The 132,553-nt window shown below is 32.9% G+C and overlaps 4 protein-coding genes across 6 annotated transcripts in view; 2 read left to right on the top strand and 2 right to left on the bottom strand.

The window, feature by feature from the left end:
• Window positions 1-10,921: 10,921 nt before the first annotated feature.
• On the bottom strand, window positions 10,922-53,570 carry LOC129222002 (probable deoxyhypusine synthase). Of its 3 annotated transcripts, none has more exons than XM_054856417.1 (10): window positions 53,512-53,570; window positions 50,227-50,430; window positions 46,603-46,767; window positions 42,271-42,374; window positions 41,928-42,042; window positions 31,688-31,774; window positions 25,360-25,465; window positions 24,007-24,110; window positions 21,243-21,368; window positions 10,922-11,057 (listed from the first exon to the last, which is right to left on the bottom strand). In XM_054856417.1, exons 2-10 carry the CDS (start codon window positions 50,422-50,424, stop codon window positions 10,971-10,973), a joined length of 1,092 nt encoding a protein of 363 aa, XP_054712392.1. In that variant the 5' UTR covers window positions 50,425-50,430; window positions 53,512-53,570; the 3' UTR covers window positions 10,922-10,970. The 3 variants fall into 3 exon arrangements, with proteins under 3 accessions (XP_054712392.1, XP_054712393.1, XP_054712391.1); XM_054856418.1 differs by lacking the exon at window positions 53,512-53,570 and adding an exon at window positions 53,249-53,367; XM_054856416.1 differs by lacking the exon at window positions 53,512-53,570 and adding an exon at window positions 52,787-52,876.
• A 16-nt stretch (window positions 53,571-53,586) lies between these two features.
• On the top strand, window positions 53,587-82,773 carry LOC129222809 (protein SCAI-like). Its single transcript, XM_054857358.1, has 14 exons — window positions 53,587-53,684; window positions 55,530-55,625; window positions 55,884-55,970; window positions 60,816-60,914; window positions 63,958-64,054; window positions 65,173-65,271; window positions 67,683-67,835; window positions 67,964-68,083; window positions 71,008-71,194; window positions 73,121-73,208; window positions 74,077-74,231; window positions 74,852-75,025; window positions 77,576-77,676; window positions 82,630-82,773. The coding sequence occupies exons 1-14, from the start codon at window positions 53,587-53,589 to the stop codon at window positions 82,771-82,773; spliced, it is 1,698 nt and encodes a 565-aa protein (XP_054713333.1).
• Window positions 82,774-109,660: 26,887 nt separating this feature from the next.
• Window positions 109,661-110,614, bottom strand: LOC129222905 (zinc finger MYM-type protein 1-like). The gene has a single exon (XM_054857467.1). The coding sequence runs from the start codon at window positions 110,612-110,614 to the stop codon at window positions 109,661-109,663; it is 954 nt and encodes a 317-aa protein (XP_054713442.1).
• Window positions 110,615-115,890: 5,276 nt separating this feature from the next.
• LOC129222058 (solute carrier family 25 member 35-like) overlaps window positions 115,891-132,553 on the top strand; it is a 19,645-nt gene continuing 2,982 nt past the window's right edge. The window contains exons 1-3 of the mRNA XM_054856484.1: window positions 115,891-116,351; window positions 126,934-127,152; window positions 132,473-132,553. The exon at window positions 132,473-132,553 is cut by the window's right edge and continues 2,982 nt beyond it. Coding sequence (XP_054712459.1) covers window positions 115,980-116,351; window positions 126,934-127,152; window positions 132,473-132,553 — 672 coding nt within the window. The 5' untranslated portion in view covers window positions 115,891-115,979. The remainder of the gene's footprint in view (window positions 116,352-126,933; window positions 127,153-132,472) is intronic.

The following is a 132,553-nucleotide window of genomic DNA, read 5'->3' as shown; positions in this document are numbered from 1 at the left end:
AGACTAAATGTTAATAATCAGTATTTCAGGGCTGCCACTGAGTTTCCCTCCAGTCGGAAAATACAGGTTGCAACAAAAAAAAAAAAAAAAAAAAAGAAATTCGCGAGTATTGTTCATGATTGTGCGTGTTTTTTAAATGCTGAATGTTGGAGTTTGTGTGTTTGTATTGTATCAATGTATGTGCCTGCAAATTTCATTAAAATCGGTCCAGTAGTTCTTAAGATAATTGACCGAATCTGAAAATTCTGTTAATTTTGCACACTAGTCTAGTTGCTTGCCTGTATCTCCAAAATAGAAAAATTGCCATACATAGAAAAGAGTTTACTCTTTTTTTTTTTTTTTTTTTTTGAAAAATAGCATTTATGTCATAATAATGAAATGACACTTCGATACATATAATATTGATGCGCAAAAGTATCAGAAATCAAACTAGTGACACATTGCACAACTCATTAGGGACTATAAACACATGTGCCAATTACTGGGGACTAGCAAAACTGAAGCACCACTAAATATGGCATCCCTTCAAAAACCCAAAAAGAGACAAAAATTTACTTCTACCCACTCAAAGTAACATCTTTCAACTAAACAAAACTTTTGACAATTAAAATTTAAAGTATATTTTAAGTCAGATTTTAATGGATTGATGTGCCGCTGGAGAGAGCCTCGGAAGTTTCGAAGTTAATGTTAAGTCTACAGGGAAGTTTCCTCCCGATTGCCAATTCGCATTTCAATATTTTGAGATATTTTTTCTGTATAACATTCTTCACAGCAGTACAAATGACGCGTCTTTTTTAATTTTTCATTTTCTGTTAAAATTTAATATTAAATGGCTGTTAAATTTGTGAGTTGACAAAATAAGAGGTGCTTTCTGTTTAAACGCTTCATAAATGCTCAAGATCTAACATTTGCTCAAATTGAAAAACTACGCGTCATTCTTGAAAGTTTGGGCTTTTTAGGGATACCTTTCTTTTAATCATACTTAAATTAGGATAAGAGTAATTGGGAGGGAAAAACTGGAAAATTCTGCAAAAATTGACGATTTTCCGTGTTAACCACGCCTCCCGCCGGTTACAATCGAGAAAGAGGGGACAGCTTCTTTATCCCCTGTTGGGGGTGGGGCAAGGAGATCGTCTTCAGGCAGTCATTAGTCCTGTCATCAGGGTAATAAAAAACATGTGTTTAGGGGGAGGGAATGACAGCAATTAAGGGTTGAATGAGCGAGAGCATTTATTTACTTCGGGTCTAAACTTGGAGTAGACTATTTTTTGAGCTTCGCTACGCAACTTTTTCCTTGCTTACATACAGATTTGGAAATACATATCCTAGCAGGGGGAACCCCCCAAGTAATTCAAGTAAATTTGAAACTTTTTTTTAATGAACATATTACACTATCTAACACTAGGTTTGCATTTTAACTTTGCGTAATTGCCATATTATCAACTATATTTTAATACAAAACAAAAACTTTCTTTCAGAAAAAATGTGTCAGAAGTGTAATATGCAAATAAAATAAAAGATGTCATAATTATGTGCCGATTGAAAGTGATTACAATGAACTTTGAAGAAAAGCATCAACCATCTTTTGTGCAAATAAACAGTTGCATTAACTAGGATGAAATACTGTGAAAGCACTTATTCTTACGAGCCTGAATTTTAGCGAAATTGAAAAAATCTACGAATTTGTGAGTTGCAAATTTTGCGGATTTTATATGAACAGAATTATTCTATAAAAAATTATTTCGCGAGGTATAAATTTTCGTGATTACGACGAGCTCTGGAAAATTGCGAAAATGAAAGCCTCGCGAGAATAAGTACTTTTACTCAAAGTCATCACATTAACGTTATCCTGAATCACTATTGATCTAATGAACTAATTTTCACGTGCTGAAAATCTAACTTCATGGTTCGAAAAGAGTCTTATGTAATTTAAAAAGTTCTGTTCGGGAAATAATGCACCATTAAGTGCTTATAGTCATAGTTTTTTACCCTAGTTTGGGTCTCTCACTACCGAATTATGGCTAGGGGGGACAGCAATTAGGAAACTGAGGTGCCTCGCGTGGGAACACAGAGCGATTTGGAATGATATACCATGAGACATTGAGAAGGCTCATAATCAGTTATATTATGACACTATATTATAAATATTGAATACAGGTTAATATATAGTAAATGTTAGACAAAACATTACAAGACTAAAAGCTAGTTATAACGATAAATTATCTATAAAGTAACGTTTGATGCATCACAAATTGAAAAAAAAAAAAAAAAAACATTAGATAAGAAAATGGGAATTATGGAATGTAAGAGACATTCAAATCTTCATTGTCGAGAAATTATTCCATCGTTGGCCATACCTTTTCAGTGTTGTTACCAGTAGCCAGCTTGAACAAGAAATAAGACTTTTTGATAGTGAACCAAAAAACTCTTTGTGCTTGAAAAACTTTTTTTTTTTATTTATAAATAATTTGCTTTTAAAATATTTTTAAAAACTTTTTACAAAATTTATTGGTTTTAAAAACATAATGGGGTTCTTTCCTTCAGTCAAAAGTATGAACTACTTTTAGTTACTGAAATTGATAGAATAAGCAAATAATAATAATAATAACATGGATCAAGGAAAAACTTTCATTACCCAACGTTTAATTTTTATTTAATTATTTTAAATGTCCAATTTTAAAAATAAGGCGTGGTCTTTATGGCGTCACAAATGATGTACTTTGGCGCATCTGTCTACCGCGTTTCCACGTTATGATAATCAAGAAACGAATTAAATTTTGCGCTCTACGCTTACTCTCAGCCATATCGTTGCCAGTACACGTGAGTAAAGATGCGAATTAAATATTTCGCTCTGTGAATGGCAACAGTAAATGGCATTTCATCATTTGTGATATCATCGGCAGAAGCGTAAACAATGAAAGCTTCCGATTAAAATGTCTTTTAAAAAATATTAAACTTAGTCAAATTATTTAAAAAATGGTCAGCTACCATGTTTTTAAACCAGCTCTTTTGGGAAAAAATACTTTTAAAATTTTGGAAACAACCCCATTTGAGGAAATTTATATTTTTAATTTAAATGTAGTTTTCATAATAAGAATGATTGTGTACAATTTTCCTGCCCCATCTTTTTAATACATATTGTTTATTTGTAATTTTGCTGTAAGCTATTCAATTGTTTTCGAGGTACCTATTGCGGTTACCTCGAAAGAGTTTTAAATTTAAAACTTTCGTAGATTCATTCATTCTGAATGAAATTATGATCGTAATGACGAATGAATCTTTAGTCTGATTAATAATCAGATACAGACAAAGCTTAAACCCATCATCAAGCCTGCAGTTTCAACATAGGCGAATGTAACACTTTTTTTTTTCTAAAATTAGCAGGTATTCCGGGAGGATATTTTAATGCTCCGTGATTGTTTTAAAATATATCCTTAAAACTGTACCAATACGTGGGCCATGAAGTGTTAAAAAAGTGCGTTAAAATGTATGCTGAACAAAATACATGTTCCGAAAAGCGTTATCCGAAGTGTTCTCAAAATTATTCAAAAACGTTCTAAAAAGGGGGACAAGAGTCCATGCTTAAAAAGTATTTTGAAAAGTGTTCTCAGGAGAGTTGAAATACCTATTTCAAAAGATTTATTCTTAAAAAGTAACATGAATTGAAGGTATAATCTTTAAAGTAAATGTACATTTAGTTGGTATGTAGCCTTCTACTTTTAAAAGATTGGATATGAATCTTATTTTAGGACATTATTGTTGGAAGTGCCAATCACTGGTGACCTGCCAATTACTGGGAGTGTTACCCTATTAAAGTTTCTTTGGAATTTAAAACTTTTCGTCAAATCATTAAATTAGATTTAAAGTTGCTTTAAAACTCTATTTAGCGAGTGAAGAGGTTTTTACTGTAATTTAAAATATTTCGATAAATAAACAAAAAAAGACATCAAATATCTTTCAAATGTTAAAATAATTCTGCAACTGTATTGTTTATCGCCAAACTCGCCCAGCAACCACGTTATCATAATCCATCCGGCTAACGAAAAAAAAAAAAAACGTGGAACATCAAAAATCGTCAGAAAAAAGAAGAAAATGTTATACATTTTGCTCGGATAAAAACAAATCAAAAGTCTTTTTACTTTCAAAACAAATCGCCAAAACAATAAATTACATTTACGGTTGCTTTAAAGCAATCATCCTAGACTGAACTGCTCAGTGCCTAGCACGCCAAGCGACCACGCTAAGTCCTTTTGAGATTGAAGCGGATGTTTTTTCTTTGGCAATAATTAATGCTTCGCAGGGCTCATAGCGGGTGGAAAAAAATATATAGGAGTTTAAAAGGAAAAATATAGGAGGTTGATAGCAAAATATATAGGAGTTTGAGAGCAAAATATATAGGAGTTTTAAAGGGAAAATAAAGGAGTTTGGTATAAAAACATAGGAACTTCGAAAATGTATAGCATCTAATATGTTTGGAGCACTGTACCAAAAAAAAAGAAAAAAAAAAAAACACCAGTATCAATACAATTCTATAGTGCATGAAGTCATAGCAATGTGAAGAGTCGCAGATGTGCGAGCAAATGAATTTTTGTACTCACAGTTGCTTACATGAATCATGTTTGTATAAGACAATTTTGATTCAATTAAGCAAAATTGTGTGTGCGTGTTTTTCTTTTTTTTAACGAGGAATCCATACAATTTCAGAGACTTTTATTAAATTCTTGTCAATCGATATATTTTTAGAAGTATACCGCATACTCAAACTATCCATTCTTAATGACTATTTTAAAAAATTTATCACAAAGCAGTATGAAAAAGCAATTACAAAATTCAGATTTTAACTTACGTGTTTCGAAAAATGCATCTCTCATTGATTGCTAAAACTAGATAATAATTAATTTGGAAAATCTTTTTTCAATGTCATAAATCTACCCATAGTCCTTGGTATTGGTACCTCATTACTTCAATGCTAACATTACCAATGAAAAGTTAACTCCATGTCTCTCTCGTCTCACTGGTTCTGTTGGACATATCATGAGAAAACCGTTACAAAAAGTGTGCAACACTTTGTCTCCCCTTCGTTTCACTATTTACAGAAAAAAAGAAACTAATTTTACTAAACGAAGGCAAAGAAAAAAAAAAAAAGACTGCTCTAATGCATGTCGTTTCTTGGAGAGAGAGAAAAATGGTGTCAGTCTCATGCGCTAGATTCATTTAAGGGACATCAAGGGGCATAATTAAGGGACATGTTTGATTCAAATATTCTGCAATTTTTTAATGTTAAAACTGGATTTCGTTTTGTTTTTGAGGAATTAATTCATAAGTGGCTGATGATTTAATTACCAGGCGCTCATTCCATAACTTACAGTTAATGTGTGTGTATATATATATATACACACATATCGTATAAAGGGTGAATTTGACCTAATCTGTCAAACAAAAGTGGGTGTTAGAAGAGCCCAAGTAGAGCATTTGAAACATTTTGGGTATTCAAAGTTAAATTGTTACCAAATTCTGAAAATGCATTTTCAAAAACAATCCTTTGAGCTACAACCGGTCATTTATACTACATGTAAGATTATATGTGACAAAATTAAAAGTTTTCAAAATCTTTAAAGCAGTACACTTAAAGTTAACATGTTATACTATTAAAATTAAAAAGTAAACTCATTAATTGAAAACAAGTTAAAAGTTGCAAGTAAAACCATCTATATTTTGTACATTCCATAAAAATAAACAGAAGTTTAATACGTATGCCAACATTAAAGATGTAAGAGTGAACAATGCAAGGGAGAAAAAAAAAATGGATCAAAGGTTTTTGGATTTTTGGGTAGCATTTAACATCTAATGAAAAAAATATAGTAGTGAGAAAATATAGGAAATATAGGAGAATATCTGACAAATTGTGAAAATATAGGAAATATAGGAGATATAGGAGGACTATGAGCCCTGCTCTGCCAAACAAACAAAAAAGTATAAAAGCACATTAACAGTAGCTTTCAAATCTTTATATATTAAGAGTTGCATTGCCCAGCTTTGCCCGGGCTACCTTGAGAATAAAAATTGTGTCAAAGTGACATATATTCAACAATCAGGCTTAAAAAAAAAAAAAAAAAACCCCACCATGCAAAATTACCTTTCCAAGCAATGACGATGGATATTAAAATACTTTTTAGAAATTAAAATGCGAAAGATAAATTTTAAAAGCGTGACCATGGAAACACGAAATAAATTAAGTTTAAGAAATTAAATGCAAAATAAGGAAAGAAACAATGGATTCAAAAAGCGTAACCTTGGAAACGCGAAAATAAAATGGTAGACAACTTGAATCAAAATGACATTTTTCATACTTGATTTAAAAACGCTTGTAACTGTTTTTCCTTTGAAGATAGAAGCTAAGTTTTCCGACCATAGGTCGAGAGATATCTGGAGTAAAAAATGTCGCTTTTTCCAATGGTGTCAAAAAGAAAACTGTGGGTCAATTCCTTCACTTTTTATTGATAGGTTTAATAAAGAAAGTAGTGCCCTAAATTTCAGCTAAGTGTAAAAAAAGGTCGAACTAAAAATGCAAATTACTCCTGCTGTAATTAAGTTAGAGCATTGAAACAAATTGCTTAGAATGCGGAAAAGTCTACCCTTTTCTGCGATATATAACATTAATGTGTGCAAGTAATTTTTTCCTCCCATATTCGGGAATTTGTGAAATTTAGGCCTAAATTGGAATAAAAAAAAGAACTATTTATCGATTTTTTTCGAATTATAGCCTATGACATTCAGTAAGAAAGCACCTTTCACGTAGTGAAGGGATTTTTCAAATAGGTGCAGTGGTTCCGGAGATTACCTCGAACATATAAACACACAAAAATCCGCCCTCTATGTTTATAATATTAGTATAGATGTGTGTAGTTTTCTTATGGAAAATTATTCACTTCTAAAAAATTGCAAAATTTCTTTTTGTATTAACTAATAAGGTTTTATTTTCAGCAGGTCTCTTCTATGTTTTTCTTTTTTTTTTTTTTTTTCACATTTTATCAACACATGCTTGTTTCTCATGACGATTTTATACTAAAAAAATGCCTTTCATTTAAACCAGATTTTTAAGTATACTACTAGTTCTTAAAAATTCAACAAACTAATAAAATGTTTTAACCACTTTTAAATCAATATTCAAAAATAATAATAATTTAAATCATTTGATACCAATAGGAATTCAAATAAAAGAGTGCAGATCACATCTGTGACAAACTGTTATAAATTGCAATAATGAATTTATAAATCAACAGACACTGGGATAAATTATATATATATATATATATATATATATATATATATATATATATATATATATATATATATATATATATATATATATATATATATATATATATTATTAAAAATGTTTTCACATCAAAGTAAAAATTAAACGAAAACAGAATTTTTTCGGACACAAAAAAAAATGTTCAGATAATTGTATAACTATACCTCAAGTTACATGTTACTGTTATCTCAAAGAAGCTGAATTTTTTTAATGAATAATTTCATACTTTTAATATCTTAATTTTTATGTGCAAAATAGATAAATAATAAACTTGGCAACACAGTGAAACTCGTGGCTATGACACAATTAAAAGCAAAACGAGGTATTCTTAAAATAATTTTGCTACAGTTATTGAGACATTTTGAAACTATCTAAACAATAGAAAATGTACATTAGAAATAAATAAAATAATTAGTATATTTAAATTTTGATGGCTTTGTTATCTTAAACTCAGAACAATCAGTTTTAAAAACAGGGCAAACATTTTATCACTGCTAGCAATTTATTAGGTGCTGTTACATAGTTGAGCTTTACAATATTTGAAGGAACTATACATGATGATTTTAGTGAATATCCTTATTATCCAATAAAAATTAACAAACAATCAGAGTTTCATGAAAAGTAAAAAATATTACAATTTCAACAATAATTACAAAAGTATCTGAAATTGCACAGCAGTATTGATGAAAACATTTAAAATACATTAATAATCTTTCAATGTATTTCAATATAGTAGTTTTGAACTGTTGTAACATCCAAATGCAATACAACAAAGCATCTTCACATTAAATATAGCGTTTGATGAAGAATATGAATAGCAAAGAGAAAATATCTAGTATTCCGCACAGTAAAATCACACAGGCAGAGACACAAAATGGCGGGCTGAACCCACGTGACTGCCCACATCCAATCGCAGTCGAAAGCGGCACGCAGTGCATGGCACAAAGTGTGTCGCTACTTAAGAGAGGGATCCAGGGCTTTAAGTGAGACCACTCAAAGCGGGGCTAGACTATATGAGGGGCAAACTTTTCCTACACAACCCTTAGTGGGGGGAAAAAACTGAAAAAACATTTTCCAGACTTTATTCCAACTCTTTTAAATGAGCACTTAAGAAACAAGTACTGACACACAGTCTGGTATAATTTCAGTGTCTGACTGTTAAATAATGACAATTAAAAGGATGAAGAAATTAGAGCTCATTTTCAAAAAATTGATGAAATAAGTCTGCAAAAAAATAAAAGAGCAAAATTTTACTTAAGAGATATGCGACAGTAATATCCTAATACATTAAAATCCCTCTAATGCGGGCACTAACGGGACAAATTTTTTTTGTCTGCAATAGAGGAGTGTCCACAGGACTGGGGTTTCATAATGTTATTTGGATTGGAATCGGGGAATTGAAAATTTCCGCATAAGAGGGGCATCCGAATTTGGCGGGTGTCAGGAGTTTTACTGTATTAAATTCAGTAACTTAGCAATAAAATTGTTTGTAATTAAGTTCCGAATAAAACTTTTATGAATTAAAAGTTAGACTTTTAAACTTTTTTCAAAATGAAAATAGGCAGAATAGGCTTTAATAGACTTTAGAAATAGGTCATAATAGACTTTATTCCAACTCTTTTAAATGAGCACTTAAGAAACAAGTACTGACACACAGTCTGGTATAATTTCAGTGTCTGACTGTTAAATAATGACAATTAAAAGGATGAAGAAATTAGAGCTCATTTTCAAAAAATTGATGAAATAAGTCTGCAAAAAAATAAAAGAGCAAAATTTTACTTAAGAGATATGCGACAGTAATATCCTAATACAGTAAAATCCCTCTAATGCGGGCACTAACGGGACAAATTTTTTTTGTCTGCAATAGAGGAGTGTCCACAGGACTGGGGTTTCATAATGTTATTTGGATTGGAATCGGGGAATTGAAAATTTCCGCATAAGAGGGGCATCCGAATTTGGCGGGTGTCAGTTAGGAGTTTTACTGTATTAAATTCAGTAACTTAGCAATAAAATTGTTTGTAATTAAGTTCCGAATAAAACTTTTATGAATTAAAAGTTAGACTTTTAAACTTTTTTCAAAATGAAAATAGGCAGAATAGGCTAAATGTTTCAGGTTTTGTGAGATACAAGCAAAACTGTAAGACATCCTGACACGTTTCATTTATTTAGGTATAGAAGAGCAACAGTCAAGCCTTGATATCTCGAAACATTGATGTCTCGAAAAACAAAAATATCCCCCTGCTTTTCCATAATTATCAAGAAATTTATTGTTCAAAAACCTTGATATGGCAAAATTTTCGTACAGAAGCACAACTTTTAATTACATTTTTTCCTTGGAAGTTTTTGTAGTAGAACCAGTTTTGGGGACATCCGTTGGTATTTTTAATTCTATTAAAAATAGGCAATTGGGTAGAGATAATAGGGAAGTGTGGGTATGATGGGGGAAAGGGGGGGGAATGTAGTTAGCAATGGTATGTAAAAATAAACACATATATATTTAAGGTCAAAAATGTATAAAAATGAAAGGCCAAACATATCCTTGGACAAAAGAAAAGTCAATCTGAATTTCTCTACATTTTAGAAAAGGGTCACAGATGTTTGAAAAGCATCTTTCTTGTATAAAAAATATTTTTTACCACACAGACTCATAAAAATCATAAGATTTTAATGTTTTTATGAATTCATACACTTAAAGTTATAGTAAATTTGACTTCATTTTAATTGGCAAGTTTTGATCAAATATAGAAAACCTTTATGAAAAAGAAAACTAGACGCTCAAAATTTAAACCAAACCTCTTGTCAAATATTCAGCTTTTCCACTAGGTTTGAAGTAGAAAAGCATTATAGTTATGCAATTAATAAAGGGGGGGGGGAATAACAAAATTAACCTCTGAAAAAAAGGCTGGTATGGAACAAGAACAGCCATACCTCGGTAACATTAAACTTCTTAATGTGAAATACTCATTTAATCCAGTGAGTTAACAATCACTTGATAATTTTTCAGATACGATGAAATCTGGTTAACATGAAATATGTTACATCATGAATTTGGCATTAACGAGTTTAAACTTAAAAGGAAAACTTTAATTAGTTTTTATTTTTCCACACACAATTATTAATATCCATGATTTAACTACAAAGCTATGTGAACTTTAACTAAGCAACAACCAGTTTACTGAAACTTGTACATGAAATAAATGAGAAATAATGTTACAAAATAACATTTAAATCCAAGGCAATAAAACTTACCCAGCTTGACAATCTTATGCAACATTCTAATCATCATTGATTTCCCTTACTTTGGCTCGTGAATTCTTAGCCTGACCAATGACCATTAATAGGTCACCATCCCATTCTTATGTTGAATAAATATATTATAGCAGATTGGTTAAAGCTTTATATTTTTCCAGTTTTGTCGAGTTTCTTGCCTCACTTTTCTCATGTAATTGAAGACAAACCTGTGTTATACAACTGTTTATCATTGTTTAATTATGAAATTTGAACGCTTGTAATAGGTTGGTTTCAAGACTAAAGTTAAAAATTTTCAGAAAAGAAAAGTTGTACAGCAGGGTTTTTTTTAAATATTTTTTATTCATTATATTACAGATTTGATTTATGTAACAAAGAATTAAAATAAATATTATAGAAGATTTTATGCATGATTATTTTTTTCATGGAATTTCTTTGCAAAGGTTTCTGCAACAAGCAAAGGAAACACTAATGTAGCATCAGCATACACCTAGAGAAAATTTGCTATGGTTAATGATAATAAAAGTTTTAATATGGCACATGGAATTAATGATGGCACACTTAGTAATAAATTATAAATAATTACAGTAGAATGTCAAAAATCCAAGCTGATTGGGACTGTAAGTAGTTCGGATTTTCAAAAATGACCAAAAAAATACCGTTAAGGAAAATGGTATGCCATTTAACTAAATAAAGTGGTTCATGTACATAACATACAATACTGTACATAAGTCTACAACATGCAATTTGCATTTCTTATCAAAATGTAACAAAACTTAAAAATCATTGCTTAGTCAAATATTTATAGTACTGTATGTACTCTGCAAGGAATTATCAAAGTTCAATTAATTTTTGTACGGAAAAACCGACTTATACTCATTAAAAAATATTTTTCCTTTCTTTTAATCACTGCATATAATTATTTACTTTAGGAAATGTGTCTCCTCTTTAGCAATTGTCAAACAGTTTGTTAAAACTTCATGAGAGTGAGTTCAGATCTTTTACTGTTCTACTGTATATAGCACGGGTTCCCAAACTCTTCCTATTCACAGCACCCTTTGAAGAATTATAACTCTTCCCAGCACCCTAGTTTATCTCTATTTATATACAGTAAACTCCCGATTATCCGCGGGATAGGGTGGCATGGTAGCCGCGGATAACCGAAAACCGCGGATAATCTGAATAATAGTTAAAATACGGTGCTACTGTATACAATAGCTAAAAAATATGAATAACACTTACACATAAATTTGAATTTTTACTAAAAACATTGCTACATTGCATCTACTATCATTGAATGTAAAAAATATACATATGTAAAAGCTAAAAGCGAACAAAAACACAATCATAAGTTTAAAAAACATTTAATGACCGTTAAAAAAATTAGTGAAAAGACCCGCGGATAATCCGAGCCGCGGATAAACCGACCACCGATAATCGGGAGTTTACTGTATATATATATGTGCATATGTATAGTATATATACTAATATGGAGTACACTTCGGCAGGGCAACTGGTGCCTTGAAAAGTGAGGGGGGGGGGCAAATGATGGGTGCACTCGCACCCCCCCCCTTCCCAGTTTGATGTTTTTTTTTTATTTATTTATTTATTTTTTTTGTAAATATGTTTTTCTGTTTAAACTTTCTTAAATAATTATTTGTGTTCAAAAAATATAAAATTAAATTCATTTTAAGCATAGGACAAGCTACAAAATACTTAAACTACTAAGTAAATCACGAAAGATATTAACATCATGTTTATGTCCATGATTGCCGGCATGGTGGTGCACTTTCACCCCCTGACTCTCAAAAATAAAATTAATCAGATAGGGAAAAGTTACAAAATACATGACGAAATTTAGAAATCTCACGTTTATGTCTAGTAGGGTCTGGTGGGGGATAGTGGTCAATGGGGTACAGTGGTCATAATTCAAATAAATGGCTATAGATAGGAAATGAATATTTGAATGAATGTGAAAATTTTATTTTAGGATAGTGCATTTAGAAACTACATTTTGAATATAAAATTTTACAACTGGCAAAATTTTATTTGGTAAAAAAAAATATTTTGTGTAAATATGAAATTTTTTAAAATCTAAACACCTTCTTTAGTTTCTTTGGGAAATTTTATTTGTTACAATTATGAACAGATTGACTGCACAGGAAGCTTCCTACATGTCTCAAGAACTCTTACTCCTTAGCAGTTACCTGAATCTATTTTGAATAATTTTTTAGAACAATTTAAGTAAAATAGGGTAAAGTAATCACAATGTTAGGCTTAACAAATATTGTTCTTCGAAAGTCACTTATTCTTTAAGTATAAGTCAGATTTTTTACAATAAATAGGGTTAAATATACGAGTATATGCTTATGCATATACTCATAAGCACATATATATACATATTCACATAAATGCACCAATAAACACGTATTTGGGTATCTGCAAGTAGTTTTTATCTATACAGATATACATTCGACTATACACATACATACCCGCTTATGCTCATGTATATACAAACACTTTTATACTCAGGAAGACACATATATGCATACGTACTCGAGTAGACACTTGGGCAAATTATTAAAAGGTGTTAGACGGGAGTATAAGAAGCAAGAATCATAAGAAACATATGGACACAAACTCAACACTGTCGCACTACATGCGTGCAAAGCCAGAAACTGACAGATGCAAAACAGATCACAAATTTATTACACAAAGACGACTTTACACAACATTTTAGGTTTTAAGAAAGTTTTAAAGTGATTGATGAAATTGAACATTTTGTGCTTGACTAACGTTGTGTTTTTCACTGAATTATTTAATAAAGCTATTATAATTTTCACGTAATTCTTAAACTCAAAGTCTCAAGCGATATGTACTTGATTTATGCAAATGAACAAGAAGTTCTGTCTAGAACTAGACGAGCCTACTTTCCTGTATACCCATACTACTTTCTAGTACCTGATCAAGGTTCTCAAAATAGCTAAAATCGCAAATTGTTTCAAACGTATTTTTTCCAATATTTTAAGCTACTTTCTAGGAATAAAATATTCCTCACTCATCTAAAAAAATTAGATGCGTAAAAAAAAGGAAAAAAAAAACAAAACGAACAAATAAAATAGCAGCAACTTTTAAACAAAGCAGCAAATACACTTTTTTCCATTAAAAAAAAATTCTTCAACAGCTTTCAAAACGAAAAAAAATAATAAAAATTAATAAGCTCATTAAAATAAATACATCCTATCAAAAAAAAAAAATCGTTTCTTTTTCCCCTGTTGCCAAAAATAATTTTTTTAAATGAATTATAGTCCAGTCAATAGATACATTTTACCTTGCAAAAAATGGGGTCAAAGATTTTATTTTTTTAATTTGTACATATTGGTGCCGACATGGAAAAATCAAGTTATCCAACACGAAAGACCCTGGGAGAACTTCTGGGGGCCGAAAAAAACCACAAAAATTTATGACATTTTTTGTTTTTTTCCAAAATATCTCCGAAATGGTTCAACTTAGAAAAAAGTTTTAAATGTAAAGTTTAAAGAACATAAAATTTCCTACAACTTTTGTATTTACAACTTTTTTGTAGCACAAATAACAAGCTCGCTATAGCTCTTTGAAAATAAGCAGCTTTCCTCCACTCCGAAAAAAAAAGCTTTCACACCGAAAGCAAGGCGTCATAACTATTAGAACTTGAATAGAAACTTTAGTTTCAGAGAGTTTATTGACAGTTAGAGTAGTTTGAGTTTTTTGCTCCCCCCCCCCCCCCCCCCGCTGGACACAGAGTAGCAATTCTGGCTTACAGATTAGTTCCCACTAGACTCCAAAAACAAACGATGTATTATGAAACTGAAATACATATATACACATTCATTTAAAGCACATAAGAAGATGCAATAATAATAAAAAAAAAAAACCCTTCCCCACTGCTCACGAACTAACTTTTCTGATCTGACAGAGGTAGTCTTCATCAGACTCCAATAATAAATGATATATTGCTGTTTGTAACTGGATTACACAATATATACATTCATTTGAGGGATATAATTCGTACATTCTAGTCTAATTATTGCAAACAGAGATGCGATTTTTAAATATTAATGTGAAGGAATGAATATTAGGCAGCTAATAAGCAAACAATCAACACAGTCATGCATCCTATGCTCTGATGCAATAATAATAATAAACCCTCCCCCACCGCTCACGAACTAATATTTCTAGTCTGACAGAGGTAGTCTTCAGTCAGACTCCAATAACATATGATTTATATTGCAGTTTGTAATTGAATTACATAATCTTCTCATTCATTTAAAGCACATAATTCGTACCATCTATTTCAAGCGAAAATGCAATATTCAAATATAAATGTGAATGAATAAATATTAGGGTGATAATAAGCAAACAATAGACATATAATGCGTAAATAAAGGTACAATAGTAATACATAATGAACACTTTGAAAAAATTCTGCAGAAACTGACTTTTTGAGGCATGAAAAACCCAAAAGAATTACCTTTCAAATGAAAATCAAACTGTAGAAGCTTAATACAGATTAATTACAGACAGAATAATACAGATCTAAATTACAGAGAGATTCATTCGACCTTAAAGCAAATAGAGAAAGGACAACAGAATATGCTGTGAATCTTCTTCGAAGCCGTTTTGAAGGTCCAGGTTCTCCCGGTTCAGAATATGCAGGGGTAGAAAGAAGCTGTGGTCCTTTAATTGTTCATCTCCTTGTTGCGGTAATTCCCAAAGCTCCTGGAACAAATCTTCTTCAGCAGTCTCATCCAAAGATGAAATTTCTGCAACATTTTCACAATATGTGCCACTGCAGTGTTTGCACATGCTGGAGCATTTTAAACCTGCCTTAACAGGCTCCAGTACAATTTTTCTTGCAGGTACAAGGCACAATCTTCAAAAGATTCTGAGCAACTGAATCTCTTTTCGTGTCAACATGCATTAGACCTTGCTTTCTGCGTTCCCAACCTCATTTCTCCGGTTCAATTATGTTGCCCAACCAACTTTGAATTTGGTGGTAGAACCGATATGAGTGATAACGTCCAGCATCCCCCCCCCCTCCCCGCATGTAGGAGGTAGCCCTGCAAGATTTATCTTAGCTCTGTATACTAGTTTCATAAAAAGATTAAATTGCAAAGTATCCAAAGATAGGTTCAAATACTTTACGTCACCTGTGTATAATATTTGCAAAATGTTTTCTCCAGCTGCAGCTAAGGCATCATGATGACAGATTGGGTCCATAAATACTTCAATAGCTTCCTTAATTTCAGGAGCTTTTTTTTTTTTTTTGACTATTTTGTACAACTTAATTTTGCCTTGGCCAAAGATTGCCGAAATCGTATCACACCCACTAAACGCATGGATGAAAAGAATATTGCTGGGGTCAAACTTAAAAGATATCGTGGGGAAAAAACAAATCACAAGCATTCCCTCTTCCAGGATTCAAAAAGAACAAGTTGCTGAAAGGCTGTCCTAAAGCTGTCATCAGCACCAACAGATCTATATCCTCTCGCCCACTATAACAACCTTTTCAATTTCTTTTGCCTTTGAAAGAGCAGTAAGTAAGTCGGTATCATCTTGAGTCTGCATGACTTCAATGCCACTCTTCGAAATATGTCTCAAGAAGTTGAATAAGACAATTCTTATTGTTATAATTTTCTAGTAATCTTTCTTGAGGAATTTAGTTAACGTGTTAGGTTCAACCATTACTTCAAGGGAAGAGATTGATTGCTCATTGATATAGCATTTGTGACAGGCAGTGTGAATTGTCACTTCTTTTAAGAACTTCAAAAAACGCTGATATTCTTCATTTTGCCGTTTTGCGCTGCATCTTTGAAGATTTTCTATTCCCATCTCCTTCACAATCTTTATTTCGCATTCATGCAAACTGATTTCGCAAATAATAATAATAATAATAATAACTAAAAAAAAACACCTTGGTCAGGCGTAATCATTTCTAGGAAAAAAAATTATAATACAGAACACACAAATTGATAAAACAAACTCTCGCTGAAACCCTGAAGTGACCAACATGAGTAGCTATTGAGTCGATTCATCTCATTTGGAGAAAAAAAGGGGGGGATGGAAGGGGGGTGTTTTGTTTAAGTTAAAGGGAACGGAGGCATTTACCCTCAACTGTGAAAGACAAATGATTTCCAAGGTCAGATTGCCGGCGTTTCTCCTTTTTTCCTCCGCTATCCGATGCGCTTTCACGCACTTCGCTGGGGGGGGGGGGGGTTCAGAAAAAGTGTGACTTTCAAGAAGCTGTAACTCGCTTGCTTTTCATTCTACAAAAATGTTGTAATGACAAAAGTTGAAGGAAATTTAATCTCCTTTAACATTTGCATTGGAAGTTTTTTTGTAATTTTAACCATTTTTGAGATATTTTGAAAATACCACAAAAAGTCACAAATTTTTGGGGGTTTTCGGCCCCCAAAACTTCTCCCGAGGTCTTTCGTGTTGGATAACTTGGTTTTTTCATATTGGCACTAGTATACACAAATTTAAAAAATAAAATCTTTGACCCCATTTTTTGTAAGGCAAGCGCGTTTTTTTCTACCTATTGACTGGACTATTAATGCACTTATCAAGATAAATAAAAACAATAAAATGTCAACGTAAAGAAATACTTTTCATTGTCAAAAAAAAAAAAAAATCGTCTGCGCGTATCTTTATGTAGAAACATAAATGACTTCGAGTTTATTCACCGAAAACTGAATACCTAAATAAAAACTTTAGCGTTAAAATAAAAACAAATCACATCAACAATAATTATTTCACAGTTAAAACCATAGCGTCGGAATCGGAGTCAATCTAATTTTGGGATGAAGGAGTCAGAGTCGAATATCCAAGAATCGGAGTCAGTCATTTGTCCGTGTATAAATTTTTGCCAAAGCTAGGAAGTCATAGTCGAAGTCGGGGAGTCGGAGTCCGATTAATTGTCGGGCACAGGAGTCGGATTCGGATTCAAGTGCCCCTAAATTCTCGGAGTCAGAGTCTGGAGTTCGGCGTCAAGAGCTATTTCCAACAAAATTTGTTTGAAGTAAATCCGCCTTCAAGTACGGAATCTACATTGACCTTCAGTTTCCCCGTAGGCGCTAATGTTAAGGGATTTGAACTGTTCAAAATTGAACAGAAACTTGTTCAAATCAAAAAGATATTTTATATACAAGTTTTTCATCAAAAGCTTTTTCCTACAAAGTTTGTTTGAAGCAAATTCGCCTCACAGTTCGGAATTGCCTTGAATTTCCCCGTAGGAGCTAATGTTAAGTTTTTTTGAACTGTTCAAAATTGAACAAAAAATAGTTCAAACCAAAAAGCGAAATATGGGAATGAGGTGTTCTTGCCGAGATCTTTCGAACAAAAAAAAGTTTGTTCGAATCGGACTATTCATTCGAAAGTTATTAGGGGGGGGGACAGACAGACAGACCGACAGACAGACAGACCGACACATAGACAGACCGACAGACATTTTTCTCCATCTCAATACCCTACTTTCCAATTTTTAATTTTTCGATATTTTTTTAATTATTTTATTTATTCTTTACTTTTTTTTGTTTTTCGGGATATTTTTAAGATGCATTAAGCCTTCTTTCATGCTTTTTTCTTCTTTTTCTGACTTTTACTGGGAAAGTAGGCTAAAAACTGGCATTATAAATGGTTACTCTTGTTAAATTAGAAGATTGCGACCAAAGATTACATGGGAAATAATATTTATTAAATTTCAGGAGCAATAAAAGAAACTTCTTTAATATTAAAAATGCATTTCAATGTTTTCTTTTTTTACGCATGTTTCTTTCGTTTTTTTGAGCAATCACGATTGCTTATTGTTCTCATTTGACTGTTTTTGACGTTCCTTTGATTTTTCCCACCGCCACCCTCCGCACCATCACCGTCGACGGGCTCCTCACGATGCTGCTCCCATAGCGAAAGCCTTCTCCAGGTTGCATCCGTGTCCTACACACACGTGCATACATACACAACTACACACGCACACACAAACACATATACACACACACACCTACACACACATACACAAACACACATACACACACAAAAACATACACACAACTGCCCAGACATTCATGCCTGCACACAGACATAAACACATATGCCTACACACACATACACATACCCCACACACACACATTCATACACACAACTACCCACACACTTATGCCAGCACACAGACACAAACACACATGCCTACACACACATACCCCCACACACAAACACACACGCCTACATACACACACTCGTGATTGCGAAAAACATAATTTGAATTCAAGATGTCAAAATTCAAATTATTATTATTATTATTTTTTTTTTTTTGAGCAATCACGATTGCTTATTGCTTTCATTTGACTGTTTTTGGCGTGCTATCATTTTTCCCATTGGCGCGGCGCCACCCTCTGCCAGCACCACCCGTCGCGTCGGCCGGCCTCACGATGCTGCTCCTCTAGCGAAAATCATCTCCAGGTTGTGTCCATATCCTACACACACAAGCATACATACACGCACTAACACACACACAAACACCACCATACACACACATACCCCTACACACATACACACACGCATGCATACAGACATGTACACATACACACAAATGCACACAACTGCCCACACATTCATGCCTGCACACAGACACAAACACATATGCTTACACACACATACACATACCCCGCCCCCTCACACACACAAACACTCATACACACAACTACCCACACACTCATGACTGCACACAGACACAAACACACATGCCTACACACATACACCCCCCCCCCCCCCACACACACACATACAAACACTTACTCGTGACTGCGAAAAACATAATTTGAATTCAAGATGACAAAATTCAAATTAATTTTTTTTTTGTTAGCGGAGTGAATTGGCATGCAATATGGGCCATATATGACGACCAGGTCTCAGCTTTTCAACCTCTAGTTTATACAGAAGTCGGCTACGAGAATTACCTCTTAGCATATGGTGTAACCATATTTTTTTCATTGTACTAAATGGGAAACAAATGCGTCAAGTTATCTGGATACTCAAATTATCCAAGTGATGGGTTATCGCGGTTCCACCTAATTTTTTGGCATAAATGTGACATAAAAATTAACCAAGACCCTTTACCTATGTTTATTCTAGTTGGGAAGGCTAAATGTTTTTTTTATATGTTTTAAAGAAGAATACTAGTTCACCTATTTTGATGATAATTGCCACTAGCACCCCATTTTCAAATCTGATTTTGGGGGTGTTTTTGTGACCAATTTTGTCTGATTTTGGATATGTTATTCTGTTTGATTTACTGATACAAAATCAATTGAAAAAAACTTCTGTTGCAATTTTGCCCATGTTAAGGATATTTTTTCCTTAGTTTGACTGGACTATAATTGAAACCTGGGAATTCAATGCTTTAAATTTTGTCTACCTACTCTTATTTTACTTCTTCACCTAATTTCTGTTTTTAGCTTTATTCTGAACTAACTTTGGTAATTATGCTAGGGTTTTTTTTTTTTTTTAAATTCTTTTATTTATTTTTTATTTTCTGCTCTTTTTAGCTTCTACTTTGTATTCCTTTTTGTAATCTTCATATTTTCCTTTATCTTTGAATTTATCTAGCCTCCTTTTTTGCCTTTCTGCAGCAGTCAATGCCATTTGTGCAATTTGTTTGAGGGTTATTAACGAAAAGAGAAATGTGACTGATGTTATTTTTACAGATGTTACATATTTTAAATAAGTTTTACGGAATTAAATTCAACTATATCCAAACATTTAAGGGATTAATATTAAAGATATGATCATAAATGAAGAGAATATGACTTTTTATAACCTAGGGTTTGTTTTTGTTTAAGCAATACAAACTTTTATACAATTTTGTAACTGATGTTACATTAATAAGAGGCCTAGTTTAAAACAAAAATGTTTACAAGACAAATATAACAGTTTAAATTTGTTTGTTGGTTTAATCTCTTACTATATAAACTAAATTTCAATAAAAAGTAAGATTGCAGACATACCAATTAATTTCCTAAGTGAAAAAAAAAGATTAACTTTTAGAACCACTAATAAAACGACACGTGAACACTAAGTAGTTTTGTCAAAATTTGTCTATAAAACTTACAAAAAATGTGTTTCTAACTTCTTTAGCATAATTTTATAAAAATAAAGTCTTTTTTACCTCACATTAAAAAAAAAAAACTGATACAATGAAGGGTTTCCTTTTTTTTTTATTGTGATATTCCTAGTCTCCCCCTTTGAAATTACCCTTTATGTCTTGGCATTGCTTTGAGGCGACGATATAATGCCTTTTAATCTTTAAGTAGCTTAAAATTTCAATAAATATTATATAGGAAAAAGATATGGGGAAAATAAAAAAACCATATCAGGAAAATTTTACTATTTTCCTTTGGGAAATAAATGTTCTAAAATAAATGATACTAATGTATTTCAAAAATGACCAAAAATAAGCATTTTTCATACTACTCTCGTGGAAAAAGGTTTTGTTTTTACTATCATTTTTGAAAATGTTTTGCTTTTGCAACTACGATTTCTATTGATTTTTGCTTTTATATTGAACTGACACCAAAAAATAATATTACCCCAAATACATACGTGAATTAATAATATATACACATTAATGAAAACAAATTACTTTTACAGGAGTAGCAGTTTTCTTAATCTTTCCCCAAGAAACTGCTTCATCTGGTCTTGCTCCAGAGTCACTTCCATCGAATTCATTAGCTGTGTTGATATATAGGGCATAATCAGCACCATTTCTCTATGGAACAAAAAATGATATTTACCTTTGTAACAACTGCACATTCACATAAAATTATTGAATTTCTGACTGTTACTCGTAACTTTTTGTGACCATTTTCATGGGTAATTAAAATGGAAATTTAGGTTGAAGTTTGAATCAGGGACATTTTTTATGACTACAATGCTTTCAATAGAATCTATGTAAATTGAGAGTTACCTTGAAAGTCTTTTTTGGCTTTTTGTAATGTAACATATTTTAAAATTTAAGAAGAACTAAGTTTTAGAAGATTTTTTTTCTTTTCTTTCTGCAACTTTTTACAAAATCCTTAAAGTTCTGGAATGGTACAACACTTTTTATAGGTTTGTTTCATTTAAAAGGGGGGGGGGGGGTGTTAAAAAAGATATGCACCATTTTGGAATAGGTGTATAAATTGTCTTCCGACATTCTTTTGGGGGGGAAAATGTTTTAATCATATTTTTGATTTTTCTAAAAAATGCCAATTTTAAAATTATAAATGTTGTTTTTGCTGATCAGTTGATCTGTATCATTTAATACTACTTTCCTGAAAAGTAGAGCTTCCACTTTTTGGTTAAAAGGTTCAAAAGGCATTTGGAAAAAATGAGGATTTTTCAGAAATTGTAAATTAAAATTGAAAATTAAAAATATTATTCAGCAGCAAGTGGTCAAAAGACATTTTTAATTTAGTTACAAAGTCGCATTTTCATTTTTCGTCGCCACTTTGTTAAAAGTTTTTATTTTTCTGAAAACAAGTAGGAGCTATGCAAAATGAATCTTTTAGCACTACGCTGAAAGGCTCTGTGCGAAATTTAAGATTTAAGCCCAGCAAATTGGCTGAAGGCAGCATTCTTGTTTTCATAAAAAATAAAATTCCTGAATGAAGCAGTAACTAAAAATTAAAACGGGGCTATATAATTAAATTAAAAGTGCTGGCTGCTTGTTACTAAATAAAATTTTGAATTTTCACACCTACCTTTTCATATAGAGCCCCGGAAAAAACCTCATTATTTTCAAATACCTCTAAAACCTGTCAGACAAAAAACTGAAGTTCTTCTTTCATGGAATGCTGGGCTTATCAGTATGGATCAACAGTAAAGAAATTTAAAAAATCAAAATTGGTATTTTCGACAAAAACATAAAAAAAGGACTAAAATTTTTGTTTTTCAAAGGAATGCAATGCACATTTTAAGATGGTGCATATTTCTTTAAACAGAAAAAAATAACCTTTTAAATAAAAGCAAATGGAATAAAATATTTTGTGCCGTTCCAGAGATAAAGAGCTTTGAAGATTTTGTTGAAAATCAAAAGTGAGAAATGATGCCCGAGATGCCACCTTTGGCGCCCTGTACGTCAAGGAACTCCATTTTATTCATCTTTGGATTGAAAGGGGACAATTTCTCATATCAACACAACTCCAATAAAAGTTATCAGCAAATGTAAACCGGCTTGCTTCACCCTGATTTTAACGAATAAAATCTTTTAAGCTTCATACTATTGGAAGTCAACTTAGCAAAGCCACACTATAGTATTCCTTAGTTCTAAATATGTATATATTGTCTTACATATCTTACTTTTTCGAGAATTTTAACATATGTTACATTCAAAAACATTCAATACTATCAAGGCCACCCCCAGCCCGAATTGACATGGATTCTACCTTACTTTCCTTTGTACGAGGAAGTAAATTGACATAAAATACCTATTAAAATAAATTTACTTCGGAATTATTTTTTTATGTTTGTAATGAAAAGCAATAACCATTGAATATTTAGAAGAATAGATAGATTAAATTTTTATAAAGTAGTAAAGTATGCAAGTTTTAAGACTCCAAATTTCCCTCATAATTCCGCAACTTAATTTATCTGTCCCTAATTTTGTTAATTGCTAAATGAATATTCAGGGTTCGTCGTATATATCATGATATACATCAGATATTTATTTTGAAAATATCATGATATTTTGATATTTTCGATATTTATTTTTTCCACTACGGTATTTTAGTATAAAAATTATATTAATCATAGTAATATTGTTCATTTATTATTAAAAATAACCAAAAAGTTATGTACTATATTTTTATGATGTATTATTACAACATTAATATAACAAAGTAATATAATATTCCCTTTTTACTTGTATTTTATATTCATAAAATTATCAGTAGTGTAACAATTTTAATTCATAAAGTGCTTAATTAAATATTAAAAGCTGGTCAGAAAAAAAGAAAATGTCTTGTGACAGTGCACCAACAAATGCATATTTTTTATTTCTGAATCATTAGTTAACAGAAGAAAAATGAGTAAAAAAGCAAATGCTAAATTAACTTCATTAATGTTGATAAAAATGCAAAATGAAATATTAGATATAAATAATGAAAGAAACCTTAATTTTAAGTCGACATATTGTAATAATAATATAAGAAAATAAAGAGTGTTTTTGAGGATGCAGTTACTATTTTTAAGACTTTAGTTTGTGCTGTTTGAAAATATCCGATATATATCAAAATATCCAATATACATCGAAATATTGAATATTTTCGAAAATATCATGATATTTTCAAACCCTTCATATATTACAAACAATTCTCTACAAAATATGATAGCAAAGAAGTTAAATGCAAGACATATCAAAAACTTACCATTAAATTGCTGTTGCAAATATGATGCTTTATAACACCACCTCCTATAATAATCATGCCAGAATTCAAAGCTTTCACTGCAATAGAATTTATTCTGCGTATGTCTGAAAAGAATTTAAAAAAAAACATATCGTGAGAAATCTGTTGCTTTGTTATTATTTTAATAATTGCAGTAAATGCAATGAAGTTGCATTTATTGTGAAGTTATTAAAAGTTGATATATATTTCACACAGGTTAATGATTTTAGTGAAGTGAATAAAGCCAGAGTATCTCTCAGGATTTATCTTCCTAAAAAACCAAATAAATTTATCTGCTGCTCTGTAAAAAAACTATAAATTTTCAAAAATTGTATAGTAGCAACAATGCATAGATTTTCTATGTCTGGTTGAAGTAAATTTTGTTTCTGGTTAAATACTTAAGTTTATAATGTAATTAAATTTTACTATATTGATTCGACTCTGCAAACAATGAATCATTTTTCCCGATTCCAATTTTGGACCAATCAAATTTTCCTTTCATCCTTCAAATTCAAACTATTACAAGGCACAGTTTTAAGATTCCAAAAGTTTAACAGAAACAATGAATATTTTTCATGGAGCAAAGAAGTTTTCATCACATTTTTGTAACAAAGTGTGACAATTCATTGAATGCATTAATATAAAAATGTGCGTGTTTGTTGTTTATTTTTTTTCTTTCAGTATTAAAAAATATATATATATTTAGAACTAGAGAATACTATAGTGTGGCTTTGCTAAGTTGACTTCCAATAGGTTGAAGCTTAAAAGATTTTATTCGTTAAAATCAGGGTGAAGCAAGCCGGTTTACATTTGCTGATAACTTTTATTGGAGTTGTGTTGATATAAGAAATTGTCCCCTTTCAATCCAAAGATGAATAAGATTGTCCTCAGCCAAACATGTTTTTTGCCAGAGTTACACTATACAAGAACATAATCAAAATAGGAACATAGGTACAGATTTATCATTGAATTTTAAGAAATGTTTTCAAACTTTAATGTATGGCAATTGTAATTATATACATCTAAAAGCAAAAACTTTTTTTTTTTTTTTGATATAAATTTATACATTTTATGAAGAGTAATACAATTAACATAAAAATAGTCCAGACATCTGGCCGTATACATTTTAAAACATCAATACTTAAACATGAACATAAGAGTTAATTATAAGATTCACAAATTTGTTCCCCCTCATTCTATACTAAAACATGCTTTTTCAATCTTTAGTATAAATTTCAATTTTTATACATTAGGTACTTTTTATGAAATCTCTAGTTTACAAAGAGAAATTTTTCATAGCATGTAAAAAGATTTTTTTTATTTTTTATTTTTTACCTTGAGCGATGTCAATAATAAGTCCAGGATTTCTGTAAGAATGGAAATAAACCATGTCTCCAAATGAGCCATCAGTTAATGCAGGGCTAAAGATAGGGATTTCATTCTTAAAAATGTTCAAAAAAGGATAGATTGTTAATTACTATTACTCCACATTAAAGTGGTTTTTAAGCTTTATCAGCAATGATCTTTAGTGCTTCCAAAAAACAAAAAAAAAAAACAACTCATTTATACTATTAATTGTTAATATTGAATAATTTACCATAGAGTCTTGAGCAACTGAGACAACACTCATTAGAAATGATGGTAATTAGAGACGTACCGAGTAGCACTTTGGCCGAGTAGCCGAGTACCGAGTACTCGGCCTTTCACTACTCGGCCGAGTACCGAGTTACCGAGTACTCGGCCTTTCACTACTCGGCCGAGTTACCAAGTACCAAATATATTTTAAGAAGAACCACCAACACACATTTGATGAAAATTTTGAACTTATTGGAATAGTAGTACAGACCTCCTTGTCCATATAATATAAACAATTAAATTAATATAAACAGATTATATAAACAATTTTGTTTTTGTCAAAAATTTTACAAAAAAATTAGTTTTCAAATTAAAAATAAATAAATAAATAAAAGGTATAATTAATCAAGTTGGAATTAAAACAAATTACAGTAAAATCCCTCTAATGCAGACACTAACAGGACAATTTTTTTTGTCCGCAATAGAGAGGTGTCCGCAGGACAGGGGTTTAATAATGTTATTTGCATTGGAACTGGGGAATTAAAAATTGTCCGCATAAGAGGGGTGTCCTTCAGGAGGGATTTCACTGTATACCAATCAATTATAGTTCTAGTCTGCCAAACATAAATTATTTTTAAAGCAGATAAAACAAATGTGCAGGAACACTGCAGACACATGTTTCTGCCCCCTCCCCCCCTACAAGGAACATCTTTTTCAGTACATAACATGTGAGCTAAATAATGTAAAGACATTCGACAGAAAAATCCGACTTTTGTCGGATGCCTTTAAATCCACGAGCTCCCATCCCACGAGCTTTTGTGCATTGAAAAAGGAATTATCTGTAATGCCAAAACACGTGTCTGCAGGTTCCTGCACTGTGCTTTTAAAGTTGTTTTATTTCCTTTTATTTTTTAAGCAAAGGTATTTTTATACTTTTTATAACTAATTTTTGTTTGTAGCAAAAATCCATTTTTAATATAAAAATTCTATATTTTCTATACTCACCTATTTTGCATAATTTTTAATAAATAAGTTTTATTAACTTTGGGGACATTAAAATAAAGATTTATTCCATTAAAGCATTACAAATTTCATTATTCTTAAAATTTAAATTTGACATATAAATTTTAATTGCAAATGATTGCAGAATATAATGCTTGCTCTTTTTTATATAAATTTTAGTATCTGTCTTGGACAATATTCAACTTTTTGCAACTACTCGGTATTGGCCGAGTATCAGATCAGAATTTGGCCGAGTACCGAGTACTCGGCAAATTGGCCGAGTAGGCCGAGTACCGAGTAGTTACCGAGTACTCGGTATGTCTCTAATGGTAATTTTAAAATTGGTAACACCATAAAGAAAAAAAAAATGAAGATAGGCTCCACTGTATAAGATTCAGACAAAAGTGTCTTTTTTACCCAAAAGTTACTAAATACCCTTATTGCCAAGACAAAAAAAAGCATGCATCAACAGTGCATTCTTGACATTGACGGAAGTTGGATTCTTTCAAGTGTACAAGGAAGTACTACCCCCCCCCCCCCCCCCCCCCCCGCCACAAAAAAAAGGAAATATTTTTAAAGCTATATATTTTTAATTGTTCACAAAACCCTTCAGCCGCTTCAGTGCTGGCTGGCATCATAACACTGACACCTAGCGTTAAAAGTAAAAATGAAGTAAATAAATAAAATAAAACAAAATTTTAAATTTTTTGAAAAAATTCCTTTTGAAAAAGCAAAATGTAATTAATTCTTTTCTAACACTTGCACAAACATGATCAAAGTTGTGGTGGTTTAGATTCGCGAATAGTTCCAAGGAATAATAGAAAATCCAAGAATTTCCAAGTACTTTGGAAACATTTTATTTTTGAGTAGTTTCTCAGAATCCCAGGAGTCTGCATGCACCCAGATTATGAATTGATAGCCTCTGGCTCTAAAAGTATGTTACAAAAATAAATAGCAGAACATTTACTTACAATAGTTTTAAAAAAAAATAGCACGACAGCCCATGAGGGACAAGCCTACTGTGTCCATCTCAGTCTTCCTGACCAAGGGCTCTGGGGTGCTAGTCGGATGTTCCGGTTAGGTGGTCAGCTGAACGCGGAACCTCCAGTGTTTAGTTCCCAAGCACGCTCAGTACTCATTTTATCGACCTACTGAAGGGATGAACATCTGAATCGACCATGACAAACCCGAGAACAGACCTGTGGCATGGAAGCGCGAAGCGCTACCACTGAGCCACTGGGCTTCTTTACAATAGTTCAGTGCTATGAATTTAACAACCAAACTGATGACAAAAAGCAAAAATTTTAGTAGTATATCATGTAGAATGCACATTGCAATCACCTTTTCAGGTATTCAGGAACAGTTAGCTCAAGCATTGGAAAAACAAGATTTTTTATGTTTCACCTTTTTTTTAACTTCATTCTCTACATACAATCACAGTAGAATAAATTCGAAAAACTGACACAGATATAAATGGTTTATTTTTTAAAATAAGGACTCTACCAATACCCTCTATAAATCTAATTTATAGATGTATGTAAATCGTCTTTAAAAAATCTTTTTTTCTTTTTTTTTTCAGATTGTAAAATTTGAAAAGGATCTTCTTCTAAAACATAGGGAAAACCTTCTGAAGAGAAAAATCATTTTCTAAACCTTTATCGCCTTGAGCGCTCTTTCATGCTTCATAGACAACAATAATTATAAATAAAATAGACTAATTCCAACAATTTGATTTAAAAAAGAAAAGCAAAAACCATTTTTCTTTTGATCAAAGCTTCAAAGTCAAAAAACCACTCTATGATAACAAAAAGACATTACAAAAAATTTAAAATTATGAATTCATTGGTTACTTTTCCGACATGACACACACACACACACATAAATGATACTGGAATTCAAAAAATTCAGTTAAGAAAATTTTGAAACAGAACTGAGATCTTGCATACCTAGAACACAAGTCTTACATTTAAAAAAAAAAAAAAGTTCTTAGAGGAAACAAACAGATTGACATATTTCTTCATCTCAAACCTACCTTCTTTATTTACTTTTGTCTTTACTAATACTTTTGATCAATTTATTTATTATTGATTATTTTTAATGATATTTTTATCAGAAATTAAGCTTATTTTTGTTTTCATAGGGTTAAGCTCAATAGCAAGGCCGTATCCAGAAATTTTTTTCGGGAGGGGCCCGGATTAGCACATTGCCCTAACAGACACGCACATATATAGTATATATAGACACACCAAACGCATAAAAATGTTAACATAGAAGACTTTTTGTCTCGATTTTTAATGATTCCACTGTTTGGACTGTTGTTATTTTAATTTCTTATTATTTTTCTTATTCACTTTGTAGTGGTAAGAATAACAGGAGAGTGTCCCTTTAAGTCGGATGTAGAACATCCATAATTTCAAGGGGTCGGGAGTTTTCCCCTGAGAAATTTTCGAAAAAAAAAGCTGTATTTTGAAGCCTTATATTAGGTAATTGTGACTACAAAAATATGAAGAAAAAAAGGGAACTTAATGGATAGAGAGGAAAAACGAGAAAGGAGAAAAGAGAAGCACTTCGTCATCTGCTCATATCAGCATTTAGTGAAGTTTGTTTTTGATCATTCCCCCTACCCCATTTTTTTTTTTTTTTTCATTAAATGCCTTACAGTATGAAAATTGTACAAAATAGTTTAAAAGAAATGGTGTAGACATTCAGAAAAAAAGAACGGAAGAGTAATATTCTGGCCATTTGAACAATTCATACTTTATTTTCTTGATAAGATACAAAATTGAAGAACTTTTCAAGGAATTTCAAAAACTTAAATAATTTTCAAAGACTCTCGAACAGTTGAAATTATTTGAAGCTCTTTATTTACACTTTTCAGAAGTTGATTGCAGTCTTACAAAATGATTATAACTTTGTGAGACACACCCGTTTTAAGTTAAAAATAAATGCAACGAAATATTTCTCGAAACAAACTTTTTTTTTTCAATCATAAGTAGTGCAGAAAATGAAAGAGAGTAGATAGTAAGTGTTATTTTTTTTCCTCATACTAAAGATTTTAACAGTATGCAGTAGAAGTAAGAAAAAAAAACAAGCAATAACAAAAGAACTTCCATGATACTGAATTCGGCATTAAATAAATGCAAGACAAGAAACATATCAGTCACAAAAATGATCTTGAAAGTTATGCTACAAAAACGCGAGAATCGTGATTTTTGCATTTTTTACTCAGGATGTATCAAGGAGCTGAATTTGTCACATCTTGGTAACAAGATACTCGCCTAATCCGAAACTAGGGGCCCAGCCTTTGGGATCCCCCGGCTCGAAATCAGTGCAGTGTAAGTTTTATAAGAGTTTTAGGGGGGGGGCAGGGTCGTGCATAGAGGGGAAGGGACACATGTTGGCCCGGGCTCGAGCTTAAATGGGGCCCAATATTTTTAAACCTAGGGTTGAAAATATGGGTAAGCAATATGGAGGGGGCCCAAAAAAAGCATTTGTGACAGCCCCAAAAATTCTGTGCACGCCCCTGTAGGAGGAAGTGCACAGAAGTCAGTTTGGTAGACTTGAAAAATCTACCGAACTGACAAAGGGCCTGCCTTAACCCTGGACTGCTTTGAATTGAATTGGGAAAGAGAGCAGGAAGTCCTAATTAAAGGTCTAAATTTCAAGTGTGCCTTGCAGCTAATGAGAACTAGAACTGCTTTTTCTGTATTTCTTCAAAATATTATAAATTTTGAATAGTAGCAAAATTAAGAATTAAAAAAAAAAAACATTGTTATTTTCCTTTTCTGACATTAGGAATTAAAAAAAAAAAAAACCTTCTGTTTTACGGTGCAAAACATTTCGGGTTTCGGGGGGGGGGCGTTAGGCCCCCTCTCTGGATACGGCCCTGCTCGATAGGATTAAGTAGTTTTAAGTTGATCTGTTAAAGTACAGCCGAGCTCACTCATAACGAACACGAAGGGGCCACAATATAACCCAGTGCTTGTAAAAAACAGGTTCATGAAAAAAATCCTAAAAATTTATACACGCTTGCTTTGTTATTTTTATACTTCTGTACAAAACCAAAGAAGTTGGTTATTTGTTTTGGACCGTCTTATTGTTGTGGTCTATTTGTGGCTTCAAAATAGTTTGAAGCTTTTTTGCCCTTAAGAAGCCAATAATGTTGAAAGCTATTTAACTTGAAATTCTTTACATTTGTCGTTATCATGGTCATTTTTGTTTCTCATGTGCATTGGCTTGACCTACAATACTCTTAGAAGTATGAAATGACAACATGAGCTTCAACAAATATTTATGATTTTTAAATGCTCCTCTACTCCATGAATTTCAAAAAAAAAAAGGGGCCAAGTCACTTGTTCTCATGATTTATTTCTTATCTCTTAACTTTTAGTTGAATTCAAAATGTTGACGGAATTTTTCCAAAACCAAAATAATCTTTTCTGAGGAGGAAATCAACAGAAATTTTATCAATTACAAAAATATTGCTCGCTTTAAGCTGGGTTTGCTTGTTAAAAGGGAGTTTTGTTTCCACAGGACCTAATAGTGTACAATTCAATTCCTTATGATTTCCTCACTAAATCCCAGTTCTAGTTAAAACAGGGCTCGTTATAAGTGACTTCGGGTGTAACTAACTCCAGCTTGACAAACTAACTCAACATTTCCATGGATCTTGCACATAAATGGCCAATAATAAAAAATATTGCATACAGAATCATTTTATATATTTAGATTTTAAAAGAAAAGGCTAGAAAACTTTATTTATTTATTTATTTTTGTAATAGGCTGAGGGTTTTTTTTTTTTTTTTAATTCCTTTCTTCTTTCTTTCTTATTTTAATTTGCTTCTATTTTGGTAATTTATTTATATTTTTAATATGACTAACCACATTCTTTTTTTTTTTTTTTTGTTTTCATTTAAATTACATATACTGTAAGTCCTAGTGTTCAAATTATAAATAGTGAATGTTCGTTTTCTTTGATTAATTTGAGCAAAATGTGTTAATTACATTCAAAAATAATTTTATTTAAAAAAAATACACATTAGAGATGAAACTTACATATGTTAAAACAAAAATATTTTAAACTTACTTTTGCAGCCCAGTAACAGATTGAATCTGGATTTGCTATTTTTTCCCCTAATCTTGTTATAATTTTTGAGGGAGACCATACAGTATGCTAAAAAAAATAATAATAATAATAAATAAAGATCTGAAATTAGATTGATAGTTTGCACCACTAGAGCGACAGAAGTGTTTTTCCCCCCTTCCTCAGCAGAGAGCAACAAAAAAGTTTACCTGAGGAATCAGTGGCGCCGACTCCATGGGGCTTGAGGGGGTCCGAGCCCCCTCAAAAACATTTTTGAGGGGGCAGGGCCCCCCCAATAAATCAAGAAAATTATTAGTTACATTATGCTTTCTAAACTCATAAATTTACATTTTATTTTTCTTGTTTGAAGATAGTTTACCTTGTAAAATACATTCAGTAATGAGTTAAAACAAATAATTATTACGGTTGTGTAAGTAGGTTAACTGAAAACGAGTGGTGTGAATAATGATAGTGTTACAGTGCTGCGAATACTGTAAAAATTTGTCCCAGTGCGCGAACTTACGGGTCAAGTCTGTTGCCGGTGGGCAGCGCTGCGTTGCGCTCCCCTAAGTGTTGCTGATCTGGAAAAAAATATATGAGAGTTTGATTTGTATATAAAATGGGAGGCGTGACAGTTTTGAATACTTTTGGGAATTGTGTTTAAAAGAAAACCTTCACAAAATGATGATCCTTCCCTTCCTCGGTATCGACGTATACCGAAAATGTATGAAAACAATGAAGGCAGCTCACTGCACACTTTCACAATCCCAAAGGAATACATTTGACTTGCGCTACTTACAGGAAATAGCTATAACGCGATTTTTGCTCCAGTATTCAGAAATAACGCGAATTCCTCACCTGCAACACGAAAATTCTCAGAAGGGAATCGTGGTGTGTTTGTATCGGCTTTGTTATTGGCTACCAAAAAACTTTTTTTTTTCATGAATGGATCTTTATCCTTTTAGCATCGCTGAGAGTAGAAGTTCCCTTTTCATTTTAAATGCGAAAGTTAATGAAATATGACACCTAAGAGCGCTGTTTCATCTAAAGTTTGTGAAGATAAAAAGAGTAAGTTTCATGACAATTAAAAAAAAGCTAGAGCTTCTTGAAAAGCTGAAGCTGAACTAAAAAATGCGTTGAAGGTAGCACGAGAATTAGGTATGAGTGAATCTTCCATACATACAATTAAAGTCAAGAAAAGGAAATCCGTAAAAAATCACTGAGTAGTGTCTTAGTAAAATGCAAAAATTTATGAAAATGGAAACTGCTCATGTATTGTGTACGTATATCATTAATGGATCGACTGTACAGTACAACTAAAGATACATTTGCTTTTCTTACTATATACTGTGTCTACCGTATACCGGTTTATTTTTTCTTTCTTTCCCATTAATCATTGATTTTGTACATCGTAGCAGTATTTTATGTTGAATAAAACGTTTTTTTTTTTTAAATACAAGTAAACATTCAGTTCTTTATGTAAGAAACAGTAATGTACAGTTAGTTAAGAGATGGCCTTTAACAGTTTGAGGGGGTGTTTACAAGTGTCTATAATAATTGGGTATGTTTAAAAATTATTATTGGGCGATTTACATCAACTGGACGCACACAGGTCATTGCAGTTGAACAAGAGTGCTTGCTTTTATTAAACAGAAGTGAAAGAGAGGAGAACCTTTTGAAAAATCAACTGAGTTTTTCAAAAATGACCTAGACATTGAGAGACTGCGTTTACACTTGAATATGTTAGCCGATATCACTAATGTAAAAACAACTGGTCTTAAAAAGCATGCGTAAATTAAATTACCTTTTTACAAAAATACTGTGTGTGTTTGTATTTATTTCTTCCTTTTATCAAAGCCAAAAAATATGTGTCGGGCTTGTCGAGTTTTTGTGGTTCTAATGTTGATTATATGACTTTAAAAAATTTTAAAACTCAATATTTTTCATCTCAAACTTAGAAAATTTCCTGCAGCATGCCCTCCTTCCCCCGATATTTTTTAAGTCGGCGTCTCTGGGAGTGCCCTTCAATGCAAGTCAAGTGCCCTACCTTTTCCATGCCCAGCTACGGCACTGCATGACTCCCCATAAAATAGAACAAAAAATGTCTCTTACTAAGACAAGTGACATGATCTAATTGAACCAGAAAAATTTGTATACCAATTTTTGGATTGTTTTACTTTGAAATGGCCATGCCACATACTGTTTGTTTGTTTAAATTATACACACCAGAAAATATGTAAATTGGCATTTTCAAGGCACAAAAATCGACCTTTATTTGAGAGGGGGATGATCTCCATGGGATTACATAACCCCCTAAACTCCCGGTGATGACTGGGCCAGCCCCCCCCCCCCCTCCCCAATGATTTTTGCAAGTCGGCGCCCCTGTGTGGAATGGTTTCGATCATAAGTCTTCATGTGTATGTACTAGTGATGGGCATAATCGAGTTCTCATAATCGAATCACTCGATTATCAAAGATCACTCGAGTTCTCGATTATCACATCTCGAGTTCTTGATTATCATAGATCTCGAGTTCTCGATTATCGCATCTCGAGTTCTCGGTATCCCTTCGCGAGTTCTCTAGCGGTGACTGCTCGAGTGCTCGATTATCACTTTCCGAGATCTCGAGCGATGGACTGCTCGAGTGCTCGATTATCACTTTCCGAGTTCTCGAGTGATGGACTGCTCGAGATCTCGCTTTGTGAACTTCTCGAGATGTTGATTTCTCGAGTTCTCGAGAAGTCAATCACTCGAGCAGTGTACTTTTCAATCGATTTGATAATTTGAACTTTGACTTCTGAAAGGATTCAGTTACCTGGACAGATCTGTCATTTAGTGGATCAGAGGCAGGGGTGCCCACAGGTGGGGGAAGGGGGTCATGGCACAGATTACGCCATTGAAATTTTTAGGGGCGTTGTTTTGAGGGGTATTTCTTACTTTTTTTGGAGAGCTCTTGTTTTTTTTTGGGGGGGGGGATCTTTGCAAAATTTAGGAGAGGGGTGCGCACTTGCTCTTAGGGGGGTAGGCACCCCTGTCAGAGGGCTGGCTTTGAAAAATTAATGTTTTGACATATAAATGTGCGTGTTTTTTTTTTTTTCAGAAAAAAAAATGCACAAGAAAAGGGGATCATGGCGCTCTTAAGGAGGGGAGGGGGGGAGAGAGGTTCGTTTTTAAGAGGTGCGCCAACACACTTGAAGAATGGATACTCCTGCGGTCTAAATGATTTTATGATCAAAGATTTGCCTCTCAAATATTTGTTGTAGAAGTTTGTGTGTTGTGCTTGCATTCGAATAGTGTTGTAATTAGTTCCATGTATGCTGCCGAATGCCTGATTATCAAATGATTCTTTGGGATGATTTGGTAGCCCAATGATATATTTTTGGGAGAAATATGTTAGCGAATCAACACATGGACGGGTCTATGGGTGACATGGGTGGTGTGTCCCGGTGGTGGAAGCAAAGGGTGGGGAGCGCTAGAAAGGTTCTGACTTGAGGGGCATTAAAAGTAAAATTATATATCATGTCAAAAGGGGGAATACTTTAGTTAAAACCTCAGGGAACCTCTCCCCCCTTACGTCCACCTTCGACTAAACCATTGGGTAATCAAACCCGAAACACGTGTCTGCAGTAATCTATATATTTGTGCTACAAAAGTTAGTTATTTCCTGTTACTTCTTGGCACAAAGGCATTTATTTATTTCTTAATAAAGCAAGTAGCCTAGTTCTCGTGTAATTCATTCGCAGGGGGTGACAACCAGGAGAAGGGGACGGGAGTTTAAGACGCAAACTGCGGGATTGTAATTTTCAGGAGATTTTCTCTTTTCGGGATAGCGCTCTTGGGGGGAAAACTCCATTCGTGCAGGGGCGTCCACAGGGCGAGGGGGAGAAAAGGGACACCTGTTGGCCCGGGCCCGAGATTTTTAAAATGAGAGGTGAAATGTATTAGGGACGTAGGGGTAAACAATATAGAGGGGGCCCGTCAAAGTCATTTGTGACGAGCCCCGAAATTTCTGTGCACGCTCCTGCATATGTGGTGCGTCATCGCTCTTGGAATTGATGGATTTGGAATGGTTTTAAAATCGAATGACTGCTTCTTGCGTGCTTTATTTCTGATGGGGTTATATTTGAATGTTTGGTGTCAAATTTTCAATTATCGAGAGATCTCTTTATAATCGAACGATATATTTTCGCACGAAAATAATTAAGGAATTATATCATATGATCGCGTTAAGGGGGGGGGCACGGGTTGTGCATTCCGTTGATGAAATCTTGAAATAACAGGCAGAGAAATGCTTTCCATATTGCTTTGCACTTGACAGTTATTTAGATCAAAAAATTTTTAAAAATTGAGGGATAATGATAATATGGACATGTGATTGGGCAACACAAACAGGTTTGAACTTGAGAGTTGTTTACATAAATAATGTATTGAAATAAAAAGTGGGAACAGTTTAGCTAAAAATCGGGGGGGGGGGGGGACACCTTCCTCCTACGTCCCCAACCCCTTAAATGTGACCCTGAGAAATTGAACAAACCTTTTGAGTGGTTAACTTTTCTAGTGATTCATTCGCAGAGGTTATCGCTAGGAGGGAGACGTTATGGCTTAAACCGGGTAATTCAAATTTTTGAGGGGTCTTTGCTCTTTTTGGGACTATCGTACTTGGAGGGGGGAAGGTGATTGTCACGAGGGGTCCCGTTGCCCACAAGAACGAACGGACATCCTAATTTAGTTTCGAATAAGAGCTTCTCGGGCGCTTTTTTCGAATGGGGTTAACCAGATAGTACATTTCTTTGAGTAAACGTTTTAAAACGGTTGTTACGCTGTAACAACCATTTTAAAACGTGTGTGAAACATTTAAACGATGTGTGTTTATAATACAAGGCTGCCTATCTTCCTAAGGGTGAGGAAACCCACTCCTCAAATGCGACGGAGAACCCCCCAGAACAAGAGCCTCCTAAAGTAAGACCAAAAGCCTTCTGGAGTTGCCCCCTCCTCATTTAAACTTCATTTTGGCGCGGTCTGCACCATGGACCTACCCCTACCCTCTAGTGGGCACCTCTCAATAATTGCTTGTTGTTGAATGTTCGTTATCGAGCAACGCTTTCAGATGATTTGAAAATCGAATAATCTGAATTTTTAGAGAAACTCGGTAATCAGTTAACCCTTTTTGAGGACCAACGCAAGGAAAATGAAGCGGAGTCACGGGACCCAAAGTTTCGAAATGGACCGCTGCCAGCCCAAACAGTTTCAGCAGTTTAAAAAAAATCATAAAATAAGCATCTCAATACAATGACTCCAAATTTTTAAGTTGAGTAAATAATGTACTACTAATTAACATTTTAAAAGTATAATGAATATAACATTATTAGAGTATGCACACGCGAAAATAAATGATACGCAAACAAGAATAGTTACAAATATCATACGTATGGAATGAAAAAAAAGACAATAATGATCTGCATATAATGTAATTTCAATTAAAAAATTGGACCAAAGAATGTGAGCTAAAATTAATTTCACACGACAAGCATCAAAACTCCTTTATGTACTCAGAAACATCTCAAATTCACTCCCTGCACCCATTGTTATTAGCTTTTCCCCTAATCAATAAAAGTGAAAAATAAAAATAAAAAAGAGCGAATCATGAAAGAAGCAAAAGAATGGATTCCACTTAAAGTTGCACTATTATTAATGCGCCGGGAATCCTAATGCCCTGTAAAACATAGCGAGAAATATTTTACCCTTCCTCCCTTCTCTTATATAAGTCAGATACTAACCCTACTACCAACAGCAGCAGCAAAAAAAAAAAAAAGCAAAGCTATAAACAAGAACAAATGAGCCCTTATGTGCAGAGCTGCGATTCCTCGACTTGTTTACATTATTAACTTCTTGCTTAATAAGCGTCCGAAATCTCGAAATAATCACGTGGTAAAAGAGAAACATCCCCTGTAGGCCTCCGAAATCAAGCTCTCGTTGAATCTGCATTCCCCAAGAATTGAGACCCACAATGAAAATTATTAAATGTATCTATTGAATGCATCTCCCAAAACAGACTCAATTAATTACTATGCAACTTTTATCGGTAAACAACGAAAACTAGTTCCACTTGAATGTAAAATATAAAATTTTTCAAGAAGGGGGGCGAAGGCAATCGAACTCCGTAAATTTAAGTTTCAGTGGCTATGTATGCATCATAACTCTCAAGCCCTTATTTCAAATTTTACACTTTAGGGGGGGAAGGGGTTAAAGGGCATATAATCAATGCATAGTATTCCTACTAACAGCAAAAACTTCATTTAAATGTAAATAATAATTTCTAAAAGCCAGGATGGGTCGCCCCTTCTAGATGTTACCCCTGTGAAAAAAACTCGATGTTTTAAAAGTCGAGGGCATCCCCTTCCCCCAGGGCGATGACACACCCTCTTAAATGTTACGGAGCATCTGTCTAGGAAAAGAGCCCACGAACCCCCCTCCCCCGCGAAAATTGAGATAAAGAAAGTCTCAAAAATGACCCCTAAAAATTTCAATGACGCAGAGACTAAAACCTACCAAATTGACCCCCATAAACTGGTCCATCCAGGGTGAAGCTTAAGGGGAGTGGAGCAAAGGGTATGTAACTAGTGCAAAATTAAACGAAAAACTACAAAAAGCACGTTCCCGTACATTAAGAAGCATTAATTTTCAAAGCCGGGAGGCGATTGACCCCTCTGGTCCAGAGGGGTCAATCGTCTCCTCATCGGGCCTACCCTCAAAGTTGCAGTGACAGAAGTACGCGTCATGACACTCAGGTCCTTTATTTCAAATTTTCCAGGACAGGGGCGGGGGGGGGGGGGGATAAAAGAATATATATACTCAGTGTATATTGTACAAATTAATAAAAAGCATAAAAAATAGGAGAATGAACTGGGCGGCCCATGTCTCTCGAATGAACGAAGAAAACCCAGTAAAAAAAGTTTTTGCTGCAAAACCTGTGACATTTCGAGGAAGGGGACGACCAAAAATGAGATGTTTGGATTCTGTTGAATCTGACTTCGATATTCTCAAAGTTAAAAATTGGAAAACCCAGGCAAAAAGTAGGACGTCTTGGAAGATTCTCCAAAGGAAGGCCTTGGCCCACCCTGGGCTGTCGAGCCAACTATGATGATGATGATGATGATATTGTACAAATTAATAACAAAACCTACGCCTACATATATGTCAGTACCATTATTTCGAAAACCCGGGGGGGGGGGGGGAGAATTGCCCCATCCTGACCCCCTAAATTACGAGCTTGATGGTACACCTTCCCCTCGTGCGCAACCCTACAGAAACAATTCGTGAAGTCGACTGTTCTAGAAGTCGGAAATGCCCACTCCCACGACCCCTCAAGAGCGATGGCGCACCCTCTCAAATATTACGGAGCAACTCCTAGGACAAGAGCCTCCTACCCCCCCAATGCGATTTAAAAGACACTCTCAGCCCCCTCTCCTCTTAGAATTTTATTGGCGTTGTGAGCGCCATGGACACCCTTAGCGGGCACCCCTGTAAAAGTAAACTTGATTCTGGAACTCAGGAAGTCTAGATACTGGTCGAGAACTCGATTCAAACATTTCGAGAACTCGATTCAAACATCTCGAGATCTCGATTTAAAGCATCTCGAGATCTCGATTTAAAACATCTCGAGATCTCGATTTAAAACATCTCGAGATCTCGATTCAAAAGATCTCGAGAAGTAAATTGCTCGAGTACTCGATTTAAAAGATCTCGAGAAGTAAATTGCTCGAGTACTCGATTCAAAAGATCTCGAGAAGTCAATCGCTCGAGTGCTCGATTCGGAAGATCTCGAGAAGTAAATCGCTTGAGTACTCGATTCGGAAGATCTCGAGAAGTCAATCGCTCGAGTACTCGATTCGGAAGATCTCGAGAAGTCAATCGCTCGAGTTCTCGAATTAAAAAGATCTCGATTATCAATCGCTCGATTATCAGAAGTACTCGATTCCCGATATCTCGATTATCAAAAGATCTCGATTATGCCCAGCACTAGTATGTACTGTACATTAACATACTAGGATTGACAAGATTCAAATTGTACTAAATGATTAACTCCCCACCCCTGTACTGCACTTCTAGTTAAATTAATAATACATTAATTCTAAGGAAATTATTAGTCATTAACAATAATATCAGATTTTGAAAGACAAATTGATTTACTTATTAGAACCTTTAACTAAATAGGCCAGGGTTTTTCAAACTGTGTGCAGCGGCACCCTGGGGTGTCGCAAGAGATAGCAAGGAGTGCAGCGAAGTGTCCAGGTTTTGTGGCAATTCTTTTTAGGGCTCGGAAGGCTTTTTAAAGTCATTTGCAGAAAATAACTTTTGAATGCAAATATTTTTCATTTTTGAAACATTTTGTTTTCCCCCTTTTTTTTCATTTTTACATGAAAGTGTTACTTACTACAAGTAACCACAAACAATGGCTCAGCAAAGCTCCAATAATTTAATCATAAATTTAAAAAAAGCCTTGTTCACAGAAATTAAAAAAAAAAACTTTTAATGCTTAAAAATCAGGGCCAATTTAATATCAAAGTAGTTATTTTGTAAATTGTCAAGGCCTTATAACTTAAATATTCCTTTATCTAGAAGTTTTCATTGGGTCCTAAAATTATTTAGAGTTTTCAACACATAATTTTCCCTATATCTCAAATGTACTTCGTTTAAGTCGAAGTTTTTTATTTTCATTTTAGGCATAAAAGCAGTCAAAATAAGAAAAAAAAAGATCCCCCCCCCCTCCTTTAACACATTGCTTTGCTTATCAACTTAAATGAGGGGAATAATTTATTTACAACAGTACTTCAAAATTAATGTTTGAAAAGTAGCTGATTGGACTACTTTCTGCTGTTGCTAACGACCAAAAATTTCATTGCTAGGTAATTTTTGAAAGACTTAATATTTTGACAAAAATTGAAAAAAAGAGCCTTTTTCTGGAAGACTCAAATAATCCTTTAAAGACAAAAAAGACGCTTAAAAGCAATGCAAAAAAAAAAGGAAAGAAAAGAAAGAAAAGAAAAAAATCAAGAGAAAGAAATTTTGCTATGACAGAAACAGTAGTTAAAACTATTTAAAGAGCTGTGGTATCATAAACAGCATAATGATGGCAAACTAAAGTGACAGACTCATGGGATACTTAGAAATCTTTATTGATGTACACTGGGTGGAAATGAAAGATTGCTTGAATACTGAGGAAAATTTCAGTGTGTGTGAAGCTTTAAGAAGTTGTTCATGGACAGCCTGCTTGTGCAAATTCTGATGACGAATATTTACCACCTCCAACTAATCAGCAAGTAAAAGATTTTGCAAAAATTTTACTACAGTAAAATTTATTTTCTGTACAGATTTTTATGTAGTACTAATAATAAAATTTGATTTAAACTATAAGTGTTGTTATCTTTCTAAATGTAGTTTTCCTACTAAATAAAATAAAAATTACTCTTGAGAAGGCTATAAAAGGAGCTTCTGATAGCTCAAAGTACCCATAACTCGAAGGTTTTAGCTGGTCCCTTACGACTTCCAGTTATCGAGAGTTGACTGTACTTCTATTTAAAGTTTTAATGCTCAATTTATTCTATAATACATATTTCTAGAATACTAATGTGTTTGGAGGAGGCATAATCAGTCTCAACATTTAATTTTTTTTCTCTTTATGGGGGAAAGGGGGGATCAAGTCAATATAGTTGATGCATACAAAAAAAAATAATAAAAACCCTGCCACGTGAAAGTACATTGATTTCTCAAAGCCATCTGCCTTGTTGGGTTGCAATTTGGGACATCAAGGGGGGAAGGATTACTTGACACCCCCCCTGGATTTTAGAAACATAATGAAATTCGGCATCATTTTCAGCCTGTAATTTTTTTCCCCTATAATATGTATTAAACACAAATATTTTGCCCCACACCCTTAGAAAATTTTGAAATGACTGGTCTGATGACCTCGGCACAGTTTTCCCCTCAGAATAAGAAATTGGAGAATTCTACATGAAGGTTTGAAAATAACTATAACAATTGATTGTTGCATAATAGGTATGTTTTGGATTTGGATAAATTTTACATAGCCGATAAAAGCGTATGAAATAACATGGAACGAACAAAATTCGATCATCTGCCATGACAGTAATTGACAGGCATTGGAAAGTTGGTGCTAGATGTTGCTTCTTCATTCTACAATAGGAATTATTCTTTTCAAAAAGTAGAAACGTAAGTATATGTACCTGAGACATCTGTTCTTCTTTTAATTCATCTAAAATAGGCATAACCCAATCTTCAAACAGACAGTAGTTATCATTTGGAACTAATAGATTACCAATCCTATTTAAGCCACGGTCTCTAACAGAGGGAGAAACAATGTTACTAATAACTAAATTTAAAAAATAGCCTAGTTTTGTCTGACAATTAATTCATTATAAAAACCTTAAAAATTTTTTATCCTAAAAATCGAAGAGCTATTCAACAATGAAAATATTTGAGTTGAGACTTCAATGCACAATTCACAAATTCAACGTACATTGTAATATAGGTCCATACAGTATTAAAATGTCTTTCAAAATTTCTCACCTAAGTTGTGCTCCATCAAGTGAAAAGCTTCCAAGCATAGTTGGAGCTAAGCATTTAATAAGGTCTTCCTCAACACCTCCTGCAGATGTCACAATGCAGTCAACCTGGAAAATATATAAAGTAGAATCCATGTCAATTCAACAAGGGCTGTAACATGATGGTCTCAGATTTTCTTGAATTTAACATATGTTAAAATTCATAAAAAATTAAGAAATACATTTTTTTTTTTTTTTTGTTTTGCCCAAAAAAATTTCTGGGCTGAGAAAAAGGGCGCCAAAGATGGCGGTCCTGTCATGATTTCTCACTTGGGTATTTTCGTCAATCTTTAAAGTACATTATCTCAGGAACGGTAGAATATATTTTGTTGCGGTTTGTTTTATTTAAAAGGATATTTTTTCTAGTTTAAAAACATATGCTACATTTTGAAATATGTGCTTTAGTTTTTTTTCCCACAGTCATTTGAAGAAAAAAAAGTTTAAAATAATGTTTTTGATTTTTTTCAAATATGTCAATTTCAAACATTTTCATTTTTTTACAAATTATTACTACCACTGAGCACTACGTTCCCTGAAAAAGAGAGCTTCCACTTTTTCGTTTAACAGATTTTAGAGGCATTTGAAAAAATGCGGGTTTTTAAGGAACTTTTTACATAACTGCAGACCTGAAAATTCAAAAAAAGCTTCCGCAACAAGTTACCAGAAAACACTTTTAATTAGTTTATATAGCGAAATTTTCACTTCGAGTCTCTACGTAAAAAAAATGTTATTTTTTTCCTTCCTAAAATGTCAGTTTTCATCTCTAATTGGGATAAAATAAAAATACAAATATTGTAGTTACATTTTTTAAATTTAAAATTCAATAATCGTTAGAATATTCAGATAGAATTATAACCAAATACTTCGTATTTGGTAAGATGTGGTTTTTGATGCATCCTTATTAAAAAGGGATATTTTTTAAGAAAAACTAATGAAACAACTAAGATTAAGCATTTTTAATGAAACTAGTAAAAAGTCTCTTAGCAACATTAAAAAAATAATAATTTGTAATATATTTTGAAATTAGTTTAATATAGTGTAATATTGAAAAATATTTCTCATGATATTGCTTTACAAGTTTTAAAACATTTTTAAGTCATGCAACAATTATAGTGAACCATGTGCATTCAAGCTACTTGTTATTTGCTTGCAACCATGCAGATTACAGGTGGTTGGAAATGTGTCATTCAAATTTACAGCATTGCAATTGAATTGTTTTTATCCACAACCTGTGCCATTCTGAAGGAAACCCTTTGAAGTCCTTGAGATAGTATTGAAATTATTTTAAATGCAAGAAGAAACAGAAACATTCTGTTGCTGCTGAAATAAAGGGCCCGATTCACAAGTGGAAAAACATAAGAGTTAATTGCCTAATTTTATCAATGCTTGTGATCATTCTTTTTAAAACTTATTTTACAGTGTATTACTTACATATTTAGTTTACAACAGGACAGTTTTTTGTTTTGGTATATTCTGTTTCATTTTGTTATTTCACAAGCTCACTTTGGAAGTTGTTCATCTTTTGTACTTGGTCTCTTATGATAGCTTGCTTTTTTTTTTTTTTTGAAATTTTTTAATTCACTTTTGCTGTTTATATTATGCAGCGCTATTTTATAAAAAGTTGAACAATTAAAGACTTTTTCATCAATTTTTAATTCATCTTTTTCTGTTTCCAGATTTGTTCTTACAGGGATAAAAGTCCTAACTTAAAAGAACAAGAAAACATATTGTTTCTTTTTAGTATGCTTTATTTTAAGTATCATATTTATTGGTTTTATAATGTATTGGTTGGTGGTTATTGCATATAGGTTTTTGGTTTGCATCACTTAATAAGAATTTTGAACAGCTGAATTTTTTTATAATGATAACAAAACAGCCCAGGGACGATCCGTGCAGCGTGTGCACCGCACAAGGGCTCCCAAAGCAAGGGGCGGCTGCAGGCCGCATCATATAGTTCCTTTAATCAAGCAAAATTCCTCAAGAATTTCTCACAAGATAACTTATAATATGTCGGATAAATATGCTGAATTTTAAATGCTCAATTATCAAAGTAAGTGCAGATTTACCGACAGCATAGCATACTTTAAGAAAAATAGATTGTTAGGGAACATTGAATTGGTTCCTAGTCCTTGAATATGCACTCTTTAAACACATGCTTCATTTGGTTGCAAAATTTGTGACAGAACCGATAATCAGGCATGGATACAGGGGAGGGGAGATGAGGGAAATGGCCCCATCCTGAAGCATAAAAGGGTTCCTTCTAAAAGGAGCACTCAGGGCCCAGGGCGGCCACTAATGTTTACCCCCCAAGCATTTATAGACCAAAACAATGAAGACATATTTTATACATTATATTTAAAAAAAGCTATACTGATTACATACTTTTGCAAGTATTTCAAACAACAAATTATGTTTTCAACAATCGCGGCTGCGTGGAGAGACAGTGGAAAATTATGACTCCCCTGAGAGTCAAACATATATGAATGACAAACTAAAATTTTGTAATTTTCCCCCTTTACAGCATTTTTTTTTCGAATTAAAATCACGAATGAACTGCCTGGTTTCAGATCAGGGCTCTTGCCCTGGGTAGTAAATTTAAACGTGGCTCCAAAAGAATGCCATGACCTACTTGACGAGACTGAAGAATTCTTAAAATTGCGTTTTTAGAACTTTAATTTTGGAAAATTTTGCTGTTTGAACCACCGATCATAAGGATCCAATTAAATCTCTGATTCGCCCCTTCCACCATAACTTAATCAAACATAGCCTGAAAATGTTGGCTTTAAAATCTAAAATGTGTTTTCAAAGGACAGCACTTCTTAATGTCATCAAAATTTGATTAATGACATTTTTCGTATTTCTTTTTCGAAATGTTTGCGATGGAGGACCCAGAAATCCATTCCCAAACATTACAACCAAAGATAGTCTCAACTAGCATCTTTAGAGAGGCTCCTAATCCCACCCTCTCAGTATGAAATTGACTTCAGTTTCAAAAAACAGTTCGTGAGGGCACACTGAACCCCCGCCCTCTCTTTGTCCCATCGTTATCAAACAATGCGTAAAATACGATTTTCTAAAAAACTCTGGAGGAGAGCCACCTGGCTTATGTAACTTTTTACGGCGCTAGGGCATATACCTATCAACCGTCGAAGTGAGATGGACAAAAGTCTATAGTTGTGTTGTTTCAGATATTAATATCGAAAAATATCCGAAAGATCCGCCGAAGCTTCCCAGTTTTGTTAATGTCACCAAAGATAGCATAAAATTGCGCTTTTAGAAATATCCACTTGGGAGCCCCAAAACCCTTCCTTCCCAAAAATAGCCTAAAATGGATTTTAGTTGCAAAATATATTTCGGTTCGGAGTATTTTCACGTTTTCTATATCGTTTTCAAATAAAGCCAAAGATGAGTTTTTTGAAACAATAGTACCGAGAAATTACCGGAGGAAAGCGGCCAGATTCCCTACCGTCACCAAAGACAGCCTAAATTTGCATTTTAAACTTCAATTTCGAAAACTTTTGATAGGAGATGATTGAATCTCCCTACCTCTAACAACGTCAACAAAGATAACCCAAAACTGCTTGTTTGAAATTTCAGTTTCAGAAAATTTTCGGGAAGAGTGCTGATCTTTCCTAAGTTACGGTCACAAAAAATAGCTTCGAATTGATTTCAATTTTGAAAGAATTTTAGGAGACTCCAACATTACTTTTCACCTGAAGTCTCGAAAAAGCTCCTAAAATTGCAATATTTAACGTCAATTTCGAAAATTTCTTCCATGCACCTTGAATATACCCCACTCTCTTCTCCTTGGAAACAACCACCAAAGATTACTAAAACTATTTTTTGTACGCCAACTTCGATAATTCTCTGGGAGCAATGCCCCCTTCCCCTGATTCCCCCTCCTCCGTCCTTTCTCTGATGTCACTGTAGAGACTTTAAAATGCATTTTTACGACTAGTAAATTTTGGTATCTAGTACTTTCTTCAAAGATATAAATTGTACCTAAGGAGTTCCTTATTATAAAACTTTTCTCCCTCTTTATAAGTTCATCATTCCTGTTTTTTTTTCTTTTTTAAATTAGAACTTGATATAGAAATTTGAAGAAATATTTATATGGACGCCAAAGATTAGTCAAAATATGTAAGTTACTCTTGAGGGGCGGCACATTAGATCTTTGCACACGAGCGGCTGACACCCTAGGATCGGCCCTGAAACAGCCAGTAATTTGCCAGTACTTATGAAATAGCAATTGCAAAAATTTTAATTTCTTCAACTGCATAAACTTGCATAAACTTACCATGTTATGTTGAACTAGAAACCTTATAGTATCCCTGATTCCAGAAGATGCCATGTTGGAAGTATATCCCAAAAAAATGGTGCAATTTGTCTTTCTTTTAATAAAAGGATCAGTTTCCGTTGTGTCTAAATCTTCTGTATTTAGAGGCACATCCCTACTTGATAACTATGACACAAAAGCAGAAGATAACTTCAATTACAATTAATATAAAATAAATGTATTCAGCTATAATGTATTATTAAATTAAAATAGCAAACAAAATGCAGAGTATAGTAGACCTTTGTTTCGCATGTAGTTTACTTCCAACAAAAATGCCACGTAAATTAAGACAATAGTAGCTTTAAAATAGGGTTAACTTCCGTAGATAAAAAAAATACTTCACTCTAGTGATAGATAAATATATAATAAAATTAATGTGTAACTAATCTCTGCAAGGCATTAACGCATCCATGCTCATCTGTGTCACTTAAATGACCAGATTTTCCTTCACTAAAAAATCAGAAAGATCGTTTGCCAGTGTCAAAGAATGGCTCAAAACTTTCAATGTGAAATTGTTTGATTCTGTGTAATCAATGTCAGTTTCCTCGTTGGTTAAGTCCTCCTTTGTTAATTCTGAAAGTTCTTCCAATGAGCTTAAAATTATGCAAGTTTAATAACTTTACTTTTGAGAAACAGTTCTAGAACCAATTGCAAAAAATGTCTCCAGTGGCTCAAGCTTTGAAAGAGGGGAAAATTTTATTTGTTTGCAATGCAGCATCCACATAAAATAAAAACTTATTCGCGTAATACAAAATAAGGACGTCAAATCTTAAATCAGGTATAATTAAATCTGCTTGAAATAAACCCACATAAAATGAGGTTCTACGGTATATGATTGAAAGTTTTAAAACAAATTGCTTATGCCCTGGATTTGGGCTCCCTTCAAAAAGATTACAATTCTATTCTGCTGTGCTAAGTTCAAAAGTCATATCTGCAGCCGAATTCAAAATGAGAAATTGACATTTAAAGTTGTGCAGTTCCATGTATTTGATTCAGATGGCATTTTTTTCAGAATTTTTTTTAAAAACATTTCCCATGCATATGACCACAAAACATAGTATTTAGCTGAAATATGTGACAAAGAACCACCTGGTGACTAACTCAATTTTCATAAAAAGTGCAGATACGACTTTTGTGTTAAGCACGACAGTATTGCCTAATGTATGTATCAATGGAAAGTTGGATAAAAAGCTCAGAAAAAGAATTAGCGATGTGAGGAAGAAAGAAGCACAAAGCAAGATCTAAAGAAGCACTTAAGGCATGCCATATTGTAAGATATTTTGGTCGAAATTTCAATTAGTGTGGGCATCAAAAAAATTGAAGTTCAGAATTCAAGTGTCTAAATCTTGTCATCATTGAAGCCAATTTTCAAACAAACTTCACTGACCTATTTCAAAATCCCACTTGATTGAAACTTGCATTTAAAAAAAAGTGAAAAGTACTTGCAATGGCCGATGAAACTCATTTAATCAAATGTGAGGTAAGGAGAGTATCAGAGAGAATGAAATCCAATTTATCTACCAAATAAAGACAGCAGTGGTTTCATTTGTTAGAATTTAAAGATAATTTTCTTATTTTAGTATTTTTCATTCTAATCTTCCTTAAAAGCTGAGTGTGGACAAAGCATTGACACTAGTATTTTTATTAAAACAATCTTACTACTATTATATATGCAAAAGTTTTCGATATGGATGTATGGATGTTTGTTACTCTTTCACGCAAAAACTACTGAACGGATTTTGATGAAACTTTACAACAATATAGCTTATGCATCAGAATAACACATAGGGTAGTTTTCGTCCCATTATGGGGGGCAAAACCCCCTTAGGAGGGCAATAAAACATAATTTTTGTATAAGTTCTCTAATATTGGGATGAAAAAAATACTTGCACATATTTACATTATATGTCCATCGAAAGCTCTGATTTTTCTGAGGAAGATGGCACCTGTTCGAAATTTCTAAGTAGAATAAAAAACGAGTTATGAGCATTTTAGTTCCATGTTCGAAGGCTTCCCTCAACTCAATACAGTATTTAGTGTATCATCTCAACTCCCTGTCAATAGCGACAATTGTTGTATTGTTGACTATTTTTGCTTTGCGTGACTGTTCAAGGCTTTTCTCAAGTCAAATCTTGAAGTAAGATTTTTGCACAAGATTAGCAAATAATACATGATTTGGCTGATCATTTTCCACTTAAACGGAACTTTAATGTAATTAATGGTTTTTATTGTTATTTATGCTGATTGAACACTTACTCATTATCCAATCAACCAGCAGATCGCCAAAATGTTTGCAGAAAGATTTCCGTAGTTGATGCATTTGGCAGTTTTTTCAACGTCGCTGTTTTTGAAGCCGAAGACCACGTCATAATGTTTCTCAGCTTTCATCATGTAAACAAAATATCGCCTATCAAAGAATTTTCAAAAGACTTTTTTTACTGTGTTAAATAATCCAGCAACTAAATTAGGCAAATCCGTAAACAGCACAAAAACTTCCATTAATGTTCCTTTTTGCACAATTTCAAACAATCACCAAATTTTACTAATTATTTTGGAAACATTTCGGATGAAACTGTTTAGCGCCATTTCATGGTGACCAAAAGTATCTCAGCATCTGGCGACGATAAATCTGTAACAAAAATTAATATCATATCGTTTTACAAAGTAAGGAAAGAAGGGAGGAGCATCATCGAAGGTACCCCAAACCGACTTTCACAAATTCGGTAAAATTGCACCAAGAGCCCACAATGATTGAAATTTCCCAAAATAACTAAAGCAAGTATAAGGGGATTACGAGCGCAGCTACTTTTTTTTAATCACTTCGTACTTCATTAGCCATACAGAGAAGGTTTTAGACTCCATGTTTAAAAAAAAAGTATCAACAGATTAATCTTTTTAAACATAAGAAGATTAATTTCATGTTTTGGAAATTTGTATATGCTTAAATATAGTGCTTTCGTTTCTAAATCAATACTATTTTGTTCTTTATACTTATTGCTATTTTAGTTTTATGGGTAAGGAAGAAACTCTATTTTTAATCACGTCAAAAAGATGTGTTTTAAATTCTTTCACTTAAAAAAGAAAACAAAAGCAAGTAACGATTTTTTCTCATAATTATTACTGACCCAGGCAACGCCGGGTATTTTTGCTAGTTATATCCATAAATCCATAAGTCATTTGCTTAAAAAATATTGAATTTTTTTCCTGCTTTTTTCTCATAAATCCAGTTTGATTAAATTAATACCCAATTTTCATTTAAATTTTTACCATTTACCCCCATTTACCCCATTATTTTATTATTTTGATTTACATTTAAAAAAAAAAGCATTTAAACTTACCTCTTATTTATTTTACACTACATAATTTCAAAATAATAAACTCATTTGGTTAAAATTAAAAAAAACTCACGTTTTAATTTAAAAATTCTATTCAGTAAGAAACAAATGACATACTAATAAAATTCTATTTATAAAGAGTCTATAATAAGTAGAACAATATACAATATATAGTTTACAAAGTCAGGGCAGAGAATAAGTCATGTAAGCTGATTTCTGAGACCATGTTAAAATATAGAAAGTTAATTACCATTTTATTTATTTCCTCAATTGCTAAACCAAAATTTGTTGCTTGGAAACCAGATAATTTGTATGATGAAAGAAGAGCTGAATAATCAATACCATCATTAAAATCATAGCCTCTGACACATTCTTTTACTTTTGGCAATGTAGATGATTTTTTCAAAACAGCATCTAAAGCAACAGATGGAATTTCTTCACTTGACATTTTCACCTAGAAAAAAAATAATAAGTATTCATAATAACTTTCATTTGTTTTAATATATTTAAAAACAATTTTTGATGCAAATAAGAAAAAGAACTTGTCTATCACACATTGATAAGTAAAATGAATCAATAATATAGTGTAATTCCAGATGGCTAACAAATGAATAATTTAAATTCATCAATAGAAATAAAAGCACTGATCCAGTACATCAAGATATCACCACTAATGCAGTACTTAACTTGGATTTAGCCCAAATGAATTGATTAGGACTTGCGCCCTTTATGAAATTAATCGATTCAAATATGTACAGTGTTTCCATAATTTCTTTATTTATAAATGACAAAGAAGAAACATATGATATCTGTTAAAATCCACCATGAAGTGAAAAGGGCGCTTGAAAACAGCGCGAGCACCGAGATCACAGGTCTATTGTACTATTAAAAAAAAAAAAAAATCCACCATACTCACAATCAAATAAGATAAAGTCTTTTTACTTTCTTAGCAACTTAGAGCAACAAAATTCAAGATCGCCAAATATTTGAACCAGGTCTCAGAGCCCAGAAGCATATTTAATAAGGGAGCAAAAGGGCTCAGAACCCTCTTGAAATTAATTTAAAACCACTTATTTTGATTACAGATTTTAATATTTTCAAACTCTAATTTAGGAATTTCCCATAATATTCGACTTGGGCCTGTCGTCCAGAAATAAATTTCTATTTATACGCTCCCTGCTCAGAAAAAATAGTAGAACATCATGTGGTATTTGTAAATAACTAAACAATTAATTTAAGATTATTGTGATGGTTCAGAATTGTTCCCCTGCAAATTCTCACCATAGTGAACAGGGACGGCTCCAAGTTTGGACAATTCAGACAACCGCCCAGGGCCCTGCCACTAGAGAGGTTTTGCACCGACTCATTCTTAGTGACATGCTGCATTGAGAAACAGTTCTTCTAAAAATAATTTTGTGATTTGCTCTAAAAATAGCAAGCTTGAACAAGGTCAAAAATCCAGTGAGTGCAAGACCTTTTTTAAATGAGAAGCATGATTTTTTTCTAGGGAAATATATTGATTGGGAATCGCTTTTAAGTATGCCTGTTTTTTAAGTGGTTTTTATTAGATCTTGAAATTTCGAAAGGGGGAAGGTTAACCAAAATCCTACCTCTAAATACGCACATGATGGTCTAAGTTGACTCATTCACAGGAGCTAAGTAGCCTGTGTATATGCCATGAGCTCTCCAGAAAGCATTTATGCAACTAGTTTGCATATTTTTGTGAGAAAGTTACACAAGTCCAGTCAAAAGAATACAGTATTTGTTTATATTTAACCCGTAACAGGGGAGGTGAAAAAGAAGGATATAACAGGGGACATGAGGTCTCAGAGACCGCTCTAAATTCAGATTTTTTAAAAATCGTGTAATTAAGATACATTTCTGCAACTTCCCTTTTAAGTGCTCTTTGTACTTTTATTAGCACATGAAAAAAATATTTTTGAATTCTGAATTAAAATATACCATTTCCAAGGAAATTTTACTAGAGCTTTATAAGATTTTTCCATAAAACTCATATTCTTCAGTAAATAATTTACTACACGTAATAAAATTAATCTATTATTTATTAATGATTTTGTTTTAAGTGTTTAATGTATACAGAACATTTTAATACCAGAAAATTGATTCTGCTCTTACTGTCCCTAAAACATCATTGCGTATTTTTTGTGAACATAGGTATAAAACAACTCTCAACTTCAACTAGAATAGTTTGCATTACTTCTGCATAACACGGGTAAGATAAAGGAACCCCTATTTAAACGGTTGGTTCGCCATGTCTACTACTGCCAAAAATTGTAACACTGAAGGTGAGGTGCAGTCTCACAAACCGCTTATAAAGAATGCAATGAAATTGAAACCAGATGCACTCGCCAAAAGATGCCGATAAGCAAAAGGGGTGTTCAAGGTCACAAAATAAATAGCTATTGGGAAAACCATTCAATCGGACTGAAAATAAAATAGGGGCGATTGGATGAACTTTTGAGCGGTCTGTGAGACCGCACCTCCTCTGTTACAGGTTAAAGTCAAACACAAATTATATGCTATACCTATCTCTCATTTATTAACACATTCTGTCTATTGATTACAAAATGCTAACCCCCCTCCCTCCCCCAAAGCAGTAATGCCTCCGAACTCTGACTCTTCTCCTAACGTCATCAATGATAGCCAAAAATGTGTTTTTACAAACTGCAGCAGAGAGGAGAGTCCCTGAACACTGCCCTTACTTTGATTTAAAAGTTATGCTTTTGATAGCTATTGTATTAATGATTTAAAAATTCTTCCATTTCTAAATTTTCAAACAAAATTCATACTTCATGGTGAAGAATTTTATACGTCAATCCCTTATAAATGTAAAACATTTTAACTTTAACATAGCAAACAAGTAACACAAAAAGATCCATTTTAACTACCCCCCCCCCCCCTTTACGTGCGCTACAAAGTACTTTAAATTAAAGTTAAAAAAAAAAGAAACGTTAGAAAACGGGAGAAATATCCGTCTTTTAATTATCTCTTAGGACCCTTTTTAATTTCTCTAGAAGACATCAAAATATCTCCCATTAGTCCAAATATTTAGTGCTTTAATTTTCAAACACTAAAATTCTTAGTCTTCAAATAAAGGTAAAAAATCGATTCGAAATTCCTATTGAATCCAGAGGTCTAAAAATAGACTATTTATTCACAGTACAACCGATAGTACTACGGGTAAATTTATGTAAAGAAAAAAATTGGCGAAACAGTATCAGATAGAAATGCAAAAGTAGGAATAAATTCACCACTGAGAAGGAGGTTATTGTCTTTAGCTTATAAAATGTATAAAACAGAAAACTTTTCAAAATAACAGCCTAAAAATGTACTGATCATTTACTCTCGCCACGACCATGCTGCCCTACCAGGGACACCTATGCGGTCGATAATTGGATGTTACCACAATTATAGAACATTTCTGAAAAACAGAATATGTGTATACAGGAAATAAACTTATAATTCTGTCGCTAACTTTTGGTACATGCATAAGAGCGTAAGTAGTTTATCTTACCGGTTTTCTTCAGCTGATTTGACGAAACGTTCGACATCTCATTTGGAAGACATATCCCAACATGCATCACGAAGGATGGCGATCATGAACGAAGCAGAAGAGCAGGAACGAAAGATTGTAAATGAATTTTGTCATTTGTTAGAAAAATCTAAGCAACTTTTCAATGGTTTGAGGTAATTATTGGATTATAATGTTTATTTTTCATTCCAGCTGTTGAAAATGTGTTTTGGTTTTCATGTATGTGCTTATTACAATGTCTGTAGGTATCAACATGAATTTATAATATGCAATATTTTAAAGAAAGTAAAGCGTTTTCGGTAAAGCTGTTTGTGTTGCGTAAACTTTGTTATTTTAACTTATTAAAATTGAAGAAAAGTTTTATTGAGTAATTTTACTTACATTAAACGTTCTGATTTCTCTAAGTGTCAAGTGCTTTTAAGTGTAACTATTGAACTCATGCTTTTATACTGTTATCTCTATGTTTCAAATTAATATCAATCTCAAATTAAAATCATCTCTATATTTCAAAAAATAAATTAATTAAATCATTATTCAAATGTTATTCGGGGTACCTATGAGGGGCGGGGGTTAAGAGGCATTTTTTTTCCCCTTTGGGGGCTCTGCTCTACTTTGGGGAGTAGTGTTTGGGGGGAATGAGCACCCCTGAGTTATTTGAGATAGTTTCAACAGATCAGTTAGTTTAAAGTGCAAAATATATTGTACTGAGGCCCAATCCGTATTCTTTAATGACTAAATAAAAGTTGAGTGCATGCTTGTGTGCTGTAATGATGTATCTCAGCCATAGTTTAATTTAGAAGGTGAAGGACCTGATTGAGTTCAGAGCCTATTTCTGATTATTTCTTTTGCATTAGGGTTCCAAAAAAAAAAAAACGAAAGTCGACTTTTCAAGTTGCACACCTTGTGATACTTTTCCTTTTAGGTCAAAACAACTGTATAAAAAGTTTCATATAATTTGAACAATGACAACCAGTGCCGACTTGTGCCCAAAAGTGCAAACCAATCCTGTGTACTAGGCCGAATTAAAAAAAAAAATTTTAAGTTCGAAATTTCATTTTCATAAAATGTAGCCCCTGTAGCCACACATGTACCACAGAAATATTTATCAAAATTACAAAATATTTAGGTATCCAGCAGAAGACTTAAAGTTTATGATTTTCTTCAAAAAATTGATTTTTTTTTAAAATTATCTTTAAAAAAATTACATATACATTTCAGTAAAATATAAAGTTTAAAAGTCATTTGCGAACACATTTTTAAATCAACATTGTCAAATGAATAATAAAAAATTATCTATTTAAAATGAAAAATTTAACTTGAACTTGAAAAAAATCCATATTTTAAGTACTATGTGGGAGACTTGAATATGGCAAGAGAACAAATATTTCTCTTTAGTGCTTGTTATAGACTTTACTGTTTATATTTTTCTTCTGAAAATATACCTCACATTTTTTAAAAATATATATTTTAAAAAAAATGATTTTTTGAAGATAATCAAATTTTAGGCCTTATGCTGGACACCTCAATATTTTTTAATTTGGATAAATATTTTGGTGGTACTTGTTAAGCTATAGGGCAACTTTTTATCAACATGAACTTTCAAACTTCCGAAAAAAGAAAAAAAGAATTTCGATTCGGCCTAGTACACGCCCTTTCAGGCGCAAGTTGACACAGGTTGCCGTTGTTTAAATTTTATGAAACTTTTTTTACAATTGTTTTGACCTAAAAGGAAAAATATAAGAGGGTTTGCGACCTGAATAATTGACTTTCGTTTTTTTTTTGGGACACCCTAGTGTTTATACTCGTAATATCTAGGCCATTGAAGATTGTTGCAGGTTGTGTTTGTTTTTCTTATACAAAAGTATCTCTGTTTGAAGAATTAAATTTAATTTAAAATATTTTCTCATGAAAATAGTGATTCATAAGTTCCATTTTATTCACAGAAGTCTCCTCAAATTTTTTTCAAAACGGCTAAATGTCTTGTTTTTTTTTTCTCACAGAGATCTTCCACAATATGGCCATAAACAATGGCAGGCATACTTTGGACGCACATTTGATGTCTATACTAAACTTTGGAAATTTCAGCAACAACACAGGTATTGTTTTGAAAGTCAACGCCTCTGTTTGGTCTTGCATGCTATTCATGACTGTTTATCTTTAAAAAGACAGCATTACACTGTTTTTCTTTGCAATGTGGCCTAAATTTTATCCATTTAAGTAAAAACGTGATGAAATATGTTCTTATTTTGTTAGCATTAAAAAGTTCTCTAAGTATTAAAAACTTTTACTTTCCCTTTTTTTTTACTTTATCGCCATTTTTATTGTTTAAATCAAAGTTTATTTAATATTTTTAGACAAGTATTGGACACTAAATATGCTCTCAAACGTTGGCAAATTGGGGAAATCGCCTCAAAGATTGGACAGTTATACTATCATTACTAGTAAGTAGAATTTTAACCCTGACTATAAATTTTATTTATTTATATATTTATTTGTGACTTGAAATTTCAATTCTCTTGGCATGAGGGGGAATGTATGTAAGCTGGTCTGTAGTCTGGTAATGATCCTATCACCTGGAAGTTTATCACAAGTGTCTGGAAAATTTTTACCTCAGTAATAAAGACCAGACTCATTTTTTGAAAAGCAACCAGTATTTTCTGAACTCAATAAACAGGTGGCCTCTTATGTGTCAAAATATATGCATAGAATTCAAATATAGTTGAATCAGTTATTTTGAAAAGGGGTCAACTCCATAATTTTTCAAAACTCACTTTATGGCGGTTTCCCACCCCTTTAACTTCAACATATCGGTTCAATGTAAAAACGGCAACAATCTTTTTTTCTGAGGTAGTTCAGTATTAAGACCCCCCACCAATGTTCATTTTGAAAAGGAGTTGTCTTTGAGAGTTGACCTTTTTTCTTGATGGATTCCTTTATGTTTTCGCTATGAGGACCCACTGTACCAAGATTTTATCGTATCCCTTCAAATTCTAAAAAGTTCAACGTAAAGCCTGTGAGACATCAGGATGTAGCAGATTTAAAAAATTGGTTGCCAGATCATGTTTAAAAAAAAGTCCAGTCGATTAGAAGTTATGGAAAAGGGGTTTCCATGGAGCAAAAAGATTTTTTTTTTTTTTTTTTTACTGTTAACTTTTATGAGTTTGTTCACAAATCTTGAATCTGGTGTTGCAAGGGATAAACCATTCATTGATTGCTTAGTAGAAGTAAGGTTTTGCCTATTAAAATATAGAAACGCCAAAACTTTTTATCCTAGACTTCGACAAACAATCAGGACAAAATTCCAATAAATGAAAGAAAAAATGGATTTAAAAGCATTATTTCAATATATAACAGACTAACTGCGTTCCCGGCGTTGCACGGGCTACTTAAAAAATGAAAGAGATGTCCAATTGATGTTTTTGTATTATTCTGACATCAGTTTCTAAAGCGCTAAGGAGTAAATAAATACGCGTAATGCAAGGTTTGCAAAACACCAGTAGAGCATATTTTTGGCAAAAATCTCTTTAAAATTAATCATAGTTATCAATAATGCAAGTTATGAGTATTTTCAATTAGCACAAAAGATGAAAATATATGCATTATCAATTATAATCTGTGCTCACTTTAAACTGAATTAAATCTGATAGACTATACCTGAAACATTTGTATGTACAATTATGATCAGCTTTTTACATAAAATGACACATAGTTTTTGGTTGCTTACGTGAAACTAAAGCACTAAGACTTAATAAATACCAATCAGCATTAATTTAATACCAAGTCATCAGATTCGAATTAAGCTTTAGTTAAAATCCTTAAAAACAATATTTTTGTTCAACTCTGTTTCACTTAAAGAAATCCAAACAATCTTAATTTAACATGTTCTTTTAACGATACAAACTGTATTTCAAAAATAGAAACAGGAAGGAAAAAGAGAGTTATTACAATTCGAAAACTCACCCATGTGACGGGAAAAAGTCCAACAAAATAAACATAATTAGTCGCACATCCTAAATGTACCAAAATATGAGACCGGTGAATGAAAAACTTACACTACAATCAATAAACATAGCTAAAGAAACAACCTTCATATGCTGAAAAGAGTTAAGAACGTTGAATGTAAAAAATAAAAAAAGGACAGACGATAAAATAAAGGCTATATCCGAATAGAGCAACCAATTTTAAACTAATTTAAAATGAAATTCTAGATGGAAACGTTGTTTTAAGATTTGGACAGCAGCCAAAAAAATCTCTTTTAAAACAATTATTAGAATTTTACTTGCTCACGCAAATTCAAAATGGCAACAGGAAAGAAATAAAATTCCCGAATAATGTTATGTTAATTAATGTTTTAATTAATATCTCCGCTAATTAAAGTCGCACAATTATGAGATTGGTCCTATTGTTTTCTTTGGGAAATTTTGAATTGATCGGTATCTCGTTTGACTCCCGATTTGCAGCGGTTCTCGAGAAGATAGATCTTCAGACAGACAGACAGACAGACGCGAACAGATTTTAATATTATAGTGGATGCTTATAAATAGAGATGTACCGAGTACTCGGTAACTACTCGGTACTCGGCCAATATGCCAAGTACTCGGTACTCGGTCAAATTTTGATCAGATACTCCTCCAATACCGAGTAGTTGCAAAAAATTAAATATATTAAAATTTACAAAAAAGCTCAAGCATATATAATTTTCTGCAACCATTTACAATTCAAATTTAAATTTTGAGATTAATGAAGTTTGAAATACTTCAATGGAATAAATCTTGGTTCGAATGTCTCGAAAGTTAATAAAACTTTTTTGTTGTTAAAAATTGTGCAAATATGGAATTTTTGCTACAAACTAAAATTAGTTATAAGATATATAAAAGTACCTTAGCTTTAAAAATAAAAGGAAATAAAACAACGTTAGAAGCACAGTGCAGGATCACTGCAGACACGTGTTTTGGCATTATGAGGAATTTCTTTTTCAATGCACAAAATGAGCTGATTGATTTAAAGGCATCCGGCAAAAGTCGAATTTTTTTGTCGTATGCCTTTACATTCTTTAGCTCACATGTTATGCACTGAAAAGACGATCCTTGTAGCACAGAAAAACGTGTCTGCAGTGTTCCTGCACATTTGTTTTTTTTTTTTTTGCTTTTAAAAATTATTTATTCATTATAGGTTTAGTGAACTAAACCTATAATGAATAAATTTGTATAATTTGTTTTAATTCCAACTTGATAAGTCATACCTTTTATTTATTCATTTTTAATTTGAAAAATATTATTTTTGCAAAATTTTGTAGTTAAATTTCAGCAGGAATTTAGTTTAAAAACTATTATATGGACAAGGAGGTCTATGCTACTATTTCAATAAGTTCAAAATTCATCGGTGTGTGTCAGTGGTCCTTCTTTCAACATAATTGGTACTGGGAAACTCGGCCGAGTAGTGAAAGGCCGAGTTACTCGGTAATTCGGTACTCGGCCGAGTAGTAAAAGGCCGAGTACTCGGTACTCGGCTACTCGGCCAAAGTGCTACTCAGTACGTCTCTACTTATAAAAATCTCCATTAGGAAATTTACGATTGACCCACTACAGCTACCGAAAAAACAGCTGAAGAATTATTTTTTTTTTTTTTTGTAATTTAACTTCTTTTCAGTTTTCATGTTAAAATTCAATATTTTGTAAGAATAAACAATGTTTAATATTTTGCAATAAAATTCATTTTGAAAAACCTATGTTAATTTTGAAAATGTTAAATCACGTTAAGTTAGTAAATGTTAAATAACGTCACATTAATAAATGTTAAGTCATCTCCAATTAAAAAAATACATGTTTTTAGACAATTATTACAGCAAAATTTTGAGATTGGGTTGATTTCAAATAAGTTTCATCATACCTTAATAGAAAAAAAAGAAAAATTAAATGAAATTCAAAAAATAGGATGAATATACATTTTTTTCTTTTCCCTGAAAATTTTGAAAAAGTAGAGTTGGCCTCTTTTTAAAATGACCGATTCAGTTACCTTACATTTGATCAGAAAATTAAGTTGAGAAATTTAGTTTAGTGTGTTAGTTTTCAAAAGGATGAATTTGATTTAAACAGCTTTAAATTTCCAATTTCTGTAACTTTGTCTGCATGATTTAAATCATTGTTTTATTAGTACATTTTTTTTTATGTTTATTAACATCAAATATTGGAAGAAAATATCACAACTTTACAAAGTATCCTAATGTACCTTGGACAGTAGATTATAGTGTTTTCTAGTTTCAAAATTTAAAACATCTGATTTTTTATGGTTATTTTAATAAGTTTTAAGTAATAATTATTGTTGTGGAATAATTTTGAAATACTTTAATTTGTTGTTCATTGAGTGTTAGTTTTGTATATTAAGTTACAAAAGATGCCCTGGAGCATTTCAAGCTGTTATTATTATTATTTTTTTTTTTTTTTTCAGTCTTTGCTTGTTGTGGTTTGTATTGTCAAATGTTTTTGAAAATTAAGTAATGTGGCAATCCAAAAAGAGATCTTAAAGATTGCTGCTCTACTGCTGGAATGCTTGAAAATAAGTCATTCTGCCTAACTTTGGACCATGTCGTCTAACTTTGCGCTACTTCAAATTGTTTATTATGTTTAACTTATAAAAAAGAAAAAGGACTAAGGACAGCTTCTCTGGCAAGGCTACATAGTTTTTTTTTCTACACTTTATTTTACAAAAAAAAATAAATAAATAAATAAAATAAGAGTTATCAACACTATGCATAGTTAAATGCATCTACTATTACATTCAATAACTCCTAACTTTCTGTTTGGAAGCTGCATCTTTGAAATTGTTTGTCCTACGTTACAACATTCTATGCAATATGAAAATTGATAGAAATCTTCTGACGTTGTGAAATTCAAAGGGGGATTTTTTAAACTTTTAGAAACTTTATTTTGCTGCATATAAGTTAATTTTATTAAAATCAATTATTCTGCTTTGTATTTCTAATGTGACTCAAAGTACCTTAAATGACAGGATAACTTTGAACTAGGGTAACAGTTGGTTTTAAATTTATTTAATGATTATTTCTTAATTTTGGATAGTTACGGTCAGGCACTTTTCTCCAGTTTTACACCAACAAATACAACAAAAAAATATGAGTGAGGCAGTTTGAAATGGAGAAATTGTGGCTCAGAGTTGCCCTAAATGATAACATAAACGAAAAATTGTTAAAGATTACATAATTGTTATTAAATGTTGTTGATTAAATAGTTGTTTGTAATTCTGAATCTCCTTTAATGCTATCTTTTCAGTCTTAGAACAAGTGAAACTAATTACTTGAATGAGACTTTTTCGTTTTATGCTGCTATTAGAGCTCGTGGTTACTACAGTAAAGCAAGTAAGGAAGAGAGGTAAGAGAACATTTGAAAATGATAGTTTCTTTCTCTCTTTTTGCCTTTTAAATTATTCCACGGAAGTATTGGAATGCTTTCATATATGTTATGTAATATTTGTACTTAATTTTTGAGCATTAATTACAATAATTTTGAGGCTGTTAATTTACACAATTAACCTTATGATTGTATTCAACAAGTCAGTTTGTTTGCATCTTGAGGGAGTTGGGAATACATCCAAAACTTAGATGGCCAATTAGACTAACATTGACAAATTCTAGTGTAATGGTCAGAATCCTAAATAACAATACCCAGTTGTTTGAAATTGAAATGTGTTGAGAGAGGGATATCCACTGTCATGGTTTCTGTTCAAGGAAGCCCATATGGGGAGGTAAGAGGGGCTCCAGCCCCCCCCCCCCCCCCTCCCTTTGAAATTAAAACTTCCTTGCTTTTAGTACTTTTTCCTTTGCAAAAATGTAAAAACTTTTCTTCTCCAGCAATTAATAAGTTATTAAGAATGTCAAATTTTAATAACTAATCTGTACTAAAATCGGTTTTTATCGGGAAAATATCTGAGGCCCTCCCCCCCCCCCCTTAAAATTTTGCATATGGGCGCCCTTGTTTCTGTTTAACATTTGTTTGGAATCTGCAATGAGAAAAATCAAGGTGAACCACTATCTTTACTAATAATAGAACTGAAAGTCTGGATCTCTGTGAGGTGCATAAGGCCTAGACCGTTCGGCCAATTTTAATGAAGTTTGGCACAAAATTAGTTTGTAGCATGGGGATGGGGATGTGCAACTCAAAGCGATTTTGCGAAAATTCGATTTTGTTCTTTTTCTATTCCAATTTTAAGAACATTTTACCGAGCAAATTATCATAACATGGACGAGCAAATTACCATAACGTGGAAGAGCAAATTACCATACTGTGGACAAACAAATTACCATTACATGGGTGAGCAGATTAACATAGCTTATTGGGGAGAAATTCATCACCCATTATTTGTAAATATAAATATACAGGCAAACCAAAAGACCTTTCTATTTTCTACTACGGGCAAAGCTGTGGAGGTACCACTAGTATTTAATAGAACCAGCAATTTTTAGCTTTTGTAAATGACTTGGTCCTGACTGGCCAGGAACCAGGCTACACTCAGAGAGTGCTTTTCAGCTCTGCTGCTTTCCTCAGAGGAACTGGGTTTATCTGTTAATATTACAAAGACAAAGTATATGATAAAAGAAAGGGGAAAAAAAAGGAGATGTACAAAAAATTAAATAATTTTGAATGCAGCGGAGAGACTTATGAAAGAGTTAATGAGTTATATCTCATATTAGTGATCAGAATAAAATGTATGTTGAAATCAGAACATGAATGGCAGCAGGAAATTGCTATTATGCCTTACAAAAGCTGTTAAGGTCATATTTAAATAGAAAGCTAATGATTCTGTTATACCGAGTGATCAACAGGCCAGTTGTTTTGTATGGCACTGAGAGTAGTATGTGAGAACAACAAATGGAGAATTAGAACAATTAAAGAAACCTATGATTGTTTAAGAATTAGCATTGTCTTAAAGAGAAAGAGAAATAAGATCCAATGTCTGCATCATGTCGTAATAATGAAGTCGATAACTAGAAGACTCGTTAAGGAAACCCCTGTCGGATTGAGATCGAGAGGCTTACCGAAAATCAAATGGAGAGATAAGTTGAAGAGCAAAGATGCTCTTAGTCGCGATTTTTTCTGACAACTTTGGTACATTTGGAGACTGCACTGCAATTTTTTTTTTAATAATGATGTCTAATATCTCTCCTCATTAGATATATGTTTGTGTTCATGGTAGTATTTTATCATTTGATACAATTCAGAGTATCACTTGGCAAATTAAAAAATCGTCCCCTCCCAAACATTTAGGTGTGGGGCATCTCTGTGTGGAAGTATCATAATCAAACAAAAAACCTTCACTTTTCCCAAAACTTGCAGGAAATGCATTTTTTTTTAAAAGCTCTTAACATAAAATATATTGATGAGCAGAGTTTATCTTATGTATAATCACCAACCAAAACAAAAAAAAAAAAAAAAAGAGAAAAAATGCAATACTTGAATTGCAAAATAGAAACAGATTGCATGCTCAAATTTCGGTTCTTTGAGTTATCCCTTTTTAAATGCAAGAAAATGAGATTGCTTCCATAAGCTCACATCTTATTGCATTGGAAAAACAGGTTCATTGTAATCGCAAAACACATGTCTGTAATATTTATTGCTATCTTGCACTTTCTACGTTAGCTTTTTTTTTCAATAATTTCTAGCTGGTGCTAGAATCTGTTTGTAGTATTTATATTTTTCATCTTGAATATATTTTGTAAAGTTTAAAGGTACAGTTATAAATAAAGCTCTTTTAAAAAATATATAGTATATTCTATTGTAATTCATCGTAACATCTCAATGTAAGATTGGCGATGCATAACAGTGTAGAAACTCCTACATCGCCCACCCCTTTTTACCACCAATGATGACGATGATGATGAATCGACCTAGTGGGTCTCTTTAAAAGTATTTAATTATGTTTTTGTATGTATTATGAACCCTTACGTAGGTTTTGCCTGAAAGGTATGGTTTTAACAAAATTTAGCTATTTTTTGAAAGTTAGATTATTTAAATTAAGAACATTGTTAGATCAGAATTTTAAATGTTTGAGCAAAAATATTCGTTGATTTGTAAACCTATCTGGAATTCATCTTTTTTAGCAACAAAAGCTTTTGGTCTTCTTATGACTTATGATTTCTTGAGATGTAGAGAGAATTACAACAGAAACTGGCCTATCAGATTCATTTGAGAAAACTGTTTTCTTTTTTTCTGACACCTTTTATGTGTCAATGAGAATTCTATATCAAAACTGATTAACTCAAAATGCTTTTGCCCTACACCAGAAAAACTGCTCAATAGTAACAAATAAATCACATTATTCCCTGTATCATAATATATATTTATTTATGTATATATTTTAGTTGCAAAATATGTTTTTTTTAAACAAATGTTGCAGTATTGCTTTTAACTTTTACAGATCTGACTTAATGGTTAAAAAGCTGAGATATTATGCAAGATTTATTGTTGTTTGTCTTTTGTTGAAAAAAATGAAGCTGGTGCGAGATTTAGTTAGAGTAAGTCCTCCTTTTTTTTCGTTTGCTTTAGAATAGAGTTGCATAAAGTATGACCACTGAACAGAGCCATTTAGAAGATGGGAGAGCAGGAACAAAATTCCCGGGACCCAGCAAAAGGGGAGGGAACCACATTATTTTCAGAGTATTTTAGAGTTGATCCATAAAAACACTAATAAAAAGAATTGTGTTATATGTACAGAGAACAAGAATTAGTAATATTCGAAGATATAAGGGGGATCCCAAGGGTTTTCTCAAGGGGAAGTTTTTTGAAATTGTGATTTTAGAAGCTCAAAATTTTAGACAGTTTATGGTGATGTTAAAAGAAGGTCGGACCCAACATATGGTGTTTGATGATGTTAAGCAAAATGATTAGATTTCAAGACTCCAGGTTTTTTTTTTTTTTTTTTTTTTTTTTTTTTTTTTTTTTTGCGGCAGATTTTAAGGAAAATTTTATTTTGTGGAAGCCAACAAAAGGCTTTTGGCTTTTTTCAGATGTCTTTTGATCTATTAGCTCATTTCTTTTGCACGGAAAAAGACATTCCTTGTAATGCCAAAACACGTGTCTACAGTAATCTGCAATTTGTACTATCTGGTGTTGTTATTTCTTATTTTACTTTTCACGCACAAAGAAATTTATTCAACATCTTTAATGATGTCTGCAAATTCTTTTTTAACTGTTCTGCTAAAAACGAAGTTGACAGCACTAAATTCTCTTTTTTTTCTCTTTTTTTTTGTGTATATTTTGTCTACATTCTCATTAGTTTTGTGTTTTATTCTTATATTTCTTTTGTTTATTAACTATCAAAATGTTTAATCTGATAGTATTCAGAATACTCTCATTTTGAGTGAGAAAATATACTGTATATGATACAAAACTAAATAACAAATTTGGTCTAGTGGTCAACAAAAATGTTTTTCAATAGTTTTTCTTCTTTTTTATGTGTTTATTTATTTATTTATTGTTTTGTTTTTCTTTCAATTCCAATTGGCATTATATTTTGGGAATGAGTGACTTGGCATTCCTCAGTTAGCTATGAAAAAAGCTTTTAACTTTTTAATGTATGCTTTATTAATGTGTTTGAATTCCAGATGTAAACAATAAGTATTTTTTTAAACAGGAATTGGCTAAACAGATTGATGATTATACTGCAACATATGAGCCTGAGGATCAGCTGGAGTGGTCTCTAGTCCTTGGAGAAATTAAATCATTCATTGAAGTTTGTATTTTAATATTTTGCTTGAGGTTTAGATATAAGTTATAGTGAAAGACCGAAATTCAAAAATTTCCATCGTCTTTGCTATGTGAATGTTGAAATGTATTGGCTAACGTTTTCATTCAGACTTTCACAGTAACATGTACACTGAAATAACAAAATTTCGGATAGCATTGTTCGGATAAGCTGGTAGCATTGCATAATGAAAGCAAAAGAAGGTGATGCATTATCAGTACAGGTACAAATGCATGGAAAATTATTATTGTTATTGTTATCCCCTTGTTTCATGTTTGATCACTGTTGATGACTTGCTCGATCACATATAATTAATGTGAAAAGAATCAAGCTTTGTCAACCAGTAGTAAATATATTGAGAGAAAAAAAACTGCAACATTAAAAATAATAATAATATTAAGTGCAACTTTAAATATTTTTTTGCAAAAAAAAAAACATTTTGTTAAGTTCATAGTAGTTTTTTTATATATACGAGAGGGGAGCCAAAAATAACCGGATTTTTGTTCTAAAATATTAATAGATCAGTTTATTCAAAATTTCTTTAGTCTCATTCAAAGTATTCACCATTAGATGCAATACACCTGTTAATTCTTTTTTCCACTATTAGAAGCTCCCCTGGAACTCTTTAACTTTGACCATGTCCAGCACCCGTTGAGAAGTAGTTTTTACAGCCTCAACATCATCAAAAAGCTTCTTTTTTATATATTTTTTTTTCATCCTTGGGAACAGAAAAAAATCACAGGGGGCTAGGTTTGGCGAATACGAGGGGTGAAGAATGACTAGCCACCCCTGAGAGACCAAGTAGCACTTAATAATGAAGACTCAGTGTGCGAGAGCATTATCATGGTGAAGGAACCATTCTTCCCATCGCCTGCATGAGCTCCTATTCCCTCCTGTTTCTTCTGAAATTTCGTCAGTTGTAAAACGATGACTCTCATTGATTTTTTGGCGGATTTTTTCAACGTTTTCATCATTTCAAGATGGTGAAGGGTGCTTAGAACGAGCATGACTTTCAGCACTCATGATACCACGTTTAAAGCGCCCAAAACCACTCGAAAACTTGTGTACCGCTCATAGCATCGTTCTTGAAAGCTTGTTGAAGCATTTGGTAAGTTATTCCGTTGGTGATTTTTCAAGCAGGAAGCAAAATTTCAAGCTTACACTTTGATCTTTTAAATGTGCCATAATGATTTCGCAGACGGAAAGCAATAACACCTGAGAAAGCCAACACTACGATCAGTTGTTATCAACTACTCTGATGCCACTTGCACAGCTGGTCTGTGAAGGTCTCTACTTGAGCCATCTAGCTGGAGAACACTCTACTACATCTAGGATTGGCAGCGCACCATTAGTCCGGTTTCTTTTGGGTCCCCCATCGTATATATTTTCAGCTGTAAGAGTTTTTTTTTTTTTTTACTTTAAAGTTGGGGATTTAAAACTAATGGTAATACAATACTGCCATTGGAAGGTAAAGTGCAGTTTCTGCTAATTTTTATTTTATTTATTTATTTGCATTTTTGTTATTATTGAACTTAAGCTTTATTGTACAAGCTGGCTTATTTGGTTTCAGCTTAAAATAAAGCACGAAAAAACATTAAATTCTATTCATTCAATTTTCTATTTTTAGCATGGAATCTGAAAAGCCATCCTTCAAATAACTCAAAAACTCATTTCTGCAGATATTGCCCTTTACTTTCCCACTGCTGAATAGTTTGACATTCTCATTCAGAAGATTTTTTGTAACACATATTAACTGATAATGAAAACAATCTCAAGACCAAACAAAACAAACTGCATATGATGTGTAAAAATGTTAACTGTCGACATTGGATCAGTGTAACAAGGTTGTCATCTTAAGCACCTAGAAACAAAGGGGTGTAAGTTCCAAAATTAAAAATTTGTGGGTAACTAGTGTAAATGGTTGAAGAAATTCTCACCTAGTTTGGGGCGAGAGATAGTTAGCCTTGATTAGATTTAGAAAAGGAAAGCCTATTTAGGGTTTGAACTTTGCACACATTTTGGTCAAAACTTTTAAAAACTTTTCCTCTTAGTCTTTCTTCTCATTGCTACATATGTTTTAGATGCTAACCATAAAGAAGATAGGAATGGAAATCTGAAAGTTGATAGCACCACATCAATAGAAAAATCTATACATGTTTCAATTAACAGTTACTTTCCAATAATTTTAACTAAACACTTACTAAAAAAAATTATTCTTTATAGAATTTTGGCATTTTACCTTAACGTATCATATCATGAAATAACAAACTACCACAAAGCTTACTGCTTTTCTAGATGCCAGTAGTGCAAAACATTAATTCTAAGTAACATTTATTTTGTAAACTTATGAGATGAAGTGCAAAATTCTATTTAATATCTCTCTCCCTTGCATGTTTTAGGCTGACAATCTGGTAAACATTGTTGATGTTGATTCTACGTCCATTGTACTTTCCCATCGGCTTAACCCCCTGAACAGTCCACCTGTGGAAAAACTTCCCTCCAATCACTTAACTCTGCAGGAAATATTAATTATGGGAAATTGCTGTGATCAAGTAAGCAAGTTTCATATCTAATTTTAATATAAAAAATAATCTATGTAAATTGTACAAAGTTATTGAAAAAGGTGTATTGCATGAACAGTCACATGAATTATGTACTCTAATGATATTTTTCTTTGCAGGTAAAATTTAGTGAACTCACGTTAGACATGTTCCGAATGCTTCAAACATTAGAAAGAGAGCCTCAAGAAGAAGCAACACAGCTTTTTGATGCATCTCCAGCACCAGGACGAATACCTTTTGTAAGATTTTTTCCCATTTGAATCAGCCGGTGCACAATAAAAGTGGCGAGTCAAAAGATGTGTGAAGGGTTGAGGGCAGGGCCACTAAACCTTTTTATTTCTGTAAAATTGGGCCACAATTTTAAATTTTAACATTAATGATTTAATGACTTCTAAAAAATGTAGAATAGGGCCTCAAAATTTAGAACAGGTTGCTCATGTAGGCTAGGGTCCCTAGAGGCTGTACCATAGACTATCCTTTTTGAATTCAAAGTACCATTCTTAAGAAATAACTCGAAAGAAGCCCTTTTACAGTCAAACCTCGTTATCACGTCATCTTCGGGACTGTTGTAGAAGTGTCATCATAGCTGGAGCGACATCATAACCAGAATAGTTTAAAAATTCATAAATAAACATGATTTCATAATAAAATCACAGATTTAATAAAGAAATTAACAGTTTTGATGTTTTTAACTAGATTTAACAAGTAAATTTGAATTACTGGTGGATAAAGCTAAAATTATACGAAAAAATACTTCCCTTTTCTTTTTTTTTTCAACTCAAAAATATTTTCCAAAAAGAGTTTGCTTAACTTTTGAATAACATTTTTAACATTCCTTTTTTTCACAAAGCTTTTATTAAGTGAATAAAAAAGGGATTCCCTGTAATCATCAGTAAGAAAAAAAACAATTGAAAAACTCTTCACTTTTGTATACAATTTGTTTTGATTTGGACGGCTAAGCCCACTTTTCAAAAGTGAAAAAAGCTTTCTAATTCTTTTATCCGCTTTAAAGTTGTGTGTTCCTTTTCAATCTAATGAGGGGCTTTTATCTCTTGCTCTCACTGGAGAAACTTGTAGTGATTACCTATAGTTTAAGGTTCCTATGGTCTTTCTCTCCTCTTGTTGCTTTCCTCATTCAGGATTAAAATCCACCTGCTTTGAATTTCTCTCTATTGTCCCTCTTGTCAAAGTTTGAAACCTGTAGCTTTCAGAACTTATCTACTTGCCCCCGCCATGAGATATCATGCGTGGTCAAGTCTCTTGTGAAAGTCGGAAATTCTTACAAACATTTCTAGATGTTTACTTATTTTACTGAAAATATTTCCATTGCAAAGAAAAACTTGATCCATTCTGTGCAGCTTGAAGTGTCATTGTAACCAGAGGTAAACCAAAAAAAAAAAAAGAAACTGCAGTAAAATCCAGAACCACTTAACATTACCATTATATGGCATAAGTTCAGGACTTTGGGAAAAGCGACTTGACATCCAGAGTGTCGTGAAATCCGGGTGTTGTGATAATGAGGTTTGACTGTTTTTAGAATTGTGAGCTTTTATTTTCGTGAAATAAATCAGTACATCTAGTAAAAAATCAGTTTTCATTCAATCGTTAATTTTTAACTCTGAAAAGTGAGGGGGCAGTTGCCCCCTGTACGAGCCACCTATGCATTTGATTGTAGTCTCACTCATACATGATCTCTTCTATGAGTATCTCTTAGTTGTGAGTCCACAGTCAAAAATCCAAAACAAAAGTATTGGAAAACTATTCCAATTTAACTTTCATTTCTACATCCCCAAATCAAGAGGTACCTCTTAGTTAGTAAAATTCTTACCCTACCTTTTTTCTCTTAATCCATTCAAATCTTCTATTTTTGAAAAATGAACTAAACATTATTCTGATGTGTACCTATTTTAATCCGGATGAACGTGCACTTCCTAAGCTAAGGTTAGGATGCGCGGAGGTCTTTGAATGACCCCAGACCAGAATCACAATCATTTGCTTTCGCAAATGAAATTGCAAATGTGGTTTTGACTAAACATTATTTATCTACTTGTTTACAGTCAAAACCACAACGTTATATAATTACCGACAGTAAAATCCATTTTTAGACGTAAGTGCAATTTATAAAAGGAGCTTTTATTGCACTTATAATGAAAGCATCCAAACATTTGTTCTGTTAATACGGTTGGTAGACAAACAGGTGATAATAACGCTTTATGTTAGTTTTACGAACTTTATAACAAATTAAATGTTGTTACTGATAATTTTGATGCCGAAACTTGTTGAATTAACGCTAAAATTCTTCCATTTCTCATTAAAATTTTTAAAAAAAAAATTGTTACATTAAACACAATCCCGACTCATTTTTCTTCCCTTTATATCATCTTTTACTGTTAAAAAAATTCACATTTATTCACTTTACTTTCTGAATTTAAATCCTCTTCACATTCTGTATCATATTCGCTGAAATTTTCATGATGTAAAACATTCTCTTCCAAAAACTCTTTAGCTTTATTTTCTTCATTGATGAAGCAATCATCTGATTCAACATCAGCAAAAACTACCTGAACGACCTAATATATTTTCTAGTGGATTTGGGAACACTATATATAAGAAAAAACTTCCATGCAGAAGGGATAAAAATAAAGTAACCTTTTTGGTCACACAAAATAGATAATCTGTGGAGCTAACGGAACAGCATACTGGGTCATTCTATGATCTCAGTAGCTGATTAAACATGTATTAGTAGAGCACAAATGCCTGAAATATCTTTAAACTGCTAACAAAATGTTGATGGGAAGATCAAACTTGACTAGTGATAAAAAAAGAATAAACTGGTGCCTAGCTTTTCGGCAATTACATTTTGCAGTGTGCTTAGGTTCATAAAATGACCTCCGGGCGTCTTCCCAGGTTAACAGATAAATATTTCAATGAAATTGAAAAAGTTATTTCAAAAAAATGAAAAAAAAAAGCAATCCTTTTTTTAAAAAACTTGATTCCTATTAACATTGGTTTTATTGGCAAATATTCGCTCCATTTTCCAAACTTTGACCAACCTAAAAAAATTTTCACATGTTTCGATGAATTAAGGGCTAAAGTCAACAATAATATACTATATATCTATATGTGTGTATATGCATATTAATTGAAAGGTATTTTACAGCAGCCAGACAATGGGGATCAAAGACCAGCAAAACGTGAAAATCCTCATAAGTACCTTTTGTACAAGCCTAACATTAGTCAACTGATTGTATTTTTGAGCTCTGGGTTCAAAGAGTTGCCTCCTAATGGTGTTTTGCTTTTGTATATGTCTGCAGATGGATGTTTCACTAATGTCAAACATCCAGACGATGGTGAGTACATTCTTGATTGGCATTTTCATTTAGTTTCTTTTAGTTCTTTTCTACTTCCACCCAAAAAATATCTAAAATGCTTAAGCTAAATTGTAATCAATAATTTTTAAAAATCTGTAGCTGCAGGAATGAGCCAGCTAGGGCAGATCACTCAAGCTGTGCCAATTCACTACAAAATACCACTTGATGTTCTCTCTCTCTCTCTCTCTCTCTCTCTCTCTTTTTTTTTTTTTTTTTTGCGCCCAGTTGGATGAATTTGTTCCAAAATATGCGGTTTTTCCTTAAACATTGCAGTCTGTTCAGCATATCTGTCAATTTTTATGGATTTGCTGTTAAATTTATACATATGGGTTTTTATACCCCCCCCCCCTTTTTTTTATGCAGTTCAAAAGCAAGTTTTGTAGAAGCATCTGCTTCTGCAAAATTCCCTCACTTTAAGGTACCATGTGAGTATACTATTACCCCTAAGGCATCAATAATATTGCATTTACCATAATTTTTAACCATTTTTATATTTCATTTTTTGGTAGTAGCAGACTCGCAAGCTCTTCATTTTGCTATGCCCACTCAAAAATTTCAATCCTTGTTTATTCAAGCTAATTCCACTTATACAAGCAGTTTCAAGATTTTAAAAGATAATATTGATCTATAATTTTGATTGTCTGTTAACATTAAAACATGAAAAATAGAGTGACTTATGCACAAAAGTAGGAAGACTTCATATAAATTAATTTAGAGACAAAAGGCTTTTAAGTTCAAAGGGATTTTTAAAATATGTGTTGGGATTTCTTGAGTTTAGCCTGCATGGGACTCAAAATTCCCAGCAAGACCCAAAATTCCAAAATTGAGAATAATATTTTTACTTTTTGAAGTTAAAAAAAAAAAGTTTGAAAAGAAAAATATTTTAAAAAAGAAATTAGTTTCTTTTCTCTTAGAAGTAATGATAAACATTCCTTGAAGCAGGTAAAAATTTTGGAAGTTCAAAAAGCAATCAAAAACATCTTATTTCTTTTTTCTTTTTTGGGGGGGAGGGGGAGAGAGTTAAAGTTTTAAAAGGAAGGAAAATGAAATAAACATGCTTCCAAAATTATTAGACTTATACAATTCTCATACTTATGTATGAAAAGGTTTGGTGATAGCAATTGTTTTACCATAAGCATTTTTCCTGAAATTTTAACCACTGAAAAATTCATTTTTGGGGGAATTTCGTTGTTTTGCTGAAAATTCGAGAGATATTCTCTTTATGAGAGGGATATGAAAAATGCATCAAAATTCAGGAGCTTCCTAAACCAATCGAGGGTGTTGACAGCTATGCTGTCCTAATTTTATTTTCGACTAACTATTTCATACAATAACTGGTAATTTATGTAACATGTATTTCATGAATAACTGGTATGTTGAGATTTAACTGATTCTTTTCTTTTTTGAACATTTAATCGGCAGTTTTTAGACTTGTGGTTCTTGTTATTACAAAATATGCAAAAATCTTAGAAACTAAACAATACTTTTAACTAGTGAGTATGGAATTTAGTGAGTTACTTCTAACATGCTTTTTAACTTGCCTGATAAATCATTTCATAAAATGACTAAACCAAACACTCTAATGGTAGCGCATATCACTAATTTGGAAAAAAAAAGTGCCACAATACAAAATTTTAAATTTCTTTTTTTTTTCACTTAAAGGCCTTCACATGATGTTATCTTCTTTGGAAAATAATGACAGATTTTTTGTTCTAATATTAACCGCTGGAGAGCACAGCAAACTTACTTTTCTTAATGCAAATTGCCTTAAGAGTTCAACTTAAACGCTTCTGTAAAATTTCATTTTTTCGTATTGTGGCACTCTTCCTCCAAATGAGCGATATGTATGTAAGAAATGTAATTCTGTTTCAATTTTCATATGTCTTTTCTTTGTTTTCATTAAAGGTTATGACTATGGTGGTATAGCAACCAATAGCAAACGAGAACCAGATCACATAAATAAAAGAAATGTTCAGCTAAAAGACATACATTGGTAAATATGTGTAATTTTCTTTTTTATGCATAAAGTATTTTATCTTAGCCTCATTTATTAATGTACTTTTATTTGTATCATTTGTTAATGCACTTTTATTTGCTCAATTTGTAGTCTTCATTGAAATATTCATACCTATGTTGCATGAAGTTAGACACAGCATAATAAGTTCGTTTGGAAAAAGAAAAAAAAACATAATGAAAATGAACATGGAAAAAGTTCATGCGTATTATGCAAATCTAAAAATCTAGTCAAAAATTAGTTATAAGACCTTGTAGTGAAAGAAAAAGCTTCCAAAAATTGAAAGTATATTTTTTATTTTAATGTAAAAAGTGAAACTTTTGTTAATTGTGTTAATTTAAAAATGTTAAGTTTAAAATTGTGTGAAGTTAAAGTGTTAATTTTACATTTGTGGAAAAGCTAAAAGGAAGTGCTTCAAAAGTAATAAATCCTGTTTCAAAGTAATTTCCCCCCCTTTTTTGGGGAGGGGGGGGGGCAGATCATTTTGGAATTTGCTTAAAGGATATTTTAACAATTGCTCACTTAAAAATCTGCAGAGATAGAAAGAGGGAAATGCCTTTTCAACATTATTTTACCCTTTTGAAAGGTTTTCTTTCTTTTTAAGTAAACCTTTATAGAAATTCAATCTAACTGATGAGAAGCAAAAATGTATGTCTCATTTTTTAATGAGAAAATAAACAAAATGTATTCCATATGTTTAGAATGGGAAAAGTTGGCATTCAATATACTTTTGTTTTTATTATTATTTTATCCTTTGAAACTTGTTTCTACTCGTCTCTTTTACAGTTGCACATAAATAAACGCCATAAAATAATTTCATTAACTTTTTTCCCTCTCCCTCCATCAGTTTGTATCCTGGAGATTTATATCCTTTGACAAGGAAGCCTCTTTTTGTTATTGTGGACAGTGATAATAGTCATGCATTTCAGTACATACCTCGCTATTTTGGACAACCAGTTTTGGTTTTGATGTCCCCAGAAGATATTCCTCCATGCTTTCATGGTATGTGTGCATTGCTTTTATTTTATGTTTGTTCATTAATAATAGGCTGTTAATTCTAAAAACAATATTTTTTCCATTTGAGACTTTTTTTTCTTTAAATGTAAGTTGAATTACTTGATTGTCTTTGTGATTATTGATAAAATATTAAAAATAAATGAAGTACCAAAATATTCCCACCATTTAGCTTTGGTGCCTACCTAACTTCTAATGAGTTGAACAAATGCAAAATTAGTTACGCAACAAATTTGCATAACAGTGCTACTTCAGTATGCATTTGATCTGTTTCAGACTTGATTGCAAATTATGTTCATTATGAAATTCAGCCTGACTCTTCAATCTCACAATATTTCATGGATTTCATTGACTGCTTTGCGCCACCATGGCTAGATTTTTCTAAAATAATAAGATCTTGATTGTTACAATAATATGCACAATTTTGTTTTGACCATAGTGCATGTTTTATAAACAAATAAAATTGGATAAAAACTCAGCTGAAAAACTGATTTTTTTATACAATTTTATGTTTCTTCTTATTTGCTATCTGCATGTTGTTTCTTACCAAAAGAGAATGTAATGCAATGCTAAAAAAATATGGTGTTGTTTTATACCTTATATTGCAGATCAACAGCATAAAGGCAATCTCTTCACTTTGTTCCTGCACAGTCCATTAACTGCAGTGTGTTTCATATGCAATATAACTGATATCCCCTTCAGTTTGTGGGAAAAAAGTCAGAGCCATATTGATCGTTTTATGTCAGAAGCTAGTCGATTATTAATTAAGTGTCGCAATATTGGTAAGCATTATGAGATTAATATTAATGTTCTTTGTTGTTTTTCTTCCAGTATATTTGAGTATGAGTGCATCAGTACAACCAAAATTTGCCTTTTGAGATAGGAATCACATGTATATAAAATACATTATAATTGGCAGTATGACTTTAAACCTGAAGGTTCTCTGTCCCCTTCAGAATTCTTCGAAATAGTGTGGTTTGTGGCAAATTTCTTGCTCTGCTCAATATTTTTAGCACATATTTTTATTTATTCTAAAGATAGGAAATACTTTTATATTTCATGAAGCACATAATGAAAGCTTAAAGTTAATGTTTGTAATTGATTTATTGTTCACAAGTATCAGGGGCGGCATTTCAGCATTTCATTTGGGGGGGTCGAGTTTCTTAAATATGAATTATCACAGTATGGAACCAAAACACTTATTGGCTAACAGCAAGTAATCATGATATGGGTTTAGAATGAATAAAAATAGTAAGTGTTCAAAAACAATTAAAATTTTTATGACAAAATTTGTAGTTCATTTTAGATCATGTTATCATACCAAGTGTTTTGGTTCTACAGTTTTCACCTTTTATTAAAGTTTTGATGCTTGATTTTTAAAATACGGATGAACAGGAAATCTTGTTACTAATCCAGCAATGCCCAGTGTCATGCTCTTTTTTCAGCTAAGTTTTTTTTTCCTATTGTGCTTCGAAAATAATTCTCTAACCTCCTGGAACACGAAAATAATTTTTCTCTATGAGCTGAACAGATTGGAATAGTTGAAAAATAATTGAAGTAACAAAGTTAGTATGAAAACACACTTTTCACATCTTGCTCTTCAAAATCACCCATGTAACTTTAAAAATTGTGATAATCATCATTTTTCATCATTGAATAGTCTATTCTAGGCTAGTCTCTAAACAATTCTTCTTCCCTCGTGCTATACATTTTAATCATAATTGAAACAATTTATTTTTCGTTTTCAACATAAAATCCAGATAATATAGAGCCAACAATCCAGGAAAATATTTATCATCAAATCTTGTGTTAATTTCATTAGAATCTATTATTTTATATAATATGTTAAATCAAGGTTTGACTTTACTTTATCATGATCATTTTGGTCACCTCTTCTAAATTCATTTGAATATTCTTTGCACCTTTTTAAAACTCTCTGGAGTAAGATCCACACTTGGTTGAAATATATATCCACGTGAAATTTATTAATAGTTTCAATTGTAGCTTAAACTGAAGACATGTTAAAGGACATTAGCTTCTTCATTATTGAAAGAATTGTTTTCCAAAATCGCTGCTTTGAAATTATCAAGAAGAAATTTATGGTTTAAAAGACCATCTTGTGTTGTCTCTTGAAAACCCTTTTGTGTCACCCTGAGATTGCATTGTTAAAGAGCCCACAGAAAAGATATGTTGATGTGAGATATTTTTTTCAAAAGTAGTCTATATTTTAAAGATGTATCTATGAAAGTACTATGCATTGAGCAGTTGAAATGAGTTTTTAGCAGAAGAAAGTGATGAACACTCATTAAATAGACACATTTGAAATATGAGCGTAACAATGAATGTAAATGAAAATCATGCAGCCACACCACTGCATGTGCCTCTTATAACCGTCGTTACACAAAGCACACGAGAATGAAATTTTTGACCTATATGATGTTTACTTCTTTATTTAACATTAACCATGATTATTCATCAGTTTTTTCTGTTCTGAAAAGGCAGGTAAAGGCTTAATGAATTTCTAATTATTTAAAAAAACAGAAAACACTTGCTCATGTCTGAAAATATGTTGAGTTTCTTCAACCATTACGGAGAACCACCAAGATTCTTTTTTCATGAACCATTGGTTTGCAATTTATGTAAATTGAATTTGCTTGTTGTTTATCATTCCTCTCAAAAAAATAGGGGGTGTGACCATCTCTGTCGACTCTCTTATTTGCCGCCCCTGGCAAGTACATATTTTTAGAAAAATACTGAAAATACTTAGGTTTTATGTAAAAATTAGAGCAGTAAAATTTTGTATATTTCTGAGGTGTATAAATGAGGCCTTTTTTTTTTTTTTTTTGAGAAATTGATAAAAAGGGGGATAGTATTTGTGTACCAAAGAATGTAACTAAAATGTTTGACTTATAACTTGCTTTGTATGTTTTTTTTTTTTTAATTAGTTTATTTATTAATTTTAAGAGTTTTTAAAGTATCTTAAAAGTACTGATTGATTTAAAAAGATTTTGGCTTTAAAATTTGAGTAAATCATGAATATGTCTTTACCCTTACAATTTACAAAGGATATATTTGATAAAAATGATTAAGAAATAAATCGCTTAAAATATAATCAGTTGTAAAACAGTCTATTGTTAAACCTAAACATTGACATAAATAGTCTTTTGTGAAATCCCTTTATTATGAATTTTGTTTTTCAAAAGATTTGTTGGTTTTTAGTTCCCTTAAACTTGAGACTGTTTTGAAATGAATCAATTGATCTTTGTAATGTAAGAACTGTAACAAAATGTTTTGCTTTGCTTCTGCCATTTCTTCAATATTCATTTATTTAGATCCTGCCTTTCTTCAGTTTTATGGTGATGATTTCCTGAGGTTGCTGATTCTGAGATTTATATTTTGTCGAGTTGTTTTAAAACTTCATAGAATGTTTATGGTATGTTTCTATCTTTTAAATGCTATGTATAAGTATGAAAAACAAGTATCAATAAATTGCAAAACATTTTCTGTGATCAAGAATTAAATTTCAAAACGGCAAAGGAAAGGTTAAATATTAAGTTTTCTTTACATTGCTTTGTATTGTTCCCATCTATGAGTTGATTGAAATTATAAATTTACTCAGAACATTTGGCATTCTAATTAAAATGATTAAAAAATGTACATTAATTTGTAGATTTTCAGGTTTGCATTTTAGAAGTTAACTGCTGCAAAATATCAATAAAAAGGCAACCTGATTAAACAATTCACAGAGAAACTTTTCAAAAATTGATATTTAATGAATAAGAAATAGTGAATTTACTGGAATTCATTACAATTTCCAAACGAGCATTCTTACAAATGCTTTCTTCTGTTATGTATACATCTGGATTGTCTGGGCTCAACACTGGCCTACAAAAATGTTTTCTATTCAAAATTTCAAATGCGTGCACTAACTGAATCAATGAGTCAGAAAAAAAGAGAGGACAAAATAAATAACTGGTTTTTGGGCTCATCGATTGATTCAATTGTAATTTATATTGTACCAACAGTACTCGCACGGTGATGCCTGTGCTAATAATTTAAAGGACGTTCGTTGAATAAAACCCTCCCCCCTCCCTATTTCTGATGTGAAATGATCGTTTTTCTTCAACTAAAATGTGTACACACCTTTTCAAAAAACCTATTAAAGTCTCTTTGAAGTTTAAAACTACTTGCAAAACACATAAAAAAGTTACCAACAAGTCACAAATCTTGAATAAATAAGGCATATTTTTTAGAAATTAATAGGTTTCACAAACAGTCGGACAGAAAACAGAATAGGATGTACAGTATTTTCATTATCTTACAAAAAAGTGTAATATTTCTTACTCTGTACACAGAAATAGAAAAACAGGCAACATAAAATTCAAAGAAATGTCTTGATTAAGCTGGATTCAGTAAAAAGGGATTTAAACTACTTGAGATTCTACAGTAGTTTTGCATAACAAAATAAAATACAATAAAGTAAAATGCAAAAAAAAAAAAAAAAAATGTAATAATTACAAACAAACAATAGCTTTTATCACCCGAGAAGTAACTTTGCCTTAACTGTTGATAATCATGGAAACTAAAAGCTCTGAAACTTCACCATTCTTGAGTTTCGTCGTCTTTTTTACTTTTTTTCAGAAAACGCTGAATTTTCCAGCTTTTTGGACCCCAAGACAATTTTTGTGCTTTGTCCATATACTTATGCGACACTATGCTACAAGTACCCCACATTTTCCCTAAAAAAACCCACATTTCTTTTTAAAAACCCAGCTTTAGTTGGGTTTTTTTTTGGGGTTTTATTTCAAAAAACCCTGGGTCCATGGGCTTTTTAAAAAAAACCTGGGGTTTTGCCAACCCTGCTGCCAAACAAATTCTAGTAATGGATTCAATTTCTAGAAATTAATTTTTGTAAATTACAAAATCTAGCATCAAAATTGGCCAAGACAAAGTAGAAGGAATGAATGATAAATCCCTGGAACTGGCTAATTGTTTTTTTTTTTTTTTTTGCATGATTTTTCAAAATTTTTTAAATGTGTGATATTGTTTGCCTTGCTTATGTTAGTTTTTTTTAGAAAAAAAACTGCACATGGAGGGGGAACCAAAATTCTAAAATCGTTCTGACAAGCAGAGCTGAAAATATTTAGTGTGTGTGTGTTTTTTTGATGGAGTAGCAAATGAAGATAGAAGTTCTACAAAAATTACGAGGATATACTGGATTACAGAATGATCTTACTTTCTGTTAAAAGGGGGAGGGGGGTATAATAGATGGAGTAGTTGCTTTCAGTATTTCACGATAAATTTAATTAATTTAAAAAATATATTTATTTTTTAATTATTTTATCATTAAGTATGATAAATTTTTTGTTTATTTTTAAGCAAAAATTTGAAATATTAGTTAGCACAAAAGCCCTATTAACTAAATTATTAATGATGTGGACAATATCTATATTGATCGAATTTTTTTTTAGAGTTATAAATAAAGAAGAAAGTCGTAATTTTTGAACGTGGTTTTGTAGCATCGTAGTTCGAGGTTGTAGTTCGTAGAAACTACAATTTTTTCGTAGCAGTTGGCAGCTCTGTATGAATGCATCGACTCATACTCATCAGAAGAAGGGACACCACTATTTAAGGGATGAAATGTGTAGTCACTTCAATGCTCATAATTGGGGCGTTCCACTATACTTGGTATCTGTAATTTATGCATTGTTGAAATATGTATTGTACAAAATCACTTACAATAATTTGGTTCCTACTATTTCCGTAAGCTATGTCGATGTACCACTGTATTATTAGGATTTTTATAACAATGAATTTAATTTTGCCATGAGTACTCAAACCAAACATGTACTCGAGATCTTTCACCACCGCACATTTATAAGACATGACACTGTGGATTTTCTGCATCTTGAAAATCCACAGACTGGAGCAGGTTTGTACCTAGACCTATGGGTGTGAGAGAGCAACACCTACACTACTCTATCAGTGAATGGAATAGTTTAGAATTTGTGTGCCAGGGGTTTGCTAATCTGGGCCCAGCCCGGACCTCGCTTTCCATGAAAGCCAACCCAGTTTTTTTCAGGTGGACCCACTTGAAAAAGCCCCATTATGTCTCTAAAATGAGTTTTGTTTTTCAGAATTTACTACACATTAAAGCCATTTCATTCAGAAGCCTACTAAATATAACTACAGTGTAACCCCGATTTAGCAATTTTCAAAGGACTGGAAAAAGTAATCGTTAATTCAAGAATATTGTTAAGTCGAGGAGCATATAATTCAATGCGGTTAAATCCGGGACCAGTGAAATCTATCACTAAATTCAAGTAATTGTTAAATCAGGTATTGTTAAATCAAAGTTATACTGCAATTGATTAATACCAAGTTCAGAAATTATCATCTCCCTTTTTGGCAGGGTTAATTGGCCAAAGTTAGTTAAACCAAGAGTTTTTTTTTTTACCATGTGGTTTTTTTCAAAAATGTTTTTTTTTTTTTTTTTTGAAAAATTATTGTTTTCCCCCAAATGTTTTCATGAATTTTACATATTATTGCAAAGTATAAAATCTAAGTGATGCAAAGTAACTAGCAAAGCTTTATAGATAAATTACAGATTTAATAAATTTAGAGACTTATAATTGTTAAGGTAAATGCAAATTTGCTAACTAGTTTTTTTTTTTCTTTTTTTAAATCTAAGCAGCTTTTCTATTAGGTACATAAATATACAAGGCAGACCAACTAAGTTTTTCTAAAATTACATGGGAAAAAAATCCAAGTAGCTCTTTTATAATTTTTAATTATCAGTCTTTTGCATTTCAAAATAGTCCAAAAAGCATATTTCAATCAAAACTTCATGTACTACCTAGTTTTCTTGATTACCTAAGATTTATTGAGATAGAATATGTACCATTGAAGCGATGCATAGTGTAAAAATATCTTAACACTAGAAAATTTAAATGACGAGAGAGAAAAAAAAATAACTAAAAAATTCCAAGAACACTTAGAGCAGGCATAAAATTGCACTTATACCTGCATTAATTTGTATCCATGATAGATGATGCAGTCAGAGGAGGAAATGAAATTTAATAAAATTATGAAAAAGAAATCATTTGTGTAACTCTGTGCTCTTAAAAAAAATAATAATGCCAAATATTCATCTGTCAAAGAACTTTTTTTTATCCCATTATAAAAGAAGTCTCATATATGAATGGTGGAAGAATAAATAAATATTAATCTTTATGACATTATTAAAAAATGTCGCATTATTAAAATGTAATAAAAGAGTATTTTTATTTAAGTTTTTACTGCGGCTTTTAATTAAAATGATTTGTTTTTTCTTTGATAAAAAAGTATGTATTCCTAAATGCATTTAATCAGTAAATGTCTACAATGGAAAACATAATGATTTTCTTAAAACCTACCTACCCTGTTTCTATAATTGTTGTCACTGATACATTTGGTAAACAAATTACATGATTTGTAACTTTTGAAAAAATTTTTAGACAAAATATGCATTGATCTTTTGATTTTTAAAGTTGCATAATGTACATCAGACTTATGATTCATTTGTAGATAGTGCCAAATACTTTGCCATGTTTAAGAATGCGTGATTTTAATTTTACTTTTACCTTTTTTTTCATAGATAGCTATGATTATGAGGAAATTAATTTGCAAGAATTTATTTTGGTTATTTGTGATTAATAATGTCTGAACTATCACAGTAAATTATTTCTTTGATTATTTATACCAAGACCCATTTACATATTGTGTTTTTTATAATAGTTAAAGATTTTCAAACAATATTCTTCTATGAAAATCTCTTAAGTATGAGGAAATGAAATTATAAAATTTTACTCTTAATTTTTTAATTAATTACAAAGAAATTAGGTACAAATATAAATATTAAACATTCCTTAACAATTAATTCATAAAATCTTCATGATTTCCCAGAAATAAAATTGTTTTTCTTTACAAATAGTAATAAAAACCAAATACACCTGGTTTAAACAAAAAATGTCCCCCCCCCCCAAAAAAAAAAAGAAACCGGTTTTTATACCAACCCTGCTTTTTGGACAATTAAGAAAAAGCCAGAGTTAAGGCAGCCTACATTAACTCCTATCTGTTAATTACATTGTAAATACATATGTATTATGTATTTGAGAATATTCCATGCTTACATAATTATCATATGATGTTTTAAGCTTTATTTTCTCTATTTTTGTCTTATTTATTATTATTGTACTTAAAATCTAAAATTTTAATTTAAAACTGAAATTTGAAATTTTTCTAAACTTTGTATTATTAAATCTTGATTGATTCTAGACTTTTTGTTGCATCATCTTCTTTTTTGAAAGTAAAAATCTCTAATTTCATGCCTTTTTTTCTTTTATAGAATAATAACTTTTCACCTCGATCACATCCTCCATTATCAGAAACTGAAATTTTAGAGCAACCAAGTTTAAAGAAAGCAATTCTTGAACTAGTGAGCGTTCTAGATGTGCGGAATATGTTCAGTGAAGTTGAGGAAACTGACTGACAAGTAATAAAGTTCATCCTTGCTTGAGGCTCAAACTTGTCTTTACCTGTTCTAAATGTGTTTTTGAGAAAATACCAAAGTGTTCATAAATTGTTTTAATTAGATAGTGTGCAATATTGAATGATTTTTTTTCCTCATAAATGTTGAAACATAGTAAATTGTATAATAGATCCATTTATATATTTTTAAGTGAAATTAAATTTATTTCTGAATATAGTGAATTATTGTTCATTTGTTTTAAAAAATAGCATTTTATATCGGAATAAAAATCCTCCTCTAATCATGCATTTAACCCATTTGCTACTATCGGGTTATACATGTCCCTCGAACAGTTTCAAATTGTGCTATGGCATAATGATCTGCCTTAATGTAATTACATGTCCTAATGGCATTCTTTAGAAACCAACAATTAGGTGTAATTTCCATCCAATCGTTGGCAGCAGAGTCTGTAGTAAAAGTATAATAATAACAAAGTGCTGAAAAACTGGCCAATTATGAATAGTCAGCAAAGTGGCTGGTTATTGATTGCTGTCGATTAATCAGTGCATCCCTAATTTTAATATTTAAATGTTAAGATAAATGTCCTTTTTTTTCAGAATTTAAGTCCCTTTTCTCCCAGGGAAAAAATTAACTCTGTTGAGATCCCTGATAAATTAAAGTACTTATACAATTATTTTTTCCTCAGAAAGAAATTGTTAGTAGCAAAAGGGTTGAAGTTTTATTCTCTGTAGAAGCTTTTTATGTGCATTTTAAAATTTTAGTTCTAATATAATCGATGTTTACATGTTTCTTCAATGCATATCAATGAAAATTTATATCTTTCAAAAATGCATAATCAAAGCTCGTTTCTATACATATTTTTGTTGTTACAACTCATATTCAAACACCAAATTTAAATCATTCAAATATATATATATATATATATATATATATATATATATATATATATATATATATATATATATATATATATATATATATATATTAATTTGTTACTTTTATTTATTTGTACTAATACAATTTTATAGTATGTCATTTAATCTTAATTTTCATTCACTGTACAAGTTCTCAGCTGTCGTGGACAGAAACTTACTTTTTTTCTTTGAAATGTGTAAAGATTTATTTTAAAACCACATTGCAGTCACTACATGCTCAACTATTGATCGTTGCTAACCTATTGACAATTGCAATGAGTTTGATCTATACAAATGCAAAAAATAAGAAAGAAAGAAACCTAAAAACATGTTTTGTATTTATCTCAAACTTTTGCGCATTTCTTGTGACACAAGATCTTACTTGAAAATTGTTATGCTACTTGCTTCTTTTTTTTTTTTTTTTTTTTTTTTTTTTTTTTTTTTTGAGATTCTACGAAAGCTTGGCAGTTCTTCTAAGCTGTAAAATAATGAAATGAAATTAGATTACGAAAACAACTTGGTTAAAAGGTCAGGTTTTAAAAGAATTAAACAAGGCTAATTTAGGTAAGTTATTTTCTGAAAATTTAAGTTATGTGATCTGAAAATTATTTTGCATATTTGTCTGTGACAACATTTTCAATGCTTTGTACAGTAGAACCTCTTTTATCGAGACAATGGAGATCCAATTTTGAACCTTTTACAAAATTTTGTTTCACATAGATAATTTTAAGTTATGATTTGCTTTTTATTTTGTTCTGTTAATGATAAAGCATTTGTGTAACCATCGTTTATTAAAATGCCATACAGATTTGTAACATAAGTCTGTGGACCTGTTCTTTATTAGGAAGCAATGTGAAAAATTATTTACATATTTTTTAATGTCCTTTAAACAGTTCTGTGTATTTATCTTACAAAACACTTTTTTTTTTTGTAATGAACAGTAAGTCTGCTTATTGATGGATTTGCTTTGCTTATTACTCATGCTACCTAGATTATCCAAGATTATGTTCGCTCCTAGTTAGCTTGAATAAGCGAAGTATTACTAAAATAGCACCTTTTATTTAATCACTAATGATTTATTTTCTGTTACTGCTACATTCATGCTTCACCCCCACCTCCTCGCCCCCCATTTTGATGATATTGTTTTTTTTATATATAATACAGTAGTTTTATGTTGTCTTTGTGACAGTATTGTTTTTGTATAGTGTAAAACCACAAAGGTTTGGTGCCATATAAAAATTTAAATTATTTTATATATGTTAGAAATTTATTGTGATCTAGTCTTTATTTTTCATTTCCTGTGTTAGTATTTGTTGATGTGCAAAATACGGAGAAGTTTCATTATTTTATGTTGTCTAAAGTACTAAATTATTCACAAGTATTGCATATTGTGCCATGCAAGAACTTTTGTGAAGTATTTGTGTAAGGTTTTTTAAAATATACTTAACAATATTTCTGCCATTTTTGGGCTGTTTTCTTGTTCTGTTTAAGTTTTATTTTCTTATTCGGAATAGCAACTTTAGGCTTGTTAGATACATTTTCAAAAAAAAGCAAAAAAATAAATAAATAAATAATCAAGAAGCTTTTTATCAATCCAACTGCATGCTTTAATTGTTTTCTTTTTTAGTTCTGAAGTGAATTATGACTTCAAGATAATTTATATTTTGTATTTAAGTTAAATTAGCTTTTAATATTTAAATGATACTTGAAATCAGTATGGTAACAAATTTCAGTTTGGATAACAGAGAACAAAATAAAACATTTTCATAAGGACGTGATACATGTTCAGATTAACCTTTAGAGCATATCGTTGAATCTTTTAATGCATATTTTCAAACTAAATGAATAAATCATATATACTGATCTCTGTTAATATGTTATAATAATTTCTTTTCTTCTTCTGTATTATAACTTTAAAAGTATGACTTCAATTTCACAATTAAAATTGTTTTTGAAGGGGGAAAAAACAGATTCCTTGGATCTCTTCCTTTAATTACACAAGTAAGAAGCCTTAAGTAAGGAAGAACTTTAAATATATATTATCTGTGTATATGTCATATCACTATTTAAATACTATTCTTCCTATTTAAATTATAAAAAAATATTTGCTGCATCAAATTATCTATTTAAAAAATCTTGTCCACACTCGTGTATTGCACATAAGTGTTTGATTTTGCACTTATAAAATTTTAAATGTGTGAATGTATGTATCTTCAGAAATATGAGAAAAAAGTTTTGCTTTCAAAGTGTTTTAATTTTTATAACACTTTTTTACATAAAATTTTAATGTCTAAATGATTGTTATGTTTCTACAACACTTTATGTTTTCCCTAATACTTTTGTAGAAATTGTGAGTATCTCTCAATACAGCAAAAATCAATGGCCAATAAAGAAGAAAAAGTTGTGTATTCATATTTGTCTGTTTTAAAACTTGGTGTAAGCTTTAAATGAGCATTTTTTGTCTGTACAAATTCCACTTTAGATACCTTTTACTGCCTGGGATTTTTTTTAAAAAATTCAGTCCAGAAAGTAGTTTGTAGGTATATATACAGCTATAATAAATAATTCATGCAAAAGTTTTTGAAATTTTTGACGTTGCACATGTGTTTGACAATAAATGATTTTCTCTAATTTGAAGTGATTGTTCTAATGCTCTTTTACTTCTGATATGAATATATGTCATATAAAATATTTCATTTTATTTTTTGATATTTAATATCAATTTAATTTTTGCATTTTTGTACTGTGATATTATATCCCATTTGTATATTATTTTTAGTATTGTTTATACTTTGCTTTATATAGTCTGGAGGTTTGGAAATTTGCTTTAGGCATGAACTCGTACACATGCTTTCTTGAAGGTCAACTAGTCTTGCATGCTAAATTGAACCAAAGTTGGTGAAAACGTTTTAGAGTCGTGTCAGGAAGCAGTTTTCTGGTAAATTTGCTAGTCTGGTGCAATCAATAAGCACTGTAGCTGAGTTCTGCATTTTTTTTTTTTTTTTTTGCATGTGCTCGCATCTAATGAATTTTAAAATTATTCGGCAATATAGGTATATACACACAAGATTCCATACTATCTTTTACCATCCACAATGTTCCATAATCTAAAAAACTTAGAAGTTATTTGTTGGGGAAAATTAGTAAAGGGGCATGAGAGTTTATCTATATTGCAAATATAAACAACAGGATACAAAACTGCGACTACTGTTTAACTACTGTCTGTCCCAGATTACTATCAAATAGTATATTTCAAGTAACCACATATTTCAAAACCATCTAAATTTTTGGTTGCAAATCATGACTTAACTACTGCTAATATTGGACCTGGTTTATCTAATGTGTGCATTTAACTCTTAATGAAAATCCACAGCACTAGTGTAGTGAAAATTCACCTTCTTGTGAGGGGGGAAGGGGTCAGGAAAGTCCTTACCTGTATATAAAATACCATATTAGGATTGGCAATACTTGTTAAAACCAATTACTGTGAAGGGTTGATCTCCCTCGCTGCACTTGGTATCTCCAGAATAATGTAAATGTTTTAAAATTTTGTTTTGAATATTTTTATTAGTTTGGATATTTAAACAATTTACATTTTCATTTTTTATGAAATTATGAATAGTTAAAAGCAAGTTGTTTTTGAAAATTATTTATTACTATCTGTTTTGATGGTAATATTAAAATAATGATTATCTAAGTGTTGTGGTATTGAAATATTTGATTCTCTAACTTTTATTTTAATTTTTACTATAAAATTATTATGCTTCAAAGAAATGTATGAGAGTTTCTAAATATTTAGGTTATGTATGAATATTTTTCAATTTTTTATCTAGCTTTTGCCTTTCTTAATTCATTATATTTGAAGTGGATTGGTCTGAATCATACAGCATAACCTCCTTGTAGTCAGTTTTTGTATGTTTTGTGTCAAATGCATACAAACTTTTAATTCAAGGAAAAACTAAAATTATTTTTTCTAAAAATTAAAAAATAATAATGCAAGTTTGCTTAGTCCAAAATTAATGAATTTATGTTTCTGTTCGAACATGAGGAGAAAGTTTGTGTTAACTGATTAATTGGTAAAGCTGTCTTTTTGCTGATAATCGTCATTTGTCTTACATATATTTTTATTGTCCTACTCACTACATCCTATTCATTTCATTGTTATTAAAATGGAAAGATCATTTCTCCTATGAAAGTTTTGTAAATATTTGAATGGAAAGTATGAAATGTTTTTGCTTCTTGCTCCAACTACATTAGGATTGAAAGTAATATTTTGTATAATTAAAATATTTGCTCGTGCATAAGTATCAAAACTTATTTTTATGTTAATCAAAATATTTACTAAAATAATGCTTATTGTACTATATTTTTTATTTTTCTATAAATTGCTAGTTCTTTTAGATAGTTATATTTGCTTCAAATGCAATTGATTGCAATATTTTAATTTTGTTATTTCAAAATTTCAGCATGTGATATTTAAAGTTTAAATTTTGATTTGTTTTACATTTTCCTAGTTTATTGTTAGTTAACTATGGCAATTTGAATTAAAAGCAAGCCAAGAATGTCAAAAAGTCAAGAGAACTTTTGTAATGAAAGTTTGTAAAATTATTGTTTGTGTCGGTATATAAAGAACATGATTTTTTTTTTTTTTTTTTTGGGGTGCATGTTTTATAAATTATCTCTCAGTTTTGTTGTGGTTTTGTATTATTACTTATAAATAAAAATAAAACTAAGAGACAACAAAATTAAATTATTTTGAGTCGAATCCAGGCACATGCTGTGAATGAATGTCCATGTAGGCAGTGAGATAATATGTGGAATGATGTATATATCTAAAAAAAAAATGTAATGTAAACTGAATAAAATAATATAATTATGAAAGATGTTGACTTACTATGCAGAGTGCGTACATATATTCAGAAGTGTAGAGAAAGTCCAATCTTCTTTCTTTCATTGTCTTTCTTTTTCCATATATATTAAAGCAAGAGATGAAAGTCTTTCACTTGTCATTCTATTCCCTGTGTTGATGTTTTTTAAATCCTTTCTTTTCTTGCAGCTCCTTCATTTTTTGGGTTGGTCTTTCATTTTTTATAATTAGTACCTTTTCTTCGTAAATATTTTTTGGAAAACTCCAAAGATAATCTCCATCCATATTGGTTAAGGTTTAAACTTGAACATACAAAAAAAAAAAAAAAAAAAAAAACATGGAACAAGAAATCACGAAACATTTGAATGTTCAGAAATTATTTGATAGGAAAGAAAACCAACAGAAATAGCAAAAGAAAGCATTCAATTTGACTTCTTTTTTTTTCTCACTTTTCACTCCAGGGTCCCCTTATATCTACCTCTATTAGTGGTTTAACCTGATGGATGGGACCCTGAAGACAGCTCTGATTTTTTGATCCAGACCAGAAACCGAGCAATACCTAATCCAGTGCCTCTGAGACATCGTTTCAGGATTTTGTGACGACGAGCATATTTAATGTTCACCAGTCACCACTGATGAGGACATTGGATCTTTTGACTGGCTAGGATCGAACCTGGGACCCTCCTGTCACACGTCCGATGCCTTACCAATCAGCCACCATTGCCCTCATTCTATTGGACTCAATGAAAGATGATGTCTTGACGTTTAGACTATAGAAACTCCAAAAGCGTTTAAAATATTGCTAATGCACATCAGGCTGTGTGCAAGATAATGCCATTTTTTGGCAAGGAACAAAGGAAAAGAAACTGCAGGGGCAGATTTTATTTTGCCATCAGCTGTTGTTATATGGACAGGAAAATGGGAAGTTGTGAGACACATGAACATTCTCATTACTGTACATAGTATAGATGCAGTGGTTCAGAAGTAACGAAAGTCAATGCTTTTCAAATGAACAAAAATGAAAAGTGTGCATTTTTTTGGGATGTTCACTATTTAATGCCTAAATATTCTTCCAATTAGTGCGTTGTAAATCTTTAGTACAGTTAATAGCTTGGTCTGTTTTCTTTATGAGTAGGCACTGCCTATCTTGCCGCTCAGACAGCATGTCTCTGGTCGAATCATATCTTTTTTTTAATTGCAGCAAGTACCTACACTTACCATAACATTTGATTGCAAATAATCTAAAAGGAAATGCCTTTCCAAAGCCATTTCTTCTGATTAAAATATGAATACTGCTTTTTAACAAGCTGATGAAAAGAATTTTCAATGAAAACTTCAGATTGTTGAATTATTGTCCTTTGTAATTGAAATAGGAGTCTGAAAATTATTAATCATTGTAATAATATGCCACTTGTTTCAGTTTAAGCTGGATTTTGTAGGTCTTTCTATTATAACTTAAGTTTCATTTTTAGAAATGCACACATTCTATGAGATAAAAATTGCATAAAGGACTGGTAATGCCTCACCCAAAGTTTCTCAAAACACTAATGTATGCCTTCTCAAAATATCAAAACATGCAATTTAATATGTGTGCATTTTGTACAAGTTATTACTTTTTTATGTTCTATACCCTTTTTTTTCCTATATGTAGAGTGAATATATTCTGGTCCAAGAAAGTGTTTGGCATTCATTAATAATATATTGTTATTGTTGATGCTCTCAGAATTTATTACATTAACCATAGGAAATATATTTTTTCCCTATTTATTAATAGTTTTATAACTTTCTAAGTGCATTATTTCAGTGCCTGCTGTGTTTAAAGTTTTCAATAAATATTTTGTAGAATATTTAATTTTAACATATTTTTTGTATGAATGTTGAATTTATTTCTCACATTCTTTTTAGTGTCTTGTACTGTATTTGTCAAACAATACAAAGTATATAATGTAAATTTGTTTTTATGTATCATTAAAAGATTGTATCATTTTTCAAAATTATGGTTGCTTTTTCAAATTCACTAAAAAAGCATTATTTAGAAGTAAAAAATATATACATACATTCAATACTGTAAATATTGTACATATTTTATTTTTGGATGTTTCGTATAAATATCTGAACATTTTCTTCTAATATTTAAATTTTTATTTGCATCAATTCAATTTTATCTTACATGTTTTCTTGCACAAAAAAAATACGGCTAACATGTGCCACTTAATAATTTCTGTCCAAAATACTCTCAGAAGAATAGATCTTTTTGCACTCATTTTGCATTTTATGCATGCTCATCAAACTAAAAGCTTTGCAGCTTGTCTAATGTATATGCTTCAGTTGTCAACAGCAATAGGAGATATCTAAAAAGTCTTAATAAAGATTATAATTTACTTTTGTAGTCTGTGTAAATGTTGATTTATGTTTCTTGTTTGATCTACATCACAATTTTTGTTCTTTATCTATTTTTCGATCTTGCATGCATGGGTGTAGTCCTCCCTAGAAGAGATCCTCTGGTCTCACGCTCTTTCTAAATGTCACCAAGATTAAATTTGCAACTGTTGGACTTGAACTTCGTAAAAATTTCAGAGGAGAGCCACATAACCGCGTTTTCTGCCCGTATCTGATAAAAATAGCATTAAATGTTTCTTTAGGAGCAGAGATAGACTAATTTCAAGAAACTTTCGAGGTTCACACTAGGGGGGGGGGGACTAAAAATGTGCAGCATGTTGCGATTATGCTTTGACCCCCTGATGAGCCCTCTTTTTTCAGTCACTTTTATCAGTCTTGATGTCATGGAAGTTGAATGTTCTTGAAAATTTTTATCCTGACTTTTTCAATGAAGAAAATGAGTTTTTGCTTGTTTCGTTCTAGCATACCATTTTTTCAAACTTTGGATGGCAGAATGCCCCACAAAGTTTCCATTAAACTTAGATTGCGTCTTTTGTCTGGCAAGTACAGTAATTTTACAAAATAAGCACAAAGAAATCCTTTTGAAGTTTGAAAAACATGTACCGTAAAACAGTACAACTTTGTGCCAAGGGGACAACAATGGGCCACTGTTGCCACGGCAATGATTTTGCTCTCTAGTGGCCTTGTTTTTGAACTTACGAGCTCCGAAAAAAATCACCAGGTAGTGTTACCATTTAGGTAGCTAAAGACACTTTCTCAGAGATTGCCACTGTTTTTATATACCTCAGATAACTTGGTCCTTCTTAGTGGGTGATTCGACTCACTGGTGGAAGAGCCAAAAGTCTCCTTTGGGCAGACCACTTATACTGCTTTCCAACATCTGGTAAGTTTAGATTTGCTTTAATATTTTGTCAGTTATGAATTAAGTCGCTTGTTGACTTAAAATTTTTTATAGTTTTCACAAGCTCTGAACATTTATTGAAGATGAGAATGTTGTGGTACAACAATAGGCCATCTATTTTTCATGGTTTTTAGTGGCTTGGAGCCAGAGTTGGACTGGCTATGCGGGCATTTGGGCAAATGCCCGGTGCGCCGCTCCAAAAGGTGCCGGTTGACTGTCGTTTTTTTCTTACGGAAAATTTTATTGTATTAATTTTTATCAGTTGAGAAATGAAGGATTTTTCTGCTTGCAATAGAAAATATCAGAAAGGAAAAAAAAAAAAATTTAGACTTCCCATAATTCATTTCCTTTTAACACCCCATGGGAGATCGCTTCTACTTCTTATCCTAATGACTGCTGTAGGAAAAGACGGGACGGAGTAGAGATGGCCCTGGGGCATCATCAGCAGGGGAAAATTGCCCCGCTTTAGCTGATAACGATGTAGTACAATGTACAGTACTTAGAGATGAAAACAGTTGGAAAAAAAAACGGAAAATTTCCGAAAAAAAACGTTTTTTTCTGAAGGAGTAAATTTCCACTTAGGAAAAATTGAAAAAAAAATGAATTTTTTTAACTTTTCAGAGTTTTAATTGAAATTTTCAGCAAAAAGTGATTAAAAATTTTTCCCACTTAAATTCTGATGCAATTTCCTCCCCCCCCCCCCCCCCCCCCCCCCCCGTTTTGTGTTAAAATACTGTCTAACCTTAATGCAAGTTTTTGTATGATAATATAATTTGCATATAGATCAAAACACGTTTAATAATATTTTTTGCAAAAAAGCTTAAACCAATAACCTTAGTGAAGCATGTGTTTTCCTTCTTCATGAAACAAACAAGCATAACATGAACCACACAACTATGTTTCTGCTAACTGTGCGAATCAAATGTACAGGGTGCGGCAAAAAATAGCCGGGCAAGCAATTTTCCATGAAACTTATTAAAAATGAATAAATTAACAAATCACAAAAAATAATAATATGAGTAGACCTTTAGCAATCAATAATTTAATTGGTTTCAAACTAGCAGCCTTTTGCAGTAATACAGAAATGCAACTGCTTATTGAATTTTTCATTCAAGGGCCACAAGTCCTTTAATCAATCCTATTCCCTATAAAGCAATTGGTTTAGAGAGTATGTGTAGTTTAGGGTAGACCTTCGACACCTAAATACATAGGCGTCGGAACCGGGGGAGCTGGGGGAGCTTGAGCTCCCCCTGGAATATTTCAAACTGGCTCAGCTCCCCCGGAAAATTCTAGCACTGCAGCTTATTGTCGTACATTGATTTCCTCAAACCTGATTTCAAAAATGTGATCTGCCTTTTCTAGGAATTTCGGAATTTCCACCCAATAAGCAACAGAAGCAGGGGGCAGACGGAGTGGTCAGTGCACTTGAATTCACCTTCACCCTTTTTTTACTGTTAAAACATCTCTTGATTCCAGAAATGCGGAAAAGTGGGCTCTACCCCGCGGCCTGCGAAAATCAGTACCAGTACCAATATGGATTTGCTCCCCACCTTGAGCTCGTGTTTCCGCTTTCGAGAGCAGCATTGCAGTTCACTTCATATTCTTATTAGTTTTGCATGCGGTTTTTTTGTCCAATGCGTTGGCGAATCCTGAATTTTGTTCTGGGGGCGGCCGAGGTAGTTAAAATTCTTGCTGAGATCTCCTTGTCATTACCAAAGTTTATCGATGTAAACGAAAGTGTTCTGTATCATTATCTGCTATCTAGAGGTGTTAATGACTAATGAATCATTCTGAGTGACATTTGAAATTATCTAAAATTTGGTATTCAGTGTTAAAATTCTAAATTTTAAATGTATATTCAAAGTTTTTTCATTCGTTTAGACATATTTGTTGTGCAATTTGAAGGCAAAATTTTCAACTCTTGTTAAGGATGCAAAACAATTACGCTGACAAGGTGATGTAAATGAAATAGAAGAAAGAAAAGCTGAAAGATGTTAAACAAATAGTGCAAAACAGCGAGAAAGAAGACAAAATTTTAAGAATTAATATTAAACACGAAAATTAAAAAGAGAGAAAGAAAGAAAAACAAGTAGCTATTATATCTACACTTTTTTCTCCTTTCCTTCTTTCAGTGAGTAAATGTATAAATATTTGGAACAGGTAGGGAAAAAGTTCAGAAATTAGAAGGAAAATTTCAGAGAACTAACACTCCTGTCACTATCGCAAATTTGTATATCAACCTTAAGAAGAGCGAAAACAAATTAATTGATAAAGATAGAATGGATGTAAAAATTATATATATATTTTTTAGCATTAAGATGCATAGACAGAGGGTGAAGGAATTTATTTCTGGTATGGGGGTGGCTGCAGCCTCATAGCCCCCCCCCCCCCCCACCTTGGATTCGCCATTAGTCCAATGATCACAAAAAGAGATAATAATGAGCCAGTCTGGCATTTAAATATGAATAACATGGAAGGTGCTCCAGACATGACTGAAAAAAGGTTACTAAGGTTGTTTGTACTTGTTCAAATCATTTTAACTTTCCAAAAACTTACAGTGGCTCCCAAAAGTATTCGTACACTTACGATTTTCAATGAAATACGCCATTATCGATTCGTTAAAATTAATATTTTGGAACGGGTATTTAATTATAAGATCTATGATTTATTTTTTAACAAAACTACATGAAAATTGTTAATAACATAATAAAACTTGATTTTTAAGAAATCAATAATCAAAAAGTGCCAGAAACCAGATCTCACAAAAGTCTTCGTACACTTTGAAAAAATGTCAAAAAACTAGTAAATAATCTAACTTTTTACTAAGTTATTATTTAGTAGAATATCATGCAGTATCAGCAACAGCTTTTAAACGTCTGGGAATAGATTTCATTGTTTTTTTTTTTTTTTCCTTTCTTCTTTTTTTTTTGGACAATTTCTGAGTAAGTGTTCAGCCGCACTTCGAGTCTTACTGTTTCTAATTCGTTTTCCGTTTCAATAGTGTATTTTCGTAATATATCCACCAGATATCTCCAAATATGTTCTATTAAGTTTAAATCTGGCGATTGAGGAGATATTTCTAAGCTTAATGACAATATTTGAGGCACCAAACGCAAACGTGTGCTTCTTATCGTTACCTTGATTAAAAAAAACGAAGTTGTTTCCGATTGCCAAATTTTGGGCTAATAATTTAAAATTGTGTTTAAAAATATTTCACTAAACAGCATGTTTCATCGAAAAATTTCAAACTTCCAAGTCCTGTACCCTCACACAAAAACACCTTCACCGTCCTGATTAACAGATCCCAACTAAGTTCTTTAGATTTAATTTCTCATTTTTTTTCTATTTACAATTATGCAACAATTTAACCCAAAATGTTGAATTTATTTTTATTTTTAAGTAAGACGTTGTTCCAAAATGTTTTGAGCTTATTTATCATTGATTTTACGGCGGAAAACGTAAGCTTTATGTTTTTCGCACGAACAAGAAAATTTCTGCAGGAAGAGATCCCATTTAATCCAGGTAATCAGAGAACTTGGCGAATAATTTTAGGGGAAAATTAAACGAAAATGTTTCATTCAATTCTGCAGAAAATTTTTCATCACTCAAAGGTGTATTTTTCATAATTTTTTTAACTGTAAATCTCCGATCACGCTTTATTAACTTTGCATTTGACATTTTCTTACTTTGTTTTTGATCCGATTCTTGTTTTTAAAGCATTTTATCAAGCACTTCACTATAGAATGGTATAAATTAACTAATTTAGAGACATTTCAAACCAATTTACGGCTACTGAGAGAGAAAAAACATCAAATTTCGAATTGTGTTTTTGGTTTATGCGCATAGCTGCCATTTTAAAATAATAAGCAGAATATTAGGGCATAAATAAACAAAAAATTAAAGCCAAATGACTTTACAGTGTGTCATCACAATGCAAAAATAATAAAAAAACAACTTATGATAATTTTAATCATGAATTTATTCGAAAATATTTCAGTGTGAGATGACTTTTGTGGCGTATTTTTTTCTCTGACCCTCCGTCTTTTGACAAATTTCAAAAATAAAATCTGGCAATATTTTGAAAAAAACTACTAGGTTTTATTCAGAACTAGCCGCCTGCGGCGACCAGCTGGTCCGCCTTTTTACGCCATTCGCCTTTTTACGCCAGGGGTGCCGCCTTCGGCGGCTGCTTAAACAATTTAGCGACGACATTAATCAATGTTTTTCTCTATAAATCAGTATTATCATTCGTTTTTTTACGCCAATGTTGCCGCCTTCGGCGGCTGCTTAAATAAATTTCGTGGCGGTATCAATCAATCTATATCTATCTATATCATTAATAATGTGAATAAAATATTTTCTAGATCTGTCTCCAGTTTCATCGTTTGGAATATTTTTAAAGGAGGGGGAGGGGAGACACAAACGACGTACTCTTCATGCAAATTTTGTCGAAAAATAACAAAAAGCACTTCCACATGTGGGGGAGGGAGGGGGCATTGACACCCAATGTGCAAGCAGTCACCTACGGCGGCTGTTTGGCTAACTTGTCATTTACCTTTTTACTTCAAGTTTGCCGCCTTCGGCGGTTGTTTAAATAAATTTGGCAGCAGTATTAATCAATCCATCTCTATCTTTTTTTTTTGTGCCATTCACATTTTTGCGCCAAGATTGCCGCCTTCGGCGGCTATCTACCCTTACAATCTATCTCTACATTTTCTTATACATCTCTATTTATTTTGACCTCCTCGCCCATTTCCTAATAAAAACAAAGAACACTCAAAAAACCGCTTTTTTTTTATTTAAGTAGAGCAAAACAAAAAAAAAAAAAAGCTCAAATTCCCCGTAGTGTGCAAAAAATAGCGTTTGACAAAGATAAAAAAAATCTCGCTGTTTTTATTGAAATAATGCGCACAACTATGAAATGTAACGTCATATAGATACAGCGAAAGGTCCAGCTTGTTGGGGGGGATGGAAAAAGAAATAAATGCAATCCCTAAATAAAACAAAAAAAATTAAAGAAAAAAAGCAAGCGCTGCCGAAAAAACACGTGGTCATCACGTCAGAAAATGTAGAAGTAAGCTATATAGTAAAAAAAAAGATTAACATTGCTTGCGATTAAGATTCCATCGTAAATATCGAATCGAAACCCAAGTAGTGACGTCACAGGCATAAAAGATTGAAGAACGCTTTTTCGACTGATGCGTGAAAGGACATGATGTGTTCAGCATTAAAAAAATTGTAAAAAAAAAACTATTGCGTATTTTTAAGAACTTTTTTCTTCTGAAGAGGGCGAAATGTTTTTACTATCACCAACTTAAATTTCAGAAATGAGGCTTTGATACTTCTCGCAGGATGATATTAGAAAAAAATAAAACCCTGGAAAACATGCAAATTAAAGGTTTTTTCAAAAATTCATAAAAAATACAAAAATTGCTCTATCTTCAAAATTTTTTTGTTCATCATATTTAAAATTAAATTTCCGACACTATAGTACCAAAAATATTTGTCTGGGCGCGATTGGTTCGGGGTCTGTGAGGTTAAAAGTACTAAAAAGTGCTAAAAATCACATAAAACATTAAATAACTTTTTTCCTAATTAAAATATAAAAAATCGAAGCCCGAGGTGCACAACTTCAGCAAAAACTACACCTGTATACCAAATTTCATCTTTCTAGGCCTTACCGTTTTCCCGGGATGCGCGCCACAAACACACACACACACACACACACAAACATCTTGTTTTATTATATGTATAGATGGCATAGAAATGGTGTGAAAAAAAAAGAACTTCATATTCAAATTCAGTTTTGCGTTATTTTGATTTTACTACAAAATTTCAAGGTGTACGAATACTTTTGGGAGCCACTATATCTCATTTTAAGTTATCTGACCCCTCAGATTATACTTTACGAAGTTACAGTTATTCTTGTTTTTTGAGCAATCACGATTGCTTATTGCTTTCATTTGACTGTTTTGATGTGCTATCATTTTGTTTTCCTGCCAGCACCCTCTGCAGCACCACCTTCGACCGGCCTCACAATGCTGCTCCTCTAGCGAAAACCATCTCCACAGGTAGCGTCAATATCCTTCACTTACACGCATACATACACGCACGTACAAACAAACACATACACACACATACATACACCTACACACATACACAAACACATACACACACACGCATACATACGGACATATACACACACAACTACCCACGCACTCATGCCTGCACACAGACAGAAACACATATGCCTACACACACATCGTGATTGCGAAAAACATAATTTGAATTCCAGATGTCAAAATTCAAATTATTTTTTTTTTATTTTTTTTGCTTTCTCAAAATTACGATTTTTTCATCACTTACAGATTTATTTTTATGCCAAAATTGTTACCTTTCATCCATTATTGCAAAAAAAAAAAAAGCCAACAATATTTTATAGTTTCTATCAAAGACTTTAAACTAAAAATTTATCTGAACAATATAATATATAGTGAACAATTCATTTTAACACATATCCAACGTTCTGTTTTTCCGCCCTCCTGTTTCATCTATTTCCTTTTTTCTAGTTCTCAGAAAATAAGAAAGTCTTCTAAATGCTACGCTGTCGAAGCCTCCCCTTTCCTCCAAAATTATTACAGAGCACCTCAAATTTTGTTTTCAAGGCTCAATTCCCTGAAAATTTCCGGAAGAAAGTCCTTTGAATGCCTTGCCCTCCAACAACATGGGAGATTATGTAATATTCCGTTTTTGGGACTTCAATTTCAAAAAAAATTGCTGGACCCCTAACGCCAACAAATATGATCCACAGTCGCGTTTTTCAGCAACTACAATTTTGAGAAAATTAAGAAGAAACCTCTGAATCTTTTCTGATTACATCATTGAAAAACGCTCTCTATTAGGACCTCAATTTTGAAAAATTTCCAGAGTAGAGCCCTAGTACAGCCTTTTCCCCTGCCATCATTGAAGGTTGTCTACAATTACATTTTTAGGACTTCCAATTCGAAATATTGGGACGGAGATGTAAATCGTTCGAAAAATCGATCGAGGACTTCGATCCTTCGAGTCATATTTTCACTAAAGGCAACAAATATGATATATAATCGCATTTTAAGACATTAATTTCGAAAATTTTTCAGGGAGGATATTCGAACCTTTTCTCCCTTTAACATTATCAAAGATCACCTATAAGTTCGATTTTAGAACAAGAATTTTGAAAATTTTCCGGGAGAGACCCCAAAACACCTCTATTTCTACGTGCTCATCTTCGAGTATTAACCGACTCCTTTTCAAAACCAGAAGTTTAATCACCTCATTCTCTCCATAAACAATTACAACAATAATTGCTTGGAAGTACTTTGAAATGTAAGTAAAAAAAAATTATATACGCATAAATATATTAATTGATTTATTGTAATTATTTATTATGATCATTTATTTGGTACTATCTTGTTAACAGAATGCTTTGTTAAGATTCGTTAGCGATTGATTTTTCCTTGTTGGTGTTTTAAAAACGATCCGTTCACTAACGCTTCTCAAAAAAATATTTATTACAGTTTATAATTATTACACAGAAGGGTGCAGTGGCGTACTCAGGGGTGGATTGACAGAGCTGCAGCCCCTAAAATTAATTTCTGGGTACGCCACTGGAACATGCAACATGCTATTTATTTAATCTTTTCTTCTGGTATTCATTTCCAATTTGAAAGCATTGAACATTATTTACTCATTTCATAACTCTAGGTTAAAAAAGGGGAGCAAAACTGCATCAAATAAGGAGTCTTGTGATTAAACTAAATAATAAAATATGCTAACTAGTTACTACTATCTTTTTTTTTTTTTAATTTTTACATTTTAATATGGCTCCGCTTACAGGAAAGAAAAATTTAAAATGTGAAAATCTGCTACATATTGATGTTCCTGAGTTGAATAATGTTCGTGTGCAGGGAGACTTTAAAGAGAAAAAAAAAGTTGAAGTATGAGTTATTCAGCAAAGTTACTTATGTGTTAAATTAGTTGTCCCATGTGATCGAGCTCGATTCCCATTATGGGAAGAATTAGACCATATCTTCTGACAAGTAATTATGCCCAAAAGATTGAGGATTGAGAAGCAGGGAGCTAGGGCCGCGGCCGTCGCGAAGTCAAAAAAAAAAAAAAGTTTGGCTGCTCCTTAGTTTTTTTTTAATATAGATATATGTATGCATACAATGTACAGAAAGAGAGAGAAGAGGAGGAGGATTCAACTTGTGGTTTAAGAGGGAGTCATTACTAAAACTAAGTACCGTATTTTCGGGATTAAGCGCCGCGGCGCATACAAGAAAAAAAGTTTCAAAAATGTGGATGCGGCGCATATAATGGGAGCGGCGGGTATAGTGTTTTTTTTTTTTTTCCCCGATCAAGTTTTAAAAAAAATCCGAGTTTGCAAAAAAGTTGAACATTTTACCAATAGATGGCGCCACACTTTTCCCTTTCGTTTTGCGAAATGAGCGACAAGCAAAGCAAAGAGGGGTAGCCATGAGGGGAGGTGAGTCAGCGATTGCTGGTGTTGCACCATAGAGAGAAACGCTAAACCACGTGAGCGCTGAATGACGTGAGCGGCGAGGAAGCCTCATCGAAGCGAAGGGGGACGGAGGGTCAAGGAAAGGAGCTTGTTAGCAAGACTAGCAGGGGAGGGGGGTGGAACTTCCAGTTTTCTAAAGGGGAATCACCCCTTTCAACAAAGTGGGTTGCTCGGGGTGGTCAAGTGACCTACTAATTGAAAACTTGTTTCTCCGTCTCCCATCCCCAATTTTATTCACTCACATCGTCGCTTTTGCTGTCGTTCGTGCGTTCTTTTCTTTCTTAAAGTTTTTACATCGAGTTTCATCTGAAATGGCTCCTACTAAACGACTTAAGAGTTACACTGCAGCTTTCAAGTTGGAAGTTATCGCTAAGGCTGAAGCGATCGGAAATCGTCCTGCTGCCCGGGAATTCGGAATTGATGAAAGATGTGTTCGGCGTTGGAGGTCCGAAAAATCAACGATCGAAGCGATGCCGAAGACAAAACGTGCCCGACGAGGAAGATCAGCTCACTGGCCGGATTTAGAACGGGACCTGAAGAAGTGGGTAGTGGAGCAGAGAGCTAAAGGAATTTCCGTTTCGACTGTCCGGATTCGAATAGAAGCCAGGTGCATCGCTGCTAATTTGAATATTTCCAACTTCAAAGGCAACGCGAATTGGTGCTTCAGATTCATGAAGCGGAATCATTTGTCCGTCAGGCAGCGAACAACTGTGGGGCAGAGTCTTCCAGCTGATTGGATGGAGCAGAAAAAAAAGTTTTTAGACTACGTCGAGAAGCTGAAGAAAGAAAACAACTTTCAGCCTCATCAGCTTATCAACATGGACGAAGTCCCTTTGACTTTCGACTGCCCTCCCAACAGGACTGTCACATCTACCGGTGAGAAGAGCGTCGCCATTACAACCACGGGGCATGAAAAAACATCATTCACGTGTGTTTTGGCTTGCACGGCTAGCGGAGAGAAGCTGAAGCCTATGCTGATTTTTAAGCGGAAAACGGTCCCGAAGGAGTCTTTCCCGTCCACCGTTGTCATCCGCTGCAACGAGAAGGGGTGGATGAATGAGGCCCTGATGTCAGACTGGTTTAACGAAGTTTGGAGAAAAAGGAAAGGCGCTTTTTTCCAACCAAGTGGAATGTTGATTATGGACTCCATGGCGGCGCACAAGACCGACCCTGTGAAGGAAGCGGCGCGGCAATGTTTGGCGTCCCTGGCCATCATACCAGGTGGGCTTACAAAAAAGTTGCAGCCCTTGGATTTGGCCCCCAATCACAGTTTTAAGAGCCACATGCGTCAACAATGGGAGTCCTGGATGGTGAACGGACTGCACGAATACACGAAAGGCGGCAACCTGAAGAAAGCGTCGTTCGCGGAAGTGGCGAAGTGGGTAGCTGCAGCTTGGAATGCGGTAAAGCCGAGCACCATAATTTCCGGCTTCACCGAGGCGGAGATCATTCCCCGAGTCCCGGATGTTGCTGCGGAGGACGATGGCTCCGATGACGAGGAAAACAGCCCGGAGCTCGATGCAGACTTTCTAGGACTATTTGCGTCCGACAGCGAGGACAGCGATTTCGAAGGATTTTGAATCGCCGATCCATAGTGGATGCGACCCACTGAAAAAAGCGTGCTTATAGTGGCGCCGACCACTTAAAAAAACGTGGAGCGCCATGAGGAGAAGGGTCCGCGTCCCGCGCTCTGGATAACCAACCAATGTCTCCTCCCAAAGTACGAAAATTTTAATTATAGTAATAATAATATAGTTATGTTAATTATATTCTTTTAAATTTTATTTTCATTTTATTGCAAGTTTCTGAACGTCTAAATTGCGCTTTTAAGTTGCGTTAAGTTGGATGCGGCGCTTATAGCGGGCGCGGCGCTTATAATGGGTGCGGCGCGTACATTAATTTTTTTTTTCCGGCGACGATAATTTTCGATGCGGCGCTTATACTGGGTGCGGCGCTTAATCCCGAAAATACGGTATTCACTCAGAAATAGGAAGTTCGGGGGTTTCTCACTCCGGAAATTTTCTAGTTTGCAGCCTTAAATATGCATTTTAGATGAACTTTGGGTAGAAGAAGAAAAGGTTGGGATGTACTCCCCCGTTCATTTTTCAAAATTGAAACTTTACAAAAGTAGTTGTTGTCTGATTATATTAGAGAGTTATAGGAGGTTCTTCCCCGGAAATGTTCAAAATTGTAGCTCTAAAAACGCAGTTTTAGAAGAACTTTGGTGATGTTAGAAGAGGAAAATTTCGTGGCCCACTTATACTGAAATGTTTTGAATTTGTAGTCTTAAAGCAGCCTATAGGCGGTTTTTGACAAAATTAGAGCAGGAAACGAATTTCGATGGAAAACTCGAATTTTTATGAAATTTTGAATAACTCAGCAAGAAAAAATACACTGTTGAAATCTCTCCTTATTGTTTAATGTGCTGACCCTTTTGTCCCCCTTTACTTTCTAAAAATCATTAATATTGTAAGTAAATGTAGCAGTTTTTCACATATTAAGCTACTTTTTAACTTAATTTTTATACTAACGAATTTATCACTGACCGTTTTGCTATATTATCTTCATTACCTATGTTTTTACTTTGAAATAGCAATAAAGCCGCTATGAAAATTAGTAAGTAACACGGAGCTTTTCTCATTATTTGCTCTATGCTAGGGCTTCCCAAACTTTATTATTCACTAACATGAGACTAATGGAAAATCTGAAATTTAATTTCGGATCTTTAATTTCACAAAAAAATTTGCAGGTGAAGCCCCCAAATACTCAGCGACATCGAAAATTGCTTAAAATTGCGTTTTTGGAGCCTTAATCTTCGAAAAATACTGGCTCTACTACTACTATTACAATTTATGGGTCTTAATTTTTTTTAAGACTTGAATTTCAGAAAATATTGGGGCAAGGGTACCTATATCGTCTTTCTCTAATATGTAAACAATTAGATTTTTTGAACAATAATAAAAAAAAATAATACTAATAAATTTAAAAAAAGAAGAAGGAATGGGAATAGCTCCTGAATATAAATCATTGCTTAAGTTCTCAGGATCAAAATTTTCCTGGGCGGAGCACCAGAGAACCTTCTTCCCGTAAAATCTTCAAAGATTGTCTACAATTGAAATTTTTAAACCTCAATTTCGAAAATTTGCAGGGGGAGCAGGATTTTGATCTATTAAAAATAAATCGATCGGGATAGTCCCTGAGTTCCATCACTTACCGTAACGTCATGAAATCTGGCCTATAATCGCGTTTTTAAGGCTTCAATCTCTAGAAATTTCCGCTGACATCGCTGTACCTCCCCCCCCCCTCTTTTATCAGCAAAGAAAGCCTTAAACTGCGTTTTTAAGGCTACAAATTTTAAAATTTTTTAGGACCCCCTTTCCTCTCAAATAAAAAGATTTCTTTCAATGTGCTTGTGTTTTGCAAATGTTTTTGATAATTAATTGATTAGTTATGCAGTATAAAATAAATTATGAAATTTTTTTATAATTTATGTTTCTGAATATTAATTAAATATTTAATCAATAATAAATGGGAGATTTTTTTTTTTTTTTTTTTTTTTTTTTTTAATTGCAGAGGCGCCGGTCTTCCCTGGATGCCCGAACCGAATTTTATTCCCAGTCAGACCCTGCTTGGAGCTACATTTTATTCTCTGTAGGGATCCTTTCTTCATATTTTGTGTTATTTATTGCAAATAATGGCAAATAAAGGACATTAAGGGTTGCCCTATCGCCCGTACTCCTGGGAGTTTTTGAAGAAGGTGCTGAGAGAGACTGAAATTCGGATCAAATACAAACTGAGATAATTTTTGAAAATTATTTATTTTGATGAGATTTGGAATAAGAAATGTGATTTCGCACTTCAGTTTTCAATTTTTTACTTTTTTTTCTTTTTTACTTTCTTCTATATCTAATATATAGAAGAAAGTATTGGATTCGTGTCTGTCTGTGTGTATGTGTGTCACGTCTGTGTGTGACCAGTTTTTTGTGACCGCTCTACAGCAAAAACTACCGCATGAAATTGAACGAAATTTGGTACACATATGTGCCCCTATGTGAACTTGTGCCCATTGGTTTTTGGCGCGAATTCCTCCAAGGGGGGTGGAGCAATGGGACATTTTTTGAGTTACGCGTGCTTGCTATTCCTCCGGAAGTAACTGGCGGAATCAAACAAAATTTGGTCCACGTGTTGCCACTAACAGGAGCAGGTGCTGATTAAATTTTGGTGTCAATAGCTCAAACGGGGGTTGAGTTATAGAACGTTTTTTGTCGCTGTTTGCTTTGCTTTTACAATAATTCAGACATTGGGATATGGTCGTCAAGTTTTTGCATGTGTAATTTTGTTTTTGTTAGGAATATTGCTTCTTCGTCAAGCATGGGGAGGGATCAGAAAAAGAAAAAATATAGAAGAAAGTTTCGTGATGGCCACAACATACTAGTTTGATATTGTTTAAAATTTCTCAGACCTACGTATTTTCTGACACCTAAGTATAGGTACCTAGCCTTTAGTTGGAGAGATTTTTCTAGTTTTCAAATGTTTCTATGTCAAAACTTAGGCAGATAAAAGAACGTTATCTACGCATTTACCATGTTGAACTTTATTTTAATCACTTGAGACTACAAATGATGATTAAGTCTTAAAAAATGAAAAAAAAGGTAAATGATGGATTGTTTTCTAGGTTAAAATGAAGTGGCCCATTGTTATACCCCGTAGGGGTACAACTATGGGCCACGGGGGAAAAAATCTCCTTCCTCTTCTTTTCAACTTAGATTTTTTTTTAAGGGGAGCACGTGCCCTCTCAACTTGCTGGACACTTAAGCTTTTGTCCCGGAATTATAAGAAATTAGAAAATAAAAAAGAGTATCTGTTTTTTTCTCATTTTGTATGGTTTTAAAAATGCATTCTAGACGATTTTTGCTAATGCTAGGGTGGAAAAGCGGCCTGGGGACGTTTTCCCCGGCCATTTTTTGAAATTGAAACTGAAGAAACACTTTTTTGTAGTTTTTCTCTAAGTACGTTACGGAATGGGGGGTTCTACCTCGTTTTTTTTTTTTTTTTTTTTTTTTTTTTTTTTTAAACTGTTGTTCTGAAAACGCAGTTTTAGAAGATATTCAGAGATGTTAAGTAGAGGAGAAATCCGGGGACCCCCTCCCGGAAATTTTTCGAAAATGAACAATCTAAAAAATGCAATGCTATGTTTCCCAGACAACCCACAGCCTTCCCCTGGATGACCGAAATTAATCCCAAAGCTCCAATGATAGGACCATCCCATGGACCATCCTACAACTGACTCCTTTAGGAGTCCAACGGGTAACAGTAGCAGGAATACTCCCATAACACTCTTTCTCCGGAGTGCCGAGTTTTCGCGCATGCGTGTATTAGTTATTGCAACGCCATTTCCGATCTCCGCATTTTTGACTGCACGTGGTGACCGCGATACGTTGAAATCCAAGATGTCTGAAAGTTAGTTGTTAAAAGTTACTTATTTGCTTTGGTTTTTTTGTTTAATGGAGAATAAACTACTATTTTTCAGTTTGGAACCTTTTTTAGATTTGTTATGAATTTGTATTTTCTTGCGGACGGATATTTCTTAAGTTTACATTTGTTTGGGCGAGTGTTTTTTTTTACTGATGAATTGTTAAGTAAAGAAAATAGGATAAACACTATGTTTCTTCATCGTTTTGAAGAAACCATGAAGAAGAGAAAGCAAAGAACAATACTAGTTGAGCTACGACTTTGATGAGAAATTGTAATTAAATTCTCTTCAATGTTGAAACTTTGCTGGTATCTACTACTTCAGTTGGGCATGAAAAAAAGTAAGTAAATTTTTTTGACATTCACTGTACTTACTAATATCTTAATTATGTGCTGTTTAAAAATATTTGCTAACATTGTAATTACTTGTTAAATATGTTGATTGACATCAAGTTATCAGTGGGACAGTTTCTGGATCAACAGTCATCCAGAAACTGTATAATAAGATACCAATAGGATCGTTTCTGGACTAGGATGAAAATGATTATCCAGAAACTAGATTATAAGATTCGTATAGGAAACTTTCTGGATTATCCAGAAGCTGTATTACAAGGTATCAGTAGGAGAGTTTTTGGATCAATAGTCATCCAGAAACTGTATTATAAGATACCGCTGGGATTATTTCTGGATTAAAATTGTCCAAAAGACATCCTTAAGGATATTTTTCGGAAAAAGAGGTGTTCCTTGCATCATAAAATTGTCCTATTACTATCCAACAAGTGTCAGATGCAGGATGTCTTGTGGATGACAACAGGAGTGTACTTTTTGACAAAGTTACGACAGGTGTAGGAGCATTATCGGACTGCCAGCGGATGTCAGATCATCCTGAAAATGATATCCGCAGGAGTCCCTAAGGATATCCTTGTGTTGTTAGGGTTGATATCATTGTGAGGACCGGAAGTTTTTTGAAATTCGAGCTCCCAAAAACATTTTTTTTCCCACTCTAAATGATGTTAGGAGTGACGTTTGAGGGGCTTAAACAGCTGTGTTTCCGAACGCTCGTGGTTACACCACGGTTGTTCTAGTTCAGCAGCAAACGACGGACCAATCAAAGCGTAACATTCGTGATATGAAAGTCACGTGCGTTACGGTCAAAACATATGTACCGGATTGGTCTACTAGAGCCGCTATATAGATATAGGCCGACGAATCAGCTTAAGTTTAGCCATTTTGGATCGGATTTTTCATTGTTGCGCTGCTAAGGTTACCACAGCAAAGTTTCGCCAAATTTGCCGAAAATAATATTTTATTTCACAAACAATTCAGGTGTCGCTAATAACCGCTCGCAGTGAACAATTACCAAACGCAATAACTTGCCAGAAAAGACAACCACTCCGTTCAAAATGGCTGATCTTAAGCTGATGCGCCGGGGACCTTAGATTGGTCAACACAGACTTTTGGACGTTTGTGATCGTCCGTTAGTTAGTTAACCGCCTCCAGACAGCGGTGCGAAAGGTTGCTACCAAGTCGATCGCCAGAAAACGACCGCAGCGTTTCCGAACGCGGTTAAGATACGGCGTTTCCGAACGCTTGCGGTGGCACCGAGATGACGGATCCTTGTTTCCGAATGCACCCTTAAAAAAAAACTTCTTTGATCAATGTTAATATGTTTGGTGAACTACTGTTCTCAAAATGATAGCTTTAGTCAGGGCCGGATTTACAGATCTTACTCCCATGGGCCCGAACATTTTTGCCGCCCCCCTCACTTGTTACTTCATTAAAAAAAACGGTAATTTTATTCAAGGGTAAAATGTTTCGATTGTTATAATTTTCTCTTCTGTTCGTTGCATAGTGAATATAACAGAATATAAACAACCACGGAGACCCCTATTTTATAATACTAAATGTTCACTTTATCAAAGGTCAAAGTTGCAGTCGTTAATATGTAGTTATTGAACTCCGCTAGTAGCTGACAGAACATTTGACTTCTTGTCACATTTTTTTTTTGAATAGTTAAACTTTTGTAAATTGTTAGAAAAGGAATTACTTTCTTTGACCCAGGAAACAGATGTTGTGAGTATGGAAACCCATTTTCTTAGAGAAATGAGCATAACACTATAGTAAAAACAAGTAATATATAAAAAAGCTTTTTTAAGGCAATTCCTACTTAGGTCAACGTAGAAAAATAATGCACGTGCTCTATTAAGCACCATTTAAGCGTTAAATAGTTTAACTTTTTGATGGATCATATTTCATTTTAATGGAGCTTTAGGTATTGTTTTAAGCCCCGCCTCGTTTAAAAATCAACCATTTAAGTTTATACTTCAACAACTTCGTTCCGGCAGTATTTAACATGTAGTTTGCTTTGATTTGTTTTATTTCATGAAACATTTTGAACTTGCACAGTGAAATGATGCATTTTCAACAATAAAAATGAATATTAATGAATTTACTATTGAAGGCTCACCTAAATATAGCATGAAATTAGTTTCATTAAAAAGTTCACAATGATTAGTTAATTAATTACTTTGATTATAGAATATTGCATTGTCATCGCATCTGAGGTCGCGTTCCAACCCAGAAAGAAATCTAATGACAGGAAGTGGGTGAAAATTGAGCTGCATGATTTAAACAAGATATATATAAACAATTGAATAACATACTGAGAGGCAACGCCAAGTAAACTATTTCTCATGAAAAGAAGATTTTATTGCTGAAAATATTACGTACTTTGTTACAGAAAGGTATGATAAGATTGGGATAAAATAAGGAATTGAAATAAATGACAAGTTGCGGGTATGCTTAAGAGTTTTTTTTTCTCTTACATTTTGCCGTGGATACAAATGGGTCTAGTTCATGAAAAAAAAACTAATTCTTATGGTGGTAGAACTCAAAAATTACTTTTATATAGCTATGATATCTTCATTAATTTTCCAATATGATTTATATTTTTATATATTTCGAAATAAATTGTTACGCTATTACACTACTTTGAACAGATTCAGTCCCACTCGATTCATTATGGTCGTTTTAAAAACTAACAATGCTCATGCTAGTTGAATTCAATTAATATTTAGAGGAATTAAACAAAAAAAATCAACAATATTGAAACACTAATTTTTCTCAAATTTAAAATACCTTGAACTTCCAATTCGAACAACATTAAAACTAAAAGGATGATAGAGAAACTCAGAAACTGTGCTTTTGAATTTGCAACTAAATTACAACAAAAATAATTAAAATAAATAAAACTATTTTATTGCTGAATTTTTTTTATTTATCATTTATCAAATTTAGCTATTTAATCATCAACACTCAACAAGAATTTTGAGTAAGAACGGCCTGAAGCACCGACGCAGACAATGAGTTTTTTGATGCGATGATTTTTTTCATCTTTAACTCGTCACATGAGCACAACTCAAGTACTTATATCATATTATCAAGTTTTGGGCACATTAGTTTGAACGTATATTAAATGGCTTGATTAATGATAAAACAACATTCAGGATAGAAAAAAAACCTAAGAAATGAGTACGTTCCAAGAAAACTATGATTTGATTTATATATACAAAAAAAATCAGCAAGTTCCTTAAGACAAAAGCACTTCAAATACTTAAATTCAAAGGAAATTCACTACTGGTGGGTGAATAGCAGTAAGAAATTAACATAATAAATAACATTATAGATATATAAACTTACAGTTGAAATTTTAAAAAAAGTGTTTGCACTTGATTATTAACATATTTAGAATACTAATAATAAGAGCTGTTTCATTAAAACCTCTTACGTCTTGCTTTACTATTGGCAAATGTATCAATAACCTCATTAAAGTCTGATTTAACAGTTAAGTCATTTTCAATAGCCAAAATCGATAAATGAACTAATTTTTGTTGGCCTACTGAAGATCTCAAATAATTTTTGATCCGGGAAAGTGTGGAGAAAGATCTTTCAGCTGCACAGTTAGTTGCTGGTGTGCATAAAAACACTTTAAGGCAAATGCTTATGTTAGGATATAAGTCTTGGAGATCTTTTGATTTTATAAATCGATACAGTTCTGACAGGGACATTTCTTCCGTACTATCCGGTTTTTCTTGGGGCAGGAGTCCCTTTAGATGAATACACTCGATCACCAATGAAGAATATTCAATGTCAGCTGTATAAAACTTTTGCAGTGAGGCTGCTGCTGCTGTTATTTCTTCCACATCTAAGTTACGTAGATTTGACAAAAATGCAGATCTATTTGAAAACTCTTTATATACACCAATTCTCTTATTCAACTCGGTCGAAAGCTTATCAGTTATTGTTGCATAATTTTCTTGCAGGCAACGGATCTGGTTTTCTTCTGTTTCCTCACCTTCTTCAAGTTCAGATGAATCTGATTCATCATAGAATTTCCTCCTCTTTCTCTGTCTCTTATTGCTTTCAAGACAATCACTGTCTATGCCAAGAATATTTCTAATCTCCTGTAATTTCTTCTGCGCATCAGTAATAAAAAAATATGAAGCATTTCTCAGCTCGTTCAGAAATTTTTCAAGGGAATTGTATAAGTTAACAACAGTGTACAGATTAATTCGATGGGACTGTATTTTTTCGCTTACAGAGTTGAATTCGTTTAGTACATTTCCCCAAAATGATGCCATGAATATTGTTTCAAGAGAAATGAGTTCTTTTAAAAGGCCTTTAGCTTTGCTCTTCGTAATTCCGTTCTCTTCTTGGCTATCGGTCATACTCTTTAGGCATTTTGCAATAAGCTGAAAACTCCTATTTAAGCTTTTGCAAGCATCTTCTCTTGTTGACCATCTGGTTGTGCTTAGAGTTTTAATTGTTAGGTTCTTCTCACCGGGTTTATAAAACGACTCAAGGAGGCTCCATCGATGGGTAGATGAAGAGAAAAAATTGTAGAGTGATTGCAGTAAGTCAAAAAAGTTTTTCGCAAGAGTACAACATTCTGCAGCATGGGATCCTACTAAATTGAGAGAATGGCCAGAGCAAGGAACGTAAGATATCAATGGATTTATTTCTCTTAGCTTGGCTTGTAAGCCATTATATATTCCAGACATGTTGTATGCGTTATCAAACGATTGTCCACGACAGTTTTGAATGTCTAAATTATGTGTCTTCAAAAATTCGAAAACTGCTTCTGCAAGTTCTACACTTTTATGACCTTGGTTTTTCAAAAAACCAACAAATCTCTCTTCAGGGTATCCCATTTCATTGACATATCTTAAAACAAAAGACAACTGGTCATTATGTGTCACATCGGGTGTTGAATCAACTATAATTGAGAAATATTTCGATTCTTTCACTTCTTTTAAGATAGTTTCTAGAACTTTCTTACCCATTAAATCAATTAATTCATCACATACTGTTGATGAAAGGTAAGATGTATTTCCTTGACCAGGGTTACCGTACTTTTGAATGTGTGATTTTAAGAATGGGTCAAACTCTGCAATCAATTCAAGGCACATCATAAAGTTGCCATTACTGGTGGAACCAAACACTTCATCGTCTCCTCTGAAAGCTAGTCCTCGCGATGCCAGTTTTTTAATAACGACGACAACTCTATGAAGTACTTCCCTCCAATACTTCACTTCCTCTTCAATTTGCGTTTTTAACTGCCTGTCAATGGAACCTATTTCAGCAGTTCTTTGCTTAAAGGTTAGGACACTGTCAAGATGTGTATGAGAGTTCTCATGCTCTTTAAGCCTTTGAAAACCATGCTTCCAGTCATTAAAACCACCGTCAGTAAATTGAGTTGAAGTGGTGCAAAATAGTTTACACGGGCCACAAAATATAGATCCTTGGCTGGGCGAATAGATCAAGTAATCTCTATTTACTATTTCTCCGTTCGCAAGTTCTCGATTAAAGAGTGATTTTTTCAAAAACCTATTTTTTTCAGGGTACGATCTTTTTGATTGTTCAAAATTTCCATCCTTATTTTGATCAAACCCATTTTTCACGAAGAAGTCTCTGGTATCATCATTGATGGTCCAGAATATTGGATCATTACTGGGCTTGTCCTTTCCACTGGAGGTACTAGACTTCGTGGGATCAGGTTGAAAACGATCATTATCCTTCCCCTCAACATCATATGCAGCTTTTTTCTCTTCAGTAATTACTTTATGTCTTTCTTCTTCTACCTCTACGTTTTCTCCGTGTTCTATGGTTGAATTCGAGTTCAATTCGGAAGAAGGTTCCTCTGAACGTGGATTAGTTTTAAAAAAATTATCTATTTTTATGGTTTTATTTACAACTTCATTTAGCTTTTTCCTCTTTTCGTCTGCTTTTTTCTTATATCTTGCGCCACTGAGCCTTTTGCGTCCGTCCATCTTTTCAGATTTAAGCACAAATAGCCGATATAGTATCTGAATTCGCCCACTAAATGCACCAAGGTATTTTTATTGAAATATTTGCACTGATTTAAGTATCCAAGTGTCACAGCTTTTGGTATCACACGAAAACAAAAGTAATAATTTTCAGCATAAACATTCACTGCAATTTAAAACAATACTGTTGTGAGGGAGAGCAAAATAATACGAGCTTACGGAATAAACGAAACTTGTGCACTGTAGTAGTACCATAGCACTACCTGAAGCCCATACGTCACATTCCATCGTTTAGCCTCAGGTATAAATTTGCCTTCGGAAACGGACCGACATCTGGACACCAGACCTCTCAGTTTCCAGTGCGAAATGTACCCTACTAGCAAAATTTCTTGCATCAACCCTGACAGATCTTGATATTATACTGACGGCGTCAATATTGACGTGTTTCATACTGCATAAAGCTTGCATAAAGATTAAAAAGCAATATTACTATAACAACACGTATGCAACATTGCATTCATCTTAAAATATCAATATTGATATTACCTTAAAATAACAACATTGCATACATGTTGATGCCGTCAAGATGATATTGATTTTATGCTGTCGCCGTCAAGGTAATTAGTACACAATAGAGCAGGTGGACCTTCGTTGATACTTGCGCATGCGCACAGTTCTTTCTACCCAGCGTCCCTCGCATTGCTGGCACATTGATTCAGTCGGTTCAGAGGAGTTGCACGTGGCTTTGCATTTTTTAGGCTTCGTTAAGTTGGTTGCTTAGTTATTTATGTGGAATAGTATTGTTTTAGGAATAACTTATGAATAACTGATATTTGCATTTGTTTATTAATATAGTACTAAACAAGTCATATCGCAGACGATGTGCGATCAATGTTAGAAATGGCCGAAAATAACAAAGGACATGAAGTCCAGAATTTCGTATTATCACTTCAATCTCACAAGTAAGATTAATTTTATTCAATGGTTATTTATGTTATTCTTTGAGATAAATTCATATGTTTTGTCCATGGGATATTTTCAATGCTGACATCCATTTGAAAATGTACTTTATTGTATTTATTTATTATTTTGCTACCTTTACTCTTAAATGTGCTATAAAAACTTCCGCAATTATTTCTAAATAGGCATTTTATGTCTTTATAATACAATTAGAAGCAAGAATTTAAAAAATAAGTCAAGTATTACGCAAAACGAAGAAACTTTCATTTTTTTAAATTAAATTGCGAGTACTATTAATATCTTTATATGAATTTCCGATCAGATGTCAGCTTTAAGAAAATATTCTCAGACTAGAAAACTATCTTGAAGAATAACAGAAATAATTAAAGAACGAAATTTAATTCTCGAGTTTGAAGTGAAAATAATACAAATAAATAAATGGATAAAACACCTTGCAAACGTGCTGATTTCATACTGTCATGTCAATGTATCCTGATATTTTCCTGTCATACCAATACGTATGCAATATTACAAAAGCAAGATCATCTTGCCTAGACCTTGATTTCATGCTGTCATGACAACATCTTGATATTATCCTGTCATATCAATACGTATGCAAGATTACAAAAGCAAGATCATCTTGCCTAGACCTTGATTTCATGCTGTCATGACAACATCTTGATATTATCCTGTCATATCAATACGTATGCAATGTTACAAAAGCAGCCTACCTTGATATTTTCCTGATATTATGCTGCATACACCTTGTCAGTCAATATTGTGGCAGCCTCCTGACAGCATAAAGGGAGTAACATAACAACATTCAGGCAGTATTAATGCAAGATGATTTTTCTTGCATGTCAACCTTTATGCAATACTGAGGCAAGATATTTTGCTTACTGGGTATGCACATACAAATTCCTCACCCCCCAAAAAAACGGCGAATATTTAGGCCCGCATTTTGAGGAACCTTCTTGAAGCGAACCTTCTCGGTCCGGCGTGACCGTTACGACCAGTAAAAAAAAATCAGCAAAAGCGCAGCCGCCGTTCGTCCGTTTCCTCTCCTTATCAAACGCCCTCAAGTTCCCGCTAAAAAATACCTCCCAGACAGACACCTTTAAGCTAATTAGAACCATGTGAATGATGTTACAATGGTGTATTCATTTTCCCAGGACCTGAGCATGGAGTGAGGGAGACAGTCAACCCCTTTAGCCGCGGGGGGATGTTTTTCTTGTCGCCTGGTCGGTCCTGATAAGGAAAAAAGAGGAAAATAGCTGAAAATAGTGCTTTTGCATTGTTTGGTTGGTTATTTTCTATTTCTAGTCTCCTAACAAGCGCCGCCCTTTATTTCCATGAAAAATATCGTATATACTTTTCAAAGATGGGAATTGCAAACGGTTCTCTCTTTTTTTTGATAAAATTTTTAATTTAAACACATTGCCACTCTCTAGAATTTGCCGCCCTGGGCCCGGGCCCATGTGGCCCATGCTTAAATCCGGCCCTGGCTTTAGTATGTTAAGAGACATAAATTAAAGCGATTTTCCTCGGGAAATTTCCTCTGAGTCAGCCTTTTTTTGGTCACGTGACGAAACCAGTGATTGGGCTTTCTATTTAAGAAATGGTGGGCTAGGTAGCTCTATTCGAACATACTCAGAGACAAAGCACTCCACTGGTTTATCGGTGAAACCATAGACTAATAATAAGAGTAGACCGAGCTTTCTCATTCTTGCTGATGAAGAAAATTGGTTCATAGATGTATCATGTGACTAGTGGAAGGGCTTGGCGAAGACTTTGGCAGCATGGTTGCTAGATGGCAGCATTATCTACAGTTTGGCACTCGACATGTATTTTACGACAAATGTGTTTTCATTAAAAAAAAACTTCCAGGTGCAGAGATTGAACTGTTTTTCTTTTAGTTATGCATTATTTTGACATTAGTAATAGTTTTTGATCAGTTTTCGGTAACTTTTATTTCATTTGGAGCTGTCAGCGTTGGCGTGAACGAAATGGCATAAACCTTTTGCGTTAACGCAAAAATGTACTAATCGGTATCTTAAATTGAAACTGTAGGTAAAAATCTTACCGTTTGCTGATTCTTCTTTGTCGCTTGCATCTTTTATTGCTTAGAGAGTTATTGAAATTGACTAAAGAAAATGCACAATACTATCTAAACGAGAAACTCACTGTATTAACAAAATATTTACAACTTAGAATAACAAATTTACAAATCGGACTCCATAAAAGATCATTCTTCCGTGTTCCATAAATTCTATTTATTTTATTTCGCGCTGGCGTTGATCGTCTGCTACGATTAACGCACGCTGTTGCTAGGATATCCACCAGTCACATGGTTTGGTTTATGAGCAGCAAAAGGGTTGCCATAGCTCGGTCTACTCTTATTATTAGTCTATGGGTGAAACCCTTCGAACGCTTCTTTGCCAGTTGCATGGAGTTGTTGTATTCTTGGTTTTCTGTTATACGCATAAAGCATGATCCGAAACCGTAATGTGTTAACATGATGTGTGTTTATATTTACGTTTGAAAAACGATGGATTTCATGACTTCTTTATGTTAATCATCCTTTACAGACTTTGTACTTTATAATGTCAGCAGTAAACTCAAAAGGAAACTCAGAACTGGTTTTCTCTAATCGTCTTAGGTATTCTTTCGAAAATCTTTACACCATTCTTACATCATCGAGTGTTTATTCCATCTTCCTTCGACTGCTAGAGACCGCTGAAAGTCAAAGGGTCACGAGAAAACTTTTGTGTTGTGATAACAGTCTGTGTGATAATCATATTTTTAGATGGAATTTGTTATTGGCGGCGCTGCAGCATGTTGTGCTGGTATTTTTACTAATCCTTTAGAAGTGGTGAAGACTCGTTTACAACTTCAAGGCGAACTGCAAAGTAGAGGAGTTTATACAGTACATTATAAGAATGCATTTCATGCGTTTTATGTTATTGCTAAAGCAGATGGAATCTTAGCATTGCAAAACGGCCTTGTTCCTGCACTGTGGTACCAATTGTTTATGAATGGGGTTCGCTTAGGAACATTTGATTACATTCAAAAAAGTGGCTTTATTCATTCTGGCGGAGAAGTTAGCTTTCCTAGGAGTATTATTGCTGGAGCTGCTGCAGGATGTATTGGCGCATTAATTGGAAGTCCTTTTTACATGGTTGGTTTGTTAAATGTTTTGGTACCTTTCTGTTATAGGGACGTCGCTTGGCTTGACGACTTACGTTAGGGAAGATGAAAAATTACGCTTACATCATTGCCATGCTCGCTCCTTTTATAGTTTTTCATTTTATAGAGCTTTTGTTGGTTATTTATGACTCGATATATTTATTTAGCTGATTATTTTACATAGCACTTAAATTTGATTTGGTGCAAAGCAAAATGAAACCCAAATCAAAACCGTGTTTGTTTTGAAGTTTGAAAGAACTAAAATAATTTTCTCTCACTGCTGTCCAAATATTTGATCATTATATTTATTTTCTCTGCATAAGTTTTGATACACAAATGCCTTAAAACACACTCATTATTTCTTGAAAAATGAAAGCAGATTGAATTTTGCCAATGGCCATGTTATTTGTGTTGTGACTTTCATGTTGCAATGTGAAATTGATAAAATTTCCCAATAAGGGGAAAGCATTTCACAGCCACTTCCTGCAAAAGTGCTTAAGTGCCGAAATTTTTTTGTCTCACTTTTGAAGAAAATTGGTTGCATCAACATTCTATGGGGGGGGGGGGCAGTGCTCAGTAGAAGGCAGATTAGCCTTAATTTCATAGGGAGGAATTCTGTTCTATGAAAATTTGGTTGTTTTTTTAAAACTTTTTGCTGGTCAGGTGGTTTTTTTTTGTGACATAAGCAGTGGGCAGTGATTGGGGGGGGGGGGGGGAGACTGTCCCCCGCATTTTTTCCTCTTCAAACATTGCTTCTGCATTAAGATTTCAATTTCAAAACATTCTGAGTGAGATTACCCGAATATTAACGTCACCAAATAGTATTTAAAATTTCAGTTTTAAAGCTTCAGTTTAAAAAAAATTCCGGAAGAAAATCCCCGAGCACACTCTCTTCGCCCTTTTAATTCAAAGATGACCTAAATCTGCGTTATAAAGATTCCAGTTTGAGTGGGGAAAATCAGGAAGAGAATCCCTTAGATAGCGTAAAACTGTTTTTAAAGACTCCAATTTAGAAAAAAAAATCCGGAGATCTTTTCCTCCAAGTCCCCAAAAGAAATTCAAGACTAAATTCTTAGGATTTCATCAGTTCCAAAAAAAAAAAAAAAATACTGGGAGAACCTCTGAACCTTTTCGTATCTTCTTAAGTCAATAAAAGAGAATTCTGAATTAAGGTTTAAAAGACACTTAAAAAATGTTTAAACTTAGCAAAATTTCTGGCAGAGAACCCCAAACTTGCTTTAAGTTACTTGCTTTAAGTTTGCTAAAGATGGCTTTAATTTGCGTCTTTAAGACATCAGTTTAAGCTTTTTTTTCCGTAAAGAGCCTTCCATACCCTTACATTAGCAAAGACAGTCCAATTTCTTCATTTTTTTATGATTAATTAGACTTTACTTTTTAAATAAAACAAACATATTTGGGAGAAAACCCTGGAAACTCCTTTCCAGTTCCCAAATGTTGATAAAACTCCTCTAAAATGACGGATCAGAAGCCCCACTCTTCCATCTAGTCACTCAAGATAGCCTAAAATAGTCTAATAAATTTTGCCCCCGCACTTATAAGCCCCACTCTCCGCCTCTGGACGTAAGTGATCAAATGGAGTGTATGTAACCCCAACATTGTAGTATTCCTTGTGCACTGCAGTACTACACAATAGGGTAAAGTGGAAAAAACAAAATTGAGAAATATATAAATTCTACATGCGGAAAAGTTGCCTCTTACCAAGCCTATTTGTCATACAAAATTTCAGCTAAATCAAATAATGTCTTTAGCTGCCCATTTGACTTTGAATTTTAAATAATTAGCCTGATTTTTCATCAAACTGGCAAAAATGTAATGATAAAATATAATTACCTCGCATTTGAAACTTTGATGTTTGAAATAAACTCTTGGTAAATAAATACTTTTAATATATAGTTCATTGAATGATCTAGGCAATTGCGAAATTGCTTTCAAATGTGCATTAAGCGCTCTAATCGCACATGCTGTACCAGAACACTTTCTTTGCGTTCGCTGATACCAACTGCATTCTTTGTTCTCGTTGCTTGTCAACTCTTTTAAAGTAGTTCATTTAGCTTGAATTATTTCAAACCGTTAAACTATTGCTTCAAATGTAAATGAAGATGCTGTTTTTACATATAAACAACTTAAAAGGAGAGAAACACAATTATAAGTCAAGGTTTTTTTTTTCAGCATTTAATATGAGAAACTTCGAAATGTAGCATAAGATGATGACTCTGGTAGATAAGCGTCAATTTTCAACTAGAAAGTAATCAACTAGAAAGTCCCCCATCAAGGTATAGCGGGTGAAAATTGCCTCTACTCTTCTACATTTGAACGAAGCCATTGCCTGTTTGGGATATTTTGATAGTTGAAATTGTAACCCTAACTCCAGTCAGGGGCGGATCCTGACAGAATTCTCGGAGGGGGCCATTTGAAAAAATATGATGCATTGAAAATTTTTTAATATTACAACCATCAATATAGCCCACCTTAACCAGAGCATTTTTTAAGGAATTTCCACAAGGCACACAAGTTTAACATAAAGGTGAAACCGTCCCAATAATTTTCCTCTTTTCTTAACAAACGTGTGCATATATCGTCGCCTCAAAGTGGTATTCCTGTAATCAGCACTGTTTGTTTATGAGGCGACTGTGTAGGACTTCTGATTTAAGAGGAAGCCGATATGAACGAACCGTAAGTATAATATTAACTCTGAAGTAAGGGGGGTCCGGGGGTTTCTCCCCGGGAAAATTTTGGAATTTGTATTCTTAAAAACGCATAATAGACGATCTTTGGTAATGTTAGGAGAGAAGAGATTTGGTGGCACTCCCCTGTCTATTTTTCAAAATTATTGCTCTAAGAATGCAGTTTTGGACAGTCTTTAATGATGTTAGAGGGAGGAGAGATTTGGGGGCTTATCTAAGGAAATTTTTCTGATTTATGATCTCAGAAATTCATTTTGATTGTATTTCGTAAGATTAAGGACTCAGGTGTGACTTCATTCCCCCGCCCATTTTTCGAAATTGAAACTTTAAAAACGCAAACATTATCTTCAATAATGTTAAGAAGAGGGAGGTTCGGGGATTCTTCGGCAGTTTTTTTTTTGCAATTGTAGAGCTAAAAACGCAGTTTAATACGATCTTCTCGTGATGCTACGTGGAGGAGAGATTCAAGGGCCCTCACCATACACCAAGAAATTTTTCAAATTTACAATTAATCTTCAAGATGCATTCTAATTATCTTAAGAGGGTTGGAGCACTCCCCCGAAAATTGTTAGGAATTGTAACTTTAAAAATGCTGTTTTAGAGGGTTTTTGGTGATGTTAATGGAAGGAGAGATTAAAAGGCCCATCCCTGGAAAATTTTCTACTTTATAGACTTTAAAACGCATTTTAGACTATCTTTGGTAAGGTTAGGGTTTGAAGAGTTTCGGAGGTCCACTTAGAACGAAAAAAATTGATTCAATTTTTTCCAATTTAAGCTAGGAAGGAGGGTTTTAAAAAACTACTTGAAACTTCTTCCGTGTGGGTTTGTGACTCCTCGGCATTGTTTTTACATACATGATAGACTTCGAGGAATAATAATATTTATTTTAATATAAGGCTCTAAAAAAGGTTTTAAACTATTTTTGAAACTTTGTCAGGGTGACCATGGCCCCCCTCGCATTGTTTTCCTTATTGTTATATTTTGTATACATTATAAAGGAAATTTTTTGCATTTTTGCTCGAAAAAAAGGGTAACTATACTTGAAATTTTCACGGAGGGGGTCATGGCCCCCATGGCCCCCTCCCTGGATCCGCCTATGACCGAGGCCTTCGAGATAGGAAGGCCATCCAACTAGCAAATGACGTCATCGTTTGTCGATCCACAATGATATTGGGAAGTGAGCCCTTCGATTAATATTTTGGTTAAATAAAACTATTTGGTTTATTTATTATTGTCTTCTATTATTTTAGTAGCATTACAAGTTCTAATTTTTCATTTGAAAACATAAAAAGGAACCGATAATCATACATTAAAAAATACACTGAGCTTAATTCATAGTATTTTACATAAAAACATTTATAAGTCTTACAAAGTATTCAAATAATTAAACACGATTTTATTTTACAATCATGTTAAAACAAAGTCATAAATAAACAGTTTTATTTTTCATTCGAAATTGTTTTTTAACTAATCGCATTTTAACTACTCGTATATTGTATTGAAACATTAAGTCTTAAGAAGTATTCAAATAAATAAATGAACTTTCATTTTGCAATTACATCAAAACAAAAAATAATATTACTATTGTATTTGAATAAGAATTAAATGAAATTTTAAAAAATAAACATTTTTACTTAAGTAAACAGGAAACATGACTGCAATACGTTTCAAAGACATAACATCAAATTAAAGTACATAATACCAGATTATTAATGTTAACTTAGCTGAGCAAATTTATGCTTTTAAAAAAACATGAATGCTTGGGTGCCATCCCCCAAAGTAGACGGTGCCCTACCCCCTTCAATTATGAAAACTCCCCCCCCCCAAAAAAAAAAACATCTCCATCTCCCTTAAAATTTCAAGGGCACAGTTATTTATAACTATAGCCGTTGAAAAGCTATCATTACTATGAGACTATGATTCCGACCTCTTCCCCCCCCCCTTCGGAGGGCACTCTCAAAAAATTACACAGGAATTCAACTTGAAAAACGTTAATTAAAGAATGAATAATACAACATCATGAATACTGTATGTTGTACATCAAAAAAATGTATTCAATATCTAAGCAGCCTTTTTTTTTTTTTGGAATTCGGCTACTTTTCCATTTTCAACTTTTTCTGCTGCTAATGATTCTTGTGTGTGTGTGTGGGGGGGGGGGGGCTTTAATAGTTCATCATTTTAGGCTTTTGAAAAATTATTTTAAAAAGCATTAATTGATGAAAAAGTAACCTTTTTCAAAAAACCTTTCACAGAATGACCATTTTAGCAACTTTCTTTAATACTTAAAACTTCATATATGTTAAATTTAGATCAACATTTTGCTGAGTATGCTCTTTTTGGAAATCAATGCGACAGTTTTGTGACAGGGGGAAGGGAGGGGATAACAAGTGTGACATCACGCGTTGTTTATAACAATATGCTCATGTTGAACAGCGTTACATGTAACAAGGAGGAGGGGGGGGGGAATTTGTTTAAAAGTTTGCAACATACTTTATAGACAGCCCCTTAATTAAATTTATGTTACAGTTTCAGAGTTCCTGAAAGCTTATTAACAGAAAATCCAAGGAGTTCAAAAAATATGTAGTTCAAGACATTTTGCCCTTTTTAAGCATAAACAAACAAGCATAGAGCATTTGGCAAAAACACGTTGTGTATCCACTGCTCAAAATTAATCTTTCGCAAGCCCAGAAATTATGAATACCGTTAACTTAACCACAGTGTGTGCATAAATATCATAAAACTTAAAGACAACAGTGAAAAAAAAACCATATACATATATTTTAATTTACGCACAGAACCAGCTTGTTTGAATAACATTGCAGGGGTGTAGTTGGGGGGAAATGTTTGAGTATCGAACCCACGACCTCAGGCGTTCAAATCTAATCTTCTATCTCAGAACTACGGAAGCCCATCAAGGAATGTTTTTTTATCAAAATAACACATGCTAGCGTATGAAACAATTTAATCGAAACGGAAAATATAAGATTAGTTCATTTAAAAGCCTGTTTCAATAAACTTGTTTACATATTAACTGAATATCAACACCAAGTTACGTTGCTTCTGATAGCAACAAGTATATTTGCAGAAAATTTTGACATATGTATATTGTCAGCTTGGAAAATCCATTTCGAATAAATGTGTGTACAAAGTTGAAAAAATAAAGAAATAAAAAGTTGCAAGTTAACCGTTTCAAATATTAAAGCAGTATACTGAAATTACAAATTACAGACAAAGATATCAGAAAGGAAACTGACAATTGTTTGTGTAATGGAGGAAAACTTAAGTAATCTTAACTGCATGAAATGTAAATTTGTTTATCTGAGAAAAGTACTTACCTCCGAACTTTAAAATTTATTCCATGAGGCGCCCAGCTTTTTTCTTCACATGCAGGTTGTTCGAAAGCGGAAATCGCTGACTCATTTTCACTCAGCAGACACTTAAGACTTATACTATATATATATATGTATTTTAATTGCCTCTACATTCCGGTACGTGGAAAGGAAGAGATAAATCTAACAGAATTGTATTCAAAAATGTGCATCCGAAGTTACATATTTCCTATTTCATCTATATCAACCAGAGCAAGCAACACACTGGTAAACTGCACTGCTTTCAAAGTTTCGCGCCAAGTTCATAGATCGACGACTGGTGGCGTAACGAAGGGGGGGGGGGGAGTTGTCTGGCCTGTTATCACGTGGGTCTCGCTATGACTCCAGTGGATGAATCCTGAACTCCAATAGGTAGCGTTCATTGTTGACCATTTTTTCGTTTCTTCATTCCCCTGAAAGGACAGTCTTACCAGTAAAACAGTTAAGATACCGGATCGAGTTCAGCCTTGTCACAATAAAGCCTTTCCCATGCTAAACATTACCAAAACCTATTATCAAATTATCATGCCATGGCGTGAGTTTCATTGTTGAAACTCGCTGGTTACTCAATCATCGGCTATTATATATATGAGGATGCAGCTTTAAACGATATAATGGGTTTGGTGAGACCTTATCTTTAGTTTGCTGTTCAATTTTAGTCTCCTTATCCGAAGAAAGATATTTTTTCATTGTAAAGGGCTCAAAGAAGGGCTTCTAGGCAAGTAAGAGGGCTTTCATATTTAGATTATGGTGCTTATAAATCTTAATATGTATAACCTGGAGCAAAAAAGAGTCATATAGACATGATTCCAGTTGTTTACATTTATCAATATGAAACACCTTAATTATTTAAATTTTTGCATGGAAAACGTGACAAGGGGGTCATTGTTTTAGGCTATTTAAATCTCAGGCTAATCTGGAAATTAGGGAAAACTATTACTTTAGTAGGGTTGTGGTCACTTGGAACAGCTTACAGGAATCAGCTGTAATGAGTAAGGGAGTAGATAGCTTTAAGAAAGCCATTGATTTTCATTGGGAACTAACTGACCTAGAACCAGCCTAGCTGGGCCCAGAGCCTGTAGCTGATTGTCACATTTGTATTTGAATTATTGCCAAAGAAGATACCTCCAAAGAAGTCAATCGTCGCAAAATCAGAAGGAAAAGAACAAAATATACCCATTGACATGAAAAGAAAATGAGGAATAACACTTTTCTTAAGTATATGCTGTACTTTGACGGTTGAAGGAGCAATATTTTGATTCAAATTAAGGAAAGAAAGAAATCTAGAAAGACAATGGAAGACCAAGTTGTTTTGCTCTCATAACTTTAAACAAAGTATGATATCCTTGTCACTCCTGCGTCTGGTAGCTGTCATAACATTAAAATAAGCATATTAACTTTTTGAAAGAAAATTATTGATATTTCTAAGTTACATGCTGTAGGTTACATGCAAACAATGATCAATACAGGCTTTAAAAGTGGAGTTATAAGGAAAATTGAGATTGCTGTTTAGATGTTCTTTACAATGGTTTATTTATGAATTTTATGCAAATGAATTACAACTACGCCATTTACTAAAAACCTCTGAATGGAAATAACCGCTGGGTCAAAAGAATATTATTTTGAAATTGGGGAAAGAACTCGAGTCCTGTGAAAATATGACTGTAGTAATCTTTCAAAAAGTAGATGTATCTTTGGCAGACGTTGCCCCTGATGAAATTAGTACAGATCAATGGTATATCTACAAAATGTGGAATGGAATTTCAAATGAAAATAGTTCATTTTTTTTGTTAAGAGAGAATTAAGTCACTGAAGAAGGTTAACTACAACAAATAGAACATTATGGTTTAAAAAAAATTCCCATCAGAGAACGTGAAAGTTTCTTGTTAGAGTATTACAATTTAAAATTTAACAGTATAATAAAATAATGTAGTCATGCCAAGAAAACATTCTATCATCAATGCTGACCAACAATATAAAACTTGCGAGAGAGCTGGGCCTTCAACAGCTTTAAAAGGGAAAAAATGGCTTAACTCGATAAATGCTTAAGAATTCAAGATTCCTACAATAAATTTCAATGCAGATAACTATCTGACTTTAATATATTGGAATTCAGTTGCACTCATAAAAATTGATGATGATCTCATTTATGAAGCTAAAGGGTCATTTTATGGTATTTTTGACATTTATGTAGAGTCCGTAACGTGACCTTTTTTTGCAAGAACTTTTTAATTTACTGTTTGATTAGCATATTATTTTATTTTGAGCTTTTCCTACCAACACACCAACTCAGATTAAAATAATTTGCAAATCAAGCAGTAAATAAAAAAGTTATGGCAAAAAAAAGGTACCATTACGGATTCTACATAAATCAGGGGTGATTGTGTTCCTGTATTTTACCGAATTTCCGGTATTTTCGGACGTATTTCCGGTATTTTTATGTTCGAAAATACCGGAATTATGTTTTTTTTTTGTTATGCTTTTATCTCCCTACCTCCGCAATTTTTTAAAATTATATAATACTCATCAAATATACCTGCAAGAGCCTTAAGATGGACACCTATCTCTTAAGATGGACAAAGAAATGTCAAGATAATTTGTATAACACCAGCTCAAAAGTAACTTTGTAACCCATTAAAAATTTAATCACATGTACACACAATATTTTGACTCAGAGCAATTTAACACTATGGCAAAGGTGCACTTAAGTAATAAGGGTCAAAGATTCCCCCCCCCCCCCCCCCCCGTCTCACTTTGAAACTTTCAGGTATTTTTTGATGAACTCACAATCACCCCTGATAAATGTCAAAAATACTGTGAAATGACCCTAAAGAAAAACCTTGACCTATTCTTGTGTTTTTCTCCTTTCAAGTTCATATGTAAAAACTGTCTTCATTTTCATTTAAAGTAATAATTTAATGATGATAGATTCCAATTTGTTTTATATAAATATGTCTATTCTGCTATGTTCAGTTTCTGCCCTTTACCTGCATAAAGGGCAGAAACTGAACATTTTTCACTTACATTTTTGTCATCTATGGTACGTTTACCTTTATTGCACATACAGTTGTCCCTCGCTACTTCGCGCTTCAACTTTCGCGGCTTCACTACATTTTTTTTTCTTTCTCAAATAAAGTCACTAGCTTTTTTTTATGCGCTCGTGTAAACTGTTTCCTACATAAGAATAAAACAAAGTATGTCTTTTAAGTAAGATAAGCTCTTCTAAGGGCTGTAGTTGTAGTAGTTGAGAGAGTGGAGGTGTAAAATCGTCGAAGAAAGAGTTGGGAATCGCTATCTCACTTTAATCGTTAAACACTAACTGAAAAGTATAAATTACTGTATCATTACATCTGTAATTGTAAATGATCTTGAACAATGTACTGGATTTTTAAGTTTTATACGTAATACCTGAAATAAGGATAAATGTAGAGGAAGAACAGGGGCACGTACGGTCACTAACTGGCAATTAATTCATCATCGAACAAGTTGAGCTATTTTCATAGATTAGTAGTAGTGTGTACGAACTGCATGTGTGTGTAGTTTATTTCCCAATAAATAACAATGTGATACCTATTACGTCTAACATATCTCATTTTCTCATATTTTGTGCAATTTTTTAAGTAATGCTTATGTAATGGTGGCTCCATTTCATGTCTAGGGCGTTCTACCTATGTTAAAAACCTATTTAAATTGTCGCAAGTAAGTTTTATGCGCTCCAATCAGGATATACGGTTTATAAATACAGAATTCTACTTTGCGGAAATTCAGTTATCGCGGTTGAGTCTGGAACAAATTAACCGCGATAAACGAGGGTTGACTGTACTCGCTTATCTGGGGCGGAAAAAAAAACGTCCTATTCCAACATTTTCCTATTGTTAGTACTAAATCCACACACATTTCTTCAAATACCACAAAAACTAATTTCTGCATGTACTGCGGTTTACGTGCACATGGCAGTATTATTTACATAAGTAAAACTACATTACTTCCATACTTTAACTATCACTTGTTTGTTATTTTTGCAGCAACTGCTTGAAAATTCAGTTCAAGTATTTCAATTTAGATTTTTTAGTTTTATTATGATTTCTTAGAATTTTTATGTTAACTGGTTCCTGAATGCAAAGTATTTGTTTTAGATTTCCAACAATATTTCTCTGTCGATAATTTAACATACAATTTTTACCAAAAAAAAAGGGAGCATCTTTTCAAAATATATTTTTAAAGCTTATATATTTTTAACAGCTTAAACCGTTTTAAGCACTGCATTTCATTTAATATGCAATGCTTTTCAGGTAGGGCAAAGAAAGGAAACCATTATCATCGGTAACGTAAATCAGGGAAATTTGGTGAACTTAATCAGGGAAAAGTCAGGGAACTTTTTTTTTCCAGTTTCTGTCGCCACCCTGTATTATGATTCTAGCTACAAATTGATCTTGGTATTAATTTCTGCATTTCTTTGATAACTACTTATTTCATATAAAAATTGCAATTTAATTTATAGGTTAAAACACAAATTCAAGCCCAGTCTTCGTCCAATATTGCTGTGGGGTTTCAACATAAGCATCAAGGCATGAGCAAAGCATTTAGATCTGTTCTTAAGCATCATGGCCCTCTTGCTTTATGGCGTGGAGCTAGTGCAGCAATGGCAAGAGTTACATGTGGTTCTTCAGCACAGTTGGCTACTTTTTCAAAAACAAAGGATTTTATAGATAACTTTCATGTAAGTACTTATTTTTTGTACTTATTGAGCAATCACAATTGTTTATTGTTCTCACTTGACCGTAGTTGATGTCCTTTGACTTATGATATACTTATAATTCTCTGTTCCTCAGGTCTCTGTGAGCATTTCCTTTTCTGTGGGTGGTTCATGTGCCTTAGAATTGAATTATTTATAAATGACCTTCTAGACTTTACACAAACCTTTTTATGCACGCGCTTATCTAGCATCCAGCCCCTGGCATTCATTTAAAATTTGACATCTTGAATTTAAATTATGGTTTTTTTCAAATTTTTATTGCAATAAAAGCTGTTTGTAGAAACAAAAAACCTAACGAGTAGAATAGGGTTCATTGATTTAAATCAGTTTGATTTAAGTCATGATTAAAATCAATCATTTAAAAAAAAATTTGATTTGAATCAAGTGATTTTTTTAAATCAAAATCCTTAATTAAAATCAGTTCATTTTTATTAAATAATTTTGCAATTTTAGAATGTGTTGCTCTAAATTTAACTACTCTGCATTATACAATCTTAACTTTAACAGGCAAAACTACATAGATTCCTTGATGTGTGTTAAACAGATTTTCCTTCTTGCAATATTGCTTTTACTCCAAAATTAACGTTCAATTCAGTGTAGAACCAAATAAAAATTTTCAGTTTTTCTCATACACCATCACTGATATAATTAAGAAAAATAATTGCTCAACATAGTTTCTTACACTAAAACATACATGATGATGGAAACCATATTTTTAAGCAAAGCATAAAACAAAATTACTTCCTATCGAAATATTATAACGTATTTATAAATCTTAAAAATGTATTGAATAGTTAGAGAACTTATCTTAGTTTGAAAAGTAAGCTTAATAGATTCATCTACTGTATGAAATATATTATGTTTATAAAAGTAAAGTAATAAATAATTATAAATTTAATTAAAAAAAATCTGATTTAAATAAGAAAAATCCGATTTAAATAAGAAAAATCCGACTTTTTTGATTTAAAAAAAAAAAAAAAGCCATGAACCCTGGTAGGAAGTAGGGTTGTATCGCATTTCATGATTGCAGAAACCATAATTTGAATTCAAGATCTCAAAATTCAAACTAATGTTTTGGTTTTTTAATTGTTTTTCCCAATAATATTTAATTTTTAACTATGTCTTTAGTTCTTGCTACCAGTGGTTTTGTATATAAAAAATTAGAACATATGTAAATATTTTTTTTTTTGATGTTCGCATATGTAATTGAAAACTAGATCATAAAAGGTTAGTCAAGGTTCAAAGTAGCTGCTGTATCTTGACATTTAAAGAAGCAATTTCTAGAAACATTGTTAGATTTTGAACTATTTTCTACATGAGACTTTTTTATGCAGTCCCAATCAACTGCAAATATACAATTTTTTATAGCCACTTGTGAAGTTTTGGGTGTTTATTTTTATTTTTTTATGCAGTCCTTATCGACTGCACAAAAACAGGTTTGAGTGTATTTGGTGCTTAAAATATCCTACACAATTGCAAACTTAAAATCTATTTTCCTTTCTATAATTAATTTGATCTCTATTTTCTTCTTGAACCTAACTGATAATGCTTATATCTTAAGAACATTTCTACTGGTGTTCAGTTCTCTCACCTTATTTCATAGGAATGTTGCAGTTTGATTGCTGCCTGGTGCATAAATAAACTAGCTAATAATGTAGTTCAGCATATTTTTTTTCAATTTCAATCATTTAAAATTAAAAAAAAAAAAAAAAACAACATTTAAAATAATTTATTTTTAACTGAACTACCTGAAATTAAATGGACAATCTTTCAAATTTAAATATTATAAATGGAACTGAACTCAATATGAAGCAATATACAGTGCAATATATGATATGCAAAAACACACTAGAAAGTCTCAAATAATTTGAAAAACCATTCTATGTTCAACCCCGATTTAACGATTGTCAAAGGACAGAAAAAAGTTATCATTGAATCGAGGAGCATAGACGTTGAATGCATCTGGACCCGTGAAATGTATCACTAAATTGAGGAAATCGTTAAACCGGATATTGTTAAATTGAAGTTATTCTGTACATTTGAAGTTTTTCTGCACTGATATTTTGTAATACACTGTCCTCAAAAAGTTAAGGTATAACAGGTTTTTTGCCTCTAATTTGCAAATGAATGAATGTAGAAACAAAAAATTTAGAGGATATGTGCATTAAATAGTTTTTTATTGAATGCATCATAGAAATTGGTATAAGTCTGTTGCAAAAACGATTTATAGAAAATAGAGCAATCTTTGCGGATAAGTCCATTCTTGAAGAAAACAGAACATCACAGTGTTATGTAGTAAAATCTCATAGATACAATGAAAAAATGGGTTCTAATAAGGAATGTGTCCCTCCCTAACTTGAATGCATCGGCGGCATCGATTTTCCATGCTGTTTATTAAGTTTTTTGGACACCTGAATAGGAAGCAAAGATCAAACACAGATCAAAACAACATGAGTCTTGTTCCAACTCATGTAATGACCTTACAGGAGGACCTGTCTGCCAAGATAGTCAGAAAGATGTTCAATCGGATTCAGGTCTGGAGATCGAGCTAGCCATTTCATTCGTTCCAAACCTTGATCCTCAAGATACTCCTCAACAATCCGAGCTCAGTGAGGTTGTGTATTATCAATACTGAGAATAAAGTCATTACCAATAGCACCAGCATATGGGCGGACATATGGATCAAGGATCTCCTCCCGATATCTCAGACCAGTCAGAGTTCCTCTATTGAACACATGCAGGTCAGTATGACCACCAAGAAAAATCCCGGCCCAAACCAAAAATACACTATCTCTATAATTGTGCCTTTCAATAGTGTTGGATTGATGGTATCTAGTGCGCTGTTCCCTCCAGATCAGTAGATGCGCTGAATCACTTTCCTATGTAAATCTGAACTCGTCTGTGAACAGCACAGAAGCACATTGCTGCTGGGTCCAGGAAACATGTTCACTTGCCCAGCATAAGCGGATCCTTCATTTTGGTCCGTTTAGGGGAATGCACACATCATGTCTTCTTGCATAGAGACCTGCATTATGAAGACGATTTCACACTGTAGTAGCAAAGATTCTTCTTCCTGATGCTGCAAAGTGGTCTGCAACAAGCTGCCGCACAGTAGTGGTTCGTCCTCTTCAGGTCAAAAGAACTAGAAAACAGTCTTCTGCAGATATAGCTCGTGGTCAGCCTTTAACAGGTCTTCTGGACACAGAATCTTCGGATTGGTATTGATCCCAAAGTCACTGAACAACACTACGAGGCACATTAAGACGTTTAGCAGCATCAGCCTGCGACAATCCCATTCCCACCCATCCAACTGCCCGCCAATTGCGTAGCTACGCTTTCTGTCACCCAGGGCAGTTCCTCAATTTGCCTCCCTTTTGATGGGAAATAGTTTATACATTAAAGAGTCAAAAGTGTTTTAATTAAATTTTAATAAAGAAGAAAGCAAAATTATTTTTTTTCCTTCTTATTTTTCTTTCAGAAGGAAAAAAAGGAATTCAGAGCCCCACCGAAAAATTCCAAAAAATAACTTCAAATTTGGAATTTTAAGCAATTTTTGGTAACGCTTATAGAAAAGAGGCGTTGTGCTCCCTCCAGACTTTTTATTTTTCAAAATTAAAATCAGTTTTATGCTTTCTTTGGTGACGTTAGGGGGTAGATACTTCTCAAGAAAATTTGCCAAAATTGAAGTCTTAAAAAGCAGTCTTAGGCTATCTTTAGATGCATGAAGATATTGGGGAAGGTTCAGCAGCGCTGTCTGGAAAGCTTTTCAACTAAACTGAAAAACACGTAAATGTAGGCTGTATCTAGTGATGTAAGGGCCTCCCCTTACTCCAACAAAGACTGAATTTTCCTCCCGAAATATTTTCAAACTTGAAATCAATTTTAGTCTATCTTTGATGATGTTAAAAAGAATAGGAAACGTTCTGGAGCTCTCTAGAAATTTTTCGATGCAAAAGTTTCAAAAACGCCATTGTAGGCTACCTTTGACAGCATAAGTTTCCAACTATTTCCAAAAACGTTGGGAAATCAGATGGTTTTCCCGTCTTTCTATGAAACTTTTTGAAAATGACGTCCTAAAAATGCAACTTTAGCCATTGTTTGACGGACAAGGTCAAGAGAGAAAGTCCGGAGGGTGGTTTCCCACCCGAAATCTTTTTCAAAACTGCTGCTCATTTTAAGCTCTTCATCACTGAGAAAAGAAGGCTTTGTGCTCTTCCCTCAGAAATTTCTAAAAACGAAATTTGAAGCCAACTGTTCTGACGTTAAGTGATTTCATGCACGTTTGGGGTCCCTACCTTAGATTTTTTTTGAAATTTAAGTTTCAAAAACTCAACTTTAAGCTATTTTTTGAGCCATTGGATGCAATAGTGATTTTAAAGTTTGAATTTAATGTCCTTAAGATACATCTTAAACCAATTTTTAATCACGTTACCGGAAAGGTTAGGGGTTGATGGCCTTTAGGAATTTGTTGGTATTGAAATCTGAAAAATTCAATATTGGGTTAAAAGATGAGGTGTAAAGGGATGGGGTGGGTGTTATACCTTCGAAATGTTTCGTGGCTCAAGGCCTAAAATTGCACTTTTGGGCTGTTTAGTGACGTTAAAGGATATGAAGGTTCGGTTGCTCTTCTCGAAAAATGTGACACTGCCCTCAGTCTGAGGGTTTAGACGAAGGAAGAGGAAAAACAAAAAAATATAATGCTGAGATGTCCAGAAGAACAACACATGTTTTGTATTTGAGTAATTTTATTATCATAGTTGTAGAACAACCTTAGAATTCAAAGACCTTTTTTTGACTCCAGAAAATGATCAAAAGCGTGATTTACTTGTTGGGAAAATGCGTTAAATTTTTTCGCATCAAAAGCGTAAAATTGCTGCCCCAGGGCACCTCCCCCTCCGCCCCTCCCTAGCTACGCCACTGCTGCCCGACACCTTAACGAATTGGGTAAATGACGCCTGTGAGACATTTTCTAAACTCTATCGACTATCACCAAAACTGCCAACAACAGTTGAAAACCAACACAACTTATCCGCAAAAGTACGAAAGCTTGATATTTGCATATTTTTTTCTCACTTATAAAGATACGTTTTTTTCTATAAAATAAAAGTGTTAGCTATCTTTTTTTATAAATTGTTTTGAAGTTCGTTATTATCATTCATGCAAACTATGCATTTATTTGTTACTGCCATTTTTTTTTTTTTTTTTGGTGAGCTTCAAAAAACATGTTGTACCTTAACTTTTTGAGGGCAGTGTATTTATAGATTGTTTTTTTTTTATTTTTCAGATTTTCAAACCAAATAGCTGGTTATCAGCTCTTCTAGCTAGTACATTGGGAGGGTTTGCAGTTGTTGTGTGCATGACACCG

The sequence above is a fragment of the Uloborus diversus genome, chromosome 5 (assembly GCF_026930045.1).
Source record: "Uloborus diversus isolate 005 chromosome 5, Udiv.v.3.1, whole genome shotgun sequence".
NCBI lineage: Eukaryota > Metazoa > Arthropoda > Arachnida > Araneae > Uloboridae > Uloborus > Uloborus diversus.
This window is presented reverse-complemented; position numbering and strand designations above follow the sequence as displayed.

Excerpts from the sequence above, each read along its gene's own strand:
- LOC129222002 (XM_054856416.1), bottom strand. The coding sequence starts at position 52,876 with ATGGATCTTTTTGTGTTACTTGTTTGCTATGTTAAAGTTAAAATGTTT. Across the intron at positions 50,431-52,786 it reads ATAAAATTCTTCACCATGAA|GTGAAAATGTCAAGTGAAGA; the intron begins GTATGAATTTTG and ends TTTTTTTTCTAG. Across the intron at positions 42,043-42,270 it reads CTTGATGGAGCACAACTTAG|AGACCGTGGCTTAAATAGGA; the intron begins GTGAGAAATTTT and ends TCCCTCTGTTAG.
- LOC129222809 (XM_054857358.1), top strand. The coding sequence starts at position 53,587 with ATGGCGATCATGAACGAAGCAGAAGAGCAGGAACGAAAGATTGTAAAT. Across the intron at positions 64,055-65,172 it reads TGGTGCGAGATTTAGTTAGA|GAATTGGCTAAACAGATTGA; the intron begins GTAAGTCCTCCT and ends TTTTTTAAACAG. Across the intron at positions 65,272-67,682 it reads AAATTAAATCATTCATTGAA|GCTGACAATCTGGTAAACAT; the intron begins GTTTGTATTTTA and ends TGCATGTTTTAG.
- LOC129222905 (XM_054857467.1), bottom strand. The coding sequence starts at position 110,614 with ATGACCGATAGCCAAGAAGAGAACGGAATTACGAAGAGCAAAGCTAAA.